General features: G+C 32.3%; 9 protein-coding genes, 1 long non-coding RNA gene and 1 pseudogene across 17 annotated transcripts; 5 read left to right on the top strand and 6 right to left on the bottom strand.

Annotated features, from left to right (window-relative positions):
* Positions 1-37,927: 37,927 nt before the first annotated feature.
* Positions 37,928-38,404, top strand: LOC148192085 (uncharacterized). Its single transcript, XR_015782617.1, has 3 exons — positions 37,928-37,994; positions 38,086-38,181; positions 38,265-38,404. It is a non-coding gene; the product is annotated as an uncharacterized LOC148192085 (long non-coding RNA).
* Positions 38,405-60,753: 22,349 nt separating this feature from the next.
* Positions 60,754-63,276, bottom strand: LOC124837032 (uncharacterized). Its single transcript, XM_047312315.2, has one exon. The coding sequence runs from the start codon at positions 63,088-63,090 to the stop codon at positions 61,129-61,131; it is 1,962 nt and encodes a 653-aa protein (XP_047168271.1). The 5' UTR covers positions 63,091-63,276; the 3' UTR covers positions 60,754-61,128.
* Positions 63,277-67,740: 4,464 nt separating this feature from the next.
* On the top strand, positions 67,741-68,777 carry LOC148192084 (uncharacterized). Its single transcript, XM_088099943.1, has 2 exons — positions 67,741-68,250; positions 68,327-68,777. The coding sequence occupies exons 1-2, from the start codon at positions 68,074-68,076 to the stop codon at positions 68,627-68,629; spliced, it is 480 nt and encodes a 159-aa protein (XP_087956069.1). The 5' UTR covers positions 67,741-68,073; the 3' UTR covers positions 68,630-68,777.
* Positions 68,778-68,897: 120 nt separating this feature from the next.
* LOC124834428 (uncharacterized) lies at positions 68,898-70,258 on the bottom strand. The gene is made up of 3 exons (XM_047309110.2): positions 70,127-70,258; positions 69,770-70,027; positions 68,898-69,675 (listed from the first exon to the last, which is right to left on the bottom strand). The coding sequence occupies exons 1-3, from the start codon at positions 70,234-70,236 to the stop codon at positions 69,102-69,104; spliced, it is 942 nt and encodes a 313-aa protein (XP_047165066.2). The 5' UTR covers positions 70,237-70,258; the 3' UTR covers positions 68,898-69,101.
* A 2,175-nt stretch (positions 70,259-72,433) lies between these two features.
* LOC124843419 (uncharacterized) lies at positions 72,434-76,107 on the bottom strand. 4 transcript variants are annotated; one of them, XR_015782625.1, is made up of 3 exons: positions 74,006-76,107; positions 73,012-73,128; positions 72,434-72,572 (listed from the first exon to the last, which is right to left on the bottom strand). XR_015782625.1 is itself a non-coding variant. In XM_088100582.1 (2 exons), the coding sequence occupies exons 1-2, from the start codon at positions 75,901-75,903 to the stop codon at positions 73,123-73,125; spliced, it is 1,908 nt and encodes a 635-aa protein (XP_087956708.1). In that variant the 5' UTR covers positions 75,904-76,107; the 3' UTR covers positions 72,994-73,122. The 4 variants fall into 4 exon arrangements, 2 of the variants coding, with proteins under 2 accessions (XP_087956708.1, XP_047176118.2); XR_015782626.1 differs by having other exon boundaries at positions 72,553-72,572; positions 73,012-73,132; XM_088100582.1 differs by lacking the exon at positions 72,434-72,572 and having other exon boundaries at positions 72,994-73,132.
* A 6,136-nt stretch (positions 76,108-82,243) lies between these two features.
* DGAT2 (diacylglycerol acyltransferase family) lies at positions 82,244-89,917 on the top strand. Of its 3 annotated transcripts, XR_015782620.1 has the most exons (10): positions 82,244-82,668; positions 82,750-82,824; positions 82,898-82,983; positions 84,089-84,195; positions 84,284-84,439; positions 85,394-85,480; positions 87,542-87,639; positions 88,660-88,747; positions 88,928-89,022; positions 89,507-89,917. XR_015782620.1 is itself a non-coding variant. In XM_088100490.1 (9 exons), the coding sequence occupies exons 1-9, from the start codon at positions 82,487-82,489 to the stop codon at positions 88,873-88,875; spliced, it is 891 nt and encodes a 296-aa protein (XP_087956616.1). In that variant the 5' UTR covers positions 82,245-82,486; the 3' UTR covers positions 88,876-89,000. The 3 variants fall into 3 exon arrangements, 2 of the variants coding, with proteins under 2 accessions (XP_087956616.1, XP_047176115.1); XM_088100490.1 differs by lacking the exon at positions 89,507-89,917 and having other exon boundaries at positions 82,245-82,668; positions 88,864-89,000; XM_047320159.2 differs by lacking the exon at positions 88,928-89,022 and having other exon boundaries at positions 82,254-82,668.
* An 884-nt stretch (positions 89,918-90,801) lies between these two features.
* Positions 90,802-95,572, bottom strand: LOC124843421 (protein FAR1-RELATED SEQUENCE 5-like). The gene is made up of 2 exons (XM_047320165.2): positions 92,760-95,572; positions 90,802-91,333 (listed from the first exon to the last, which is right to left on the bottom strand). Exons 1-2 carry the CDS (start codon positions 94,956-94,958, stop codon positions 91,166-91,168), a joined length of 2,367 nt encoding a protein of 788 aa, XP_047176121.1. The 5' UTR covers positions 94,959-95,572; the 3' UTR covers positions 90,802-91,165.
* A 273-nt stretch (positions 95,573-95,845) lies between these two features.
* LOC124843422 (protein PIN-LIKES 3-like) lies at positions 95,846-99,875 on the bottom strand. Of its 3 annotated transcripts, none has more exons than XM_088100842.1 (11): positions 99,632-99,875; positions 99,109-99,285; positions 98,913-98,992; positions 98,686-98,810; positions 97,747-97,868; positions 97,357-97,584; positions 97,022-97,114; positions 96,839-96,939; positions 96,630-96,682; positions 96,343-96,528; positions 95,846-96,144 (listed from the first exon to the last, which is right to left on the bottom strand). In XM_088100842.1, exons 2-11 carry the CDS (start codon positions 99,241-99,243, stop codon positions 96,020-96,022), a joined length of 1,248 nt encoding a protein of 415 aa, XP_087956968.1. In that variant the 5' UTR covers positions 99,244-99,285; positions 99,632-99,875; the 3' UTR covers positions 95,846-96,019. The 3 variants fall into 3 exon arrangements, with proteins under 3 accessions (XP_087956968.1, XP_047176123.1, XP_047176122.1); XM_047320167.2 differs by lacking the exon at positions 99,632-99,875 and adding an exon at positions 99,525-99,609; XM_047320166.2 differs by lacking the exon at positions 99,632-99,875 and adding an exon at positions 99,357-99,511.
* A 9,429-nt stretch (positions 99,876-109,304) lies between these two features.
* Positions 109,305-115,732, top strand: LOC124843418 (AT-rich interactive domain-containing protein 6-like). Its single transcript, XM_047320161.2, has 13 exons — positions 109,305-109,566; positions 109,928-110,786; positions 110,891-110,930; positions 112,121-112,173; positions 112,704-112,749; positions 113,241-113,333; positions 113,564-113,671; positions 113,779-113,830; positions 113,920-114,001; positions 114,186-114,252; positions 114,340-114,390; positions 114,851-114,943; positions 115,342-115,732. Exons 2-13 carry the CDS (start codon positions 109,966-109,968, stop codon positions 115,441-115,443), a joined length of 1,608 nt encoding a protein of 535 aa, XP_047176117.2. The 5' UTR covers positions 109,305-109,566; positions 109,928-109,965; the 3' UTR covers positions 115,444-115,732.
* A 12,187-nt stretch (positions 115,733-127,919) lies between these two features.
* On the bottom strand, positions 127,920-128,246 carry LOC124843420 (uncharacterized; annotated as a pseudogene).
* Positions 128,247-137,045: 8,799 nt separating this feature from the next.
* LOC124820627 (thioredoxin reductase NTRB-like) lies at positions 137,046-141,607 on the top strand. The gene is made up of 2 exons (XM_047292361.2): positions 137,046-138,102; positions 141,259-141,607. Exons 1-2 carry the CDS (start codon positions 137,076-137,078, stop codon positions 141,327-141,329), a joined length of 1,098 nt encoding a protein of 365 aa, XP_047148317.1. The 5' UTR covers positions 137,046-137,075; the 3' UTR covers positions 141,330-141,607.
* The last annotated feature ends 2,572 nt before the right edge of the window (positions 141,608-144,179 follow it).

Below are 144,179 nucleotides of genomic sequence, written 5' to 3'. Positions count from 1 at the left end.
AGTTGATACACTTTGGGCTTCAGTGCTGTGGCCCAACTCTCTGGTAGCTACTGTTTTGTTTTTGTTGTGAGAGAATTAACATGACAAGATTACATAGAGACATATCATTAATTACCATTCCCAACATCTGACCACATTCTTTTACATCAGAAAACAAAAAACTGCATTCATTACAGAAAAATAAGCACAATTATTGATGTTATTGAATCTTGGTACCAAAATTCTACTATGATATCATGCAATTAAGTAATTTATGGAACCATAAATCAGATAGTTGCATAAATGCCTTACAACCACCTTAAGCGACAGCTTTATCTGAACTAATTTTCGTACAACTTCTCAAAGAAAATAGGTTCATTATTTCAGACACAATTTGAGTTCATCCTTGAAAAAGAAAAACATGGCGTGTTGGTGTTCATTATCTTCCTCACGCAAGAAACTCTTAGAAGGCATTCCATTCAGCTTCATAATTAACAAATTAGGGATTGCGAATAATGTTAGAATAGGTTGACCATTACGGAAAGCAAAATGGGCAACACATCAAAATTAATCAAAAATTTATAAATTAAATACTGATTGTGTTATTTTTTTTTCTCTTCCTTTTCTTCTTTTCAATTTAATCCTTGTATTTTTCATCTAATTTATCTATCATTCCACGTAATGTAGATTCCTCCTTATCAACTAAATTATCATTTGTTCCAAGTCTTAAAGAAAACATGAATGTATGTGAGAAAGTGATTGATTGAAAACTATGGAATTGATTGATCATTCATGTATGACATTTGGTAATATATATTCACCCACTTCGTTGAACCCACGCATCAAACACATAATATAAACTAGAAAAAAAAATAGTTTGATACCTTTTAATAAAATGCTCTCATTTAGTTAATCTATTTATTCCAATTTTAGTTGAAAAAATTTAAGTAATTATTTTTTTCAATTAAGTGACGGTCTTTGAAAATTGATTTAGTTAGGTTTTTTCTTAATAATGTATCAATGACATTAAAATATGTCAAGTGCTTATTTATAGTGTATTTTTAACTTTTTTTAAAATTTAATTTAATCTTTTTAGGTTATCCACTTTGTAGTGTATAATTGACAGGTGTTTAATTTAGTCTCTTTTTTAATGGTATTCTTTCCAAATTCAAACCAAATTCAAACCAAATTAATTTATTATTTTTATAGATGTTATACTGAAATTTTTATTAAAATTGACTTTTTATTAAATATTTATTAAATTATTTTTTATTAAAAATATATAATCATTTAAATTGATAATATCCACAAATTAAATTAAACTTATAACAATAAAGTAACTTAAGGTCTAATTATTTTAACTTATTTAATTAATTAATTAATTAATTTAATAAAGAATTAAAAAATAAAATACTAATATGATTAATCATATTTATATATATATATATATATATATTTTATATATATATATATAAAATATATATAAAAGTTAAAATAAAAACTAAATAAATAAAAATATGAGTATAACATTTATGTAAAAAATAATTAGTCTCAGTTTGAAAATGGACAACATTGCTCTGTTTAAAAAAAAATGAGACTGACTTAAATACAAATAAATAAATATATAAGAATTGAATTGAGTACAAAATAATAACACTATGAACTAAATTTTTAGAAATAAAATAAGAAAATTACAAATATGTTGGTGATACAATACTAATGTAAATGACCGAATTTTTTAAACATTAAAACTTAATAGTACATACAGGAATTGACTTGAATAGAAAACATAACACTTGAAAAAAAATTAGAAAAAATTACAAACTTACATATAACATACATTTAATATAATATGCATTCAATGTTGTTGTTAGTACAATACTAATAAAAAAGACTTAATTTAAATCAAAAATTAAAACTTAATTAAAATAAAAGAAATACTAACATAAATGATTTAATTGGATCACTTTCAAAAATTAAGACTTAATTAAAACAATAGAAAAATAAAGAGAATTACTTCAATTTTTTTCAACCAAGAACTAAAAGCTAATTAAACCTAATATAATAATATACATTAGAATTTTAATTAAAAAATAAAATAGATAAATTAAATATTGTAACATCTCAAAAATACAGTGTAAAACCATAAAATAGAATGATCATATATAATAATATTACAGTTCAGTTATTACAAAAGATAGGACGTACGGTTATGACCGAACGACCTTACAAAAATAGCAGGGAATTAAAACTGCACAAATGACTACAAATATCGGACGAACGGCTTATAACCATTCCTATGCTGAACGGTCAAATCAAAAGATAAAGTAAATGCATGACCGAACGCTCCTACAAAAGAATAGGCCAACAACTGACCGAGCGTCCTAAGGTTCGACCTTCACGTCCGTCTCTTCCAATGCTTCTTCCAGCAACACTTCTCCTCCTGCTCCCACCCATAGGGTGATCATCGCAATGACAAGGACGAACGAATGAAATACATGACAAGACAGGAAATAGGGAAAGCTTATGTAATTTAATTCAAGTATTAACATATATTTCACACAATCAACTAAACAAGATAAATCATTAACTCTTTCATGCAAAGCCTAATACTAGACTCTGACTGTCCAGACTGTATGAACTATGTGTAGATACGACGTTCGTGCACCCGGGTGATGTAGTAACTGGGATACCCTCAACAGTTGCCACCCGAGGTTAGTCCTATCTGTCCAAATTAACCATAAGGACTAGGACCTCCTGTCATTCCCACACATGACTTACCCTTCTCTACGTGAGAAACGAGTAATCACGGAATATCAGGATGAACCGCCAGCTTAGCTTTATCCACATTCATACTTTAGCAATTTCCAATATCCATTCATGAGATATTCCTCCCCGGAATACTCTTTCATAATCAAAGTCATTTCATCCATATCATATTCCATCATCTTTCATCATTAAAACTTCAACTTAACCAATTTGAATAAAGATCCCGTAGGATACCAAATATCGAAGATTAGTTTTTAACCCAGAACGAGACTGAAAACTTGGAGTGAGACCGAGATGTCTCCAACTCAAAACTAATCAAATCAAGATAGTTACTCATTTGTTGTGAAAGGGACCGAATACAATAATGCTTCTCAGAGACCAATAGAATCGAACGTTATTTTCCAAGTGAGCCAATTTAATGAACTGACTCTTGAGATTTCAAACCGAACACCGTAAAGCCTAGGCCGAGTACTAAGACTCTAGGCCGAAACCAATTAAGATAGATATTGTAGGACATCAAATAATAGCACTTGACGGAATCATATGAAGAAACTGAACGCCAATAAATACTTAGCTTCTTAATGAGTTAAACATCAAGGAAACCGAATGCCAGTCGAAGACCGCGCACTGTAGAGAGCGAACAGTATTGAGTTTGGACGAACACTCTTATTATAAAGATAGATTACGAAAATGAGAACTAGCGCCTGGTGTATGACCGAGCACTTACTTAGTATGAACGCTTGGTGTAAGATCGAGCACTACTTAGTACGAGCGCTTGGTGTAAGACCAAGCACTACTTAGTACGAGCGCTTGGTGTAAGACCGAACACTACTTAGTATGAGCGCTTGGTGTAAGATCGAGCACTACTTAACTTATAGAATAAAGGCTTGATAAATATAAGATATCATTTAACGAATGTTCAAGAACGAACGAAATATACAAATACATATAGGTATACTGAAGTTTATAATCAAATACCAAGGAATGAATATCCTTGGTTGAATGCTTAAGTACAAATATTACAAAACGAAACGAAGACGCTAGTCTTCAACTAGAATTCTCTCCAAATGAATCTAGTTCCAACCGAGTCCACAAGAAAACCGAACACTATATCGAACGAGCGCTGGTCTAACACCAAACACTTATTAAGAACGAACACTACTGAGAACGAACACTTGTATAATTGAATGGTTAATACTGACTCTCGACCACATGGTCTAATACCAAACACTTATTAAGAACGAACGCTACTGAGAACGAACGCTTGTATAATTGAATGGTCAATACTGACTCTCGACAACATGGTCTAATACCAAACACTTATTAAGAACGAACGCTACTGAGAACGAACGCTTGTATAATTGAATGGTCAATACTGACTCTCGACAACATGGTCTAATACCAAACACTTATTAAGAACGAGCGCTTCTGAGAATGAACATTGGTATAATTGAATGATCAATACTGACTCTCGACATTTCATGGCTTTCATTAATCATCAATACTTTTAAACGACATATCAAATTTCATCATCAACCAAATCATCAAACACAATATCATTCCAGTTCCTCATATAGTCAACAATGCAGTAACAACCATTCTTCATATTCATTCAACGAACATGCATCCATACAAAGCAAGAATTTAAATCAAATTATATAAGTTTCCCTTACCTCTTAACGTCACCGAACGTTCACAGAGGCAGAATATGGGTTCACCACTATGGTTTCTTCTACCCTTAAAGCTCACCGATTTCAAAACTATACCAGAGTAAAGGACCAACACAATATTAGAATTAAATATGGAAAGGTGATCAACTTAAGCAGCCAAAAACTAGGCTTGCATGCACAGAAAAACCACTCGGCTGAGAGAGATGAACTTACCAGTCCAGAATCCGAAACTGATCGGTTCAAACGGACGCCCTCGACGCCGGGAAAGTAGAAATGGTGCTTGAGTGGTGATTGGAGGAAGGAAAGATGAGGATTTCTTAGAGAGAAGTAAGAGCTTTTTTTAGAGAGAAGGAGGAGAAATGGTTTCAGAGATTTTGAGAATAAGGTAAGCATGCAGAAGTGGCGTGAACTTTTGAAAACCCAGAATTTTATTCCTATCGTCATTAGCGAACGGCCAACCTCCTACTGCCACCTGTTTTTCACTCTCTGGTTTCCAGCTCTCTTCCTTGACATTTGGCTTTCATTATTTAGGAGTTTTTTTTTGTGGTTTTAAATGAGTTCTGACAAATATTATTATTTTAGATTAAGTGAATGTATTTTATTCGGGAGATATCAAAATATCATCACTTGAATTCACCATTGAATTTATAAATTAAGAAATTTTTTCACAATTTAATAGCTTTTTTTTAGAGTGAGTTTATTATTTAAATTGGTGTTAATTAATATTCATAGAATACTACTACCGACAATATGGTTATCAGATAATATTAAGAATATAATATTATATTACTTTATATGGAGCGCTAAGGTCTAACAATATAATATAAATTTATAGATTTTTAACATTAAAAATATACATAACAAATTCAAATAAAATATTATTTACCTAAGTTTGACTTTCGATAATGTAAGACCCATGAAAAAAAAAATATTTAAATTTAATAAATAGTTATTTTTTTTATTTTTTATTTTTATTTTTATGAAGTTAATAAAAGTATGGTAAAAAAAAAAATTAAAATTTATGATAGGTAACAATAATAATAATTTCAAAGGAAGGAGTTTAAAAATTTAAGAATTTATTTTAAAAGTTAAAAAAAAAAAAAATGAATGAATAGTAAATAGTAAATAGTAAATAGTGAATAGTGAATAGTGAATAGTGAATAGTTAAAAAAAAATATTAAAATAAATTGTGGAAGAGGACACTCCACGTAGAATCAATTATTCAGAGATAAGAATGGTGAATAAAAAAATAATTTTTGAATAGTAAAAATGAATAGTAAAAGTGAATAGTAAAAATGAATAGTAAAAATGAATAGTAAAATTTTTTGGCTATAAATAGCCAAGGGGGGGAGGATGAAGATTTGCACCAAAATTCTAGGGAAATTGTGAGAGGAGAGAGTTGGAGGAAATTCTAGTTGAAGAGGGGAAATTCTGGAAGTTTCTGGAGAACGGTTTGAGAAGAGGAACCTAAGTCTGGAATAGAGGTAAGGGGAGTTACATTTTGTTTGGTATTATTTTGAGTCTTGTATATGTTGCTTTTGGTTGATCTTAAATCTTGAGTGTGAAGTATTTTGTTTCTGTATGATTTTGAATTTTTGATGAGAACATGCTTTTGTGCTTAGATCCAAGTGTGATAGTTGTAAAATGTGATGTTGATTATGTTATGCATATGTATGCTATTAATTGCCTATGGATGGATTAGAAGTTGTCTAACCGGCTCTGCCAGATTCAACTTCTTGTTTCCCCATACTTTATATTGTTTTCCTTTTTCGTTTTTATTTTTGGAAGGATTAGAAGTTGTCTAACCGGCTCTGCCAGATTCAACTTCTTATTTCCCCAAATCTGTTATTATTCTTATTATTTAATTACGTTGTATTCTTGGAAGGATGAGAAGTTGTCTAACCGGCTCCGCCAGATTCAACTTCTTGTTTCCCCATACTTTATATTGTTTTCCTTATTCGTTTTTATTTTTGGAAGGATTAGAAGTTGTCTAACCGGCTCTGCCAGATTCAACTTCTTATTTCCCCAAACCTGTCATTATTCTTATTATTTAATTACGTTGTATTCTTGGAAGGATGAGAAGTTGTCTAACCGGCTCTGCCAGATTCAACTTCTTGTTTCCCCAAGAGTTTTTATTAAGTTTATTTTAATGATTGTCAAACATTTGATTCTTCTCCGTTGACTATTTATAGGAAGATTTTATTATTGTTAATTTGTTTGTAATATATTTATCTTGTATGATTTCTGTGTTGAATGTATTTTATGATGTTGATATGAAATTATGAATCTGAACATGATATGAGTTTTATGAGGAAATTTTGTAATAGTATGACATGAGTTGAGGAAAATGAGCATGATATGAGTCTCATGGAGAGATTCTATATTGGTATGGTATTAGTGTATATGTTGATGTTGAGGGTCCTGTTGTTGGTGGTTATCCTAAAACTCTAATAATCTTCCAGTATCAATTAGAGAAGGATGTGTTATGTGGTGAGAGTAGTAGGAGGTCCTAGTCTATGTTTATAGACATTAATGGATTAACCTTGTGGGTGATATGATATATTATATTTGGCCAAAATTTTTGTTGTTGAAATCACCACAAGTGCATGACCACCCGAGACTTCCATCAACATTATATCCGGATAATAGAGTCTAGAATGATAATTGCATTTTACATGAATTTATGGTGAATGTATTACGTATAGCAATAGTGTAATTTTTTTCTTTGAATGTTGCATGGTAGCTCACCCTTACTTGTTTGTTTGTGCCGGAAAAATCTTATTTTTGCGATGATCGTATAATGTTTTTGTTATACGGGAGCAGATGAGGGAACGACGTCTGAACCAATTCAAGTGAAGGAGGAAGCAGCAGAAAAATGAAGAATATTTTAAGAAAAAAAAAATAAAACATAAATAAAATTAAGAGTGTTTTATTTATGTGTGAAATTATAATGTATTTCTAGTGTGAACTATGTCACTCCTAAATGGAGGATTGTAATATTGTACGATGTTTTCTTTATTAATGAAATAAATTTGGGTGTGAGATGTTTTATATTTTGGGTGTTACAGATAATACATGATAATTCACTGAATTAAAAAGTTTATATTTTAAAAAGTATTTTAGAATATTTCTCACTTTTTAAGCAAACAGAAAATAATGATGCGTTTAACATTTAGTATGAAATGTTGTAATTTTTAATTTTTATCAATCATCCAATTATTTAACTTATTACTATTTATTTCATGGTTTATTTAAACTGATACTTGGTTGACCAGTTTATTTAAACAGAACATTAATTAATGACATCATTATGCGAATCAGTTCATGAGCCCTTCGATCCAATCTTCAAAATCCCAATAAAAATTACATAATTTTCAAAACGAAATTATTGTATTTTAAATTGCAGCTGCTTTGAATGAGCATGACGTTAATAAAAAGTTACATTGTGACGTAGGCATCATTACGAATTACTCCCTTTACAGTGTAGTCTCCAAAATTGCTTTCATTAATATTCCTTTGACAAAATCAACACATAATCCTTCAATAAATAAATAAATAAAATTATTTTATTTTATTTCTTTCAGTCTAATTAATCATTATATTTTTTCGCTGTTAAATTTCCGTGAAAGATTGAATAGAATATTATAGATATTTTATCCAGTGATAAAGTTAAACAAGCTTTTTTGGAGAGTATATAAATCAAACAGATAGAAGCTATAATTGCGTATATAAGAGAGTTACTTTTGTTACCAACAAAGCTCTATTATTTTGTTCATTATGTCTCATATCTAGTGTTGTAGGTTTTTCATCAAAACCTTATCCAGAAAACCATGGGAATTGTTTCACTAAAAAGTACTAAACTTTAATATTTTTTTATTTTACTTTTTTTTAAAGAAAAAGTTGGAAATATAGTATCATTATACATTAAATTAAGTATAATATTTAGTTAAAATAACTTATTTTATTTATATTATATTTTCATAATAAGTTCAATTAATTTTCACTAGAATGAGTTCTTAATAATTCTAGCTAATATCATTTTAGAAAATGGATGAAATTTAAGTCTAATTTAATTTCCAAAAGCTAGTTTAGTTTTATAAAAGAATATTTGCATAATTTATATATTATATATTATCCTTTGAACATATTTTAAGTTGATGTGGAATATTTAACTAAGAAATGATTTATTTGAAAATAAAAAAAAATCTCTAAAGCGACCAATAATAATAATAAAAGGAAAAAACTTACAAATTACATTCTTTTTCATGAAATAATTGTAATTTCTCAAAATTTATTGTATAATGACCAAATAGAGTATAAATTGGTTAAGGATAATATAATAAAGACCACTGATAATATTTTTCAATGTTATGTGTATATAAAACAAAATGTGAATATTGGAAGTTTTCTTAACTTTCTTTAATTAAAATAACTACAACAAATAATAATAATAATTACACATTAGTTTTTCTTTAATTAAAATAAGTGCAATAAATAATAATAATAATTAAACATGAATCGACAAACTCTGGAAGAAGGAGAATAATTCTGGGAACTTGCACTTTGCATCATAAGTATTGTCCTGTTTCTAAATTCAAAAGGTGCCTAGAAAGAGGCATATGCTCGTCCATAACGTTGTTGTTGTTGTTGTTGTTTTTTTTTTTTTTTACTTCTAGATTCGTATAAAATAATATTCTATACAAACCGCACCTTGTTTTGTCTCCACCCAATCTAAGTATGTAACAAATCCTATACATTTTTTTCCTATAAATTAATGCTTATTTAGGGCATATGATGCTAAAGTGAATGGAGAAATTAGTCTCATTTTTTTAAAATGTTTAATTAGAAAAATATCTTATTTTTATTTTAAAAAATAAGAAGATGGAAAATTGATTTATGTTTGAATGAGAGTGAAAGTAGGAGAAGAGAGAAATTGTGAGAAAATGAGTGAAAAGTAAACTTGTTTGATGGAGAGAATGTGAGAAATGAAACCAAATGAATGAAATGGCAGAAGATTTTAGGGTTAAACATGTTTTTAGTCCTAAACTATTGGTCGTTTTTGGTTTTCGTTCCTCTTTCAAATAAGGTACAATTTGGTCCTCATTCTTTTCAAAATTTTTGTTTTAGTCCTCGAAAACTAACACCATTAAAAATGTGGTAGTTTTCGAGGTTAGTTTTCGAGGATTAAAACCAAAGTTCGAGGACTAAAACTAGAGTTTCGAAAAGAATGAGGATCAAATTGTACCTTATTTCGAAAGAATGACGAAAACCATAAACGGCCAATAGTTTAGGGACTAAAAACATATTTAACCCAAGATTTTATTAACTTAATATAATATTTTTTATTAATATATTTACAAAATAATTTATATACTAAATTTATAAAATAAGTTATTATACAAGTTATAAGTTAAATTTAAACAAATTAAATTTTAAAAAATTATTATAAAATTTTCACAAGTAAAAATTATATTTAAAAATAAAAATATATTAAAATATAAAAATAAATTAAGATTAGTTTACAATCTAATCAAATTTACTTATAATTAAAATTCATTTCCAAATGGGTTGAAAAGTAAACATGTCAAAATGAATCATATAAATTTGTTTAACTTATCACGAAGAATTTTTCCTTTTTTTTATGAACTAAAAGATGTTTGATTAATCATGGATTTCCTAAATTCGAGCAAGGTTTGACTTGACCTCAAATTCACTTATATTTTAAAAAATGTTTAATAGTTTATTTTGTTCGTAGTTTTGCTGAATTTTGTCAATTAAGTCTCTCCTTTTAAAAGTGTGTCAAATTGATCTTACTTAGTAAATTTTACATCAATGTCGTCCATTCCGTTAAATATGTACAAATAGCGTTAACTTTTTTTTCTCTTTCTCTCTTCTACTCTTCAGTAACACAATAGACCTTTCTTTTTCTTTTGTCAGTGCTATCTTTTCATGCTTTTGCAAATCTCAAAACCTTTTCATTGCACAACTACCACTTACCACTGCACTTTTAAGAATAAAATTATTTGATAATCTAAATAATCGCAAATTTTATTTTATAACTCATTTATATAATATTGAGTTAAGTTTAAATATCTTTTAACATAGTATTACAATATTTATCATAATGAAATTAATGATATTAAAATTTATTGTAATGAAATTGGTTATTAACTAAGTTTAGTTTTACTTGTTATTAGGGATCACCCAGGTATGATATTAAACATTCTTTTTCATATTAAATATTTGACAATTTTACGTTTATTTTGTAGGATTTTTTTATATAAAAATTGTCTACAAAGTTTGATAAATTTTTTATGTTATCAAATTGTTTAAAAAAATTTATAATTTTTTTTCTCAATTCTTGTATTTTTTTAGTCAAACACCTTCACTCTCACTTTTCTTTCTGTAATTTTTCTCTCATTTTGAGACTTCCAAATTCATCTCTATTAATTTTATAAAATAATATAAAACTTCTTCGTATATCAACAATAATATTTACATATAGAAACAAAACAAATGTATAATTAATTTAATTAAAAACGAAATATAGTTTTCATAAATAATATAAATATGAAAAATATATTCTTAACTAAAAATGTAATCATACTACATAATCTATATCAATATTATAATTATAATTTGTTATCTTTTTCTACCTTTTAGTTCCTTTGTTATATACTAAAACTAATTGATCAAAGCTAAAATATTTTTTTTTAATTATACTATCCTAAATTCATTTTGTTTTTTTTATTTAGTTATATTATCTCAAATTAAACCGACATACACCAATATAGTATTATTTCGTTAAGATAAATCGTTTTAATTTTAGCTATACTTTTTCATATTTCTTAAAATTTATAATAATAAATATTGTTATTTTTATTTAATAACTAAGTGGAATAATGAAAGAGCAATTTCAAGTATAATATTTAAAAGTTTTTAATTTTAGTTGAACAATTTTAATCATGCATTTAATGACAATACGTAGTATAAAAGGTAAGTTGGAAAAGTGATAAAAATGTGAAGGAATGTTTCTTTATGTGATTTAGAAGGAATGTCTTGAACTACAACTTTTTTTGGTATTGCAAAAGTATGAAAAGAAAACACTGACAAAAGAAAGAGAAAGGTCTGCGAAGAACAGAGAAAAGAGAAAAAAAAGTTAACGTTGTTTGTGAGTATTTAACAGAAGGGACGACATTGAGACAAAATTTACTAAGTGAGAATCAATATGACACACTTTTAAAAGAAATGACTTAATTGATAAAATTCCGAAAAACTAAGGACAAAATAAACTATTAAACCTTTAAAAAAAACACTCTCAAACCCTAGCTTTTTATATGTTTCATCCAAGTTCATTTGTCATTCCTCCCCATCCATGTTTCATGACTACTTACTTTAAAAGGATTAGAATTTCATAATGTAATTGTTGGCTTCACAAGAACTCCAACAACATTTCTTCGTCTCTCACATAACACTTATTTCTCTAACATTGTCCCATGTACTTTTTCACACACTAGTTTCGACAAAAATAAAAATGACTTAAAAAATCTTTAAAAAATTAGTTATTTTACACTTTATAGAGATAGAATATTAAAGAAAAATAAAATAATTTAATAATATATATACATTTTAAACAATAATATATTTATTATATTTTAATTTATATTTTTTCACTTAGACTATGAAACATGTTGTTATATTCAAACTATTTAATATATTTTTATAAGAATATATTTATATCAAAGTATGTGTTTATGAAACAAATGTTGAAATATAGATTTTTTTAATTTGAAACAGTGTTTTTAAATTCTAGAACAAATATTAAATATTCACTCCCAATTCTATGGACTAAAAAGTTATGTATATTTGCTAGACTAAATTATATTTAAGTTTTACAATTCAGTTGACCTTCCTCCTATAGTATTTATTTCCTGGTTTAAACCCTATTAAGTCTGTGTTTGGGTTGACGTTTGATATTTTAGGCTGATGTTTTGGATAAAAAAAAAATGGAAGTTAATCACAATGGTTTAAATGCAGCTGTGGATATGTGGCGTTTAACTTGATCTAATGTCAATCATGCATCAAGTAATAATAACGTAAATAAAATAAATATTAATAGAATCTATGGATGATTAAGTTTGTGTTCTATCTACAATCATATACGTTTGGTATAAAAAGAAGTTGTTTTATAGCGTGTTTAAAAAATGTTTTCTTCAAAAATTAAGAAAATAAAAATAAAACGTGTGCCATGGACTCTAGATGTTTGCTTTTATAACAGCATTAAATAATCCCTTTTTAATTAAAGATCCAAATTATTTTCATCCAAAGCGTTTAATATGTATTTTTATTGAGATTATCTCAAGTTTGTTAAAGCAAACTTATTTCCTTTTTTATGTGTTAAAGTTAATTTATCAATTTAACTTGTATGTTATTAACTAAGAAAGAAGAAAATTCTTCTTGAAGATACCTTGATTAATGAGGGTAAATTTGGACTTACTAAAATAAATTTTTATTTTGATGATCGAGACTAGAAATGAGAAAAGGTCAGGTCGAATACAGATAATATTTATGATTTACAAAATAAAAATTTGACCTGCAATCCATTCACCACTCTTATGGATATTCATTTTGAAAAATCTCTGCGTATATTTTAACATATGCGAGAACCTGCAGATACATTTTATACATTTTTAAAATAAAATTACAAAAAATATATAATATAATACAAATTAAATTTAATATAATTAAAAATTAATTTTAATAAATTAATCTAATAAAATATAAATTAATTTTATTTTTAATTAAATTTAAGTTAAAAAATTATAAATTAAATTATTATTATTATTATTTTTTGTACGTAACAGGTACCTGCAGGTGGAATAGAATAATATTCGTATTCGATCCGTTTAAAAATAGATATTAATTAAAATATCTACTACTATTACCCACAAATAATAAATATTCATAAATAATAATTATCCTCACAAATTTTATCCATAAATATCTATATAAGCAAATTTTTTTACCATCTCTAACGGAAACTTAGGACTGGTCTAAAAATCACATCATATTCCAACTTCAAATATTTCTTTGTCTTGTTGTCCCAATCTTGGTCTTAAAAATGTTTAATTAAGTGAAAAAAACAAGTATAATTAAAAATTGATAATTCTCATGCTGCTAATGTCAACATATCATCATCATATTGCTAACGCCGCAATGCACCATAATTACCTCCAAAATCACCAAGGTAGTAGCTATTAATATTACTATCATAATATCATTATGACAATTGTACTTTTCAACACTGTCATCATTGCACAAATACACTTTTATACTACAATTTTATAATAGAATATAGAATTTCTAGATTAAATTTATTTTGAAACTAAAATTCAATGAGAACAAAATCAAATTTTTAAAAACTAAAAATTTATTATAATTAAACTTTCAACTAAAAATAATCTTTTAGGATTACTTGTTCATCAGTTTAGTCTTTTGAACGTTTATTTCTTATATTTGGCTTTGAGATTTTGAGTATCTCTTGCTCATAAAAAACCTGTAAGGAAAGAAGATGCCATAAAATCGAGAAACAAGAGAAAGGAGAAGGAAACAAAATAAACATACTGAGATTCTTATGGTTTTTATTTTATCAAAGCACACACATTCTTTATTTATACATGGAACTTCTTCCAGTGCATTACATATATATATATATGATAATTAAGCATTTTCTAGAAAAGAAGCAATCAGAAGTGAAGTGACTGCTGTTATACATGGAAATATAAGATTGATAGAGCATGCATGCATGCATGTTTAGTGATATAAGAATCATGAAGCTATATCTGTTCATGATTTTTTGGTGGTGTTTTTGCAGAAAATCTGTTGTATAGTGGGAGGTTTTGCAGGCTGGGAGCTTGAACGTTTTGGTTGTGGTGGTTTCGAAGGAGAAGGACAAAGGGAACTTTGGATGGTGACTTTTTTGGGTGTTTCCATGGACACTACACTAACTACACTTGTTAACCTAAACCTGTGTTTTGAGAAACTCAGCCTTCGATAAACCGCAATTTATAGACATGTCAGAAGCCAAAACCATGTGACCTGTTTCTCCGTTTTATATTCTTCTAATATTCTCATGCATGCACTTATAAGTATATCACCTCATAATTGCATCGTTTATCTTTATTTAATTTTAATTTACCTTTTTTTACTAAATTTATAACTTACGATTTGATACGTGTCAAATCTATGTTCCTCCCTTTAAAGTTATTTTTCATCCTATTGTCTTGTAGGAAGGTGGGTTGCCTGACATGTCATCAATTTTTTACTTTCATTTTATCCTCAATAATTTAATTTATATTAAATGCTTTAATCTAATACACATTATTATATTTACGGTAGTTATAAGGGTGTAAAAGGGAATCCAGTGCTGTCAAACATCTTTGCCCAATGCCCCATCTTTAAAAGGTCAACCAAGAAAAAAAACTTAACTTTTTATTTCTTAAGAATTTATTTGTGATGCTTTACATAAAATCCTTAATATATAATAGGGATTTTTCGAATATATGTAATGATCTTAAAATTAACAAGAGAAAAACAAAGATAAGACAAGAAAGAAAAAAGAGATGTGAGCTGTGTATGTTTTCAAAAAGAAGTATTGGACACCTATTTATAGGTGAGAATGTCTATCTTGTAGGCCACAAACCAGAGGAGACTAATGTCTTCCTTTATCTACGGTAAAAGATATGTAATGATTTGCAGAAGTAGAGTCCAACGTCCCGTAGAAAAAACTCATTATTTCAGGCAATCAAAGTATAAAGATTATCGTTAAGATTGAACTACTACCTATATTTTGTCGGGTTAAATGTTTTTAATCCCTCAACTATCAAACGGTTTTAGTTTTCGTCCCTATTTTAAACTTTGGTACACTTTGATTCTTGTCCTTTAGGAAACTATAATTTTCAGTCCTTCGTGGCTAACGGTGTTAATTTGTTTCTTAGGTGGCTAACGGTGTGACACATCAGTTTCCCTTTTTCTGAAACGTGTCAGACCTTCATCACCTGTGAGGCAGACCCTTACACCTAAGGAAAATGTTAGACCTTGAAACCAAGCTCTGAACAGATCGGTTCCTGGGTTGTGGTCACCAGAGCTACCGACGACATCGGAAAGGCCTTCGCCTGCCAACTGGTAGAGCGAGGGCTCAACCTCATCCTCGTCAGCATAACCTTGCAGAAGCTGGAAGCCGTTGCGCGAGAAATCAAGGCAAAGAATCTGAACGCGCGCGTGAAGGTGGTGGCGATGGACTTCGCGTGCGGGGATCTGTTAGAGGGATATATCGCAATGTCAGGTACAAGGTATTGCAATGTTGGTTTTAGGGTAAAGTTAGTAGAGGAGTGATGATGAATAGGAAGGATTAATTAATTAATTGTTAAGAATATTGATAAGTGAAGGTACCACTGTACATTGCAACGAAGATGGTGTCAAAGGTGGCTTTTATTGAGAAAGATTTAGTTTTCATACCAACGGCGGAAGCTTATGTAAGAGCTACAACGGGTGAAATTGGGTATCAGTATAAGTATAAAGATAGGAAGCAGATGGGTGACACAAGAAAGCGTAACAACTCACAATTCTTTTTCAAGACTCTGATTATTCTTCCCCACCTAAAATAACATCCATAGTACTTATCTTCCCTAAAAGTCCTTCCATTGTTCATACAAAATTCAGATGCCAAAGGGCATAAACATAAGGAGCAAGAAACAATTAATTTGAGAAAAAAAAACAAAAAATGAACCTATGAAAAATGCAAGACCCACACAATACACATCATTGGAGAACATTGCAGGAAGCAAAAGAGAAAACAGAGAAAAAAAAGTGAAGGACTGTTGAAGAGAGAGAGACTCATGATTTGAGAACGCCACAAACACCCTTCCATCTTCGAAACAAAAGCTTCAAATTTTCAGTTCAAGAAAAGGATATTTATTTAAAATCTAAAAAGAAAGAGAACTACACAACAAAACTTGGGTGTGACAAGACAGAGAAAGAAGAAGGATCATTCATTTGGGAGTGTTGTTTTGAAGGATAAAGGTGAAGTTTTTTCATAGATCAGAGGTGATGTCTTGTTCTTCTTCATCTGGGTCTGAAGAAGACGATGAGGGGTTCGACTCCTACCGGAAGGGGTATCACCCGCAAACTTTCATGTGTTATTGTTAAACTTGGTTTCAAGGTCAGCATTTTCCTCAGGTGATAAGGTTCTGCCTCACAGGTTATAAGGGTCTGACACGTTTCAGAAAAAGAAAAAATAATGTGGCACACCGTTAGCCAACTAAGATAAAAATTAACACTGTTATGGAGGACCAAAAATTATAGTTTTCTTAAGGACAAGGATCAAAGTGTACCAAAGTTTGAAAGATGGACAAAAACTAAAATTACTTCATAGTTGAGAGGCTAAAAACATATTTAACCCTATTTTGTCAATAATTTCAAAATTGTCAACATGTTTTAAAGGTCTCGTTTTTAAAAAATGTAACTTATTATTAGATTCGTCAACGTGGTCCTTTTACATAGTTTGACCTGATACATGTAGATCGAAATCAGAAAAACTCACAAAATCAAAAGGTCTTCCATAAAAAAAATTCATAGAACCAAAATATCCACAAATTCTGTGGGTCAAGACCAGTCTATGAACTTTTTTTTTAAACAAAATATTTATTTTAATCATAAAAAAATGTAATTAACTTCTAAGTTATTGTAAATATAATAAGTACTTTTAATTTGTTTTTAGATATATATATATATATATATATATATATATATATATATATATATATATATATATATATATATATTTAAAAGTATATGACATTTTTTAAGGCAAGGCAAGTATACTACTGTTATAATTTTAAAAGGAAAACTATGGACTAGCGCTCAAATGACGCCTCTACTTATTATGCATAATTAAATTTTTTTTTTAACATTAGTGTATGTTGGATGATATGTTAATCAATATTCATGACTTCATGACATTACATTGTTATATTATAGTAAATGGGATTTTGTTATACTATTGCAATGATAATAAGTTAGAAAATAAAAAATAATTATATAAAAAATATCAAGACAATATTTTTACATAAAAATAAACAACAAATAAAAATATTATGTAAAAGTAAAAATCAGTAGATCTATTTAGAAACAATTTGATACACTATTGTACATAAAGGAAAACAAATGTATAAGTAAGGATATGATATGATATTTAGCAAAATAAAATATTTCTTCAAATGAAACAAAAATTAAGAATAAAAGGATATAAAAGATAAGTTTTCATATAATGTATAGTAAACGAAGCGTTTATACATCCTGTTAAGTTTATACATCCTGTTAAGTATATCATTTGAACATAATTACATAAAGCTTGTGATAAGAGGAAAATATCTCAGAGTTGAAAAGAAATTTCTTGACAAACCAAACAATTATATGAGAGGAAAAAATGTGAATTATAAAATTAAAGACTAAAAATAATATATATATATATATATATATATATATATATATATATATATAATATGAATATTTTAATAATTTAAATAAAAAGAGAGTAATATTTATCCAATTATCTTATTTTTAGATATTATCTATGTTTACACTCGTACTTAGTTAATATGAATGTTTTTCATCAAAATCTGCAAGAATAAGTTTATTTATCATCATAATATTTACGGCTTATAGTTTAATGTATTATTAAAAACACAATTAAATTATTATATTTTTGTAAGATATACAGCACTTCGTTATCGTTTAATATTAATATTTTCCTTTAAGCATGTAATTTTAAATTTTATAAAAACTTTTAAAATTACCCTTGCAAGGTGCGATACATATAAACTTTTCTGTTAATTTATTATTTTCAATTTCATGTTTAACTCATGTAAGAACTCAATAACTAGTTTTGAATATATTCGTCTATGCATTTAAGATTTATTACGTTTATTAATTTTCATAAATAGGCGATTTGATTTTTATTCCCGGCAACCTAATAATTAAAATAAAAGACAACTTAAATATATTTCTCCTACTTCACTATTTTACATATTTTTTAATAACAAAATTGTAATAAATTTCATTAATTTTAAATAACATATTTTATCATATATCTAAATATATCATGTCAACATATATGATATAATATTTAGATATATATATATATATATATATATATATATATATATATATATATATATATATATATATATATATATACTGATGACGTTATCATTATTAAATATAGTAAAAGCTTTAAAAAAAAGTTTAATCCATACGTTGTAGGAAGTAAACAAGGTATCAAAATTTCATTGAATTTAAGCATATTTTATAACCGTAGTACCTTTTGAAGAAAAAATGTTACAGATACGAACATGAATTAAAAAAAAAAAAAGAACTCGTATATATGTATTAAAGACATAAAAAATATATAGTAGGGTAAAGTACAAAACTTCAGATATCAAAACACCAGAATCAAATATTAAACAAACAAAAAACATGTTGACTGTTATAGTTGAAACATATAATGGATGCTAATAAAGTGGCTGACAACTTTTAACAAGAAGACGCGAAATATATTCGATAGTAATCTTGCTTCTAGAGGAATCTTTCCTTTATAATTTGACTAAAACAGTTAATTAATATTAGGGTTAATTAGGTTATCACGATTCTAAATTCTTCACACATAGCTAAAGTGAAACGACATAGATCGTGGTGTCTAAAAGTGGAACAATAATAATTCATAAACCATTCATTATTTGAACGTTTGTAATATATATATATATATATATATATATATATATATATATATATATATATATATATATATATATATATATTTATTTATTTATTTATCATACAATCTATCATACTTGTGTGTATTGAACTATTTGTCTTGGAATTAAACATTATTTAAATTGTCTATCTAAATTGTTTTTTAGATTGTTCATTTCTTTTTAGATCATTTATCCATATCGTTTTTCTATATAGTTCATTTAGACAGTTTCCCAGATCGTTCACCTAGATCGTATTCGATTATTTATTTTAATTAAATTAAGTAATGGCTTTAAAGTTTTGTATATGGATGAGTCTTTTATTTATTTATTTTATGTTTAGAGTTCTTTACCTTGAATAAGGATTATTTTTATTTATTTTTAAACTTTGTTTACAAATAAAATAAATTATTTTGCAAACTTTAGTCTTTAATGAGATGAATGGATGAATACTATAAAAAAAAATGTATATTATTAATAATTATTATTGATTGGTAATAATAAATATTTGTCAATGAACATTTACTCAATGAATTATCAACTTCTTCAATAGAAAAGGTTATCGATAAACCTTACATATTTAAATATTTATCAGTGATTATTAATGATTTCAAATCTCTCGATAAAATACGAATAAGGTCTTTGACAATTTTAACCGATTATCACCCACGTTACCAATGTACCACCAACAAACCTCTAGAGTTTAAGTTTTATTTTATCAACGAATATAATATTTATCTAAATTTGTATGTAATATCTCTATATAACTAAACATTTATTTTATGTAAGGATTTAATTAAAATTATTTGTAGATATATTCTTGCGAAAGTCATGCTTATTTAATGACTCAAACCTTTTTTACGGATATAATCCGTGGATTAACTAATTTTATTACATACAGAAGTATCCGTACATAATATCTATTAATATACATAGTTAAATCGATAAGTTATTAGTTTGGGTCAGATACTGTGCACTTAGAAGCCCACATACAATTCGGCCCATAAGATTGAAACGTAGGTTGATAATGTGTACGCGTGGCATTTGTGCAAAGAGAAAGGAAAACAGAGAGAGAAATGTCAGAGACTCTCTCTGAAGAGAAGAAGAGAGCGAGACGGACGTTGGTGGCCGGAGGAGCTCCTACACGGCCGTGGATGCTCTCGGTACAAAAGGCAAAGATGAAGATCTTGAAACGGTGAGTAAGAAAAACCTCTTCTTTTATTAAAACTGAATACATTCAAGATACAAAGTGTATTATTTCATTAACCAGGAAAGGGAAAAAGGGACTCTATATATATAGAGTCCTGAAAGGGAAAAAGAGAACAAAAACGACCCACTGTTCAACCAGAACAGTGAAGAACGGTCTAAACCTAAAACCGTCACTAGTAAAAAATCGGGTTTTTACAGCGCACATTGTAACACCCGAATATTTTAAAGGGTATTACTGATAGTAGAGACTAAATTAATTTGATATCTCATATAAACAATCAAACTTTATTTCAATTACTCCAAAGTACAATACCAAACTTACAAACTTTAAACAATATAGTCTTCACCATTGAAATTTCAACTTATAAATTTTACACAACATAATCTTCCCAATACAAATTTATTCTTTTTACAAAAATCCCTGAAAGTTTTTCCCCGCATCTCTCTCATCTCTAAGCTTTTTCAACCGCATCTGCAACATTATCTAATCACATATAACATGAGTTATATGATCATAGTACAAACAAATAAGGGTAAGCCAACCATATCATAAAATCATTAAACTTGTAACAAAAATATTAAAATCAGGTATTTCTGCAATTGATAAAATATCATTATTCCGATGTCATTAATTCATCATTATCAAAATCATCTTTCTCATTTCCATAAATCTTACAAGTGTACCATGCTTACTCATGAAGCCTTATGGTCAGACCGCTCTCTGCCTGCTTCCTTAAGCCTCACTTACATACTATGTCTTAATTTCTGAAGCCTTATGGTCAGACCCCTCTCTGCCTGCTTCCATAAATCTCAGGTGTTACTTTGCTCATACCAAACTCTCATGGTATAACTCGATCATACTACTCCCGGTAGTAAACATCATTTCATAAGTAATGATTTCTCATATCCACTCCAACATTTCATAAAAACCAACAATTCATACCCTCTTATCCACCTAACTCAATCATGTTCATTCTTTAATCATGAATTCATAATAACCCGTTTTGGTATCGATAAATTAAACACATTGACAGATATCATGCTTCATATTATAAACTCATTTTGCCCATAACGAGTATAACTCAACATATTTTCACCAAACAAAGATCATGGATCAACCAAAATACATCAACATATCTTAGGAACTACATATTAAAGTCTGGGCTCAATGTAATGATAAATAAAATATATATGAAATTTTTACCATGATAATATTATGCATCTACAATCAACTTGTTTTATTTTATTTTCATCCTAGTAGAGATTTTTCTTTACCCCAATTGGTCACCGGAGAGGACCCAGATGTCTGAACGCATCAAACTCACCTTCGACGCCAGCACATATGACTAGTCACAACTGACTGGACCAGGCCAGGGCTGCTCTATGATCAGGGATGTGCCAACTCAGGTTTTTAAGGTTCCTCTATCCTACCAACAAAGGGAGGCCTTCAATAATTAACAATTTATTTATTTAATTTATCTACCTTGTTTTCTTATGCTCTAAATCTTAAAATGCCTAATTTTACTTCCTCTCACAACTACCTCAAACATTGTATATATATTTAATACCCATATACAAGCTATTATAGAACCCTTATTCCAAACCTTCCAACAAGATTAATTTCAGCCAACAAACTCATTCAATAAAATCATCACAATAAACATCCATAATAGAATTCATACAAGATAATTATAAACAATTAACAATAATAAAACATTACTATAAATGGTCATAGAAGAATACAATATTTGACAATCATAAAAATAATCTTAATATAAAAATTCATGGGGAAACAAGAAGTTGAATCTGGCAGAGCCGGTTAGACAACTTCTAATCCATCCATCAATACAATATAATTAAATAACAAGAACAATACATGTCTGGGGAAATAAGAAGTTGAATCTGGCAGAGCCGGTTAGACAACTTCTAATCCTTCCAAAAATGCAATAAAATAAATAAGTAAAGAAATAAATAGTTTGGGGAAACAAGAAGTTGAATCTGGCAGAGCCGGTTAGACAACTTCTAATCCTTCCAAAAATGTAATAAAATAAATACGGAAGGAAATAAAAAAAAATTTGGGGAATCAAGAAATTGAATCTGGCAGAGCCGGTTAGACAATTTCTAATCCTTCCAAAATACAATAAAAATAAATAAGGAAAACAATAAAATGTTTGGGGAAACAAGAAATTGAATCTGGCAGAGCCGGTTAGACAATTTCTAATCCTTCCAAAATAAAAATATAAACCACTAATAACATACAATTGACATAACATAATCAATATCACATTTTACAATTATCACACTTGGATATTAACACAAAAAAAAAAACATATTCTCATTTAAAATTCAAAATCATACAGAAACAAAATACTCCATATTTAAGATTTAAAATCAGACAAAAGAAAAATATAGCATATTCAAGACTCAAGATAATACAAAAAGAAATACTCAAAGTTAGCTTCCCTTACCTCTATTCCAGACTTAGTTTCCTCTTCTCAAACCGTTCTCCGGAAACTTCCAGAATTTCCCCTCTTTAACTAGAATTTCCTCTAACTCTCTTCTCTCACAATTTCTCTAGAATTTTGGTGTAAATCTTCAGCCTCCCCCCCTTGGCTATTTATAGCCAAAAATTTTACTATTCATTTTTACTATTCATTTTTACTATTCACTTTTACTATTCATTTTTACTATTCAAAAATTATTTTTTATTCACCATTCTTATCTCTGAATGATTAATTCTACGTGGAGTGTTCTCTTCCATAATTTATTTTAATATTTTTTTTTTTAACTATTCACTATTCACTATTTACTATTTACTATTTACTATTCACTATTCACTATTCACATTTCTAAAAAAATCCTAAATAAGTTATCAAAAATTTGAAGCTCTCCCTCCAAAATTACTATAACTTTATATCCAAAAATTTACATTTTTCTATCCATTAAAATTATTATTACTAATAAAATGTTAAAATTTACTATTATAAATATTTTTTTTTTTCATGGATCTTACATTTTAACATACAAATATTTTCAAGGATCTTACAATCTCCCCAACAACAATTATTTTCGCCCTCGAAAATTATTTATTTAAACAAAGACTATTTAACAAAAAAAATTACTTACAAAAGAGATATGGATATTCCTTTATCATAAATTCTTCCAATTCCCAAGTCATTTCCTGTGTGTCTTCATTCCAAAGTACCTTTACCGTGCGAATATCCTTCCCTCTTAACTTTTTCATTTGAACATCTAGTATACGCACTGGGCCAACTTCCATTGTTAAATTTTCCTTGACCTGAATTTCATCAACTTCTAACACATGCTTTGGATCTGGAATATACTTCCGCAGTTGGGATACATGAAAAACGTTATGCAAATATGTCAATCGAGGTGGTAGTGCTATCTCATAAGCCACTGGCCCAATCTTTTTGAGAATTTGATACGGTCCGAGAAATTTTGGTGTCAGTTTCCTCATCTTGATAGCTCTCCCGACTCCTGTAGTTGGCGTTACTCGTAAGAATACATGATCTCCTTCTTCAAATTGTAACGGTCTTCTTCTTTTGTCGGCATATGACTTTTGTCTACTTTGAGTTGCTTTCATCCGATCTTGGACTAATTTTATTTTTTCTGTGGTTTGTTGTAATAGCTCGGGTCCCACTGTCAGTGCTTCCCCATCTTGAAACCAACACAACGGTGTTCTACATCTTCTTCCATATAAAGCTTCATATGGTGGCATACCAATACTGGAATGATAACTGTTGTTGTAAGTAAATTCTACTAATGGTAGTATCTCATTCCAACTTCCAAGATGATCTAATACACAAGTTCTCAGCAAATCCTCCAAAGATTGAATAGTCCTTTCTGTTTGACCATCAGTCTGAGGGTGATAAGCCGAACTCATCTTCAACTGTGTTCCCAGAGCCTTCTGTAGCGTCTGCCAAAACCTTGAAGTAAACCTTGGATCTCTGTCTGACACAATGCTTGTAGGTATGCCATGCAACCTCACTACTTCCCCGATGTATAACTCCGTCAGCTTTTCTAGTGACATACGTTGATTAATAGGCAAAAAGTGAGCGCTCTTGGTTAGTCTATCAACGATAACCCAGATAGAATCGTGACCTTTTGATGATTTTGGTAAATGTGTTACAAAGTCCATCGAGATACTGTCCCACTTCCATTGAGGAATGTCTAACTGTCGTAACATCCCTCCCGGTTTTTGATGCTCCACTTTTGCTTTTTGACACACCAAGCAGGCTGCTACAAACTCGGCCACATCCCTCTTCATTCCATTCCACCAAAATGACTCTTTCAGGTCCTTATACATCTTAGTCATACCTGGATGTATGCTAAGACGACTTTTATGGCCTTCGTCTAAAATTAAATGTTTTAATTCACTCTTTGCAGGGATACACACTCTGTTTTTAAATCGAAGTATGCCATCTTTACTTAGAACGAACTCCTTAGCTTGATCGGTGTCCAACAACCTGATCTTTTGCTGCAACTCTTGATCCATCGACTGCTCAACCTTCACTTGTTCTAAGAAGTCACTAGTGATTACTAAATGACTACACCATATGTGATCTGGGTTTAACTGCAACCCCAAGTTCATATCACGTAACTTTTCTAACAGTTCTAATTCCTTCACCATCATCGTTGTTATCTGAGCTTGTCTCCTACTCAATGCATCTGCCACCACATTGGCTTTTCCTGGGTGATATAAAAGCTCGAAGTCATAGTCCTTCATATATTCCATCCATCTTCTTTGTCGCATGTTCAATTCCTTTTGATCGAACAAATACTTTAGACTCTTATGGTCACTAAAAACTTGGAAACTTGCCCCATAGAGGTAGTGTCTCCATGTCTTTAATGCAAATACTACTGCTGCAAGTTCGATGTCATGCGTTGGGTAGTTTTTCTCATGCGCTTTTAACTGCCTAGATGCATAAGCTACAGGTCTCCTTCCTTGCATTAGAACGCACCCCAATCCTTGATATGACGCATCGCAGTACACCTCAAAAGATTTGCTAGAGTCTGGAATGATTAATACTGGTGCTGATGTTAGTCGTTGCTTCATATTTTCAAAACTGGTTTCGCACTTGTCAGTCCACAGAAATGGTTGATCTTTACGAGTTAACTGAGTTAGAGGACCTACAATCTTGGAAAACCCTTCGACAAAACGTCGGTAATAACCGGCTAATCCTACAAAACTTCGTACTTCAGTTACAGTTTTCGGCCGCTCCCACTTTAGCACAGCTTCCACTTTTGCTGGATCCATTGAGATTCCTTGAGCAGAAATCACATGACCCAAAAATTGTACTTTCTCTATCCAGAACTCACACTTTGATAGTTTCCCATACAGTTGATGTTTTCTTAAAATTTCCAACGCCACCCTCAAGTGTTCTGCATGCTTTTCCTTATTCTCTGAATAGATAAGAATATCGTCGATAAATACTACCACGAACTTATCTAAACATGACCGAAATATTCTGTTCATGTAGTCCATAAAAATCGCTGGGGCATTCGTCACACCAAACGGCATTACCACGTACTCAAAGTGTCCATAGCGAGATCTGAAAGCCGTCTTTTGTACATCTTCCGTCTTGACAAGAATCTGATGGTAACCAGATCTGAGATCAATTTTTGAAAACACCTCTGCTCCTCTCAACTGATCTAATAGATCATCGATTCTTGGCAAAGGATATTTGTTCTTTATTGTAACCTTGTTCAACTGTCGATAATCCACACACAACCTTGAACTTCCATCCTTCTTCTTCACTAGCAATACAGGAGCTCCCCATGGAGACACACTTGGACGGATAAACTTCTTCTCCAACAGATCTTCGATTTGCTTTTTCAACTCTGCTAGTTCGGCAGGAGCCATTCTGTATGGAGCCATAGAAACCGGGCCAGCTCCGGGCACTAGATCTATTGTGAAATCGATCTCTCGACTAGGTGGTAAACCTGGCACTTCTTCTGGAAAAACATCAACATATTCTTCTACCACAGGTATTCCGATGATTTGTTCTTCAGTATTCTCTCTTTTCTCCTGAGCTAACACCACATAGCAGGTAGCTCCATCTTTGATATCCTTCGCAGCGACTCGAGTTGAGCTTAGTTCTAAATTGTTCAAATTTAGAAACTCTATCTTTTGTTTCCCACAATCAATAAGAACGTGATTGGCAGTCAACCAATCCATTCCTAAAATAATGTCTAGATTTTGAAGGGGTAAGCAGATCAAGTTCACTTTGAACTTGCGTCCTGCAATTTGGATCGGGCATCCGACACAGACTGAACTGGTCGTAACTGGTCCCGATGCTGGTGTAGAAACTACTAATTCACACCCTAGATCAAGCATCGGTAATCCGAGTCTTTCTAAACATGCTAGAGATATAAAGGAGTGTGTGGCTCCAGAGTCAAACAAAACATATACGCATTCTCCTAACAGCATACAGGTGTGTAAGATTAATGTACCTGGCTTAGTAGCCTCTTCTGCAGACATTGCGAATACTCTTCCTGTTGCCCGGGGCTTTACTTCAGCAGAATCTTGTTGTTGTGGTTCTCCCACCTTCTTTTTCTTTGGACAGTCATTAGCAAAGTGTCCTGGATCATTGCAGATGAAACATCTCTTCCCTTCAACTCTTTCCCCAGTAAGTTTAGGGCAGTCACGTCTGAAATGTGCCCCTCCACACTCAAAACACTTCACTGTTCCTCGATATGATAATTGTGGTTTTTCATAAGGTTTCTTGTTGAATTTCATTGAAGATTCTCCCTTTGCAAGTCTGGAAACTCTACTTGGATCAAACTCCAACAATTCTATCATTTTGGCTTTCTCTACCAATGCTGGAAACTCTTGTATTTCCAATGGCATAAGTACCTTCTTCAGTTCATGCCTTAGTCCTCCCTCGAATTTTCGACATCTCCATTCTTCTGTGATATTCTGAGTATAAAACCTCGAGAGATAATTAAATTTTACTACGTACTCTTGTACTGATAACCTTCTTTGTTGTAAGGTCAGAAACTCCGCCTCCCTTGCAAATTTTGCACTGTTTGGAAAATATTTTTCCAAGAACCTTATCTTAAAGTTCTCCCAATTCACAGTCTCACCACGAACCGTCATCAACTGTTGCATACTTTCCCACCAATATTCAGCCTCACCCACCAAAAGAAATGATGCATAAGTTAATTTTTGTTCTTCTGAGCAAGTTATTACCCGAAAAATCTTCTCGTTCTGCCTTAGCCAAGAGTCAGCCTCATCAGGAGTAGCCTCCCCATTAAATTTAGTTGGATCATGCCTTAAGAAGTCATTCAAGCTAGAATGATTTTGAGGTACTTGATCAATTTGTTGTTGCTGCATCTTTGTCGAGTTTAAATGATTTCTTCAAAAAGATAACAATACAATTTAGCATATGATATCAATTTCCTCCAAATAGTCATTTTCATCATAACCATTAATAGTTTTACTAAGAATAATAATTTCACTCCCCATAGTCCCAAAATACTTTCGAAAACCATTGCTCTGATACCATAATGTAACACCCGAATATTTTAAAGGGTATTACTGATAGTAGAGACTAAATTAATTTGATATCTCATATAAACAATCAAACTTTATTTCAATTACTCCAAAGTACAATACCAAACTTACAAACTTTAAACAATATAGTCTTCACCATTGAAATTTCAACTTATAAATTTTACACAACATAATCTTCCCAATACAAATTTATTCTTTTTACAAAAATCCCTGAAAGTTTTTCCCCGCATCTCTCTCATCTCTAAGCTTTTTCAACCGCATCTGCAACATTATCTAATCACATATAACATGAGTTATATGATCATAGTACAAACAAATAAGGGTAAGCCAACCATATCATAAAATCATTAAACTTGTAACAAAAATATTAAAATCAGGTATTTCTGCAATTGATAAAATATCATTATTCCGATGTCATTAATTCATCATTATCAAAATCATCTTTCTCATTTCCATAAATCTTACAAGTGTACCATGCTTACTCATGAAGCCTTATGGTCAGACCGCTCTCTGCCTGCTTCCTTAAGCCTCACTTACATACTATGTCTTAATTTCTGAAGCCTTATGGTCAGACCCCTCTCTGCCTGCTTCCATAAATCTCAGGTGTTACTTTGCTCATACCAAACTCTCATGGTATAACTCGATCATACTACTCCCGGTAGTAAACATCATTTCATAAGTAATGATTTCTCATATCCACTCCAACATTTCATAAAAACCAACAATTCATACCCTCTTATCCACCTAACTCAATCATGTTCATTCTTTAATCATGAATTCATAATAACCCGTTTTGGTATCGATAAATTAAACACATTGACAGATATCATGCTTCATATTATAAACTCATTTTGCCCATAACGAGTATAACTCAACATATTTTCACCAAACAAAGATCATGGATCAACCAAAATACATCAACATATCTTAGGAACTACATATTAAAGTCTGGGCTCAATGTAATGATAAATAAAATATATATGAAATTTTTACCATGATAATATTATGCATCTACAATCAACTTGTTTTATTTTATTTTCATCCTAGTAGAGATTTTTCTTTACCCCAATTGGTCACCGGAGAGGACCCAGATGTCTGAACGCATCAAACTCACCTTCGACGCCAGCACATATGACTAGTCACAACTGACTGGACCAGGCCAGGGCTGCTCTATGATCAGGGATGTGCCAACTCAGGTTTTTAAGGTTCCTCTATCCTACCAACAAAGGGAGGCCTTCAATAATTAACAATTTATTTATTTAATTTATCTACCTTGTTTTCTTATGCTCTAAATCTTAAAATGCCTAATTTTACTTCCTCTCACAACTACCTCAAACATTGTATATATATTTAATACCCATATACAAGCTATTATAGAACCCTTATTCCAAACCTTCCAACAAGATTAATTTCAGCCAACAAACTCATTCAATAAAATCATCACAATAAACATCCATAATAGAATTCATACAAGATAATTATAAACAATTAACAATAATAAAACATTACTATAAATGGTCATAGAAGAATACAATATTTGACAATCATAAAAATAATCTTAATATAAAAATTCATGGGGAAACAAGAAGTTGAATCTGGCAGAGCCGGTTAGACAACTTCTAATCCATCCATCAATACAATATAATTAAATAACAAGAACAATACATGTCTGGGGAAATAAGAAGTTGAATCTGGCAGAGCCGGTTAGACAACTTCTAATCCTTCCAAAAATGCAATAAAATAAATAAGTAAAGAAATAAATAGTTTGGGGAAACAAGAAGTTGAATCTGGCAGAGCCGGTTAGACAACTTCTAATCCTTCCAAAAATGTAATAAAATAAATACGGAAGGAAATAAAAAAAAATTTGGGGAATCAAGAAATTGAATCTGGCAGAGCCGGTTAGACAATTTCTAATCCTTCCAAAATACAATAAAAATAAATAAGGAAAACAATAAAATGTTTGGGGAAACAAGAAATTGAATCTGGCAGAGCCGGTTAGACAATTTCTAATCCTTCCAAAATAAAAATATAAACCACTAATAACATACAATTGACATAACATAATCAATATCACATTTTACAATTATCACACTTGGATATTAACACAAAAAAAAAAACATATTCTCATTTAAAATTCAAAATCATACAGAAACAAAATACTCCATATTTAAGATTTAAAATCAGACAAAAGAAAAATATAGCATATTCAAGACTCAAGATAATACAAAAAGAAATACTCAAAGTTAGCTTCCCTTACCTCTATTCCAGACTTAGTTTCCTCTTCTCAAACCGTTCTCCGGAAACTTCCAGAATTTCCCCTCTTTAACTAGAATTTCCTCTAACTCTCTTCTCTCACAATTTCTCTAGAATTTTGGTGTAAATCTTCAGCCTCCCCCCCTTGGCTATTTATAGCCAAAAATTTTACTATTCATTTTTACTATTCATTTTTACTATTCACTTTTACTATTCATTTTTACTATTCAAAAATTATTTTTTATTCACCATTCTTATCTCTGAATGATTAATTCTACGTGGAGTGTTCTCTTCCATAATTTATTTTAATATTTTTTTTTTTAACTATTCACTATTCACTATTTACTATTTACTATTTACTATTCACTATTCACTATTCACATTTCTAAAAAAATCCTAAATAAGTTATCAAAAATTTGAAGCTCTCCCTCCAAAATTACTATAACTTTATATCCAAAAATTTACATTTTTCTATCCATTAAAATTATTATTACTAATAAAATGTTAAAATTTACTATTATAAATATTTTTTTTTTTCATGGATCTTACATTTTAACATACAAATATTTTCAAGGATCTTACACACATTATGCCACGGTTCAACGAAAACCGCAGCATAATGGTGCGCGGTGGCAGTTTTGTAAATAAAACGAACATATATGCCGCGGTTCCCAGTAGAACCGCGGCATATACCCCAGTCAAACTTTGCCTTTGACGCCACGTATGAATAAAAAATTAAATAACAGAGTATATGCCGCGGTTCTCTGCACAACCGCGGCATATACCCTGCCAATTTATTGCAGGTGCTGACTGGGTCAGTGAATTTGAAAAGTTACAGGGGGTATATGCCGCGGTTCCCTGGGGAACCGCGGCATATACCCCCTGTAACGTCTTAACTTCTCTGCTAGTCAGAGAATTTCAGAAGTTACAGGGGGTATATGCCGCGGTTCCCCAGAGAACCGCGGCATATACCCCCTGTAACTTCTGAAATTCTCTGAAAGGCAGTTGGGGAGACAGTTGTGCTGAACACGTTTCAGGGGTATATGCCGCGGGTCCCTGGGGAACCGCGGCATATTAGCCTATATGAAATTAATTTAATATTTATTTGAAATATTTCGAGGTATATGCCGCGGTTGCCCGCTGAACCGCGGCATATAGTTTGAAAATAATTTCAAAAATGCCATTTCTGATAATTTTTTAAATTCGTATATGCCGCGGTTGGGGGTTAAACCGCGGCATATAACCCCTTTATACCGCGGTTAAGTAGTGAACCGCGGTAGATTCCCCTGTTCAGAGTTAAAAAACAAAACTTGGAACAGTGCATCGTCTTCCTCGCGCGTTCTCTCTGTTTCGCGTTTCTTCTTCCTCCCAGCACCCTTCATCTCAGATTTTGCGTTTTTAACCGTTTAAACTCAAAATTGTTCGGTCATTATTCGTTTTTGACGATAAAAACGAGTTTTAGCCGATCAAAATCGTGATTTCCTTGCGTTTTTCACCCTCTCCGCCGCCGCCGCCGTTGTGTTGCGTTTTTCACCCTCTCCGCCGCCGTTCCTCTTCCAGGTATTTATGTCCATTTGCATTTTTAACGTGATTTTTTCATTAATTTTTGCATAATGCTATAGTTTTGGTAATGTATGAAGTTTCTATAGTTTTGGTAATGTATTATGGTATAATTTTTGCTTTAATTTTGATAGTGCATGAAATTGTTATAGTTTATTAATTGTTTGATTGTATGATTGAATTGATTGTATGTTGAATATATTGTATAATTGTATGATTGTAATTTTGTAGAATATTTACGTATGGATCGAAATTGGATTAATTTACCACGCATTAGTGTTGAGTACGAGAGAGGGGTAGAGGAATTTATACAATTTGCGCAACGTAATGAGGGGAGAACTGATAATGAAGTGAAATTTAGATGTCCTTGTGTGAACTGTTTGAATGGGAGAAAGTTGAACGCAACTCAAATTAGAGAACATCTTATATGTGATGGTTTTCTAAGATGCTATACAACATGGATCTGGCACGGCGAAGAAATGGATTTTCCCACTGACTCTCAAAGTGTAAATGTTACTGATTCCACCATGGAAGAAGATCGACCGGATGAAGACAAATTGGAGGACATGATCCGCGATGTTGGAGCAGAAAATTTTGCCAAAGCTCATGTGTATGAGACGATGTCGACTGATGCAGAAACACCTTTGTATGTCGGTTCAACTAAGTTCACACGTTTGTCAGCGGTGTTAAGGCTCATGAATTTGAAGGCGAGCAATGGATGGACTGATAAGAGTTTTACAGAACTGTTGACGTTGTTGAATGAAATGTTGCCAGATGGAAATACACTGCCCACTCGTAATTATGATGCAAAGAAAATTCTTTGTCCAATGGGTATGGAGTATAAAAGGATACATGCTTGTCCTAATGACTGCATTTTGTATAGGAAAGAGTTTGAATTTTTGACAAAGTGTCCAAAATGTGGCTTATCACGATACAAGTCAAAAAACAATACTGAAGATAATGGTCAGATAGAAAAAAATGGATCTGCTTTGAAAGTAGTTTGGTACCTTCCAATAGTGCCCAGACTGAAGCGTTTGTTTGCGAATCCCAAAGATGCTAAAAACCTTAGATGGCATGCAGATGAGAGAAAAATTGACGGGCTGCTTCGTCATCCAGCTGATTCAAAGCAATGGAAAAATATTGATCGACAATTCCCCGAATTTGGTAAAGAGTGTAGAAATCTTAGGCTTGGTTTAGCCACTGATGGAATGAACCCATTTGGTAATCTGAGTACCAATCACAGTTGTTGGCCAGTTATATTGATAATTTACAACTTATCTCCTGCATTGTGCATGAAGAGGAAGTACATGATGTTGTCTATGATGATATCTGGTCCAAAGCAGCCTGGAAATGACATAGATGTTTATCTAAGCCCACTAGTTGAAGACTTGAAGGTTTTGTGGGTTGACGGGGTTGAAATATTTGATGCATTCGCTTCAGAGACTTTTATGATGCGTGCAATGTTATTTTGCACCATTAATGACTTTCCTGCTTATGGTAATTTGTCAGGATACAGTGTCAAGGGTCATAAAGCGTGTCCTATATGTGAAGAAAACACTGCAGCTCATCAATTGAAACATGGAAGAAAGACGGTGTATCTGCGTCATCGGAGATTTCTAAAACGTAATCATCCATATCGAAGGTTAAAAAAAGCATTCAATGGAGATCAAGAGAGGGACGAAGCACCAAATCCACTTACTGGCCTTGAAGTTCTTCAAAAAGTTAATAAAATACATCATGTATTTGGGAAAACATCGAAGAAGTCATCTGTAACGACCCCTTGGAAGAAGAAATCAATATTCTTTGATCTTCCATATTGGTCAAAGTTAGATGTTCGACATTGCATAGATGTGATGCATGTAGAAAAGAATGTGTGTGATAGCTTGATTGGTACATTACTCAACATTCAGGGAAAGACAAAAGATGGAGTGAATGCTCGTTTGGATTTGGTTGACATGAATATCCGAGAAGAGTTGGCACCGAAGGAGATTGGTAAACGTACTTATTTGCCCCCTGCATGTTACACAATGTCTAGACAAGAGAAGATAAGTTTTTGTGTATGTTTAAAGAGTATCAAAGTACCACAAGGATACTCTTCAAATATCAAGAGTTTAGTGTCAATGCAGGACTTAAAGCTTGTTGGCATGAAGTCTCACGATTGTCACGTCTTAATGCAACAGTTGTTACCGGTGGCTATTCGTGGAATTTTGCCCAAAAATGTTAGGCACACCATAAACAGGTTGTGTTCATTTTTCTCGTCAATATGTAGTAAAGCCATCGATCCTACAAAGTTAGATGAACTTCAAGGCGAGATTGTTATCATCTTGTGTGAACTAGAGATGTTTTTCCCTCCATCTTTTTTTGACATCATGGTACATTTACTTGTTCATTTGGTTAGAGAAATCAAGTTGTGCGGACCGGTATACTTAAGATGGATGTATCCTATTGAGCGTTATATGAAGATTTTGAAAGGGTACGTTAAAAATCCATATCATCCTGAAGGTTCGATGATTGAAAGGTATATTGCTGAAGAAAGTATCGAGTTTTGTTCAGATTACATGACATCAACGAATCCAATAGGAGTTCCTCGCACAGCATGGTTGAATAAATTTTCTACAAGTAAAAGCATCCGAGGTGTCAATGTGGTGACAAAAGATCGCGAAGAATTGTTGCAAGCGCATCTTTATATATTGAACAACACAGATGAGGTGATCCCTTTTTTGGAAGCACACAAAACCATTGTTAAGAATAAAAATCCAAGACAATCAGAGAAATGGCAATTGATGGAGCATAACAAAACATTTATGTCTTGGTTCAAATCTGAAATTGACAAAGAGCCACATTCTTCTGAAACTTTATTGTGGCTTGCAAATGGTTTGAAGTTTGATGTCGTGTGTTGTACAGGTTATGAAGTCAATAATTGCACATTCTATACGAAGACTTTGGATGATAAAAGCACAGTACAAAATAGTGGAGTCAGTTTAGAAGCTGAGTCACTTCAATTTTCCACATCAAAAGATCAATCTCCTGTACTTGGATCAATGAGATATTATGGTATAATAGAAGAGATATGGGAGGTTGATTACACCAAGTTTTCCGTTCCATTGTTCAAGTGTAAGTGGTTTGACAATAAGAGTGGTGTGAAAATAGATGACTCGGGTATGACACTGGTTGATTTTCGCAAGGTGGGTTATCGAGACGAACCGTTTATCATGGTACATCAACCATCTCAAGTTTTTTATGTCAAAGATCCTTCGTCTGACCATTGGTATGTTGCTCTTCAAGGCAAAAAACAAATTGAAGTTAACGAAGACAATCTAATTAATATTGATATTGCTGACAACCATTCATTTCAAACTACAACAAAGTTGGATGACCAATCTGTAGTTGACGATGATGTACATGCAATTCGGTCAGATCATGATGAGGGAATATACATATGATGAATTGTTAGGTGTGAACTTCCTTCCCTGCTCCATCAGATCCTGCTTTTGTATCATGAATCCATATCTTTATGTATGAATTTTCAATTTGGATACTATTACATGTTTTGTTAATTTATATGATATTACATAAGTCTTGAAAGAAAATTTAATGTTGTTATTTATTTTGACAGTTATATGGCTGATCATCCACATTCTTCAGGGGATGAGGCTCCCCCACCCAGATCCACTAGAGGACCCACTAGGATGAAACAACTATTAATCAGGAAAAATAGTGGTGAAAGAACTCCGGTGAATGTGAATGTCACCACGGGTGTGGCAACTGGCCCCTATGCAGATGACTTCCGATCATACCTTGGAGTAGTGGCACGTGATAAGATTAGCATTCTCATTCCATCTTTTGATCATGTGTCCGAGGGTGATCGGAACATTATTTGGCAAGATATATTGGTAAGTTAGTTAATAGCATTTGAATTATAATTTGTTTATATTGATAATTTTGTAGTAATACAACTTTATTATGTTTTTTTCAGATGACATTTGACATTCCAAATGTCCCAACACTTAGAAATAAGTGTTTGTCAACTGTTGCAGAAAATTTCAGAAACTTTAAAAGCAAGTTGACATCAAGGTACATCTTTGGACACCTTAAACATAAAACTCCATGTAATGCATATAAGTCCATTGATGAGGAGACTTGGCGGGTTTTTAAAGAGAGTCGGATGTCAGAGGAATGGCAGGTTAGTGTAGTTCATATTATTCAATTCCTCATTAACAAATATATATCATATGAACTCATTAATTAATGTGTATGTGACAGGCAATTAGAAGCAAAGCACAAGGAACAAGTGCTAAGAACAAAAACCCCCACCTATTATCTCGTGGTGGGTATAGGAAGCTTGAGGAGAAAATCCTCAAGCAAAAGGCAGATGCTATACCACCATCTCAGAGTGGTAGCCCTCCTCAGCCTCCTTCTCCACCGTCTAGACACGAGAAATGGAAGTTGGCCCGTATGCGACCATCGGGCACCTACTCTTCCGACTCAGCACGAGAGATTTCTGAAAAAATTGTAAGTTATCACTGTTCCTAAAATAATAAATATTGTCATTATACATACTACATTAAACTATTTAACTGATAATGGTGTTTTGTAATGTTACAGGACGCCTTGGTTGAGCAGAGCTCCCAAGGCCAATTCACTCCAGAGGGTCGCCAGGATATTCTTGCTGCTGCAATTGGACGACCTGAGCACCCTGGACGTGTACGTGCTGCAGGTCCTGGAGTAGGAATTACGGATTATTTTGGGAGCTCTTCTCGTCAGCCTTCATATTCGTACAGCGATACACAAAGGATGACAGAAGAGATCACAAAAAAGGTCCGACAAGACCTTATGCAGGAGATCAGGGCCGAGGTGAGGGCTGAATTCCAGATGCTCTACCAGGAGCAGTTTCAGAGCATGCGCCCGATGCAGTCTCCTATAGAGGAACATGTGGTCCCTCCCCCTCCCACAGGTAAACTTAATAAACATTTATGTGCAATTATTTCTATCTCTTGTATAATCTAACATTTACTCTGACAGGGAGAAGCGGCAAAGGAAGTTGTTCCGCATCAGCCATCCCAGAGGATGACATGGACGATGGTAGTCCATGTCTGCTATACATTTTAGAAGAAGATCAGATGGTGCTGGTAGCTCGTGGAACAGAGTTTAGGTCAGCGACTGTATGTCATGGTATGCAACTATTAGAGGATGAGGTGAAGGTCTCAGTGGATGAAATGATCATGCCAGATGCCTCGGTTCCACTGTCCACGGAAGAGATTTTCACTGTGGAACAAGCATATAAGTCGTTTATCACTTGGCCTAAATTTTTGGTTAAACCAGTTTCTGACCCCTCGGTATGAAATTCTTCTTTACACTTCTCAATTTTAAAGGTTTTTGATTTCAAAACTTATCTTATCTTTTCATGTAACAACAGACGCAGGAACAACAAAAGATTCCTCTATCTGAGGATGACCCTCTTTCTTCATTGCATCTACTTGCTGACATCCTTGATGATAAGCCTTTGGAGGTTCAGTATGATGCTAATGTATTTGGGCATGGCTCTGAGGTCCCAATATACCTTAATAGCCAAGATGTCCGTGAGCTTGCGTCGGGAACACAAGAGTTGAATATTTCAATTATTCAACTATGGACGATGTAAGTCTATGACCAATTATTTATATATAAAATTGATTTATATATCAAGTATCCTTATATCAAAGTTAATTTTTGATTTCAGGTATATGTTTGGGGTCGCTAATAAGTTGGGGCGTTCTGATGATTATGGATTCATTGATCCCCAAGAAATTCATGAATCAAATGATTTTGACCATATCAACATGAGTCTGATAAGAAGTTTTGGAAGGGGCAAGAAAATATACTTTTTGCCTTATATATCCGGGTAAGTGAACTTTGTTAACATAATAATGTTCCATATGTGATTTTAATATTTAATAGTTACGTTATTATGAATTTCAGGCGCCATTGGCAACTTCTTGTTATGTCTGTGCAAGACAACTATGCTTTGTGGTTCTGCTCATTGCACAGGCCTCCTCCCACACAACTCAGACAAGCAATTGATTGGTAAGAACCTCAATGTTTGGACTTTCTTTGTTATATAACTGAATGCTAAAACATTTTTTTATATACAGTTCTATTCCAGCAAGTATGATGATGGACGGGAGATCAATTGCTAAGAGTAGAAAGATTGCTTGGATTTCTCTCAAGGTTTGACATATGCTAAAGTCATACTTTGTTATAATTGTTTTATAACAAATGTTATTCACTAACTATTATCAACTGTGATGATATATTGTAGTGTAACAGACAAAATGGGTCATATGAGTGTGGATACTATGTAATGTATTGGATGACCCATATTGTTCGTTCTCACATCACAAGAAGCTGGGAAACGGTAATATTTAACTTTAACAAATTTTGATTTTTTAACAAATGTTGAATTCATATACACTAATTAAAATGAATTGTCTTTTGCAGAGATTCAAGACTACTACACCAGTTCCTGAGAAGTCCCTACTATTCATTAGGAACGCTGCTGCGAAGTATATAGTTAGATTATACAATAGCTCTTAGATTTAGATTTAAACAATGCATTTGATTAGCTTTTGATTTCTTAGACTCTCTACTTTATTTGATGTTGAAACACATTTGAACATGTGTTTGTTATGTTGAAATTGCATTTCTGTAAATGTTTTTATATGCAGGTCTGTTTTTGTGGTAGTGGATATCACAAAAACAGACCTGCAATTTTAAAAAACTGCAGGGGAATATGCCGCGGTTCTAACCACAACCGCGGCATATTCCCCCTATATGCCGCGGTTCTAACCACAACCGCGGCATATAGTGCTTCGTTTTTTTTTTAAAAACGAGACATATGGCCGCGGTTTTCACACTAACCGCGGCATATTTGTCGGCCTATATGCCGCGGTTGAACCGCGAACCGCGGCATATAGTGCATTTTTTAATTATTTTTTTTGAATTTTTTTTTAAAAAAAATCAATTTAGGCAGCGGTTCCCTAGACAACCGCGGCATATTGCGCAGACTATATACCGCGGTTATGACCGCGGCATAAAGTGTCTGACTTACTACCGCGGCTGAATATGCCGCGGTTCAAGAACCGCGACGTATAGTGAAAATCAACCGCGGTAAAAGCCCCTCGCTGCACTAGTGCGTTAAGAGAATCGAAAGATTCTCAATACCCTCCCCTCAAGCTGGACTATGTATATTGACCAGTCCAAGCTTGGGAATGATATGTTTGAAGCTGACACGATGCGGAAATTTGGTGAAGACGTTGGCCAGTTGTTCATCAGTACGAACGGGAAGAAGATGAAGTAGCCCTTCCTGGATCTTTTCACGAACAACATGACAGTCAAGCTCAATGTGCTTGGTCCGTTCGTGAAAGCTCTGGTTATGAGCAATGTGGCGAGCAGACTTGTTGTCACAATATAGGATAGGAACTCCAGATTCTTCAACTTGAAGGTCTTTAAGTAAATAGTGGAGCCACTGTATTTCACATACAGTAGCAGCAAGGGCTCTGTATTCAGCCTCAGTAGATGATCTGGAAACAGTCTTCTGTTTCTTAGACTTCCAGGAAACAAGTGATGTCCCAATAAAAATACAGAATCCTGTAGTTGACCTTCTAGTATTAGGACAGCTAGCCCAATCAGAGTCACTAAAACCTTTCAGGTGCATAGGAGAGTCAGCAGCGAAAAACAACCCTTCATTAGGAGTGGATTTGATGTATCTGAGCACATGCTGAGCAGCCCTATAATGATGTTCTATAGGGAATTGCATAAACTGACTGAGTAAATTGATAGTATAACATAGATCAGGTCTAGTGTTTGTAAGGTAGAGTAACTTCCCTATCAATCTTCTGTAGGGTCCAGGATCATCAAGTTGACTGTCCAATTTGTATAATGGATTAGTATCTCTGAGAAAAGGTGTAGTAGAGGGTTTGCATCCTTCCATTCCTGTTTCCTCAAGTATGTCTAATGCATATTTTCTTTGGCATAAGTGAATTCCCTTTTTAGACCTAGCCACTTCAAGTCCAAGAAAGTATTTGAGTTCCCCAAGATCCTTTATGCGAAATTTATTATGTAGGAGCTCTTTGATGCAATTGATTTCTTCTAAGGAATTTCCTGCCAACACAATGTCATCCACATATACAAGTAGTGCAGTGAAATATGTACCAGTTCTTTTAGTGAATAATGAGTGATCAGACTTAGATTGTTCATATTTAACAGAGATTAGATAAGAAGACAATTTTTCAAACCATTGTCTGCTAGCTTGCTTTAAGCCATATAAGGATTTAGTTAATTTGCAAACCTGTCCCTTTGTATGAGTACTTAGTCCTGGAGGAGGTTGCATATAAATTTCTTCATTGAGGTCACCGTGAAGGAACGCATTGTCCACATCTAACTGATGTAAGAACCAATCATTTGAGGCAGCTAGAGCTATCAAAAGTCTAACAGTGGTGAGTTTAGCAACAGGAGAAAAAGTGTCTAAGTAGTCTATTCCTTCCTGTTGGGTGTATCCTTTTGCTACCAACCTAGCCTTATGCCTTTCAATGCTTCCATCAGCTCTAAATTTTGTTTTGTATACCCACTTGCAGCCTATAGGAGTTTTTCCTGGTGGTAGTTGAGTTAAAAACCAAGTATTGTTGTCCTGCAAGGCTTTAATTTCTCTCTGCATGGCTTCTATCCATTCCCTCTTGTCTTTAGCTTCATTGTAAGTCTGAGGCTCCTTATTTTCAGTAACAGTCATGATATATTTGGCATGTTTTTCTGACAAATTATTACAACATAGTAGATTAGTTATCGGATAGGGAGTCTTGAAATTGTTTTTAGCAGTCAATGATTCACCTGGTGAATGTAGTCTTCTAGATAGGCAGGAGTCCTTATAATCCTTTCTGGTCTTCTGTGTCTGTAGTTATCTTGACTGTTATTTGTAACAGTAGGATTCTGCAGTTCTTCCTCTTGATTAATTTCTTCTTGCTCATCAAAGCGTTCTTCATCAGTAGGATAGTAATCTTTGGATAAATCAGTTAAGAACTCATCTTCATCCTTCTCACTGTCTATGCTTTGCTGGTTACCTGGAAAGTTCTTATAGGGCAACACTTCTTCATGAAATATAACATTTCTGCTAATAAAGAGTTCTTTGGTATTTATGTCTAATACAATATAGCCTTTAACACCACTTTTATACCCTAGGAACACTCCTTTTCTAGCCCTAGGATCCAACTTGTTTCTATTATTTTCAAGTGTAGAAGCAAAACATAAACATCCAAAGACTTTGAGGTCTAAGTAAGTAGGAGGTAGATTGTAAAGTAAATCATAGGGAGTTTTATGTCCTAGAATTAAAGAAGGCAGTCTATTTATCAAGTAAACAGCATGTCCAATAGCATAAGACCAGTAAACTTTAGGTATGTTGGAATGAAACATAAGACTTCGTGTCACGTTAAGTATATGCTGATGTTTTCTTTCAACAACAGAGTTCTGTTCTGGTGTCTCAACACAACTTTTCTGATGAACAATACCATGCATATCATAGAAACTGACACAGTTAAATTCTGGTCCATTGTCAGACCTAATGATTTTTATCATTTTATTAAACTGATTCTTGATTTTAATGACAAAATTTTGTAGTAAGTCTTTGGTTTGTCCTTTATTACTCATTAGAAAAACCCATGTATGCCTGCTGTAATCATCAACTATACTGAGAAAATACCTATGCCCATGAACAGAAACAGTATTTAATGGTCCCCAAATATCACTATGAATAACCTCAAAACATTCAGTAGTAACAGATAAGCTTTTTGTAAAGGGCAATTTGTGTTGTTTTGCATAGTGACAAGTGTCACAAACAATATCAGTATTAGTCTTAACATAAGGAAAGATATCACATATGTGTTTAACTACATGATGTCCAGGGTGTCCTAGTCTAAAATGCCACAGATTAACATCAGTCTTTTTAAAAAGGAAGGCAGTCTTGGCAATATCCCTTTGTTCTGGTTTAGAGAATTCTTGTAAGTAATATAGACCATTCCATGGTTTAGCATATCCAATCGTCTTCAATGAATGATTCTTCCTTATCTGACAATTCTCATAGGAAAAAGTTAGATTACAATCCAAGTCTTTGATGAGACTTTGAACAGAGATTAGATTGAAACAAAAATTAGGTATGTAAAGGACATTGAAAATGATAAAATTCTCAGCAAACTTGACAGTTCCAGCATATTCAGCAGTGATGTTAGTTTTATTTGGTAATTTTATGGAAATGGGTTTAATTTTGTGAAAAACAATAAAATTTGATTTGTCATGTGTAACATGGTCAGTAGCTCCTGTGTCAATAATCCAGGAAGAATTACCTGGTTTATTCTCAGTTTCTTTCCTTTGAACTTGATTAACTTTGTGGATGGATGAATCTTCAGTGTTGTCAATCATTTTTAGAAGTCTCTGCATCTGTTCTGGTGTGAAAGGATTGGTATTATTGCTACTGCTTGTCTGTTGTTGTATCTTCAAATTGCTCTCAGAATCAGTGTTGCTTTGACTAACATTAACAGAATTCCAATCACTCTTCCTTTCTTCTTTCTTGTACCATGGGGGATATCCGTGCTTAGAATAGCACTCATCAACAGTGTGATTCATCTTATTACAATAAGAACACTGCTTTCCATAATTCGGATTTCTGCCTCTGCCTCTGCCTTGTGCACGAGTTCCAGTAAAACGTCCTTGGCTTCTCCAGTTTTGTTCAGGTTTCCAGCTTTTATCAGTAACATTCGCCAGTATTATGGTTTCTGTAGTACATTGCTTTTCTTGTCTTTCTTGTTGAATAATCAAAGAGAAAACACGGTTAATATTTGGTAAAGGATCCATTAAGAGGATCTGTGTTCTTACAGTATTGTAAGAATCATTTAATCCCTTCAAGAAACAAATAACATGCTCTACTTCCCTATATTTCAGCATAGTCTTGGACATGTCACAGTTGCATGGAGTCTCACAGGTGCAAAGAGGAATGGGTCTTAAAGACTCTAATTCTTCCCATAATATCTTCAGATCAGTGAAAAATTGACTGACTCCCCGTTCCCCTTGCTTAATTGAGTGTATGTCTTGTAGTAAATCTGAGATTTTGAAATAATCTCCTTTGGAAAACCTCTCCTTAAGCTCATCCCATAATTCCTTGGCTTCTTCGACGTAGATGACGCTTTCAGCGATGTGTGGAGATAAGGTCTTTGTTATCCATGACAGGATCATCATATTACACCTTTCCCAGGTGTCATAGACAGCATCAGTTTTCTGGGGTCTCTTTATGGACCCATCTATGAATTTAATTTTGTTTTTCGAAAGCAGAGCCCTCCTCATGGCTCTGCTCCAGGACGAGTAGTTATTCTCGTTGAGAGTTTGTATAATCAAAGTCAAACCTGGGTTTTCTCCCGGGTGTAGATAGAATGGACTAGCGGGATTGGAAGACTGATCAAATTGATCCATGGCAGCAAAGTGGTACCAAGAACCCAGTAAAAGAAGACCCAAGAATCCAGCCCAAGAAGAACCAAGAAACAGCAGTGGTGGCAACGGAAGCAGAGCAGGTACTAAACCTGCTCTGATACCATATTAGTTTGGGTCAGATACTGTGCACTTAGAAGCCCACATACCATTCGGCCCATAAGATTGAAACGTAGGTTGATAATGTGTACGCGTGGCATTTGTGCAAAGAGAAAGGAAAACAGAGAGAGAAATGTCAGAGACTCTCTCTGAAGAGAAGAAGAGAGCGAGACGGACATTGGTGGCCGGAGGAGCTCCTACACGGCCGTGGATGCTCTCGGTACAGAAGGCAAAGATGAAGATCTTGAAACGGTGAGTAAGAAAAACCTCTTCTTTTATTAAAACTGAATACATTCAAGATACAAAGTGTATTATTTCATTAACCGGGAAAGGGAAAAAGGGACTCTATATATATAGAGTCCTGAAAGGGAAAAAGAGAACAAAAACGACCCACTGTTCAACCATAACAGTGAAGAACGGTCTAAACCTAAAACCGTTAAGAGAATCGAAAGATTCTCAATATAAGTCGTGATGAATAAAGTTAATTTTACCTACGAATCTAAATTTTCATTACATAATTAATAGATAACTCAGTAATTTGTTATATTGAACAAAATTAAGTTGATAATTATAATCTCTATAACTTACGAAAATAATATAATTATAAAAATAATTTTCTATGAATATGAATTCTTGGTTCCTAACAAATGTGCTATCTAAAATATTTGGACATTATGTTTTCTCTCTTCAATGAATAGTTGAAAAATCTCTATTACAAACACATTTTCATTGGATGGTAGATATCGGTTTTATTCTTAAATCAAGTAATGAATTATAATTAGTTAGTGAATGTATAAAAAACTTATTTAAGTTATACTTGAGTTCAATCATAGTATTATTATTAAATCAAGTTATTAATTGTAACTTTTTAGTGAATATATTTATTTAAGTTATACTTAAGTTCAATCATGATTATTGAAATGTTTCTTTTAAAGGACAGTTCTATTTAATGGTATTTGAGAGTACAGAATAATTATTTAATATTTAAAGCTACACAAATTTTAATAAATTATTTTTTTTATGTGTAAGAAATAGCTTCCTCTCAAATACGCGAATTATAAAATTTAGGGTTAAATATGTTTTTGGTCTCTTAACTTTTAGCGAAAATTGGAATTAGTCCCTTTTCAAAACTTTGGACTAATTTAGTCTCCAAACTTTAGAAATGTGTGAATTTAGTTCTTTTAACCAAATTTTATTAACTTTATTTGATGTTTCAAACGCATTTTTTAGTGAACATTGAAGCAAAAATGTGTCAAACGATGTAAACAACTCAAATACTATCATGAAACGCACTTGAAACATCAAATAAACCTAACAAAATTTAGTTAAAAGGGACTAAATTCACACATTTCTAAAGTTTGGGGACTAAATTAGGCCAAAGTTTTAAAAAGGACTAATTCCAATTTTCGCTGAAAGTTAAGGGACTAAAAACATGTTTAACCCTAAAATTTATAGATTGTTATTATTATTTGCAAATATTATTATATGGGATAAATAACTAATTTAATATAATAAATATTAATATATTTTATTTAACAAAATTACCGTGATAACGTAAAAACTTTAATTATATATTGTATGAACTTCATTCATGATTAATATAATTAAATATATATTTTATTTTTACAAATTATCATATGTATTTAGTAAAGAAAACATTAATATTAATATACAATTATTAAATTTTTGTTATTAATAAATATATGTCACAATTATTAAATATTAAATTCATCTTCAAATAGTTAACAGAGTTTACACAAGATTACAGTTGACCTAACAGTGCAATTTTTTTTACTACATTAAACATAAAATATTGACTTTGTTATACCGAACCAATTGTTTATTTTTATTATAAAATTAAATATGTTTTTAGTTTTGTGTGAAATTGTAATTCTTGATTTAAATTTTAATACATTTTCATTCTTAAATTTTAAAAATAAATATATATATATACATATATATATATATATATATATATATAGTTTTTTTAATTGTATTAATTTTTTAATCTAATTGTATTAATTTTTTTCTTTGTGTTAAATATTGTTTGGAAAAATTGTTTATATTATTTAACACAATTTAACTCAAATATAAATTGAAGCATTGTTTAACACTTGAAAAGTTATTGGGGTAAAATGATATAATTTTTTTAATCCAATTATATAAACTTTTTTTTTGTTAAATGGTATTCAAGTTTGAATTATTTAGACTATTTGACACATTTACATTCAAATGTCAACTAAACATTTTAAAAAAAATAATATTATTTGTAACGTTCAAAAAATTTTCTTATCCTTAAAATAAAACGTAATAATTTTTTTTTAAAATAAACAAGATATTATTGAAACTAAACTTTCTATTTTACGTTTTAGCTTCACTGTTTCCTAATACATGCTCAGTTCTGACATCTCCTAAACTCACACCACTAAGGTGATCATTGCAAAAGAGAAAACAAACACACAAACAGACAAAATAGCAAGGGTAAGCTAATATTGTAAAAGAATCAAATCGTGCAATTATAATTAAGCATAGAACACATTTCACTTTAAAATCAAACAAGAACCTAAGGATATATATTTATTCTAGACTTGGCAAATCAGGACACGGGTATTGATGTCAAGCTATAGTGGATCATGCACTTGTGGTGGTGGAACAACTGCCGCTAAACTACCACACAATATTAGTCCATCAATCACCTATGGATAAAGAATATCAGACCATAGACTAGGACTTCTTACTACTCTTTACCGCATAATCCCCTCCTCTACCTGAGATAGAACGATTATTGGAGCGTCAGGATAACCCCTAAGATTGAGCTTCCTACATCAACATCTACACTACAAGTCACCACCATGGAACCTCTCCACGAGAGTCATGAAATTACGTCCATTTACCATGCACATGATAAAAACCATATCCTCATAACCATCATATTCATCAATCATACACATAAACATGTTTACAAATCATAAATATTAATTTATTCAATCAATTAAGTATAACAAATTTATGAACTAACTTACCCAAATAAAGAATCCAAAGCAAGGAAAACATGTAAGAACTTAGAAACAAAACGCACTAACAAATTTTAATTTTTTTTAATAATCAATTATCACACCCGATAATCAATTATTTTAGAGAAAATAAATATAAAAACGACCTTCTAACTGAAATAACGATTATCACACTTGATAATTGATTATTCCAGAGAGTTTTGAAGAAAAGATAACATTCTGACTGAGATAATCGATTATCAAGTAAGATAATGGATTATCCCTATTAGTTTTGACATTTAACATAATTTTTGTAGTTTGGTTGCAGTTGTGACTCATCCAACAAATCAAATAGGTTTCTTAAACACTAAAATTGATGCTAAAACGTATTTATAGTTAAAATGAAGTACCACTTTGCTCAATAGACTAGAAACTAGGTGCACTAAATCAACTCAACCACTCAAAAGTGCCTAAACTCAATTCCACACTTTCTAACACAGAACCTGACAATCTAAGGATCTAAACAAGTCATAATTGACCCAACAACAAACCCCAAACCCGCTACTTTAACACAAACCCTCTACTTTAGAATTTCACTAGTTAAAATCCCCAAAAAATGAATAAAAAACCATACAAATTCAACCTATCAACTACCAATCAGTTATACTTCAGATTTCACTTAACTCAAAGCTTAAACAAGTTTCAAATGACTATAAAATAGACTCAAAAACACAGTTTTCCCCATTTGACCATTACCTCAACTTCTCACCTATCAAAACCTCATTTTCAAACTAAAAACCGACTTATAACTCAACCTACTCTCTACTTCCCAATACTAGATCAATTTTATACCATTTATACTTCATAACAACAACATTCACAAGCTCATTTGAGTCCAAATCAAAATCATCAATGTCATCATGCATCCAATAACCAAACACACTCATCAAAACACAATTAACACTAAAACAATCATTTCAATTACAACCAAATCATCATAACATTATTCCTCACAACATAGCAAACATAAACGCATGCATCATAACATGAAATTAAGGACAATATTAGCTTTCCTTACCTGTTAGAAGACCAAACAACCTTAAAGAACCACAAACAATTCCCACAAATCAAAGGACATTAATTGTGCCTACAAACAAATAATCAGGTATGTCACCATTGATCAACAAGGAACTAACAAGAGAGGTTGAATGACCCATGCGAGGAATCTCCTTTGCATGTGTCTTAAACTGAAAACTAAATAAAAGGAACAAAAATTGACTTATTCTATATGAAAGACTGATCGGTTGGAAATAGAGAACTCACTATCGTGATCTTCTAGACACCTCCTGATCGTCACAGATATCTCAGGACTTATAATTCTTAGAGAGAAGGGAGAAAGAACTCAGAGAATAATTTTTAGAGATATTACGAGTGTTTTAGATAATGAGACGTGTTTATGAAATTTTATTTATATTATTGAATTATTTCAACATTAAAATACTATGTCTCATTATTTTAAACACTTATAAGTTCTAATGTTCCATTTTCTAAATTATTAGATTATTGAATTAAAAAAATTACACAAGTTTGATACAATAACGATTTTTTTTACTGGAAATATATTTAACTTTATATATTGTTAAATTAAATGTAAATAAGTTTTTACTTTTAAACTTTTAAAAGGATGATTACAATAATATTGTTAACATGAATATGAATGTGTGTCCCATACTACTCTTAAATAACCTGATACTTTGCATCTCTAAAATTCTATAAGCTATACAGCTGTAACTTTTTATTAGCTCTATATTCTTTTTGATGGAATCTTGGCTTACAGCTAGAGAGTGTTTCTATCTTGGACAATCTAAAAAAATCAAGTAATCAGAAAATTACTCTGTTTCACAATTTTTTTTTCAAAACACCTTTTTATTTTAAAAACACAAGGAATAAGGAAATTATTTGTTTATAAAAGTGTGTTCAACTCACTTTTTCCAATATAATAAAAGACTAAACACAAAGTTCTAAAACTTTAGCCATTGGTCTTCATTTCTCCATGATTCTCTGTACTTACGTTTTCATCAAGGTCATCTCAGGGTAATATTTGACATCAGATTATAAGATATTTGTATTTTTAGAGAATGATGGTAATAAATTTTAACTTCTACATCTCAAATAAAACTTTGAATCATAAGAATAAAAAATTGTTTTTACAATAAAAATAACTTTTCTTTCATAAAAATATTCTATAATAATAAATATATGATTAAGTATAAGTGTAAAAACATATCCCTAAACTAGGTCGTGTAAAATCTTTAAATTAACAAAAAGTGAATGTAATATCTTAATAGGACCACAAAAAAGTGAAATTTAATAATACTATGACTTTGTGATAAAGATATTCTAAGAGCATAATATCTATAAGATATATCCATTAATAAGTATTTCATATATAATATAAATATATTTATAGTTTTACAAACTTTTAAAAATATTTCAAAATAAGGATTTCAGATATAAAAGGAAAAAAAATGGATATAGACATTTAAAATTTAGGATAAAAATATAACCATGAATCGTTTTTAAAACAGCTGTAAAGAATTCAAAGAAAAAGTAGTTTGAGAATTTTTAAATATAAAATATATTAAATGACATAAAATCAGTTATCACTTAAAATTTTGTATCGGCCTATTAAACCTGCTTATTTTTTTAATATAGTTATCACTCAATATATCACTTTTAAATAGTTTATATATATATATATATATATATATATATATATATATATATATATATATATATATATATATATATATATATATATATATATATATATATATATATATATAAGGCTGGGAGCATAAGGAACAAACTAAATTGGGTTGGGAAAGTAAAAGGAATATAAATAATAAAAAAAATAAAGAAGAAAGTCACACAAATTTTGTATCTTATTTTATTCATATATTTATAAATATAAAGTGGAGATTCGTTATATAGAAAAAAGATAATAAACATTTCTTATTTACACACTTTTTAGATCATATGCTTATTAAAAGAAACTACCTAATTATTTTCACACGAAAGAATCGTATAAAAAATAACGAATATTATGTCCATCTCATTTCCTATATATATATATATATATATATATATATATATATATTATTGAACCTTATTATAGAAACTATGCTAAAAAATACTAATACTTATAAAGTCTTTATTTCTCATACATGGTTTGATATTTTCTTTTATATATATAAAAGAGTTTATCAAGAAACTTTTAATTAAAATTTTGATTTCAATTGACAGAATTTTAACAATGAGAAAACAATCGTTCGGTTAAATAGCTTTTATTGACAGAATTTATTGACTTAAAAAAGTAAATTAGTAAAATAAAATTTATTGACAAATTTTATCAATAAATTCTAATATTTTAATTACTTATAGAAACAGGTCACTAATAAATTTGTTTGTAAAATTTATTGATAACATTTTGTTAATAATAAATATTTTCATCAATAAATTTTGTTAATAAAATAGGTATCAAAAGCTTATGCTTTAGCTTTGGTCATATCATGATAAAATCTTTTGATGAATCATTTGATAATAATTTTTTTTCTTAAAATGTCAATAAATTCTTTGGTAATTAATTTTTAAAAATTTATCGATAAATCCATATATAATTATATTTTTTTAAAAAAATTCAATAATTTTGACAATAAATCTATTTAGTGAAATTAATGTTAATTTTTTATTGAAATTGACGAAATATTTATTATACATTAAATGGGATCAATCATGAGAAGAAGGAAAAGAAGAAGAAATATGAGAAGAAGAAAGAGAAAAAAAAAAGAATAGAAGAAAAGAAAGAAGAAGACCAAACAATTGATATTTAACAATAATTATCTATGAATTTGTCTATTTGTCGATAAAATTTAATAAAAAACATTTCACTGACAAATTTTTATCATTAGTAATTTATTTATATGTTTATTTGTTCGATGAATTTATGTTATTATTGATGAATTTTAATTGTCAATAATACTAAAATATCTTGTTATGCAAATATGTTAAAGTCATAATAAAAATCAATCATGTAAAGGTATTATTTACTTAAAAATTCATACTACTATCACGACTTTATTCTTAAAATATATTTGAATTATATCATTAGTCTTAATCTTAAACTATGTGAAAATTGTTGAACATATTAAATAGGTTCCTTAGTTTATACATAAGAAAAACAGAAATTTTTCTTTAAAATCACTTTCTAATCACAAACTATTTACATAATCAAATCTTAAGTTTTTTTAAGACATTATTGTCCGTTTGTATTTGAGATATTATGAGTTTTATAAATAAAAATCTTGTCATGATTTTAATGAATGAATATATATTTGAATTGTACTTAGTGTCAACTTCTAATTAAATTAGATAAAATTATTAAACATATTAAAATAAATCTATTTGCGTACTATTAACAATTTGGCTTAAATGTTTACTTTGTCTTCGTGTTAAGAGGTGAATTTCTGTTTATTATCCGGTTTTAAAAATATAGACATCGAGTCCTAAAGTTGTTAAAATTGTATGAATGAAGTCATCTCCGTTAAATTGACAGCAACGGCGTTAACTTCGTCTGACGTGGAACACTTTTTCCCTTTCTCTCCTCTGTAACACCTAGCTTTTTCTCTCTTCTCTCTTCTCTCTCTTCTCTCTCCTCTCTCTCTCTTCTCTCTTCTCTCTTCTCTCTTTTCTCTCCTCTCTTTTATCTCTCTTCTGTCATCATATGATAATTATGATTGCTTTGCATGATTGAATGATTTTGTGTGATAGATGAGAGGTCAAGACCGAGGGGAGCAGAAGCTCCATTAATGGGTGCAAATGACATGGCAAATGTAGGAGCTGTTTCACCTCCAGCCTTTGGACCAGGGTGTTGCTGGGCTTGTTTTGTCTCATTGTGACCACCATTGGAACATGCACCACTTATTGAGGTAGGTGTCATCAAAGCAAAGGTCGGCGTCTATATAAGCAATGCAAAATTTGGCCCATATATGTTCATGGTAGCACGAGCAAGACGACTGTCAACAGTGGATAGACTCTCTTCACCACCCATCTCATACTCAATTTGGCGAGCTGGATGAGAAGTGTGATGATTCGGCCTTTGCTGAGGTTGTTGTTGCAACTATAGTGGCTGTGATGGCGGGTTTTTGGAGACAGGATTAAATGTAAAGTTGGTTGGGGTGCTTGTATTAAATGTATGCTTTGTTCACTTAAGATGATTTGGGAGAGAGTGATTGAATGAATTTGAGGGTAAATTTTTTGTTGTTTGTTTGAGTGGATTTTGAGGTAATTGAGAATGGATTTGGAGGTAATTGAGAGTGGATTTGGAAGTAAAGTTTGTGAGAATTAGTGTAAGATTGGATTGATGTGACAGATTTAAAAAATTTGCTTAATTGATAAAAATTAAAGATTACCAAAATGCCCTTAATTATTAAAGTAATATAAAATGATAATTTTTAATGTTATATTTAATTGTAAAAAATATTTATAAAAAGTAAAAAATTAAAAATAATTAATAAAATAAATTTTTAAAATGTAAAAAAATTAATAATTATTTAAACAATACCATATTTTAGCTTAGTATAATTTTAAGATTAAAAAATTAAAATGCACTTTTACTTTGATGATAAAAGTTTAAATAGAAAACCTGTTACGCTATGCTTTAAAATAATATAATTTAATTAATTAAATAAAGCCATTTTTTCTTCTCCGCACCTCTCACCTTCCATCCACTATGCGAGGCTTCTCCAAACAAAAGCTCATTGACGAGACCCTCTTCTACAACATCGACGCGCATGTCCAGCTTGATCTCCTTCTCCAGCTTTGATGACTGCTTGAAGGAGCATGGGATGGAGCTCTTTGCATCATCCACCATCATGGATCATGGACCAAGGCTGATCGTCCACCTTGGTGACATATCGGTTGTCCACCACCAACGAAACTCCACCTTCGTGAAACTTCAGGCTGCCTCCACCTCCACGCCCAGGTTGCCTGCAATGCTGAAACTGAGGGCACACAAACATGGAACCGAATACGAAGGTCGGAACTGAATACAGCGTTGTTGCGAGAATGGGGAACCGAATACCACTAGGCTTGGAATCGAATACAACTTCTTCGTGAATCCTTTGCAGAACTGGAACTGAATATTGGACAATTGGAACCGAATACGCTTCGTTCAATTTTAGTGGTGAAGCATTATTCATCATCTTCTTCATCTTCAAAGACACACATTCCACTGCAATAATGTCTCAGATCAACTGCCGTGGGAAATTATTTATTAACCATGCCTGGAATGGATTATCCAATTAAGGAATCCTATATCTTTCTTTTTCTCAACTGGCATTATGATATGTATTAAGGGCAAAAAAGCCATTTGCCTTCAATTCACCGCAAATATTATCAGTTCTACGAGTGATAAAAAAAAAGATATCTCACAAATCTCCTCAATTCCGTCGTCGCAAATCGATAAAAGTGAACAACACTGTCGTTTTTTTTTCTTCGCTCGCAAACCCACGTGAACAGTAAAATCTGTTCAAGCGAACCTGCGTATAAAGTTACATGAAAAGCAGAATTCTTGTGCCACAAAGGCAATTAATTTGCTTTTCTAATTTATGTGACCATTGCAATCGGACAACACAGCTCACATGTCTGTGATGTTTCTCAAGTGCGCCAAAGATTATCTTCCTCACTAAATTTTAAAATTAAATAATGATAAACAGATAATTCTCAACATTAAATTTGTGTTTAGCAGAGATTGAAGAAATATGAAAGTGTTTGGTTTTGAGAGAAATAAGATGAAAATAAAAAAAAATGAAATTGGAAGAACTTATATTGTAATTTTATGTGGATCCTGCACTGATTTTAAAAATTCAATCTTCAATTATCATGAAATAAATTAGTGAATTGGTATACTTTCTCTTTCACTCATTTTCTTCAACAAATCATGGTGTCAAACCAAGTCTAACCGTTTTCTCTAAATATGCACAAGGCAATTGCCCTTGCACCCTAATAAAATTCTTCCAGCACCCTATCATTCACAATAAATAATTTAGAATTTTTTTTCGGAGCCTCTTTTATTACGGGAAATATTTTCCGGAAGGAGTAAATATATCACACTCGGACGCCCAGACCACCAGCAGGCGCACATCAGTTCATGAAAATAAAATCTTATAATATTTAATACATAATAAATGATGTCTTTAGTCACCCATACTGGATAATACTTTTTGAAACAAATAAGGGTTATTTTCAAGGTTTGAGGAATCCTTTTAAATATAGAAATAATAGTGTTATTTTATGAAGTTATCCAAAAAGTTATTGAAATAAATCAGAAAATAGTTTATTAATAACTTATACTCTCTTTTTTATCTTAAATATAAACTAACTAGTGCTAATTAAAAATATTGTTTAAAATCATTTAGTTATATTACTTTTATTCATAAAATGATTTTTAACATAAAAATAAATTAAATTTATTTTGATGTCTTTCATTGTAACTTAATATCAAGAATAGAAAAATCATTAAAAATAGAATTTTAATTGAAGAGTATCTTGAGAATGAAATCAATTAAAAAAATTATATTTCAGAGATACTTGTATTTGTTTACTTATATTCAAGAGTAGGAAGAGTGAATTATCTCCAAATATGTTCTTTAAATTTTTTTTATACAAATACGTATATCACAATAAATTATAGCTATGTGCTTTCAAAATAGGGGTGAACACAATCTATTATACCATGTCATTTGCACCCATTAACGGAGCTTCTGCTCCTCTAGTTTTGACCTCTCATCTATCGCACAAAATCATTCAATCATGCAAAGCAATCATAATTATCATATGATGGCAGAAGAGAGAAGAGAGAAGAGAGAAGAGAAAAGAGAGAGAAGAGAGAGAAAAGAGAAGAGAGAAAAAGTCGGGTGTTATTGGAAAAGCAGAGGAGAGAGAGGGAAAAAGTACTCCACGTCAGATGAAGTTAATGTCGTTTCTGTCAATTTAACGGAGAAGACTTCATTCATACAATTTTAAACTCAATGTTTACATTTTTAAATCCAGGTACTAAACAAAAATTCACATCTTAATATGGAGGACGAAGTAAACATTTAAGCCTGACCATTTATATTAGTACTTTAATTACACAAAGATGTAAAACTTTAGGCGATATAATTTTCCATCCTATTGGCGTGTACAAGTTTATAACCTGTGTTCAAAATAAAAATTTGTTATTCTTAAATCTTTTATTTGTAAACCAGCGAAATTCATGCACAACATACATAACTTTAATGGGTTATAATTTAACATTTATGTTAATTATAAGTCTATATTGATATAAATTCCTTTTAAAGTTCTGTCGAAATATTAAATTTTCAAAAAAAAGTTCTAACGAAGTGTACTGATCATACCGATTATATAATATGATCAAAAGAATCATTATTAATCTTGTCATTTAATAGAGACACAATCCTTGGTAACAAAAATAAATCATGTGAGAAGAGTATTACCTTGAAGAAGACTGTGGTTAATATTTATATATGTAATTAGAAAATTTTGAAACTAGAAGCTTTTAGGATGAAATTAAAAGAAAATAAATAATGATAAAATTAGTGAAAACAAATATATAAACTTTTCATTGTTACTATTTTTTTTTAAATACTTATGATCATTTAATTACTAGCTTGCATCATATTGGATTTAAAAACTTAAAATTTCGAGAACAAACTAAATCAAACCCTTTAATGACCTAGAATCATAACCTAATTTGACTTTAACATAGAAAATTTTGTATAGAACAGGATTACATCTCATTAATTTTAGAAGCTTAATATTAAATATGAGCCTCTTGACCCAACGTCCACAACCTACTTTCATTTATATCAAATATAAGTTTGTCAAAAAACCAATATATTTAGGTTTGAACTTTAACTTTTTTCACAAATTACATACGAGTCTTTTAAACTAATATAATGGTTTATCACTTATGTTCCTCTTATCATAGCACCACGTAACGAGTCTCCCTTTTTGTGAAATTTTAAAGAAACTTTATTTATGATTAGAAAATAAAACTAAATTAAAACTTTGAAACTTTTACATTAAAAAAGCAAAACTAAGAAACATCTAATTAAACACCAACTTTTTTTAAAATTTAATTTACCATTTAAAGCACTATGTTAATAATCTAAGAACCTAGTTAGAAAAAAATTAAACTACCATAAAAAGGTAATTAAAGAATAACTTACTTTCTAAAACAACCAGCTGAGTGAGAAAAAAGCTATAAAACATAGCACTACTTAAATGTCTCCAAAAGAAAATAAAAGACAATTTTATGAAGAAAAAGGAAATAATAGCATTATACATTACATTTAATCTTTCGTTGTCAACATGATATTACATGTTCGACTTCTTCCACCAGACATGAACACTCACATTATTTTGCAAACTATGGGCAATCACAAAAACTATAATATAAGGTGATTGCTATTACACATGAAAAGCTAGATAGTGTTTAACACTGCATGATATAATAAAGTTGAAAAATCATGATTTTTGATATAACACAGATAAAAGTACAGAACAAATTTAAAAGTGGTTGGCCGGATGATCATACTGTGATGATACTTACAGATGAAAGTGATGACTAATGAGTCATTTCTTGATATTGTTTTTGGAGAAGATTTCTTGTATAGTAGGTGGAGGTTTAGTAGTAGAAGAGCTTGGAGCATTTTGTCCCTTTGAAGGTGGAGGGTTTCTGGGACAAAGAACATTTTGGATTGTAATCTTTTTAGGTGGTTCCATGATACCCTTAACACTTGCAAATTAAAGGCTTTGAGAAACTTACCCTTGTTAAGGTACAATTTATAGGGTGAATTTGTATTAAAATAGTCCAACATGATGGTGTTTTGCCCACCATATATTCTCATGCATGCAAACCCTAGATCACATCAGATTCTCCTTTATTTTATATATTCAGTGTATCATACTACTGTGATATATGTACCATTATGCCAATGAATGTATACAATCGGTGATGTATGTTTGATTAAAATCAAATATAAGTAACACAAAATAATTTTACACTGCTGAAAATGTTGATTAAAATTTATTTAATGTTCTTTTAATTGTTGGCAGTTAATGTAACATCCCAAAAATACAGTGTAGAACCATATAATAGAATAATCACATTCATAATATTACATATCAGTTTCACATACAAGGGGGTACGGTTATGGCCGAATGACCTTACATAGTCACCGTGAATTTTGCAAACTTACAATCCTACGGCCAAGACCGAACGGTATTCAAAATACTCTTCCACCGAACGGTTCTACAATACAAATAAAATAGAAGCTACAGTACATAGCCGAACGGTTTACAAAATAGCTTAGACCGAACGATAATACAAAGAAAACCAAGACTGACTGAACAGTTCTACCGTTCGGTTTTCACTTCCGCTTCGACCAAAGTATCTTCCAGTGCCTCTTCCAGCAGCTCTTCTCCTTCTGTTCACATCCACACGGATGATCATTGCAGCAGGAACAAAGACAGACGAAACAACGAAGTAGACAAGACAAGAAAAGGGTAAGCTTATGTAATTTAATTCATGGCAAACATTTTCATATCACATAGGTTTCACACCGATCAATTGTACAAAATTAATCATTCATTATAGCATGTAAGAAAACAACATTTGACTCAGACCGTCCGGACTGTATGAATTATGTGTAGCTAAGACGTTCGTGCACCCGGGTGATGTAGTAACTGGGATACCCTCAACAACTGTCACCCGAGGTTAATCCGTTCCGTCCAAGTTAACCTTATGGACTAGGACCTCCTGCCATTCCCACACATGACTTACCCTCCTCTACGTGAGAAGGAGTAATCACGGAATATCAGGATGAACGCCAGCTTAGCTTTGTCCACATTCATACTTTACCATTCCAATACCATTTCATGAGATATTCCTCCACGGAATACTCTTACATAATCAAACTCGTTTTTATCCGTTACATTCATCATAATGTATTCTCAAACCAAACCAATCGCAATAGAAATTCAATATGAAGTTGAATACTGAATGATAGCCTTCAACATAGAGACGAGACCGAACGCTAGGAGTGAGACCGAGAGGTCTTCAGCTCCCAAACAAATTAGAATCGAAAGAGTTATCATCAGAGCTATGAAAGAAACCGAAAGGAATAACGTTCCATAGTAAATAACAGGACCGAATGCTATTTACAAGATGAGTCATTTCATTAAACTGACCCCTGAGAGTTCAAACCGAACACCACAAAGCCTAGGTAGAGTATTAAGACTATAGGTCGCACACCATTGATAGAGACCGAACGCTTTATAACACCGAATACTAATAACAAACTGAATGTTTTGAATAAACCGAACCTTATTTACACTTAGTCGTTAGTATGAGACTAACATAAAAGGGACCGAGTGTTAGTATAAGACTGAGCACTGTAGAAATCGAACATTATTGAGTTTGGCCAAACGCTGCTATTTTAAAAATGGTATTGATAAATTACTGAGATGAGACCGAACGCTTGGTTTAAGACCGAGCACTATTGAGAGAGAACCCGGTTTATGACCGAGCACTAATAAGTTATAAATGAAGGAATATAATCTGAATTTAATTACATATAATTTGTTTCTAACAAATGGAAGTTTCAGAATCTGGGGAAGAAGGGTTGCATGCAGAAAGTGGCACAAAGTTTGAAATTTGACATTAACTACTACCGTCACTAAAACGAACGGCCACTCTCCTGCAGCCACCTGTTTTTTACTATCCGAAATTCTGACTTTCTCTCTAGTTGACACTTGGCTTCCACTACTTGGGGTTTTTGAGTGGGTTTTAATGGATTATGAACGGTTAAAAGCTGTGTTTGTAATATTTGAGACCATTAGTGTAGTGAGAATGCCGCTCAAAATCACGATACCAAATATTAGTTTTTTAAATTATCTCTCAAACTCCGAAAGCTCAATATTAAAAAAAAAGAAAGAAAGGACAAGTACTATTATAATGTTAAGATTATATATATATATATATATATATATATATATATATATATATATATATATATATATATGAATTTGAGTTTCATATTAAATAGAAAAAAAAATAAAAAAAAAGATTTATATTACTTTAAAATGTTGAATTTGTGGTGATAATTAATCTTTTATATAAGTATAATTCATATCTCATCAGTCTAGAACTTTTCTTGAATTTTTTTAAAGATCCAATGTTTTATAATAAATTTGACACCAAGCTCCTCCATAATTAGGAAAGGTATTTGAAAAAGATAACGTTTCAGATCAAATGTGCTTGTCTCTATTTTAAATTACCAAAACAACATTAATTTATTTGATATTTATTGTAAAGTTCATATAATTATATATTTTTTCATTATTATTTAACATTATATAGGAAAAAATATATTCTCTTCACATTGAATCTTCAATCATATAATGTTTCATTTGTTTTTATTTTTATTTAAAAATATTTACAAAATATTAGTGTAGATGTGGATAAAAACTACTTTTAAGAGAGACAAGATATAAATTTTATAAAATAAGTATGAGTTGTTGCCTTGAAATCAAAGATGAGTATAATCATTCTCGTTTCACTTTATTGTTATTTCGTAACTTAAAATAATTAAAATTAAAAATTTAATCCATAAGTCAATAAATTACAGTTTTTCAATAAATTTATAAAAGTGATCTCTTCTGATATAAATATTTTGATTGATGGGTGGAAAGATAGAATAATGATAATTTGATATAATTAAGAAAGAAAGAAAAAAGAAATTTTGTTTTATTGCGAGCTGAATGCATGTTCAAAAAGGAGTTGTAAATGCAGTTACTTTTTATTAATAAATCTATCATATTGTTTATAAATACTTTTTTTATATTGTTAATATACATATTACTATTTAGAAAGTTGATGTTTCTTGACAAAATCAAGTCTAATAAAAAAAATAAAATAAAACGTAACTTATTTAAGCCTTTCACTTTCAAACACTCTATTTGTAAGTTTTATAATTACAAGAATATATATAGTGACCATGGTCAAAATAATGTTATTCATTTTCTTTATCAGCTTTTAGATAATGGTGCAAGAATTCAGGAAAAAAGGAGAAAGATATGGTCCTGATAGAAGTGAATTTTGAAAGCATAAACTTTTTCTTTTTAAGGTTTGAATGATTTGACTATAGACTCTGTAGATCCTTAAATTCATTTGAAGTTTTTCAGCCTTTTTGACTACATTTCTTCAAAATATACATTTCCATATACTCTTTTCTTAGTAAAAGTGGACCTCAAATTTATTTAGGAGGATAATAGGTTTAAAGGATGCTTACTTTCTTGTCTTTTAGTTTAGTGCAAGAAAGAAAATAAATTCCTATAAATAAATAAACATCCATGTCCTTCTTAAAAAAAAAATATGCAAGTTCGGAAATCAATTTCTATAAGTAAATATTGGAAAAAAAGTTAAATTTTCAGTTGATTCACATATTTATCCAAAAAATTTAGTTAGTCTCAAATAAATTCTTATTTTAATTTATTTGTTTATATTTTTTTCTTAATTTAGTTCTAACTATGTTTTAAACTAAAATAATTTTATTCCTTTTCAAATTAATACTAAATTTTACTTTTATATAAATATTATAATTATTATAATAATATTTTTATTAATATATTTAATAAGATTAAATTCATTTAAGTTAACGAGATGATATATTTCAATTTGATGATCTAATTAAAATTTTCAAATAAACACGAGAGTTTAAACAAAAAAAAACCTATATAAATTTTGAAAATTCAATTGAAATAAAAATAAAAAAATATAAAATTTACATTTACATTAAATAAATATATCAAAGTTAAATCTTTTATAAAATATATATATAAAGCTAAATTATTGCTTAAACTATTAAAAAAACTATAATAATAATCAATATTAAACTTAAGCAAGAGAACTACCTCATAAATTAACAAGTAAAACTATAACAAAAAAGAAAATAATTTTTTTTATATGATATTATTTTTTATGGATTATACGGGTTAATCCGTCCACTTAGTTATTGGTCCATACACAAACTGCAAATTATAAAGAAGAGATGTAAAGAGACCAATAGATTAAAACTACTCAACTCACACTAATTATAGCAAAATGACTTACATATACTACTATACATTGTCAGTCATGTACATGAAAATAATGAAAGATAGAAATTTTATCTCCAAACTTCCAATTTCATGACTAAGGTTACCAAACAATAAACATATATAAAACATTTGGATCCGTATAGCCATTCCAAAAAAACGTATGATTTTGTTTCGGGCCGGGTTAAACAGAACCACGACTGCTTCTTCTACCCACAAGCGCGATTTTGACTACCACCATTCTGTTCCGCAATTCGGCGACGGCCAAAGCAGCTGCCATGAACCGTCATGCAGAAACCGTTTCACCACTGTCTTGATGTGGTGGTCGGCGACGAACCGCACCTACATTCCGCCGTGGCCGTTATTCTTTTTTTCCATTTCTTCTAATCTTATATTTTGGTTTGCACCTAACAAAATCTAACAATTCTATATAAAATCGCAAACATGTCATAGAAGATGGGAATAGGAAATGGTGCCATACATATTTAAAAACATCAGAAAAGAAATCAGAAGGGAGTAATCAACTAATCGACCACAACTAGTTTCTGATATTCTGAACCAGAAATTGCTGCTTCCATGGTTTCTACGGAGTCTAGCTCCCCCTCCTTGTCCAAGAACAATGTGAGCAAATTCTTAGAAAACCCACTGAGCAATGCCACTCCTTTCTGAGTTGCTGGCACTGGGGTGGCCTTCGAGTCTCTCAGATTCCAAAAAATCATCTGAGGCACCACATCGCCAAACCCTTTCTCTCCAAACTTCCTAGTGATTGCTTGGTAATCAGTCTCCCAAGGGTTTGTTGAGGCTTGATCAAACTCCATGTCACTGAACACAAACAACTTCTTTATCATCTGACCTGCTTTCAGATTCCCACTCACAGCCACCTCCAAGATCAGATCAAACATCTTCTGAAAATCAGTGTTCCCGCCCGCATCCATGTTCTTCACAAACTCCTTCTTGGACTTGAGATCATCCCCTTTAATCAAATGAAGTTCAGGGTCAGCAGAAAAAGTCACAACCTTCCCCTTCCAAGGCTCCTCACACAACTCAGACACTAACAACCCCAATGCCACACACACCTCCATGGGCAACCCGTCCATACTCCCAGACACATCACAAACAGCCAAACAACTCTTCATCGTCCCTTTCTTCTTCAAATCATCAACCACCCTCTTCCACTGCAACTCAGCCACAACCCCAGTATCCCCATTATCCAATGACCTTATGATCTGATGGGGAAGCAAAGCACCGGCAGCAATAGTACTCTTCCCTGACTTCACATCCTCCAAGTAAGCCTCAAACCTCCCCTTATCATGCTTCAAAAACTTCTCTTTATAAAATTCCATAGCCACAGAAGCAACCCTATTGTAAGGAATCAAATCCCAACGATTGGCCCCTATAAACACCTCAGGCAACTCCAACACCTTCCTCAAAGGCACCAACACCTCCTTCCTCAACCGATCACGAACTCTATAAGCATAATGCGCCTCATCAACCCCGTCGTACTCGTTATATTCCTCCCGAGGAAAAACCCTCTTCGCAATAGTTTCACACAACAAAGTGTGTCGATCGAAAGATGAGTCCACAGAGGGACACCATTTCGCGGCAAGACTGATTTTCGTCACCGACCCAGATTTCAAAAACTCGAGATCCTTCCTCAAACACTCGGCAAAATAATCAGAGACGCGATCATGAAGGAATCGAAAATCTGGGTCGCTTGTATAACGATCAACGAGCTTCTTCGCCAATGCCACCCTTTTCTCTTCTCTTGCAACATGTGAAAGTTCTTTCTCGGAAGCCTCAGTTTTGTCCTTCGCCGCGTCGACTATTTCGTTCAAAGCCTCCCTTTTCCCCTTTTGCGTCTTAGTAGTCCTACGTTTTTTTCTTCTGTTGATCATCCGCCGTTTTGCCTTGCACCGCAGTTTTTCCTTGCACCACTCTTTTTTTTTTTTAATTTCGCGGGCATCGGAACCTTCTAGAAGGAGGTAAAGGATTTCGGGGAGGTCCTTGAAGTATCCAAAGTCAGCGAGGGAGGGAATGTTAGCAGCGAGGGTTTTGGGGTGGTGGCGATGGAGCCAGATCGCCGCGCCGTAGAAGTTCCGGCGGTCGGACTTGCCGGTACCGCGGATTCCACGGAGGTTGCAGACGAGTTTTAGGGCGGTGAAGGAGTTGTGGGCCCACGCAAGTTGGAGTCTTTGGAGGAGGGTCGCTGGTGGGGTGTCCGGAACCACGTGGAAGAAGAAGTCCAGACATGGGTTCCCCGTGGTGAGAAATGTTGGGGATAAATTTTCCGTTAAGGTCATGTTTGGGGTTGATGTGGTGTTGAATGCGGACACCATTAGGTCCATGAAGGGGTCACTTGGAGTGGTGCCTGTAACTGTTGGGATTGGAGCCGGGTCGGGGGTTGGGGCTGGGGCTGTTTGGGCGAGGGTTGCGGTGGGTTCGGCGATGTAGAGTTCAGGTGGACCTATAAGGGTTGGGTTGCTCATTGTGTTGACGAAGATAATGGATTATGTGATTTTGGGTTGTTAGGTATGAGCTTATGCGAAGAAATTAGAATTGAAAGAAGAATTTAAGTTGTGATGAAGTAGATTTAGTTAGAGAAGATGAAGTTCTGAAATTTTGGAATGATTTAGACGAAGGTATGTGTAGAAAAAGGTGGCGGAGAAAGGTGAAGTGATTTCTGCATGGGATTTGCCGAAGAAGATGGTGACACGGGTGTATTCAGAGCTTACTCTTTACTTCGGAATTAAGTTTTCTTTACTTTGGAAAAAAGTCTTTACTCCGAAATAAGTTTTAGGTTAAAATATTAATTTTATTTCTACTTTGTTTTTGTTAATTCAATTTTAATATTTTTTTAATATGGTTTTAATTTTATTTAATATAAATCTTTTTGTTAAATGTAACGTGTCATGATTCTTTTAATTTTTTCATTTTTCTTAATTTAAAAAAATTACCTATCATATCAATAAAAATTACGTGTTAAGAATAATTATATTTTATATTTATTTTAGTTTTTATATTTATTATTTTTGTTTAATTTAATAATTTTTTTAATTAAAATAATTTTATTTTTTTAAATTAAGATTAAATTAATTTTTATATAAATGTTACATTAATATTTTTATTAAACTTAAAACGAAAACTTTAGAAATAGAAACATTAATATTATTAATTTAAAACTTTAAGAAGTTAAATATTACATAAATTATTTAATATTTTATGTGATTTTTAATTTAAAAATTAACTAAATTATTTAATACTTTATTTAATGATTAAGTTAAAAATCAATTAAATAATTTAATCTAAAATTAAGTATAAAATTTAAATAAAAAATTGATTTAATTTTAATTTGAAAAAAATACAAAATTATTATATTTTAAAAAATAAACTAAATTAAATAAAAATAACTAATATAAAAATCGAATTAAATATAAAACAATAATACGTACACAATTTAGACTTGACAATATGGATATTTTATTTTTAAAACAATTTAAAAAATTAAAAAAATCAAGTTACATGTAATATATATTATTTTTTTTTCTGTTAATTATTTAAAAAATATTAGTAAAGATGATTAAATTTAACACAATTGATAAAAATTAGAATAAAAAAATATATTATGATTAAATTTACAAAACCAAATAAAATAAATGACTAAATTAATATTTTAACCTATATTTTATAAATTAAAGTCTCTTGTCAAATATTACAAATTTAATAAAGTCTCTTTTAAGTGAGCAGCATGTCCCGCATTGCAAATTTAAGAGTAAGTTTAACAAGGTTGTATAAAAGAGATTTATTGTATGAATTTTTTCATTTTATTATCTAACGTCATTTTTAAGATAGTTTTATAATATTTTTGTGGTTTAAAATTCACAATTTAATTATTTTTTATTTAATTTGATAGTGTATACTTCTAATACATTAAACTTTCGTTTTACTTTTATGATTTCTTAGGTTTTATTCTTTTGGCTTAATTGGGGTGATGAGTTGGGGGAGATGATTTGAGTGGATTTGAGGTTAATTTTGTAGTTGTTTTTTTGAGTGAATTTATGGGTAATTGAGAGTGGATTTGGAAATAAAGTTTATCAGAATTAGTGTAGGATTTGATTGATGTGATAGATTTAAAAAAAATAGTGTAATTGGTAAAAATGAAAGATTACCAAAATACCCCTACTTATAATATAAAATGCCCCTATAGCCCTGTAACCAGTTACCCGTTTGCGTAACCGATTACACATGTGCCAGTCAAACGAACATAGCGTTGTAACCGGTTACGACTTTGTTGTAACCGGTTACGACTTTGTTGTAACCGGTTACGACTTTGCTGTAACAGGTTACGCCACCCTCTTCCTACTGTTCATCAGTTCATGCGAACACAACCTTAGTGATGTCAAAATGGGTTGTAACCCACAAGTCAATTCGGTGTATCACGGGTTTGAGTCAAGTTGGGTTTGAAAAAAATATGATTTTTTTTGCGAATTAGTTTTTAATCTGGCTCGCCGGGTTGAATTTATTGTGAGTCATGTTAGCTCACCAACTCACTAATTTAATTTAATTATTTATTATTTTGTGTTTCAATATTATTAGTTAGTATTTTTTATTATATTATAGATGATGACAAATAAGATATTTTAAAAGAGAAAAATATAATAGATTTATCTATTGAAGACTCTAATATTATAAATGAACAAGTGATACAAAAATTATTAATATTAAAAACTTATTTTTTTATTTATTTATTTTTGAATTATCTTTTGAGTTTAACATAATTTTAATAAAATTTATTTAAATTTAAATTAAAAATAATTATAATTTTTTAAAAAAAATTATAATTAAATGAATCAACCAGTTTAATCTTTAAATTTTTTAAATTCACTAATAAATAAGTCTAAGTTAAATTAACTCACTCGACCATAACCAAGTTATCGGTTTTCACAATTCTATAATTCATATGATGCAAGAGTAAATCCTTGCATATCTCGTCCCACAAATCCGTCACTTCATTTACCTTCAAATACTTTGAATTGACGTTATTATTCACCTTCAAATACTTTGAATTGAACACGTTATTAAATGCAAACGTACAATAAATTAAACAGAACGTAAAATTCTCACAATTTCATGATATTAAGGTGCTTTACATCACTTTATAGAGTTTCTTACAACCTTTTTCAATTGAACAGTATACATAGTCACGATTACAATGTTATACAATTTTAGTTTTTATTTTATGTAATTTTTTTCTTCGTATTTATATTTCAATTGAATTTTTTTCTTTTATTAAATTATTATTCAGAAAGTGATCATATATTGGTTATTTTTTCACTTTAACATATATTCATTTTAAAATTATCTATATAATATATTATATAATATAGGTTTAATCCTTTTCGACATCCCTGTTTATGTACGAATGTCTCAATTGGGTCCTCGTTTTCTAAAGTGTATCAAAATGGTCCTTAATTTTGAAAATTGAGATCAATTGAGTCCTTCCCGTTAAGTTGGGTGGACGGCATTAAAAAAATTGATGAATGGGATGCTGAGATGGCAAAATGTTACTGACGTGGCATTGACCTGGCTTAATGGTGAGTTTTTTAGATTTAAAAAAGTGAAATTTGTAAATCAAAACGCAACGTTTTGATTTTTAACATAAACAGCGAACGACTATTGGGGACACTGGCTCCCTCCCTCTGCTTCTTCATCCTAACCCATAAACATCTCACGGCCAGCACCGGATCTTCATCTCTTTCTCTCTGCTAATTCTCTTCTCCCATACTCCTACCTCATTCACCTTCCTCGGCTCATCACTACCAACACCTCACGGACAACCAATACCCATCATCTTCATCCTACACTTCTCAAACCACTCTCCAACCCCTCTGCTTCTCTCACCCGTAACCATCCCAACCACTTGTTTCTTCTTCACAGCTCACTCACTACTTCCACCATATTTCCCGTCATCATCCTGCCTCCATCACGCCTCACTTTCATCACCCAACTTCAAATTCAAATTCAAATTCAATCATCTTCAACTCTCACAGCGCACGTTGTGGCTTCCTCTATCACGCATATCACCAGAAACCTACCATTCCCAACAACCCAACACAAACTGAAAATAGATAAAGGAGAAAAGGAGAGCCCATCGGTGGCGGTCTCCAAGGATGACGACGCCGCGGTTGGAAACGGTTCCGATGGCGCGTGGGTGTGCTGCCAACGTCAAGATCAGAAGAGGTGGTGGCGAGGTGGCTGGGTCGCGGTGGTGAACGGCGGGCAGTTAGGAAGACGCAGCCCAGAGAACGTCAGAGAGAGGAGAGAATCTCTCGCGAAGGCTCCGGTGGTTTGCGGTGGCTCGCGGCGGTCAGATGGACGGAGCTTTGGGCGTGCGGTAGTGACGCGGTGGCAACCCACCTCGCCGGCAGCGCCCCAGGTCGAGCATGAAACGTTCGCTGTGACGCGGTGACAACCTCGACAAAACCCTCATCAATTTAGGGATTCCTCCTTCTCATAAACGACCACTGTTTATGTTAAAAATCAAAACGTTGCGTTTTGATTTACAAATTTCAGTTTTTTAAATCTAAAAAACTCACCATTAAGCCAGGTCAATGTCACGTCAGTAACATTTCGCCATCTCAGCATCCCATTCATCAATTTTTTTAACGCCGTCCATCCAACTTAACGGAAAGGACTCAATTGATCTCAATTTTCAAAATTAAGGACCATTTTGATACACTTTAGAAAACGAGGACCCAATTGAGACATTCGTACATAAATAGGGATGTCGAAAAGGATTAAACCTATAATATAGTGCACCATATTAACACAAATATTTTAGTTCAGAATTCGATTCTCAATAAATCAAACTCTAATATTCAATGGTCAAAATACTTGTCAGAATTCGATTTTCAGAGAACCATATTCTCCTCCAGTTTTTTATTTTTGTTTTGAATTTTATTAAAATAAAAGGAAAAAGAAAAATAAAAAATTATAAACTTTAAAAATACATTAATTTAATTTTTTATTAAATTTATTTAACATTTTGAAAGTATTTTGTAACTAACATAAAAGCAAAAATGTGTTAAATAATATAAATATTAGTATGTAGGTTTAAACCCTTCGTTGGTCCTCAAGTTTGTATGAAAATCTCAGTTGGGTCCTCAAGTTTTTTTCTGTCTCAATTGGGTCATATTTTTTGTAAAAGTGAGCACATTTTGCCATAACCGTTAAGTGTTGTGAAACGGCGTTAAAATGGTGTGAGCTGGATTTTTCAATTTACGGACGTGGCATTGTGCATTAAAATTGACTGTTTGTTGTTTTTATCCACGTAGGCTACGAAGCCCTAACATTTAAGGGCATCCCATCTCATCCAAAGTATATTCTCCTGTTGGAGAGGATCGTGTTTCGTCTTGGTGAACCAGAGCTGGTGTCTTACGTCTTGGGCAAGCACTGTTGAGGAGGTGGTAAGGATGTCTCGTTCATCTTCCTCTTGCCAATGTTTGGGTTCGGCCATGCAACGCAGTAGTGGCAGTGTTAGGAGCTTCGATGGAAACCCAAGATGCCTCTGTGGTCACAGTGCAGTGTTTCGTACTGCGAGAACCCCTAAGAACAAGGGGAGAAAATTCTGGGGTTGCCCTAACTTCAAGGTCAGTTTGATATCACAATAAATCTATGTCTATTTATTTGGGTTTTGACGAAGGTGTGTGTGTTGGTGTTGAACAGGGTGGGAGTGGAGAATTGGTTGGTTGCAACTTCTTCAAGTGGTGCATTGACGAAGGAAATGAAGGAAAATGGCTGAATGTAGAAGAAAGGACTGATAGTGAAAGAACTGAAGAAGTGGGTGTGATGAGCATGGAAGACAGTGTGTTGCAAATGGAAGAAACATATTGTCCAAAGATCAGACTGGGTTGTATAGAGAAAAGTTTAGTTAAGTTAGATAAGTGGTTTAAATTGTTGGTGGGGATGATCTTTGTCATATTTGTTTTGAATGTAATTGTATTAGCAATGTTGGTGAAAGTTGGTTGATGCTGTGTCATCTGTGATCAGATTTCAAACTTGGGTTATATGTAATGTGTTTTTTATTAATGTTATCAGACTTGAAACTTGGCTTATATGTAATGTGTGTTTTATTAATGTTGGTGAGTTATTACAGTGATAATGTGTGTCATTTAATTTCATTTAATTGTATTGTTACTTTAAGTGGAATAATGATAAAGCAATGAGCAATAAAGTAATGAGAAATAAAGTTGATGAGTGATAACAAAATTGGGCAGTAATCACTTTCTGATAACCACAAACATTGTATTAGATGATAACAGAAGCTGTTCAATTGTCTTAGATGATAACAGAAGCTGTTCAAAATGATAACAACATTGTCTTACATATCCAAAATACATCATAACAATACATTTGCACAGACTGTGTTCAAAATGATAGAGCAAACATTTGCTACAAAATATAAATTTAGGATCAGTACATTAGATCATTGATCAGTACATCATTCATCAGATAAAGGCATAGTTGCTGGAGGTTGGGTGACTTGAGAAGATTGGTCACCAATAGGAACATGTGTTGCTGGAGGTTGGGTGACTTGAGAAGATTGGGCTGTAGGAACCTCTACTGTTGGAGGTCTTTGTGGACAGCCTTTTCTGTTGTGTCCAAGTTGTTTGCAGATGCCACATGTTTTCCTCTGGCCACCCTTTCTTAATTCACTGTTATTCTTCTTCAACTCCCACTCCTCTAGCCTTCGTTTCTTCTTGGGCCTTCCTGGCATTGTCCTCTTCTTTGGTGGTAATATATCTGCATAGGGTGTAACATCCCAGACATGTTGTCCATTGATAGGGTTAATTATTGTGTTGTAAGTCTCTTCATAAGTAGACTTCCTAAACCAGTTGCCAATGTAGTCTTCTGCATTTATATTCAAAAACTTCATTGCAGTGATGGCATGAGTACACGGAATGCCAGTAATTGCCCATTTTCTACATGTGCAGTCCATGGTGTCAATATTCACAACAAATTGCTGACCAAATTCTGAAAGATGTTTCACTTCAAATAATTTTTCTCTTGACCACCTATATGTAATACACAATTGAAAACACAATTAGATGGATCACAATAAATGGAAAGAAAGTTAACATGAATGGAAACACACATCATAAAAGTTACCTTGGTAACCAATGTCTAGTTAACCAGGACTCCTTTTGAAATCTGCTAAAAATCTTGGGGCATATTGAACCTTGATATGATGTGATCTTTGTCCTGTTGGCAGCCCATCTCTTCATTATGTAAACCCTTATGTCTTCTAACATGGTAATAATAGGCTTAGACCTACTATTAACTAGCACACTATTAAAGGCCTCACTCATGTTGTTGACAAGAGTGTCACATTGTGATCTAGAGGTGAATCTAGATCTTGACCAAAACCTGGGATAAGTGAATATAAGTAGTCAACTATGTGTCATGGCAAGGAAGCAAATATTGAAATATGGTTAAGAGTTAATAACTAGAAGACTTAATGCATACCTAGGTGGGATGGCAATCAGATATTTAAATGCGTCAAGATTTATGTCTCTAATATTCCTCATTTCAGTCTCCCATTGTTGTGGGTGTGTTGCTGTTGCTGCCCGCCACATCAGACGTTTAAGGTTTTTTCCAGGAAATTTTTTTCTGAAGTTTGAATATAAATGCCTAACACAAAATCTTTGTTCTACACCAGGTAGAAGATCCTGGATTGCTGGCAAAAGACCCTGACATACTAAAAGTTTTAGGCATACTAAAAGTGGGAAACCTTATCTTAGTCCTCACATGATTGTCCTCACTATCTGATCCACTCAACAACTCCTCTGATAACCACTCATTGTCAGACAACCCACACATATCATGAATAAATTCATTATCTGTTGACCGTTCAGACTCAAGTAAGGCACTGGAAGCTTGTTCTCCCACATTTCCTTTAGAAGTCCCAATGTCACAATGCACGCTGACATCAATTAGACTTCCTTCACTTCTATCTACATCTTCGTCCTCAGACTCTGCCTGATGTGCATCACCCTCACTGTCTTCTACATCATCATCCTCTTCATAATCCTCTAGCTCAAAATCATCTACATCATGTACCTCAGCTTCCTCCTCATGATGGATCTGAACATCCTCACCATCACCCTCATAGGCATCACTATGATCCTCACCTTCACCCTCATACCCATCACCTTCACCCTCATGGGCATCACTATGATCCTCACCATCACCCTCAACCATTTTTTTACCAACATCACTATGATCCTCACCATCACCCTCATACCCATCACCTTCACCCTCATGGGCATCATCCTCACCCTCAACCATTTTTCTTCCTACTGCAGTATGATCCAGACCATCACCCTCCTGGGCATCCCCCTCACCCTCCACCATTTCTCTTCCAACTTCAGTATGGACCTCAACATCACCCACATGGGTATCCCCCTCACCCTCCACCATTTCTGTTTCAACTCAGTATGGACCTCACCCTCATGGGTATCCCCCTCACCCTCCACCATTTCTGTTCCAAGTTGAACATCACGAACAACCTCAACCTCCTCCACTTGTCTTGCAACATCACCTTCATCATTAACTTGACCACCAACCCAATCAATCATTTCTATTATTTCTGGTTCCATCATATTATGAACCACATACAGATGAACTTCATCATTTAACCTAGCAATGTTCAACATGTGCATGACACCCCTATCATCAGTTAATAATTCTAACCTATCTGGGTGCACAAACTGACCTCCTAAACCGTACCATAACTCTTTGATGTCCATATGACCTAAATCTTTGACTGACGCTACTATGCCAAAATAGCTAAACAAGTCTGGATCACAAGACCATTCTGCTCTCTCTCCTTCAAAGCTTAAGTTCCCATTATCATCACTCACAAAATTTCCAGAATGGTGGACCACCACCTTAATACGTTCCTCATCCATATCAACAACTTCCTTTTATAACCTGTACATTATGGGGGTTAACAAGTGTTTCGAATATTACACTGCTACAACTACGGAAACACTCACTCACTAACTAAACACTCACTCACTAACTAAACACTCACACCGACAAAGACAGGGGGACAGGGAACAAAGTAACATCCCCACTAACGAAACACTCATAGACACGGGGACCACTACAACTGAAAAACAATTCAAGAAACAAAATTTGGGACCACTACAACTGATAAACAATGTAACAATTGAACATGCAAAATGGGGACCACAAAGCATTATAAAAATACATACAGACCAAGACAAAAACCCAATTGTCGAAGACCACAAATCACATGCACTGAAACACAAAACCAAAGACGAAACGAGGTATCTTACCTTAGTCGCGTCAACTATTAGCTGCCCTCTTCGTCTTGTTCAAGATTGGAGTTCTTGTTCGTCCTCCGCTTCGTCTCGCAACAACCAAATTAAATCCCCAATTCCAATTTTCAAATCCCTAATTCTGATATACCTAATATGAATAAAGGGTTGCCACATCACCACTATTATTTTAAACAAAACAGTCCACGTAAGAAACCCTAAACACGTCACCACATTCTCTGTGCTCCAGCTCACACCATTTTAACGCCGTTTCACAACACTTAACGGTTATGGCAAAATGTGCTCACTTTTACAAAAAATATGACCCAATTGAGACAGAAAAAAACTTGAGGACCCAACTGAGATTTTCATACAAACTTGAGGACCAACGAAGGGTTTAAACCTAGTATGTATTATCATGAACAGTGTGATACTGTCTGAAGAATGTGAGAACATCTTTGAAGTACCCCAATCTCCATGAAGAGGTGTGGACAAGAATCTTTGTGAGAAATTTTGGAATGAAAATGCCCGTTGGACCCAACATGGCCCATTTGCAGTGCCAAGCTCTGTCTAAACATTCCATCTCAAGCTCTCAGATCCCAGACCACAATATACTTTTGCTGTCTCTTGAATTCTCAAGAAAGAAAGTCTAATGTTAGGATGATGCACATAAACAACAGATAGGTATCTAACACATGTGATTGATTATTCTAAAAATACACAAGATACAAAATGTGTAGAATACATATATAGATATGTATAATTGCAATTCCAGAAATCCAGAAAGGGAACATATTTCTTTGACATCATAAATCCTTGTCATTATAGATCATTTTCTTGTCTGCAAATGAAGAGAGTATCAATCTCATCCCTTTCTTCGTCTTCTACAAAGAACAATTTACTTTTTTCTGTTTCATTAAGCAACCGTACTTCTATGTCTCTATGTTATAAGTTTTCATACTTTTCTTAAGGCTTGGATAATTTAAAGAACTGAATTATCCGTGTTAGATATATGCAAAACAAATGAAAGTATCAGTGTGCTTCATGTAGGAATAAGGTGTTTACCGAGAGGATCAAACCCAAAATCATTTTTGAAATTATGCATTATATAACTCTTCCCCTCAACCTCCTTCTCTTCCCACAAACCCAAATCTTCCTTCTTAACCATTGTAGGAATCACATCTGCCTGCCCATGAAAGAAATACAATTCAGCATCGAATAAATTCCATGAAAGAATAAATTTAATAAAAAGATTAGAAAAACACATTTCATTTACCTTTTCATAGCATAACATGTCTTAAAAGGGGAAATCATTTCATAATAATTGGGAGTTTATTATATTGCACTTTTTTTCATATCAGTTTAACCAACCTTTAAAGAACATCATTTTTGGAACCAGTTCAACCTTCAGTTATCATAAAGTTTGGCAACATTTTTCATTTTTATGGGATTTATTCACGAGCAAAGCTTCTAAAAAAAAATTATCAAATTCTGTGAGATCATACCTATCAATTAGCTAGGACCAACAAGACTCAAACTCCTCAATCGACTCTGTCAGGTTAATACATTTATGCAGGTCAGCTTCAAACGCATCAGGGTGAGAAATTCCCTTAGGCATCTTTCCCAACTTCACTAAACAAGTACCCAACTAAAGGAAAATTTTACACGAACACCAAAACAATTTTCTACACCCCAGTAATCAAAATAGTATTAACCTCTCATCGAGACTCTTTGTCCAAAAATTAGAGAGTACAGGTGCATAATACAAGCACGCACGGCAAATGTATTTCCATGGAAATGGCAAGTTTTCAGATGGTGCATATTGATCATCAGGACCCACCAACTTTTTAACATTTCTTAACAAATCAGCCAATGCATCTAACAGAACAAAATCTTAAAATTATAACAAAATCGCAAACATGTCATGCAAGATAGGAATAGAAAATTGCACCACATCTTTTGTGTTTCCGATTCTTTTATATTATTTTAAAAGCATCAGATAAGAAATAAAAATTGAGTAATTCACTAATCCAGCACAACTAGTTTCTGATATTCTGACCCAGAAATCGCTGCTTCCATGCCTTCTAGAGGGCTTATCTCCCCCTCCTTATCCAAGAACATTGTGAGTAAATTCTTAGAAAACCCACTGAGCAGTGCCACTCCTTTCTGAGTAGCTGGCACTGGGGTGGCCTTCGAGTCTCTCAGATTCCAAAAAATTATCTGAGGCACCACATCACCAAACCCTTTCTCTCCAAACTTCCTAGTGATTGCTTGGTAATCAGTCTCCCAAGGGTTTGCTGAGGCTTGATCAAACTCCATGTCACTGAACACAAACAACCTCTTTATCATCTGATCCGGCCTCAGATTCCCACTCACAGCCACCTCCAACATGAGATCAAACACCTTCTGAAAATCAGTGTTCCACCCCCACTCCATTTGCTTCACAAACTGAGTCTTGGACTTGAGATCATCCCCTTCAATCAAATGAAGTTGAGGTTTATCAGAAAAAGTCACAACCTTCGCCTTCCAAGGCTCTTCACACAACTCAGACACCAACAACCCCAATGCCACACACACCTCCATAGGCACCCCGTTCATACTACCAGACACATCGCAAACAGCCAAACAACTCTTCATACTCCCTTTCTTCTTCAAATCATCAACCACTCTCTTCCATTGCAACTCAGCCACATCACCACCATCCTCATCATCCAATGACCTTATGATCTCATGAGGAAGCAAAGCACCAGCAGCAATAGTACTCTTCCCTGACTTCACATCGTTCAAGTAAGCCTTAAATCTCTCATTATCATGCTTCAAAAACTTCTCTTTATAAAATTTCATAGCCACAGAAGCAACCCTATTGTAAGGAATCAAATCCCAACGATTGGCCCCTATAAACACCTCAGGCAACTCCAACACCTTCCTCAAAGGCACCAACACCTCCTTCCTCAACCGATCGCGAACTCTATACGCATAATGCGCCTCCTCAACCCCCTCGTACTCATTATATTCTTCACGAGGAAAAACTCTCTTCGAAATAGTTTCACATAACAAAGTGTGTCGATCGAAAGATGAGTCCACAGAGGGACACCATTTCGCGGCAAGACTGACTTTCGTCACCGACCCAGATTTCAAAAACTCGAGATCCTTCCTCAAACACTCAGCAAAATAATCAGAGACACGATCATGAAGGAATCGAAAATCTGGGTCGTTCGTATAACGATCAACGAGTTTCTTCGCCAATGCCACCTTTTTCTCTTCTCTGGCAACATGCGCAATTGCTTTCTCCAAAGACTCGGTTTTGTCCTTCGCGGCATCGACTGTTTTTTTCAAAGCCTTCGTTTCTCCCTTCTGCTTCTTCCCAGTCCCCGATTTTTCCCTCTTGTTCAACCCACGTTTTGTCTTAATCCCCTTTTTTTTCTGAATTTCACGGGCATGGGAACCTTCTAGAAGGAGGTAAAGGATTTCGGGGAGATCCTTGAAGTATCCGAAGTCAGCGAGGGAGGGGATGTTACCTAGAAGGGTTTTGGGGTGGTGGCGGTGGAGCCAGATCGCTGCGCCGTAGAAGTTCCGGCGGTCGGACTTGCCGGTACCGCGGATGCCACGGAGGTTAAAAACGAGTTTTAGGGTGGTGAGGGGGTTATGGGCCCACGAAAGTTGGAGTCTTTGGAGAAGGGTCTCTGGTGGTGTGTCCGGAACCACGTGGAAGAAGAAGTCCACACATGGGTTCCCCGTAGTGAGAAATGTTGGGGAGAAATTTTCAGTTAGGGTCATGTTTGGGGTTGATAAGGTGTTGAATGCGGACACCATTTGGTCCATGAAGGGGTCACTTGGAGTGGTGCCTGTGACTGTTGGGATCGGGCATGGAGTCGGGGCTACGGGTGTTTGGGTGAGGGTTGCGGTGGGTCCGGCGATGTAGAGTTCAGGTGGACCTATGAGGATCGGGTTGCCCATAGTGACGAAGATAATGGATTATGTTAATTTGGGGTTCTTTGTGACTGACTTGTTGCGAAGAAATCAGACTTGGATGAAAGATGAAATTTTGGATTTTGGAGAAGATTTGGAGGAAAGATGTTGCTAAAAGACAAGGGACATCTTTCTGGGATTTGACGAAGAAGATGATGGGTACATGAGTGTATTTATAGCTTACTCTGTCCTTGGGGATTACTCTTCCCAAGCAAAATTTGCTAAATTTTATTGATGCTTAATTTGGATCTCGTCCATATGTTAGTCTTTTTATCGTTACCGTTTTTATATTTTATTTTTTCTCAATTGCTTATATTTTATTTGTATTTAGTCGAGTAGTTGGAAGTTTTTAAATTTGGGGATGATATACTTCAAAATTGAAGGTATCATTTATTTAAAATGTGATGTATTAAAATCAAATGGATTTCATGATAAAAATATATAGGGTTAAATATGATTTTAGTCCCTAAACTATTGGTTGTTTCTGGTTTTCTTCCCTCTTTCAAAGTAAGGTACAATTTGGTTTTCATTCTTTTCGAAAACGTCCGTTTTAGTCCTCGAAAACTAACACTGTTTAAAAACGAACGTTTCGAAAAGAATGAGGATCAAATTGTACCTTACTTTGAAAGAGGGACGAAAACCAGAAACGGCCAATAGTTTAGGGACTAAAAACATATTTAACCCAAATATATATATAGAATTTTGGTATATGACATTTTCAAAGGATATTAATGATATTAATGTTAATTTAATAAAAGTAGTTACATTGACTTTGTATTTGTTTTCATGGATATATAGTTACATTAAATGGAAAAACAAGTATTTTCTGTGTTTACTTTCACTTATTTATGTTAATTTGTGAAGAATTGATTTGAAGGAAAGAAAAAAAAAACTAAATCTAATCCTCACATTGATGAAGGGATTAGAAAAGAAAAATAACTTAACATAGATTTTTTTATACATATTTTTAATTAAATTATTTTACTTTTATTTCGCTTTTAACCACGATTTTCTTTCTATTCCTTTAAATTCATTTATTCATTTTTCATTAAATTCATAATTTGAAACAAACACAAGTCTTTAGGTAAAAATAGTGACCTGATTATATAAAAAAAAACTAATTAAATACAAAGACAAAATTAACATAAACAAGTATGCACGCTTAGAATTTTTAAAATATTTATAAATTATTTAAATTTTAAAAGTAATAATTAAAAAAGTAAAATTAAAAATTAAAATGTGTATATAATTATATATATCTTTTAAAAAAATTAGTTATTAAAATAAAAATAGTATAAGTAATATTGTGTAATTAATATTATGAGTAATTATTTTTTAAAAAAAGTAGTTATTACAATGATAAAAGAATAAATATTTATTTTATGACGAGTAATTATTTGAATTAACAAAATAATTAGTAAAATGATCAAACTGAAAAATATTTTTGTATTATAAATAATTAGTTAAATTAAAAAATAGTAATTAAGAGGATGAAATTGAGTATAGATATCTTCTTTATGTAATGATGTTAGAACTATAAAATAATTTTTCATTATATATAATTATTTAAATTTAAAAATAGTAATTAAGAAGATAAAATTGAAAAACCAAAAAACGAAACCATAAAAATGTATCTTTTTTATATAAATTTATAAATTACTAATTAAATATATTATTAACAAATATAGTATAAATTTAAGGATAAATTTATTAGAAAGATAAATTTATTATAGATTTAATTAAGTTTTATATTAACATAAATTTTAAAAAATTTAATTGAGTCTTCATTAAACTTTAGTTTAATTAAATTTTAAGCTCATCATAAATTAGAAATTTTAAACTAAATATAAGTTAGAACTTAATAAAAATTACATTTCTTAATTAAATTTCTACTATTTATATTTGACGTGTAAGAACCTAGAAAATAGAGTATTATAGTAGATAGGTCTATTAAAATAATGTGACCGAGTATTTTATTTTAAAATAATCTTATAGTATAAATAGAATTTTCTAAAATTCATCTCATTATCTAAATACATTTTATCTCTTTAAAACAATATTCTCTCTGTTTTTTCTCACTTCTCTCTAACTTTTCTCACTCTTGGGTCATCTGTTCAACGATCAGGAAGTGTCTAGACAATCCCTGCGACAAGGGCTACCAATCTGACCGATCAATTGGTTGAATCGAGCACGTAAGTGGTAAACCCCTTTCTTTGGTGTTTAGGGTTCTTAATCCTAAAAAGGATTTATGTTTGCATGGAGCAAGAGTTACTCTTATTCAATTCTTGACTCAATTTAGGCTCTAAGGTTTCTCTTCTATCACCATTCGATGATTAGTAGGTGTTTTTAGAAGTTCCTTGCGGCACAAATCACAGTTGGGTATTTTCTAGAACGGTGCGAGGTTACTAAAGGTAAGAGAAGCTAGATAATTGCTTTTAATCGAAGTATGTGGTGTGAGTTTTATGGTTTATGATTATTTAACTGTTTAGTTAGAAGATGTGGTTTTTTGTTAATAATACTTGAAGATGTGGTTTCAAATGGTGTGGAAGAGAATCCCAAGGAGGAATTTCTCAGTGGTGGTTGCAAATGTTGTAAGTATGAATATGGGAAGCTCAGTCTTGGAGTTCATCCTAACATTCTAATGGTCACCTATTCTCAAGTAGAGAGGGGTGAGACATGTCGTGAGAATAACAAGAAGTCCTAACCTAGGGGCTTTACCCTAGCCTAAGGTGAGTGATAACGGACTAACCTTGTGTGGTAGCTTGGGGTGGGCCAGCTGTTTCACCACAACAAGTGCACGAACTACTATAGCTACATATTCATACTAATTTGGATGGTCAAGTCTATGAGTGATTTATTTATATAAATTTTATTTGGAGTTGATATGTTATGTGTGAATTTTTTTACAAGAATGATTAATATGTCACTAGTGTGTATTTGTATATCACTATTTGTTTTCTTCTAGCTTACCCTTCTACCTGTGTTTGTGTTATATGTTTGTATTTGTTTTCTCTCTTCGCTATGATCATCATGTGGGTGTGAGCAGAGGGAGATAAGATGTCTTTGGAGCAGACTCTTGATAGGGACGATGTTGCAGTGTAGTTTTCTTCGGAGCAATGATTGTAATTAGTTTTGGTTTAGGATGTTTGTATATAAAGTTTAAAGCTTATGGTTATTTTGGATGACTGTAAATCTTTACTTTATATGTTAGTTAATAATTGTTTTACCATATCATACATGTGATGACTCTTTTATATAATATTATACAATATTTTTGGGATGTTACAAAATTAAAACTATAAAATGTAATTTTTCTAGTACTTAATATATCCATAGACTTAACTAAAAGTTTTTAGATTTATTAAGTACCTAGAATTTAATTAAATTTATCATTTATTGTGTTTAATATTTAAAATTAGATTGTATTTGAATTAAATAATTAATGAACTGAATTTATAATATTATAAAATCATTTTTTAGTTATAATATTATTTTTTATATAATTAAAGTAATATTAAGATAACAAGTAAATATATTAATTAAATTAATTTAAAAAATTGTAAATTAAAATATAAATAAAAGTTATTTAAATGTGAATGTTATAATCTCCCACTATCTAAAGAAAAGGAAAAGAGGTGTAAAGAATAGTATGACACAAGCAGGTCCACAAATTATTAAAATTAATAAATAAGAAAGCAGGTAGAATTTTATTTTTATTATTTATTTCCTTTAATAAATGAATGAAAAAGTGGGGATTTTTTAATTATTTTTTACATACTTAAATGTGAAATTAAATACATAAAAATATTTATTTCTGAGTATTAAACATAGTTAAAACATTTAATATAAAACATGCATTGAATACTAATACTTATGATTTTTTTATTTATTGACGTGTATTTTAATATTGGTTAGTGTAAGAGTTATAAAATAGTTTAATTACAGCATAGTTTTAAAAGATGATGTTCATATGTTATTATTAAAAATTTAAATTATAAATAAAAAATTATTAATTGAGCTTTATTTTATAAAATTATTTTTTTTTCAAATTCTTTACCATATTTTCGTTTATACTCTTTTAAGAAATTTTATTTCATTTTCATGTTTAGAGTTTTATCCCTATAATCATCATATAATTAAAGATATATTCATTTTTTACTCTAGGTTAAGTCACCTTTGCATTTTGAGTTATATATATAGCTCTATAATCCATGTGAAAAATGAATCTCTATTTGTCTATTATATGTTTATATTTTTTAGCTAACTTTGTGTAGTTAGAAATATTTATTAAGTTTGAGTATGTAACATTTGTGAAACTTTAGGATTTTTAATCCGTAAGGAAAACTAGTATTATTTTTGTACATGTTCATGCTTTGATTGAACAAACTAATATGTTTGAATGTTGATGAATTAGTATGATTGGTCTTTGGTCTTAGGTGAAATAACTTGAATATGTGATATATATCTTATATGTGTGAAATTTGTGTGATTTGAAGTAGTGTTATTGTTGAATAGTCTATGTATCATTTTGGTCAATTTGATGTATTTTGAACTTGAGTGGATGTAATTGTTGAACTAATAAATGTTTAATAATAATTAGATGAACTAAATACATGATATGATACATCTGTTAAGTTTTTTTATTTTATGCAAACTCATTAGACAAGCAAGTAGCTAGTTATACAAAAATTAAATTTAGGCATTCTAGTGATCTCAAGTGATACTAACATGAAAGAAACTTTTTATTTTTGATATTTTAGGTCTTTTACGTCTAACTTAGTGATAAAGACCCATTTTAGAAGTATATATGGTAAACCAAAATTTATGTCTATTTTGACCTATTTTTTGTTTTTCATATTTTTATGTCAAAATTTGCATCTATTCATGCTATAACAGACATAAATTTATGTTTATTAAGGTAGTAACATTACTCTTGTAGAAATGTCTTTATTTAGATGTTGAGTTTCTTATTAATAGAATATAACCAACATAATCATAGACTCTTGAAGAATAATGATTATTAATTGTCAATAACACCTATAATCCTACAATTAAGGAAAAATTGTTAGTTAAATAATTACCATAACTTAAAAAAAAAAACTCACTAAGTAAGTTCAAGTCTTTTTAGTTTTACTATTGTGAAAAGTTAGTTGGATGTCCAACAAAATTGTCATACTTTCTTCCATTTACATGTCATGTCAGGTTTTGTGCATCTTCTTTAATCTAAAACAATTATTTGAACATAAGTATTATGGAAAGGTGCTGCAACACCTTAGTTGGGGACCATATATTTCTTTATTAACACTATTTCCATCAACTTTTGTTTTTTAAACTATGATTACTCACATGTTGGGACACATTCAATTAGAGTTGTCAAAACGGGCCACCCGACCCGTCTCGGCTCGTCCCGCCACGGGTTGGTCACTTAGTGATCCAACCCAACCCAGCTCATTTGTTAACGAGCCAAAAAAATTCGAATCCGGCTTGACCCACCATAGGTTGGTGGATAAACGGGTTGACTCCCTGGCTCACTTAATAACAATTTTTTTTAAATAAAAAAATTTACAAACTTTATATAATTCAAATCTAAACAAATTTCACTCCAAACATGTGTGTTTAATTAATTTTGGAAATAAAAAATTTAAACAATTTTTTCAAGCAAAAAAAATAATAAATATTTTTTTATAGAATTAAAATTAAATTTTAAAAAAAAATTAGGTAGGTGGGTTGGTGGGACTACCCGGTCCACCATGAGTTCAACCCACGTGAACAGATTGAAATCTGATCCGTATAAAAAAAATACAATTTTTTCAAATTCAACCCGACTCAAACGAGATCATATTAACCCATCTAGATCTATTTTGACGGCTTTACCTTCAATACAACAAACTCATTTACGTACAACAAACAATCATTAGGATATGCATTTATTGTACTCCAACTGACATATAATTTCCTTCACATAGTTACGAGCACGTGATAAAAAAATGTTATATATCTTATGGTAAACTTTAATTGTTAAGGTGAGTTGTATTTTACCTAAATTCAAAAAGAATTCTAAAATCACTAATTTAAATAAAATCATATAAAAATTATATAATGTAGGTAAAATACCTATATATATCTATACAACTACTACAAATATTATAGATTAATTTTTTGGTGGACTACAGTATATACTTATTTAAGTATTATAAAAGTTATTTGATAAATATTATAGATGATTTTTTTTATCAAAATTACATATTCATAAAAAAAACAAAAATCATTAAAAAATATAATCAGGAATAAAAATAAAATGTAGTCATAAGCAATGATGAAGCTGAGGGCCATCGTGACTAATTACAGCGCCAGCGTAACTGAACCTTTTGCACCGTTTTCTTCGTTACCACCAACTGATTGTTTAACTGAAATCACGTGACGAAGCCAAACTGTCGTTTTATACTTCACACCTCTGCACTTTCAACAATTTCATAAGGCTCCTATCTCATGTTTCCATCACCCATCAGCGTGCTTGTGCACTCTGTTACTCCAAACGACGCCGTTCCCTCACACCCTCGGAGCTCGGACCATGGCGGCCATTGACGACGGAGGCAAGGCGGAGAAATTCATCAGTGGGAGAGAAGAATTCGGCAACTCATCCAACACGTTCAGCGCGATTCTAGCGATGGCGCTGTGGCTGGGAGCCATTCACTTCAACATTGCCCTCATCCTCTTCGCCCTCTTCTTCCTTCCTCTCCCCAAATTACTGTTGTTCGTTTTCTACCTCTCTCCAAATCGCCGTTCTTCATTTTTTTATTCACTATAATTGAGTTTTGGTGTTTCGCGTGCCAGGGTTTTTGGTTTTCTGTTTGTGTTTGCAGTGCTTCCTATCGACGAGAAGAGCAGATTTGGCCGAACATTGTCGAGGTAGTTTTTTGACCCCGTTTCCTTTTCGCTTTTCACAATGCATGGCTCGAATCTATCTATTTGTACATTTCAGGTTCATTTGCAAACACGCTTGCAATTATTTTCCCATCACGCTTCACGTAGAGGATATGAACGCCTTTGATCCGAACCGTGCTTATGGTTTGTTTGCGCTCCTTCTTCCCAGCCTAAGATGAATTTCTCTTGAAATGGGAGATAAATTAGAAAAAATCGAACGAAAGATAAAATTTGTTTCCTATTTTTATTTAGTGGGCGGAGTTGTTTTTAGGTTCTTTGTCTTTGCTTTAAGAAGAAACATAATTCTTGGGAAAGTGGTGCTATAGATGAATGAAGGTTTAAATCTTCATTTCCTTAAATGGCTAATTTGTGAAAAGTTTATTAAATCCAAAGGGGATTAATTAACTGGTGAAATGCTATTTCGATCTGCTCTGTTGTACTTAGCGAATGAATTGCAATCGTGCAATAGGCGCTACAATTTTAGTGTAACTTAAGCTTATCTCTCCTCTTTCCTGTTCCACACGCAGCAGAGAAATGTCTTTTTCTTCTTAAGTTACCAGTCTAAATCTTATTATATTTTGTTATTTGGTTAACGCGGTGCTCCTTGATGTGTGTGCCTCTGCTTAAAGTTCTATCTTGTATGGGACTTTTTCTGTGTTGTTAATTGGTAAAACGACAGGATCAGTCAATTCCATGAGATTTCTACTTTGGTACCTTTTCCTAGTCCAAATGGATTTTTTTTCGGCTTATCTGTACAAAATTAGGCTAACCATTGAATTTTTACTATTAATATTTGGTCTTTTGTTGGCTGCATAGACCAGCTTTTCATAAAACTACATATTTTGTTTAAATTAAAACCTCAATTATGATGCTAACTGTCCTTGTTGAAATAACTTCTAGCTTAACCTTGAAATGAACTAGATAAAAACTATGATTAAGCTTTAACCAAGCCTAGTCTCTTGTTGGCCTTAGTTGCTGGAGATCTATATGTGTAATTAGGACAGCTTACAATATACTTTATATTTTCCTGTTGGTTAAGCCTCGGATAATTCCTATAATTGCTTTCTATGAAAGACAAACTCACTGTTTCTTTAATTTTCCAGTTTTCCTGGTTTTTTTGTTCCTATGGTTGAATGGTGCTTAATTTGCCAGCAGAATTTAGCCTAATAAGCATTGGAATTCTGTCTAGTCGTATCTTGAATCTTCTTGTTCGTGGCTCTTATGTAACAACAGTGTGCCCAACATGCAGTTTTTGGTTATGAACCACATTCGGTTTTGCCAATTGGCATTGTGGCACTAGCTGACCACACTGGTTTCATGCCTCTTCCAAAAGTTAGAGTTCTTGCTAGCAGCACGGTAAAGCTTTTACTTGGGATCCTGCAAAGATGTATTACGGTAATTTCGGATTGCATTTCAAGATTTTCTCTTCACGTTTAATGGATAGGTGTTCTACACACCATTTTTGAGACACATATGGACATGGTTGGGTCTTACACCAGCAACAAAGAAAAACTTTATCTCCTTGCTAGCGTCTGGCCATAGTTGCATTTTAACACCTGGTGGAGTGCAAGAGACATTCCTCATGCAACATGGCATTGAGGTGCATTTCTTTTCACTTCTCTTACTCAATGCTTACGGGATTTTTTTTTGGAATAAATTAAAATTTGACTTTCCTCTACATATAGTGTTGAGTAGGATGAGATATTATCAATTGTTATAATTATTACAATTAACATGCTGTAAGAATACAAAGAGTTGTTTTTAATTGTAATTATTTCTGGGGAGGTATAGTTCTATATAGTAATGGTTTACATTTAAGGAATTGAATCAGATTTTAAAGTATTTTCAAGTTATACGATTGCTATGGATGCCCAGTTTAACAATACAGCAGTCGGTGCAGGCAATTTTCCCAACTTTTGTGTCACTGGGACTCAACTCAGAATTGCATGCGTTTCAAATTTCAACAGTATATTACTTTTTGTTCCCTATTATCTGTCGTATATAATTTCTATGTAGTCTTAAGGGAGGAAAGAGAAACGCAATTCGTTTACTTCATTTAGTCTGAGTTTTAAGATCAACAACCCTAAAATTCAGCTCACTATATTGTATTTTCGGCATGCCAATAACACTTGAGCTATCTCTAGGTGTGAAATTAAAAGCATGTTGAGTTGACGAGAAAAGATGATGAGTAATGCCCGAATATCAATACAAAAAATGTGTATATATGTGTGTGTGAGAAGTAATAAAATGATATCGATGTAATTTACACCAACTACGATCTCTAACACTTTACAATATATAATTTTAATCAATCATACTGTTGAATATAACTATATATTATGTTGATTGTGTGTTAAATTTTATAAAATATAAAACAAAAATAAGATGATAATAAGAATACTGTCTAATAAGCTTTGGTTCTTGGTGATTTTGATTTTTTTACTTCGTAAATATAGCATACATAAAATAGGCCTTTTAAGAATGACTTTGCTCTATTCAATATATATCTGTTTCATAGAAATAACTGAGCAGCTTGAACTCTTCTTATTGGTAGATTGTTTTCCTTAAGGCACGAAGAGGATTTGTCCGCATATCAATGGTGAAAGGCCTACCTTTGGTTCCTGTTTTCTGCTTCGGTCAGGTATTTGTTTCTGATGGAATCAAATTTCAGTTTACTGTGCAACAATCATCTGCATCTCTCTCTCTCTCTCTCTCTCTCTCTCTACATTCTTCTGCTCATTCTCTGGTATCAGGAACCATAGTTTCCATTATGATATATCATAGAGCTCCTTTTTTATTCATGAATGCATTCATGATGACTTCCTCTGTGATTCCTTTGACGATTTTCTCGTGGACTCCAATCAAGCTCGATGATAACAATTTCCTCCAATGGCAATAGTAAGTTGAAGCTAAGATTTGAGAGCGCAAGCTTCAGGGTTTGATTGTGAATCTTTCCATTTCATCACACTTTAACTGAAGAAGATTGTGAAACTGGAAGTAAATCCAGCATGTTTTGAGTGAAATCACAAGATGTTCTCTCTCTATCATGACTTCTCTCATCTCTAGATGATTCTCTCAGCTTGCATAGTTGGATTCTATCATTCTTTGCAAGTGGAGGAGGAAGTGCACATTCACTTCCATGCTTCCACTCATGCAAAATCACATCAATTCTTTTAGTGCACTGTCAGGTGAAAAGGGCAAATAAATCTGAGTTTCTTCTTTGGATGCAATCCGTTGCTGATATATTATGGGCCTTTTGGAGACCGTCTCTCCTCCCACTCACCTAGATGGTGTTTTGGGTGGACTACCCAATAAATATGACTCATTTGTCACCTCTGTGCTAAGATGTCCTGATCCTGTTTCAATCAGAGATTGAGTCCCTATTGTTGGCTCACAAAGCTCAAATGGCAAAGCACAAGAATCTCTCTCTCACTAAGTCGATCTAGGCAAATGTTGCACTAGTTCCAACTTCAGTTCAACCACCTCAGTTTAAGTGGCACAGGCTCAAAAACATCTGCTAACTATGGTTGCCTACTGGTGACTGGTGACTATCAAAATGCAGCTCAAGATTGTGGTAACATGAGGAGGACCTTAATCCTCAGTCTCCAGTCCAATGACAAATATGTCACTAGACAGGAACATGAGACCTCAATCTATTATCACCAAGGGCTGGGACCTCTTGTGTCCAACTTTTTCCTTTTGGCTGTTGCTCTGGCTTTCCAAGCTGTTGTCCTTCAACACTTCATCCCAGTCTTGCCATTCCATGCTGAATGCCCCTGTCACAGTTTGAAGCTGTCCTTCACATCAGTAATGTAGAATTGCCGACTAAGTTGCGTATAATTAATTTCTGCATCTCCACAGCTGGCACAGTCTTTACTTACTGGCTTTGAGGTTTATGAATTTCAGATTCATGCACCACCGATCATGTTACATCTGACCCATGCATCCAATTCAAAGCACTCCTCCCTTGTGCAGATCAGTTGAAGTCATCATGGGGAATAGGCAAGGTCTGTCCATCAAATTGGTTGATTTACACTCTTTGGTCCTCAATAGTTTACTCCTTGTTCCTGACGCTAAGAACTTTGTTAGCATTAGCAAATTTGCTCAAGATAGTAATTTCATTGAATTTGTTCTCTCCAACTATTTTCTTAAATCGCAGGACTCGTATACAGTGCAGCTGGCGGGGACTCTGGGACATGATGAACTGTACAGATTGACAATTATTGTCATTCCAAGAGATGGTCCTCCTGCTAGTCCCCGGTGTGAAGAATTCCAACATTTTACCCTCTACCTTTTTTGCAGTATATACTACTGTCTGTATCTCCTACGTTTAGCTCTTGTAATTCCTGATAGACATGTTAGTTCACCCAATTGGCACTGTTAATTTGCGCTTCGTCATAATGACAAGCAAAAAATTATGCCACTCTGCAATATTCCCAGGCCTAATAAATATGCCAATGGTTTAGAGCTTTTTTGTCCGAGAAAGACCCATTACCATCCCTTTTCCCAATCCAGTATGATATACTCCAAACTTCTTGAATTCTAGTGGCTATTCGTGACATTTGGGGACCTTTAGCTGTAGATTCTTCTTGTGGCAGTAGGCTTTCTCACTACTATAGATATATGTTTTGTCGTGACATTTCTTTGCACATACAGTAGAACTTGAAGATAATTATCCTTTTTGCTATAACTTTTTTTGTAGTCAAATGTCTATAAGTGGTGGAAACCAGGTGGGAAGTTCTTCCTGAAAGTTGCAAGAGCTATCAAATTTACCCCAATATGTTTTTGGGGAATTTTCGGGTGCGTTTTTCTTTGGTGACAACCTGCAAGTTTTTCTTATTACACCTGTTTATACTGGCTATGTTACTAAAGAATCTTCAAAAAGGAATGAATCTAACTAATATTTCATGCTTGAAGTTGAGGCTGTGAAATTGATTAAATTGGGGAGAATGAAACGTTCAATATAATAATCCTACCGTAAAAAGTGAAATCCTGCCTTCCACATTTAAAATGTTATGGAGGATGGCTAGAAGTGAGAGAAGTTAATTTCGGCCATACAACTTTTCAAGGATGGATGAAATTTTCACTTAAATTTAATCTTAACCATTCATTTTGTCTTTATGATCAAGATTAATTTCTTACATGTTCTCACCTAATATGTTTCCTTTTATGTTTAAATTAACAACAAAAGGAATTGACACGTAATAGTATTAGGCTAATACATGTAGAAACAATAGTAAAAATGATTGTTCGAGTTTAGTTGGGAATAAGCTTAAAATATTAACTAAATGTGATTGGAAAAGGTGGATTCAAAATGATATTATGCAGGATGTATATCTTTCCCCCATCAAATTTTTTAATACAATAAATTGCACAGACCACCCCAAAGTTTCTTGAAATTACCCTAACTTTCTCTATTTTTTTCTGTCCTATAATAATTCCTTGTTTCAAAACCATTACATCAACATCTTTTACATACCACGATATTTCCCCTTCATTGATTGAAAAGTATTACAGTGAGTTCACCTAAATGAAAGGTTAATGTAAAGGTAAAACATGCTGAGGAAATTTGTGTAATTTCAAGATATTTTAGTTAGATATAGTTTATGCAATTTATGTTTTTTTCATAGCTTGCAAGCTTGTGTGGTGAAAATATTCAATCTATGTTGAAGACATTCACGTAGCACTGAGTAATTGATCTGAGTCGTATAGCCATTTGTTGGTACATAAAGATAGAGTCTAAACTAGCTAGCATGGAAGTTTCTGTTCTTACTATTAGTTTTTATTGTTATAAAGCAGATTTTCTAATATCCTTTTCAGATCTCCATTACCGTTCAGATACCCAATGCATGTGGTGGTGGGAAGACCAATTGAGCTCACCAAAAACCCCAACCCAACTACCGAGGAGGTATGTGCCTATTGGGCAGCGTTTATGTTAAATATAATTTACAAGGATCCAGTAATTTAGATCCCTCCCTAGCTATTAAATTTTCTTGTTAAATTAACAAAGATGGTAGTGAACAGAAGTTGGAGTAGTTAAACAAAACACTTGCGTCTGGTTTGATCGATAAGTCTTATCCTTGGCTAGAGTGTTCGAGTACGATGCAATCTCTCCCCCATATGACAAACTACGATCTTCCTTCTCAGTAGGACCACCCGCATTTTCTGATACAAATATTCTGGGTATATTAAGCACAACCAATATTATTTTCTTGTCAATTAATTACTTATCCTTAAAAGACTTCTATTTTCCTTATTTTATCTAATCGTATGATCAAATTTATTCAATTAACATAAGGCATAAGGGAATTTACAAAGTGACTAGTTAGTAATCTTGTATTAACTGAACTATTTTTATTTATTTTTTGTATTTTTCAAAACTAAATTTCAAATGTCTGATTTTTATATTTTAATCTATATCTTTAATGAATAAACCAGCTTTATATCTCTAACACCTAAATGTATCCGTTCAGTCCACGAAATACTTGTCTGCATAGTTTCATTATCGAAGACTTAATTATGAATACCGCCAATGCGTACATATGATTTCCTAAAGTTAGCATCATATGATGAATTGGAAGTTTTGTTACTACGATTGATATCTTCAAATATTGAGGTCCAGTTGGCCGAATTTCTAACCTCTTTCATTATTTAATCCTTCTTTTAGGTTGCCAAGATACATAGTAAGTTTGTGGAAGCACTTCAAGATCTCTTTGAAAGGCACAAAGCTCCTGCTGGCTATCCAAACCTTGAATTAAAAATTGTTTGAACTAGGCCTTAATATTGTACCATATTTTCAATGGTTTTTTATTTATTATTTTTTTGGGATGGAGTTGGTAAATGTAAGTTAGGCTATAAATTGCTAGTAATACGAACAACTACCATCTTGGGAATAAAATTGATGAATAAAGGGAAATGAGGGAGTAGCTATCTTTTCAGTATTGCATATTAACTGGTTGTAAACCGCATAACTGCCTATTTATAGCTTATAAATAGAAATAGAGCTCAAATTATGTATGTAGTTTGTAACAAACTATTGTATTCTTTGTATATCAATAACATTTTTCGGATTTCTGAATTCCTGCTGTGTTTCTCTGTTCTACAAATTCAATAGAGTTTCTAGTTCATACTTTTACTCAACAATTTATTACTTTTTAGTATAAATTATAGATTTCAGTTCATGGACACATTTATACCTGCCTTAATATGGTGAATGGTGTCAAAGTATTTGTTAGTCTGGAACCTCTGTTACAATTAGCAGGATAATAAGAATAACACTGGCAAAACTACGAAGGGTTGATCAGGGTATGTGTCACAGGAGCAGATTTTTCCTGCAACTTCAAAATTTAAACCCGTAATCCTGAAAATTTTTATATTTCGGAATGTACAGTATATAATATAATTTTATATTTTGAATTATACATTTTAGAATATAAAATAAAAAATATAAATTGTATAATTTGAAATAAATTTATATTTAAGAATATATAATTCAAAATATAATTTTTATATTCTGAAATAAAAAAAATAAAAAGTATATTGAAGATTATTCAGAATGCAAAATTTATATTAGATATTGTATAATCTGAAATATAAAAATTTATGGAATTGCAAACTGAAATTATGAAGGTGCAGGAAGAAGTTGTCGTCATGCGACTAGCTGGAATTGTATAAACCAGGTTGAGTCCGGTCTCTTAATGTAGTACTAATTTAAAATATAGAAAATACTTAATACGACTTAATAAATACTTAAACATTTTAGATTAAATTAAAAGAAATTAAAACACTCAAACCAGGTTTTCTTCTCCAGTTTGAATATTAAATTTTGTAAACAACGGAAACAAGTAGTTCAACAAAAAAATAAAGAGAACCAAGTGAAATAATAGCACTAAATAAGAGTAATTGCATACTCTATATTGGTAGAGAATAAAAAGGTTAAGCAAGAAAGATTAAGGTGAATGATTGAACGAATGCTGAACTAAAATTAACAAATATAAAGAAGATAGATTAAAATGTATAGTAGAAAACGTAAGCATAAAATTAGACTATGTAAATTTTGGGTTTCATTCTGATTTGGACTGTAATGAATTGGTTACTTGGTATGAATTACTCTTGGTTCTCTTATGATGATGGGATAGGTGTGATCTTTCACACAGTTTTGATGATTTTGCACTCAAGTTTGAAACCCTCAGTAAAACTGGTTAGAAATTTGCCTTGGGAATCTTTCTCAACTTCACTAAAACATGTACCCAACTAGATGCTTTACAAGAGGGTGAACCTACAATTACATGAAAGAAATACATTAATCAATTCCATTATTGACAAATCACTCTTTCATTCCCAACTTAACATTTTGGACTTTAACTGATAATTGTAGCTTCTGCTCTTCAATGTCTTTTAAAATTGACAGCAAGTTGGACCTGTAAACTTCACATTTCCTTCGAGCTCGGTCTAGTTGCCGTGTCAACTTCTCAATTATTCTATCCTGGTCATCCTACAACAAATTATATTGTTCGTTAGAAACATTAGAGGATAAGTTGGGAGAGGGGTGGAGGTTAGAAAACAACAAAAAGTGTTTGTTTTAGAAGATCTAAATCAATACATGTGTAATCCCTCTGAAAATATCATACAGCAAATTAATAAGATTATCTATGATAAGGGACCAAGATTTTCTTGACAAATTTTAATCTTTCAGAACTATTATCACTAATATAGACTGTCAAAGTATCTATTACAACTCTTCCAGTAACAGGAATGGTGTCTCTAGGTCTCGAGACATTTAACCCTCTCACTAACCAAGCTCTTTAATTTCCTTAAACCAGATATGCCAAACCCTCTCAGAAAGTTTGATTTTGATTTTACTCTTAAAAGTTAATCATAAAATTGACATTGTTTGTTTGATTTGGATTCAAGGTGTCTTGTCCTGATAGAATCAGAATTAACAAAGGGTTCACTTAATTGCAAAAGATAGTAATTTTCACTGGCAAAACTGAGTTTGAATGAGGATATCATAATTCTCATCAGATAATGATATCTCTCTACTCTTCGTAATTTTTTTGTCTCCTCTTCATTGTTGATTGTACTATTCAAATCACATCCAGTGGTATCAGAAATCTTTGTCCTACATCAACTAGGTTTCAACTAACTGTAGCATGTCAGTTTCATACGGGTACGTATGATATTTTTTGTACTACAATTACAAGATTATATATACCAAAGGTCCATATTGATAGTTATTCTGGATGCAATTGAACATTCAATTGGCTGAAAAGCTTTAGCAACTATAACTAGCAGAAAGAGGCTCCAGGCAGCATATGTGCAAACAATGAAATTCCAGAACAAGACCAGAGACTATTGTTTAAAAAAAGAAATCTAAATTGATGCGGAAGAATTAACTGAATGCACTGGAGCAGGGCCTTTTCAAGTCCTCACCGATTTACTTTATGAGAGTTTTGAGGGAGAAGTTCTCCAAAATTTGAAGGGAGAAAGTTAACAGTTGAACTGTTAATCTTTTTCAAAAAAAATCACAACGAAGAATGTTATCCATAGAAATTTTGGAACAGCATCATTATGATTAGTAGAATGGAAACTTCAAAAATATCTAATCTTTTAAATGGGAAAAATATTTCATACCAATTGGGAGAGTTTTTGATATTGCACCATATTATCATACCAGTTTAACTGGCTCATAAACAACCTTTGAGAATACTACTTAATGAAGAGGACAAGTGGGACTTATTTTCCTTTGAAATAAAAGGTTAGAAGAATTACTGTCTTCTCTTATAAACCACTTTCCTTTAAACTTGAAAAGAGCATAATAATATAACATATGAGAAAATCTATGAACAACAAAAGTACAGAATACAGAAATGTTCCAGCAGAAAAATATGCTATATCATAAATTACCAAAAACAACAGACCTTATATGAAGATTGTTGCGAGCAAAATGGAGGATCACTGCGTCTTATAGTTGTTTCATTGTTCTGATGAAGGTATTCTTCACAAGTTCCGTTTACAATAACCTGTCTTCCATCATTTTTTGTTGCAGATGCCACCTTACTCGCAGCTTCCCGAAGAGCACTTATTGCTACATCATAAACTTCCGAAGAGGTTACTCCCTCTTCAACATATTTAAGGGCCTGTTGACGAAGATTTCTGAATCGGAAGGTTAGAGATTCGTGAGAACCATTTGACAAATTAGTAGTATGTTCATCCAATATGACACCACTTTTAGCAATCCTGGTCCATCTTTTTAAAATATAATGAGATGGTAAAGTAAGAAGGTTTGTCACCCTAAAAACAGTCAATATATGTCTACAAACTAGACCACAAAACTCAAACATCTGGCAGCTACAAGTAGCTTTCATCTCAAACGAATTAAAGTTGACAAAGTAGGCTCGGTGCATTTCCCCATATTTGGCAACTCTGTACACGGTAATAATTTCTTCTTCGTCTACTTTGTTTGCCAAGAATGTTAATGTCTCAACCAATTCTTCTTGAAATTTGATAAACAACCTCCTTGTGTAAACTCCCGCTGCCTGTTTCTCCATAGGTGATGGAGTCTTCAGAATTGGAGTAGTGTTAATAGTATCATAGTCAGCTTTGACTTCTTTTTCAAAACGGCTCTCCAAAGCCTTCTCATACTGCTTGACAAAAAGCTGAAGCGTTGTTGATGCATTGATATATCCATCAAAATAAGAGTTTATGCTATCACTTCGCTGTGTTATTGACATTTCTGCAAAAAATGTATCCCTCAAGTACACCGGTACCCACTGCCGCCTATCACTGTAAATTGCTTGAAGCCATTCATGTTTCGTGAGATCATACCTATCAATTAGACAGGACCAACAAGACTCAAACTCCTCAATGGACTCGGTCAGGTTAATGCATTTATGCAGGTCAACTTCAAAATTATGATGTTCAGAAAGCATATGAGACAACTTCTCTTGGCACTCCTTAAAAATGTGCCACTTACAAAATCGGTGACGGGTACTGGGAAATACATGGTTGATGGCTGCACATATCACCCTATCATGATCAGTAGTAATTGAAACTGGAGGTCTATCTGACATTGCTTCAAGCCAGGTTTTGAAAAGCCAGACAAAAGATGCCTCGGATTCATTTATCAGAAGAGCACAACCAAATAATACAGGCTGTCCATGATGATTTATGCCAGTGAAAGGTGCAAAAGGTAATCTATAGCGGTTAGACCTATATGTTGTATCAAAGGTGACAGTGTCTCCGAAGTAAGTATAATTAGTCCTAGCATTGGGATCAACCCAGAGGATATTACTCATGCAGTGATCTTCGTCACCTTGTACATCAAAGAAAAATGAAGGATTCTCTGCTTGCTTGCTCTTCAAGTAGTCCAAAAGGATTTGAGTGTCACCTCCAAGGGTCCTTTGCCTACTGCTTCTCATATAATTCCTACAGTCACGCTCGGTGAAACCAATATTGCTAATTCCACCGTATTCTTTTATTAGAGCAGACATTATTCCACTAGGTCCTATTCCAGCACTCTGCAAAGTATCAATCAACGACTTAGCTGGACCCGAAACATGACGATGAGAACGAAGGCAATGCACCTTGTCCGGCGGAACCAAGTCATGATTATGTTCTTTGACAAATGAAGAAACAACCCATCTGCCAGAATCTTGAATTTTCACAACCAACATGGCCTTGCAACCAACGCGGGTTTCGGCACGTGGCCGCTTGACTCTTCCATCGATCAAATGCTTCTCCTTCTCCACACGAAAACCTTCCTTGGCACACACAAAGGACCTCTGAATTATAGAACCGTCACGCCTGGAGCGCCGAGACATGCTCACCCGCGTGCTAAAGCCAACACGGCGAGCGTAGGAATTGTAGAAGGCCTTTGCAGCCTCTTCCGATTCAAAGTCCATACCTTGACAAGGTTCGAGATTAGTGTCCCCTCCAAAAATGTGAGGGCCCACACCAGCAGCAAGAACAGAATTAGCAGCAGCTGGACTATAATCAATATTAACATGGTCCTCACCGTCCTCAACAGGGTGCTCCATGTCAATGGTAGCATCATACCCCAAACCAATCATATCAAATTCAATAACCTCGTTGCTAAGACTCAAAGGCTCAAACTCCATTTTACAGAAAACCCAGTAATCAAAATAGCATTAACCTCTCAACAAGACACTATCTTTGTCGAAAATTAGAGAGTAGTGGTGCATAATAGAAAAGGGGTTAAAGGGTTCAAATAATTAAACACAACTGAAGCCATTAAGAAAACATACCAATCCTTCATCATCACCGTCATCGTTTATGTGCATGGATAACACAATTTGACCTCTACGAAACCATAACAATGGAGATGCATGCATGATCGGAATACAGGAAAGAAGAATGGGAGAATGAATCAACATGAAGATGGCGGAGACGAATTATTCAGGGGAGAATAACGATTTAGAAGTAAAAATTGGATAAGGAAAAGGGACAAATGCGGATCTTGGAAAGGAGAGGGAGCAGGAGTAGAATGAAAGTGAAAAAAGAGAAGCAGAATCGATCGTGCTGGATTGTTTACAAGTAATGGGTGGAACCAAAGTTGGGTTTTTGGGTGAGGTAAGTGAGAAACGACAATGAGAAACAGCAATTACTGTGTTCAGCGTTACATTTCAAAAAGTGGAGAGAGAAATTTGAACACGAAGAAGAAAGAAACATGTTTTGTATAAAGGCAAACCGTACCATAACTTGGTTATGCTTTCTCAAAGCACGTCAAATTTTGCATCTAAGAACGAGACATTGATTTTTTATCGGCAAAATAAATATCATAGGTAATTAAAAAAAATACATAAATAAAAATAACGATGACTATAGTAATAAATATAATATAGTAATCTCAATATATTTAATTTGACGTGCTATAATGAGACAAATTTATACAATTTCTTTATTTCAACTCCTCTAATCATCATGGTAAAGTTATGAAGCATCTTCTCTTGTAAAAGAAATTGTAATTTATCCGAAGGGTCAATCATTTATACCATCTACCAAGCAAACACGTATATTTGATAAATTTTGCAATATGTTACAGATTTCACCATTTTGAGGAAGCTTGTACAAAATTACATTCAGCATAGGTACTTCCACTAACCATGGCATAAAAGAGAGAACTTATAAGGCAAATAATGTCAAGAAAATAATAATAAAATTAAGCCACAAGCCACATGAAGTAGGTTGACCATAAAGTGACTGCAACTGACGCCAAAGCATATGTCCATAGCATGATAACTGAACATTCAGCTTCACCTGCTCCAAACAGCTGGGCAATGGTTCCTGAAAATAGGTATATATGTCAAATATAAAGTTCCTTATCTACTGTTACTACTGTCAAATTGCAAAGGTAAAAAAAGTAGATACAAACGACATCATACATAAAAATGCCATGAAACCTTATAATTGTGTATGTTGTGTGTGTTTTGCATGATCCATGAGAGACAATTATGAAGTACATGTTTGATGATATTATTATACCTATAGCCATTGCTGGAGGAAGTGCATATTCAAGGAGAAGAACAAACTGATACAAGGGATCCGGTTGCACCAAACCCAATTGAGTAGCTCCTTTAATAACTAGAATACCCAAAATTGGAAGCATGATATATCGAACTACTAATATTCCAATGATTGTACTGAATGAAGTATCTGCTCCCTTCAAGCCTGTTCCAATGTTCATCCAAGAAATTAAGAAATTATTCAAAATCTGTCATTGCCAAAGAGGAGTAGAAACAAAACGGTATGGCTATGCCAGAAACTATTGCCTTTAAGGAGGTTTGCTCCCATTATAAGAGTTATAACTGGGATTGTAGCTTCACTGCATGTAATAACACAGTGTAAGGTTCAAAGTGAATCACCAAGAAAAGTAAGAAACTGGTCGTGTGTTAGAGTTTTCCAAAGTACAAACTTTTATTCATTGGTTTCTTGGGATTTTTAATCTGAAAATCTTAGAAGTTTTGGGTTGCAGACATACCCCAACATGGTAACAGAGTCTTCAATCACATGAAGTGGCGCGTCGCTGCCAATCATGAGTTTACGTATCAGGGGAACCACCCCAACAATAAACCCAATAATCTGCATTACCAAAAACAATCTTCAGTATTTCACTAACGTAAGTTCAGTTCAATGATGTCCAAGGGAAAAACATGTATCCTACCGATCCAAGAGTTGTTGGTGAAAATACGGCTTTGAAATTGGAGTTGCCAAAAAACTTTCCTGATAGGTCTTTGATTTTAGCTGAGATTGATACCTGCAATGAAACATCCAAAACTTGTTTGAATTGTGTTTCTAGTCATTCAGATATTTTGAAGAAACAAAAAATGTTTGACCCTTATAGGGAGCTTTACTACTCCTGCATAAGATAGAAACTCAACAATTTTAGAATACTTTCAAATGAGGTCATGTTAGTAATATGATGAATACTTTCAGATAAATTTTGGATAATTAACAGAAAGATGCAAGGTGATACTTATGAGGGTTATTGGTAGCAACCTTCACTTTCTCCTCGGATTGATTTGAAGAAAGCAATAGGGTGTATGCATCATTATCACCACCCATGTTATCAGGAATTTTTGGGTCTTCTTCCTCAGAGAGGAAATCTAGTATCTCTCCTGAAGCCTCCTGTGTGAATGAGCTAGTTCTATGTTCTTCTTTGGGAACTATACTTGCTGAAATTCTCATTATGTTGTAGACATAAATCCATATGTAAACAGCTCCAACCTACAGTTTCATAATATGAACACCATTTCAGAAATCAAAAGGGAAACAACTATAGCCAAATAAATTTTACCATTTTTCCCAGTTTTGGTTGGAGAACTTCATATTTATATGTACCATTGTAATTTAAGATTTAACATGAAAGAATCTGATGAAGTTACAAACCGCCATAGAAAGCGAAGCATAAGCCATTCCATATTCATAGCATACATTGGAGTCTCCGAAAGGACTACCTTTGTCTTTACATATATCCGGGATAATGATTACAGGCAAGTTTCCTAAATTTCCTGTTCATGTTCATGTAAGTCTGAAAATAAGCTCAACAACATGATGTATCCGGCAAAAACCTATGCTACAGCTTTAGCTTTAGCAAAAATATGAAGCATTTCAAACATAATGGAAAACAACAACCGGGCAACAAACAGTTAGAAGTTTTTGTGGAACTTTCATGGATACAAGTTCATTTCTTTTTGAAACAGAAATATCTGGACTCCCAAATTATAGCAATAAGTTACTTTGTTTGCAACATTAGTAGATGTGCATGTGCGCACCATTTATGATAATAGTTCAATGAAGCAGCATTTTTATATTAAGGAAATTAGGATTCGAATGCTGAGTTATAAACACTTAATGAGCACTCAATTTTCTTTCTTCTATGTCACATCACGTCATATGAATAATTTATTTCACCTCTCTTTATAGTTATTGGTGTGCATGGATTTTTTTCCTAAAGGTGTGTTGATTTGTAAGCATCTAATTGAAACTCTCAATTTCTCAGTATCTCGTTATATCAACTACATACTTTTGTTTTGGTATACACATGAAGAGGTGTTTCAGTTTCTGGTATAGACATCAAGATGTGTTTCAGACCCTTAATCACATTTTAATTTTCAGAAATTAAGATTAGAGTGTTTATTTATTAACTTCCAAACAATCAAATACTGTCTTGACGAGAAATTATGATGTGATCTTTAATTATTTATTAACTTTTTCTTGTAAATTAAAAAAATGAGTACATGCTATATAAACCATTCAGTTATCAAATTCAGTGGACTTCAACAGTGAAAGCAGCACATAGATTTACATGTTTGGGAGAAACTCTACCTGCAGAACAGACACCAATGATTAGTCCTTCCAAGTGTTTGGGAGGCCTTGTTAATTTTACAAGGATCCATCCTAAGGCTGAGCCTGTTATAAACGTGATGAGGATATTGACGGGCATGAACCACCTAAACAACAACATAAGATCTTACTGACGAGTGTTTCGAGAAAGAATTACCAGAAAGATACAACATCAATAAAGCAAAACCTCGATCAAATCAAATACTCACAGTAAAACAGCATTCTCAGAAGTAATAGTGTCAGCCAAATTGCCACCCACCAGAGCAGGATAAAGCACGTAATGTACAAGCTATCATCATGGATGAAACACTGTTGTCAGCAACATATATAATAATATAGTATGATATTCAAATGGAGTTAAGAAAAAAGAAGAAAGAAAACTTCATTAAGAATTCATGGAGTTACATTGTTCACTTGTATCCTTGCATCTTTTCCCAATAAATTTATGCTTTCCAGTGCAAGAACTAAGCCAACAGCAGTGATTAGCAGTATTTTGATCACAGGCATGGATGCCACCCACAGAAGCTCCACAAGTCCCATTTTCACGATTCTTCCAACAAAAATATGTGCTGACTACAAATCCTACACACAAACAAAGACTTAAGCAAACAACAATAAAATAGTAAACCACACAGATCTTGGAGAACACAAACTTTAGATCCAAGCTAGTACTATAAGAAGGTCCCAACAGATGTAAAGAGCATGAAAACTGTAGATTGCAGTGATTATGAGTATGTATCACAGACAAAAGAAACATAAATATAATACAGAAGATATAAACCCAAAAAAAGAGTAAAAATAACAAAAATCTACTAACAGACCAATGAGCATAATCCAGTTATATGAACAAGATGCTACTTCGTTCTATCGGAATTAGTACGAAAACGAACAGGTATAAAAGCGCTGAAAATGGACAAAAAACTATGACCTGGCATTGATGCCCCAGATGACAACATGAACACGGATTCCACATGATTGGAACAGGGACACCAATCATGTAATAAAAAAATGAAAGACAAACTTGAGAGCGAATGTAATAATGCAGACTGTCAAAACCAGCTTCCTTATCCTGCGAAAAGATCTTCAAACCATGATCATGTAAGTTAAACAAAGGTAACAGTCTGTCGGTGAGGATGGTGAATTGTAGGAGAAAGTTCAAACCCACTATTTTTTTTTTTTTGTAGTAGTATTATTATTAAGTGTGAAAATTTTTGATCATTTTATTTGAAATGATAAGTTCTACATAGGATTCTCGTTTCGTTACTCAAATGATTATTAACCTTCTCATGTTATCGTACTTACCCAAATGGTCAACCTTGTACTGTTTTCAACCGTAGAAATTTTCTAAAACACATGAAGAACACACAATTTGATGTTGGATTACTTTTATCCTTGAAACTTTGGAACGAGGATCAACTTGGACAAGAGGCATGCCCCACATGTTGTGCTTTAAGTGTCTAAACAGATGCTCATTTGTCGTCTTAGTGAATGAGAGAGATTAGACTATATGTTGACATAAGACTGAAATCTAAATAAATTTACTAAAAATTTGTTTTTTTCTTGCAAATAATAATAATAAAAAAACTAATTTGGTTTTATGATATTTTTTTATCACTAGCTCCAAGGATTTTTACACGGAAAAGAATAATTTTTATTCAAACAAAATTGCTAATGAAAAAATGTCGATATTCTTTTAATGATAGCCGTATTGGATCACTAAAAGCTAAAAATGTTTATATGATTTTTATAGACTTACGAAATGATTAATATAATTTATGCTTAAGCCGGAAAAAAAAAGCACCACACCCTCGATGTGGGAGGGGAAGATGTATGAGACAATTTCAAGTGTCGTGTATATACTTGCCTTTTCTTTTGTTATTCACAAATTCGCGATGGTGACGCATAAAAATTCATTACTTTCATATCTGATTATGTTTGTTTTCTTCTCCACATGATGAAGCAACCTCAATTATTGTCCGCGCCATGTCATTACGATATTAAAAATCATATATGTAAGTTTGAAAAAAAATATTTTACCAAAATAAGCGTGGACATGTGAATGGGTGACGAGACTCCTTGTTCTTGATAGTCGGGATGAGATTCTTTACTACTTAGAGAGGAGAAGATTTATTTGCAAAAAACTTAAAAGAGTTTATTAAATATGGGTATGAGGTATTGAGTAAGTATTTAAGGGATTCTCTTTGTATTTATAAAATCCACGTGGATAGTAGACCTATGTTATTATTGGAATAATATTTATCTCATGTATATATATATATATATATAAATAATTAATAATGACATAATGATACTTCAGCATGAATAATAACCATAAGGTTTAATCCTTTCGAACATCCCTATTTCTGTAGGATCGTCTCAAGTAGGTCCTCGTATTGTAAATGTTCTCGATTAGGTCCCTTATTATGAAAAATTGAATCAATTTAGGCCTTATCGATAGTTCCATACTAACACCGTTAAAGGGGTGACACGTGTCAGTTCGTGATTTTTTTGAATATTTTAATTATATTTTTATTATTTTTATTTTTATTTTATATTTTATTTTTTATTTTTTTAAAAGTAAAATTTAAAAATGCCACGTGTCAAACTGATATTGTGCCACGTGGTAATGGCAATGTGACATGGCACTGACAGTGTCACATGTCATTGTCAGGCCACGTCTTATTGCATTAGTCTCAATTTGGTCCCCGTATTTTTATTATGGTGCAATTTGATTCCTGTATTTTTATTTTGTCTCAACTTAGTCTTAATTTTAAATAACATAACACCAGCATGTTATGTCACTCTTTTTTTAAACCCTTATAGCATAACATAATATAACATCTGTATTTTTAAACTCTTTTTTTAAATTGTATATATTTAAATTGTATATATTTAAATTTTCCCTTCTCAATTTTAACTCTTTTTTTAAATTGTATATATTTAAATTAAACTCTTTTCTTTAAATTGTATATATTTAAATATATATCTTTTGTACATATTTAAACAAAATTTGTTAAGATTTATATACAATTTAAACTTTGTTTGAATTTGAGGAGGGAAAATTGTTTAATTTTTAAAATTAAGACTAACTTGAGACAAAATAAAAATACAGGAATCAAATTGCAACATAATAAAAATACAGGGACCAAATTGAGACTAATGCAATGAGACGTGGCCTGACAATGACATGTGGCACTATTAGTGCCATGTCACACTGCCATTGCTACGTGGCACACTATCAGTTTGACACGTGGCATTTTTAAAATTTACTTTTAAGAAAATAAAAAATAAAAATAAAAATAATTAAAATATAATTAAAAAATTCAAAAAAACCACGAACTGACACGTGTCACCCCCTTTAACGGTGTTAGTATGGAACTAACGGTAAGACCTAAATTGAGGGACCTAATCGATAACATTTACAATACGAGGACCTACTTGAGACGATCCTACAAAAATAGGGATGTTCGAAAGGATTAAACCTAACCATAATATTAAACTATAATATTGTCCTAATAGACGTAAGTTTGGGCATTTCCAAAATGGAGAGGCCTAACGGACCTTTTTGGGTTGTGCTTTTTAGTATGTCTTTTTAGGTTGCTCCACTATTATTTGTTGGGTTAGGATGATAGTGTTGATAGGATTGGTTAGAGGTGCATATGATGTCATTCTCATGTTGAGGGCATAACAAGCCTTTACCTCCTTCGAGTCTGTCTTGAGAGTGATGATGACCGAATGGTCCTTGGCTGAGAATTTCATTGTCATGTGTAGGGGTGGACACAATAACTCCAAGCTTGTTGAGTGTTTTGCGTCCCACCTGAACATTGTAGGATGAACTTGCGTCGACTATGAGGTATTGTACCGCCAATGTTTGATGGGCGTTAGGTGTACCGAGGGTCGTCAACATGACGATGTACCCTGTGGTGTTGATCCATTCTTTGGGAAAACCGAGTTGAGGCTTTTGATAAAGTTGAATCAGGTTGGTGGAAACGTCCAACTTTGTGAAGGCATGCCAGAATAGAACATCAGCGAAGCTTTCGTTGTCTATAAGGACCTTGTGGACTCATTAGTTAGCTATGATTGTCGTGATGACCATTGTGTTCTTGATCTGGGTAGAGAAATCCTTATCGGAGAAAGTTATAGGTGGTAGGTGTTGTGGTGGGAACTGACTTACTAAGTTGATACTTCTTTGGTATCTTTTCTATGCAGCCTACCTCTCCCTGCGAAACCTCCAACTATGGTATGGATGCTTCCCTTTAATTGGGCCAAGTTGAGTGAGACAATTTGTCTCTGTATATGACTAATTGTGCCATAGCGAGTTGTTGGTCTTAGGCAGCCTCGGACCCTGGAACTTGGAGGAACATGTTGGGTTGCTCTAGCTATCCTTAGCCCCGTCCTGCAAAATCACCTCGTCCTCGGCCTCGACCTCGGCCCAAGTAGCTTTCGCATCCTTAGCTGTTTCTTTATTGGATGAATCAGGATAGAGCCCCAAAGCGAATAAGTTCTTCAATGCACTAAGTATGGAGGCATCATGTAGTACCAATCTAAGGTCGACTCGTCCAAGGTGGTTGAAAACAACCTGTAAAAGACTCATTCATCTTGTGTATGGATACTTACCTTAATTAGATAAGCTTTTGGATGTGTGGTTGGGTCAATCGTCCATCATATTTCCAAATGTTGATGACAACCTCCTTGGGGATGCAAGCTCGAGCTACTTCTGTTGTGAAAGAATGAAAGTTCTTGACATGGTCAATCCTGATTCGAAAGTCACAGTCGTGATTATAGGGATCTCAACGTTCTTCTTGGCCTATCCGCCTATTAGGGTGTCTTGTAGAATCCTAGGACTCCATTGATTTTGTGCCTTGGTGTGAGCTACGATATTTGTGCCGACCAGGCTCTTATTTGGAGTGGCGGGATTGTTTGTGACTTTCTCTCGTTCTGTGTTAGGATGATCTGCTTTGTTCTCTCTAAGTTCGACATTGAGGAGATTAGTCTCGGTTGGAGTTGCAAGAGCATCCACGAGTCTCCTTCATTTGATGTCGAGTTTACTTGCACTAGTGTTGAAAAGACTGGTCTTGGCTTTGCTAAAACTCGCAGAGCTAGCTGGTTGTACTTCGTTTAGAGCTAGAAGGTTTTTCTTCTTGATAGTTAGGTTGAGGCCAAGGAGCTGGTTTTCCATTCTCTAGGTTGGTCAGCTTATACTGAAGTTCCTAAAGCTCGTGGAGGTTCCTCTGTTGTTGGGCACGAAGGGCTTCAAGCTCGACATCATAATATTTGCATTGCTCATTGTTATGTTGGACTAGCGTATGCATTTGATGATGCATGGTCGCCACTAGGTAGGATTCCTTCTCATGGGAAATTTGTGTTTGACTCCAGTGGTGACCATGGGAATGTGAGGTCGAGAAAAAAGTTTTACCGAGACCTCTGGACGCTAAATGATCCTACCAAAATCTTAAACGTGGACTGCAGACAAGTGATACGATCGTAGTGATGACTTGAATACTTTTGATAGTCGAAATGAGATTCTTTTTATCTAAAGAGAATATCTACCTATAAAAAAACTTTCCAAAACTCAAGAGAGTTTAAGATTCATAAGTATAAAATATTAAATAAGTATTAAGTAAGTATTTCTTGAAAAAAATTTATATTTATAAAAACAACATAATTGTTGACTTATGTTATCATTTAAATAATAGTTACTTAAATATATAATAATATAATAATTAATAATATAATAATAATATCTCATTATAAATAATACCTATAATATTCGTTAGTGTATTTATTAAGTGAGTTAAAAAAAATATATACGCAAAAGTGAAGCTGTTAATTAGTTTCTCAATCCTTCTTTGTCATTGAAAATAGTATAGTTTCTCAATCCTTATTTATCATCGGGAATAGAATAGAAAAAACCAGTGACAATTTAGACAAACAAGTTATCATAATTAATTTTAAATAGTTCTGTGTCTAAAATCATTTATGACTACTGTTAGGTTCCGTTTTAGTTTCTCATTAACTTTTGTTATCGGTGGTTTAAACAAAGTTTTCCTCAAACTTTATATATTTAATTAATTATAAGAAAAAATGTAGTAAGACAAATTTAAATATATTTTTAGTCCTCATAAAACGAATATGTTTTATTTTAATTTTAGAGAATTTTCTCTTCATTTATTATTCGTGTAAATTTTGGATTTTTCTAATCGTAATAAAACATATGAATTTTTTATTTTAATGTTTGTAAAATGTTTTTCTTTAGTTTTTAACTTTCTTAATTTAAAATTATTAATTTTGGTCCTAGCATCTATTTTAAAATAAATAATTTATATTAGACAAATCTTATTAAGGTTTGTTTGTACTGGATATAAAAAATTAGTGAAACCATCACAATCGTACTTTAACTAATAATTTATCCTAAATGCAAACACTGGACAATAATATACTACCACAAATTAATCAAAGAAGAATAAGATAAAGAAATGAAAAATCAATTTTGTGTAGAACCCACCACCACATAATGGTGGAACTATGTAGAACATGCACATTCAACACTCCTAATCGAAACTGAGACAGCAAAACTTTAGCTATTGAGACATAAAGATTTAGGTAGCTCTATTTAGAAAATACAGCTATGGCTGTGTTTTCATCCAATGCATCATCATTTTGACTTTTAGAAAATTCTTTTGGACCACAGAAATTCTGATATTTGGCCAGTAAAAATTGGTTGGTTTGATTCATTCACATCAATATTTTTGGGTTAAATATGTTTTTTATCTCTTAAATTTTAGTAAAATTTGAAATTAGTCCTTCTTCAAAACTTTGGCCTAATCTAGTCTCCAAACTTTAAAAATGTGTGAATTTAGTCCTTTAAACTAAATTTTGTTAAGTTTATTTGATGTTTCAAGTGCATTTCATGATAGCATTTGAGGTGTTTATACCATTTGACACATTTTTGCTTCAATGTTAATTAAGAAATGCGTTTCAAATATCAAATAAAGTTAACAAAATTTGGTTAAAATGACTAAATTCATACATTTCTAAAGTTTGGGACTAAATTAGTCCAAATTTTTGAAGAGGGATTAATTTCAATTTTCACTAAAAGTTAAGGGATCAAAAACATATTTAACTCAATATTTTCAGTCACTCATATAAAGATCGACTCACATAACTACATAACCAACATATTACAAATATTTACATATAAATACTATTTTGTTTTGATATTTCACAAATATTTGTTCTCGTATTTTATATATTTATTGTACCTATCATTCACAGTATAATTAAAATAAGTTAAGAAAATATAAATTAATATTTATACAATGTGTCAAAGTTAAATATGTCATAAATAAAAAGTATAAAAGTAATTTATTATATAAAATATTAAAAAATTATAATTAGGTATTGTTTCGGATATGAGATTAATGTCAATTATTCTATCTTTAACCGTTTGAAGAGTTTTTATGCATCTAAATTGCTGATGTAGTACTTGTAACACGTACTCGAATACCAAAGTCGATTAAATTAAATAAAAAGAAATTAATGTATAACCTACTTTCTTACCTAGACTAATCATGTTCATTCGATTTATTAAATAACTTTTCGAACTCATTGATTTGTCATTTGAATAGTTAAATAATAATCTAAACTTATTTATTATCAGTTTAATAATTGATCGTTTGAATCATAATTAATTAGAAATCATAAAATATATTAACCAATACTAAATATAAATAAAAGAAGTCACTTAAGGTTTAAACATTAAGAAAAAGAACAATAACTCAATAAAATAAAATAAGTTTAGTTTGAGTCAGAAATTAAAATATTGTGGATTTTGATTATAGGTTATGTTTAGCGTATCATGACTCCTTATTGTATTGGTTAGTATACATGGAAATCCGGCTTAAGCATAATAATGGATTAGATTACTTTTTTTACTAGTCTGACTTATATGATCTCTTTCGCATTATTATCCTTATAAAAATAATTATTTTAAATATAAATCTTTTTAGTGAATTGATTTAAATGTTGATCCATGGATACTTTATTACCGCTTCTTTTATTCTTAAACATACGACTAGGAATTTATATATAAATTTAAATGTATGTAAAATAAGAAAGTTAAGGATTATAAAGATAAAAAAAAAAACTAAATTTACTGTTGTTACTATGGACTCATAGTAGACCAAACGGTAAAGGTATAGAGGAGTCTAAGTTATTGAGCTCGTGGCCGATCGATGGTACCGCCTAGGCAAATGAACCGAGCGAACAAATAGTTAACCGCTCAGTAAAATGGGCTCGTAGCCGACCGAACGGTAAAGGTGCAGAAGAACCGGTCGACCGATGATATCTCTCAGGTCAGTGAACCGACCGGTAAAAAGAGCCGTTAAGGTAATCAATAGTAATAACTGCCTGGGAGTTAATGAAAATAATTGTCATTTATTGACAATTAATAATTTCATTTATGAGTGATTAATGAGTCAGACTAAGTCATTATAATTTATAAATATTTATTTGACAAGAAGACAGGTAACTTGAACCGAACTTTGAACTCTGATAACTAATCTTAATTATAATATTACTACGCTAGGTCATTGACTTGAGCGTTAGAGTGTCTTTTGGAGACACCCTCTTTCACGGCTTGGACAAAAAAAAGAAAAAAGACAGCACAACTAGATATCGAAATTGATAACTTTGAATGACCGAAACAACTATCTTAAGATTTTAATTAGAAGAAGTTCTTAATCTCTTGTATAAATTTATCTGTTGTTTGAATATGGGATGAATTCACTTCAACTGTGATTTTATGAAATGTACAAGAATGATTTTAACTATGCTCAATTATTTTTCACATTTTTTTCTCGAAAAAAACTTTATAGATTGCGAAGTTTTTCCTCGGATTCATCCATATCCGTGATAGAAAGTGGGACTAAAGTCTGGCCATATATATATATATATATATATATATATATATATATATATATATATATATATATATATATATTGTATATTTATATTATTAGCACTATCGAGCATCACAGAAATATAGAATATCAAAGCTTTTAAAAACAACTATTCCTTTTAGTAATTGATGACAGTCTAGGTTTTATCTATATCTTCATAGTGCACTCACTTTTCGGTCCATCGGAAGAAGACATTTATGGAATCAACTTCTCCAACTTGTATACATTTTCAGAAATTTTATTCAATATTTCGATAACTAAATGGAACTAAATAATATTAAAAGGAAAAGATATTATCTGTTGGGAAGCTCCAAATGGAAAAAATTTAAAGAAAATTTATCAACTTCAAAATCAGGAGTTTTCACATTCAACTTATCTATATCTTTTTCTGTTTGATTAATTTATTTCATAAACTATATTATTTATATTATATTTATAGACTTTTTCTTAGATTTGGTTTGCGTAGATATCACTTTGATTAATTTGTTTGATGTTCTCCTAACATGCTTTAGCTGTTAATTTTAGCTAATCATAATTTACCTCTAATTTAAAAAAAAAATCCTAATCTATATAATATGACGTTGACCGAGAATATTTCGCCTATATTGTGTTGTAACATATTTTGCATAACTAAGTCTGTAAATACAATGTAATAATTTCAATTTTACTTTGTAACCATCCAAATGATTATGATCCAAATTCATTGAATTTGTTTCAGATTAGATATAGGAGTGTTTTTTCTTGCTAGGCCCAAATGCCTTTTCTACCTCCATCATAACTATATTATCCCCCACTTATAAAAGTTGTGTAAACATATAAAATGTTTTTTAAAAAAATTCCAAAATTGGCTATAGTTCAAATATATTTTGCTAAAAAAAATTATTCCGTAAACAAAAGATATACTTTATCTTTAACACTTTTTGGAAGGTGGACGAGGACACTCACATTTTTTTTAAATTATAATAAAATATTTACAATGTTTAATTTTTATTATATTTTTTATTGAATATTTTGAAAAATATTTTTCGAGTCCAATAAATCTTTTCAGAACATTATAAAGTAAAATAAATTTTAGATTAAATATTTCAAAACACATTTTTAGATTTAAAAATATGTATTGAAAACGCCCTTCTGAAATATTAAAACAAATTCGGAATAATTATTTTAGATTTGGAAATTATTTTCAAAATAGTTGTTTTGGATTTCTTTTTGAACTCTAAAATAAATAAAAAATATTTTTCAAAATATTGATTCCAATATTGAAAAAATATTCGAAATAACGATTTCAGAAGTTGTTTTCAGATTCAAAAATATAGTTCGATACAATTATTTTAATTTTTTTTTAATATTCTGGAATAACTCTGGGTAATGTATTTATACATTTAGTAATATGTTTCAAAATATCATATTCAGAATGCATTTTTTATATTTTTCAAATTGAATGTTTAAGTATCTTCCGAAATATCCAATTCGGAAAATATCAAAAAGATGCAGAGATTTTTATTATAATTTTTATAAGGGTTAATTTGGGGATTATAACTTTTGGGACATGCAGAAATTAAACGGGAGGGTGCAGGAAGAAAAGACTATCTTCGGCCGATACGATACAAACCAAGTTCTAGGCCCAAATTCTCAGATCGTCTCGGAGTCCTGGAAGCAACGACGTCGTATGGTCAACCCTGTTGTTGCTCGGCGCGTGGCGCGTGTACCCAAGCACGCATCAAAATCTGCCGCTTCAACCAGCAATTGGTGTTGGGATGAAAATTCCTGCAAACCGTGGAGAAGAGGACAAACAATTAGGGTTTCTCAAATTCATCAAACCTCCGTGTTCCATTTTAGGGTTTTCTTTTCTTTTTTTATCTGCTTACACTGCTCCATTTCCCTTGAATTGTAATTTGTACAGGTAATGCTACATTGCACTGTTTTTTCCAGTCTTCCTTCTGTTTTTCGTTTTTCGTTGTCTTACTTCGAATTGATTTATTCTGTTCTCTTGAGTGCCTGCAAAGAATTTCGTAAGCACATTTTTCCGTTTTGTGAATTTCATAAGCGCATAGTTCCGTGGCTCCCGTTTCCTCTTAATGGCGGTAATTCGACCATGATTGTCTGCGCTCAGTAGGTTTTGGTTCATGGGGTTTTAAACCTTTTTTTTTCTCTCTCTCCTTGTTTTTTAAAAATCCCCTTCTGTGTATTTTGGGTGCCTGTGTTTTTTATTGTGAGCTTGTGATTTCTATTTTATTTTAAATTACTGTAATGGGTTGGTATAGGAGGTTGCTGTGTTCTCATGCACAATTAAAATTGGCAAATGAGTGATGCACAAGAACACGAAGAGGCTGCCCAGGGCGAGCCCTCGGTCGTGGAAGAGAACAAGTTGTTGGTTGATACAAAGGATCGAGTTCAGCCTCAAGATGCCTCTGCTGCTGTTCCAGAAGAGGAAGCGTCAAACCTTGCTGAAAATGGGTCAAATCATGTCGAAAGTGGGTCAAATCCTGCTGAAAATAAGAAGGAAGAGCCATCTGCTGCTGAACATAAAAATGTGGAACCTCAGGTTGTTTCAGAAGGAATTTCACAAGAGGATGTCCAAAATACTCTTCACTCTGTCCCAGTAGAGGCTCATACTCAGGTTTTGAATACGACAGAATGTGAAGAAGCGTCTAAAGCGAAGGGGGAAGCTGAAAATTTTCCCACAAGTGATAAGAAGGTTGAGAATAGTGATGATATTCGTCAGAATAGTATTGATGATGTTGGAATGGCTGTGGAAGTGAAGCCTGAAGGCTGTGGAGTGATTGACAGTAAAACTTGCGACAATGGTGATCCAATGCCTGCAAGCCATAATGAGCCTGCTGTATCACAATCTGCTCCTGCTGATACAAACACTGAATTTGTGAATGTATTAGAAGTTGAGAATAAGGCTGATGAAAAGCAAGCTATCGATCCTGCTGATAATGGGAATTCAAACTCAAAGCACTTGTCTTTCTTGGATGCTGACCATTCCTATGATGGTAATGAGTCAGGAACCGAGGAGGATCAGTCAGCATTCACGAAGGAGCTTGAAAACTTCTTTAGGGAGAGGAGCATGGAATTCAAACATCCCAAGTTTTATGGAGAAGGACTAAATTGCCTCAAGTAAGTGATTCATGTTCATGTAAACTTTTTCTTATTTTTAAATAAATACACTAGTCCATAGTATGATGACTTTGACGTAAAGCTTACGTATGTCTGAATATTAGGTTGTGGAGAGCTGTAACGAGATTGGGTGGCTATGATAAGGTATTCATTTTTCTTATTCCCTGTTGAATCACTTACGCAAAGTTATGCATCACATCTTGGATGAACGATTAGATACAGTAGAAGTTCATTGTAATTTCACATGGAGGTTGCTGGTTTAACTTGTTGACAGTCTTCATGTGAGCTGTCTAGCTATCATGTAACATGATTTTTTTGTCACTTCTATGGATTGCAAGGTGCCAGCCGTTGGAAGACCAGTGTTATTTGTCCTAGTAAAATAAAGTGAACAAATGCATACATACACATATATATGGTAGAAGAGACTAGTGAGTGATGAGAATCTTAAGTTTTTATAAGTAATATGACATATACTTATTGCCATTGAAAAACTGGCTGAGTTGTTGTTCATTCCGTCTACCTCAAAGTGTATTTACAGAATACACATTCCTTTTCTACGGAAGTCAACTATAGAATCAATCCGACAACCAATACCTTGAGTCTAGTTAATTAATTCCTACCAGAATATGGCAACAAAACCATCTAATTAAGGAAGAGTAATATTTACAGGCTGTACATGTTAACTTCACATCAGTACGTGTCATACTCTGTTATCATTCTGTAGGTATTTTATATTGCTAGTGTATAGTATGAAACCAAACATGTTAGAGATGTGATTGAAATACATTAAATAGGGAGATTTGATATGGTTTCATAGGGAAATATCTTAACCAAATACTTTTCAGTTTGATTTTGTTTCTTATTATTGAATCTTTTCTTCATTATAAATAAGAATAGTTTTTTGGATAACACATGTATTTGTTATATTCCTTCTTGGTTTCTCTTTTCTCAACATGGTACCAGAGGTGTATTATCATCTTTGACCTGTTTTTATCACTAATCCTGTCAACAAAATATAATTCAAAATATGCTTAAAACATCCTACATTTTGAGATTTAATATTCCTAGTATCCTAATTGTATTGATGATAGCATTCCTGACATAGAAATCTTAGGTGATGTAGTTTCTTAGTGGCGTGAAGATACCAGCTTGCCAAATACTCACCTAATAATCCTGTAATGTCCTGTATTTACAATTGGATGAGCAAAATGTTAAGGGGTTGTCTTTTGAGCCAAATTATCTTTGGTTATTCTCTAAGCTTGTTAGATTGTTTATTTATCTCTTGTTTTGATGTTTCCAAGACACGCACCTAACTGGCTTATATTTATAAATAGGTGACTTCATGTAAGTTATGGCGGCAAGTGGGAGAGTCTTTCAAACCTCCGAAGTATGGATTTATCTTCACTTTCAATGTCTTTATCTTGTTTATTGCTCTGAAATCAAAGTCTTCTTATGTATGCATATTTTGTATTTGTCTTCTGTGTAGTTTTTATATCTCTTGTGTTTGTTTTGTCAAACATAGCCTCTCTGGAATGGTATTATCTATTGGTACGGGTGTGGTGATAATTTGAAGTGTTTTTAAAGTTCTAAGTATCGATGAGAAACAAAGAGTGCTGGATGCATGTATTGAACTTTGAATGGTTGATTTAAGAAGCATATTAGCTTAGCTTTGAACCAGCTGTTTGTTTTCAATATTTAAGGCATGGTTACTGGTGGGCTTCCAATATTTCCTCACTGTTTTGGCTTTTCCCCAGATCCTACTCAAATGCACTTCATTTTCAATTTTCTTTTCCTTTTCGTTGGGTGGCTGGGGGTTGGGGCGTTTGTCAAAAAAATTTGAGCTGTCTGAATGGAATTAATTATAGATAATATAATGTATAATATATTAACACAGTGCAATGCTCTCAAACTATGCAGGACATGCACCACTGTCTCATGGACTTTCCGGGGATTTTATGAGAAGGTGACTACTCTGCTATATTAGTCATAATTCAGTTTCTCCTTTTTTATTAATTGCTTTGACTAATTACACATGGTTTATATATGTACTTGGTTGTTGTTCTTTTAAGGCTTATAAGTAGGCTTTTTATATCTGCTTGAATATTGACATTGGTGTAGATAATAAGCATACCTGAATTACTTTTACAATTGTAACATTCATGTTACGACGCTATCAGAGAAGATTTCACACCATTTACATAGTTTTCTTGTGTCCATATTTTCTATTAATTTAGTAGTTAGCATTGACATGGGATACATGTCATATTTGTTTGCTTTCTCAGAGTGACCTATAAATATCTAGCCATGCGTGTTTTAGAGGTTAAAAAGAAATAAAGGCCTATTTCATTATTTTTGCTATTTGCTAATGTATGAAAATTGATCAGATATTGTGCCTTTAGAAGTATGCAGCTGTTATCCATGGTATTTAATGCTATTTGTTATATCCTACCCCAGGCACTTCTTGATTATGAAAGACATAAAATAAAAGGTGGTGAGCTAAATGTGCCGATTTCTTCTCACCCAGAGCCAATAAATATTGAAAATCAGGTAATGTGTAATTTATACCTTTGCTTTCTGTTTCATGAGCAAATATAAGTCCCATTCTCATACAATTCCCAGATATGAGAACGGGAGATATTGGAAAGCCACATTTGACATCCGCATAATTTCACTGATTTTTTGCATTTGGATTTTACTTATTTTGTACTGTCACTCTCTGTCAATTTTCCTGTGACCGTTAGTTTATTGCAACTGTTTTAAATGATGGGCAAATTCAGGCTTCAGCATCAGGTAGAGCCCGGAGAGATGCTGCAGCACGGGCTATGCAGGGTTGGCACTCACAACGTCTCCTAGGGAATGGTGAAGTTAGTGACCCTATTATTAAGGTCTGGAGGATTTTGAATTATGGTTTTTTGTTCCCTGAATTCTTTTATATTGTCTGTTACTCTGCTTTGACCCCCATATAATTGGTTAATACTTTACTTTTTCTTAGGATAGGAATTCCATGTCTGTGCAAAAGCGTGAAAAGCAGCTTAAAAGCATCAGTATGTCTTTCGTCCTATTGCTTCCAATTTTAACAGTATAGCAGATTTTAAACAATTCTCAGAATTGAATTATCTCCTTATTGTCTCAGATTTGCACAAACGTAAAAAGCCATCTTCACCTTACATGGATAATGCAGTCAAGGCTGCACGCAGTAAACCTTCTAAACCCCAGTTAAGACCGGTTACTTCATTTTCAATTTCTTTTCTTGTGTTTTCTGCGTATTTAATTGTTGTTTGATTAATTACTTAAACGTTTTGCAAACCAGTTTCTTTACTTGAAATTAGGAAGTGTTTACTTTGGGACTTTGGTTTATCTGCTGACTTGCTCACCTTTGTTTATTTGTGTGGCTGCTAGATTGGACACAACTGTGATTGATATAGGACCTCCTGCTGACTGGGTAAAAGTCAATGTACAAAAAACTGTAAGTTCTGTATCTTGTGATCAAATAGCATAAAAGCCATGTATATAGTTATTAATTACTGATTTCGATAGAAACTCTTCCGTGCAGAAAGATTGTTTTGAGGTATATGCTTTAGTTCCTGGCCTTCTGCGGGAAGAGGTATGCATTCTGGTTGCCATATATTTCTTCTCTGTATTAATCTGTGTTATGATGAAAATTAAGCATATTACTTTTTTATTCCCCTTCAATCTTTACTTCAAATTGTTTCATATCCAGCCTATCAGTAGTTCATGAGTTACATAGGACACTTCAAAGATTATCGGTTTAAGTTGTGATCTCAAGAAATAGCTATTTCATAAAAGCCACTTCTCTTCTAAAGAAAGAAAATAATACTTCATTCAACTTTTTAGAGATTTTGATTCTGGCAGATGACCATCAGAATTGACTTATAAAGTCAAAATTTGTATTCTACATTTTCCTTTTAAGTCAAAATTTTACCTCTGTTGAACTTTGTTAACTTTTGATGCAATAAGGCCTCAACCTTAAATGCTTACGTTACAATACTGAAAAACAATCCCGAAAATCTGAAATGGAACTGTGGATGCTTTTTTAAAACCAGGTTCGTGTACAGTCAGACCCAGCAGGACGCCTCGTCATAAGTGGTGAGCCTGAGCATCCCAACAATCCTTGGGGTGTGACACCTTTCAGAAAGGTATATTTAACTTTTCTTCAACAATGAAATAGAAAAACCGTCTTGCTTTGAAAATTTATACACTACTGCTTTTGTTTCAATTTTCAATCTGTGTTGTATACATGTTCTAACCATCAATGGTCTGTTCTTGCTGCTATTATAGTCATCATACCAAAACACTGAAGAATATAAAGTGAAACAACCATCCGTGTCTGTAACAAACTATTACTTTGCCTCATTAGACTTGCAAGTTTATTTTCTAATACTCCTACCTAGATGTTAGTAATTGTACGGTTATAGGTTTATTAATACAATCCTCATCTAAACCCCCTTTTTTTGGGTCTATACATGATTCTTCAGGCATATTATGACATATTACTCTTCCCTCACTCTTAACACAAGAAATTCTATGAATTCAGGTCGTCAGCTTGCCCTCAAGAATTGATCCCCATCAGACGTCGGCGGTGGTGACGCTGCATGGGCAGTTGTTTGTTCGTGTACCATTTGAACAGTCCGAATAGTGGTTCCTTTTGGTTTGATGACTTTCTCTTTGACCATGATATATATATGTAGGATAGTTGACCCGAAAACCATTTACTTACAAGAATTATTTCTGTCTGTAAAACTAATGCCAATTTCTGGCTTAGCGTAGCATTTATTTCAAGCCAGTTAAATTAAAAATCATGTACAACTGTTAACCGTGTTAATACGAGCTAGGTAGAATTCTGTATTTGTATTTGCTGGGGAGGATTATTGTAACTTGCATAGTGAGAGTATATTAAACTTTTGACCTTTTATGTGTTGCTGCTATTGCATTTGCTTTGCTCTGTATACTCCTCTCTACAGTAATTATGTCATGTTTGAGTGAGAAATTTTAAATTTTTTAGAACATTTGAAGTATGGATTGGTTTAATTTTTTACTATGCATGGAATGGTGGTATACTCGACCTAGAGTTTATACGAGTCGGACTAAACTAAACTAAAGATTAAACTGAGTTGTTCTGAGTCAAATGTTTGAGATTTCTGAATTGAAACTCGGATTGAGTGATACAATTGAATTATCTAATATTTTTAAAATAAAATTTTATTTTAAAAGAGAAGTTAAATTATATTATCCAAATAAGAATATTAAAATATAAGAGATTTTAATTAGTCCATCCAAATAAAATATTTACAAAATAAAATAAAAAATTAAAATTTTAAATAATCTAAATATAATATATTTTAATTTTTTAAAACTGTTAAAAATTTTCTTAACAATATCTTATAAATAATGCATATAAATTGAATTCAAAAGTTCAATAACAATATATTCATGTTTAAGAATGAAAGTCTCGTATTTTTCAATAAATTGATTGATTTAAAATCGCACCAGATGAACGAAAGGGAAGGGAGAAGGGAATAGGAAGAAAATTCTTAGATGGCAGCGTGTGAAAAACAATTAAGAAACTCAATATAAAACTAAATAGGATAGCCACATAAGATGACACCTCATGCAGTAAAAAAGTAGTAAGAAAATGGAGTATCAATGGATATTTATGTAAATAATTTTACATTTTCTATAAAAAAAGTTATTTTTTTATTTCTCAATAAACTATTCCTAAACTATCTTTTTTGCCACATCAAAGCACTAGGATTGATAAAATTGAAACGTAAACCGTGTTACCAATTTAATGCCCATGAAATAAAATATAAAAATATCTGGTTAGAAAAGCCCCACGACATGCCTTATCTTTAAACTTGTAATTTGAAATAACAACAATAATTTAGCCAATTTTAAACAAACTCCTTACATAAATAGATGATAAAGGTTAACAATATTACATGACTAAATAACTTGCATATATATACATGGATTTGGTGCAATTTTTCTATTTGCCTTGTGAAAACCGTTATTTTATTATTATATTTTAGTCAAGTTCCTTGCTCGTGGGAAGAAAACAAGAAGAAAAAATTGTTTTAAATTGAAATTTGGTTTTTCTTCGGGAGGTATTTCTTTAATTAAGATATATCGACTTTCGATCCATACTTACCAAATGTAAGGTTGACTTTTTTTATGGTCAATAATGGTTCTCTTCCATATCAAGACATTTTTGAAATTAGGTTATGTTTCAATTGAATTTGTGGTAGATTTAATTGACTTTAAAATAAAAGTTTCACAACCTCAAATTCATGTGCCACTTTCAAAACCTTCACTTTCAAGATGCAAAAAATTATTTAAATATGTAATTTACTATACAATTTATTTGAATTCAATGTACTTTCATGATTTAAATAATTTCTTATCCCTTTAATGCTTAAGTTCATCTCTCAATTGTTTTCTAAACACTTAAATTTGGTTAATTTACACGTATGAAAAATAATAAAATAAATGGGAAATCTATTTTCACATAAAAAAAATTCACACAATAATTTTTTAATTGATTTGGAATATTCACCAACTTTGTCAATGACTAATTTTCAATGAAAAACATTATTAATTAATGAATTTTAATGTATTTTTCTCCCTCAAGCAAATTTTATTCTATTTATGATATTTGTTGAATATAATAAAAATTATGTATATGATTAATTTCTCTTTTATTAAATAAAAAAATAGGATATTAAATTTATAATAAAAAAACATGAATTAAATTCAAAATATAAATAAATAATAATAATAAATTAACTAAAAATAAAAATTAAAAATAATATATCTAACAATATTTTTTTCTAATTTAAATAATTAAGTATATATTGATAGTAATCAGTTTTAAATTTGACCTAAACCATTAATTTTATGTGAAATAGATGTTTTAACTCCTTTATTTTAAAATAATTTTTTGTCTCTTTTATGTGAAATTTCATTTTTATTTAAAATAAGTTTTAACCACGTGATTAAATTGCAAATGACGAATTTCTTCTCTAGACTTGCATTGCAGTATACGGTAAAATCATATTGAATTTAAGTTTTTTTAAAGATAATAATACTTTGATAATATTTTTTTTGACAACATTTTAACACTATTTACGTATTATTCTATGATTAGTTCATGATTATTTATTATTATTATTGATTGTGAAGTAATTTTGAACCAATTACGTGTAAATGATGATAAAATGTTATAAAAAGAGTCACTTTGTTTTGTTTTTCGTTGTTCAGTGTGTATTTCTGTTCGGAGATACCTAAATGCACTTTTAACCGAAAGCAAATAATTTTCTTGCTTTACACAAAAACATTGGAAAAAGGGCAAAGTACACAAAAGCTTGTTCAAAATCAAACATGCTTTCAATGTTCAATTTCCTCATTTAAAAATTATCAAAACTCGGTCATGCTATATATATATATATATATATATATATATATATATATATATATATATATATATATATATATATATATATATATATTTAAAAACATTGTGCCAAAAGCATCTAATTATTTAAAAACTTTGGCGCGTATAATAAAGGTTAAAAAAATCATTAAAACATTGTACTATAGTTGGATAATGTTTTGTTGTTACTTTTCATTATCCTTAAACTTCAAATAAGTAGTTCAGAAGTGGGCACTCTTTTGAATATTTGCATGTTAGTTTGGAATTGAATAAGTGAAGTAAATGGATAACCGGTTACGCATAAATTGCTCAAAGCATTTATGTCAAAACCAAGCTCTTCTTTTAACACAAACAAAGCTTGTTTCCACAGCTGAAGGAATAGCCATTTCTTCTTTTAACCCAAACAAAGGTTCTTTCCAAAAAATAGCAAATTAAATAGATTATCCTAAAGATAAGACACTATGCATTGTAAGGAAAAATGAGTTTAGTTCATTAACTTATATTGCTGGTTTCAATTATATATATATATATATATATATATATATATATATATATATATATATATATATATATAGGGTTAAATATGTTTTTAGTCCCTAAACTATTGACCGTTTCTGGTTTTCGTCCCTCTTCCAAAGTAAGGTACAATTTAGTCCTCAATCTTTAAAAAACGTTCGTTTTAGTCGAAAAAACGAACGTTTTGAGGACTAAAAACAAAATTTTGAGGACTAAAACGAACGTTTTTCTAAAGAATGAGGACCAAATTGTACCTTACTTTGGAAGAGGGACGAAAACCAAAAACGGCCAATAGTTTAGGGACTAAAAACATATTTAACCCATATATATATTATCAAAGATAACTTAATATTAAGAATTATTCTTTAAAAACTAATGTATAGTATGATCGTCTGATCAGTCTAAGAACTAGACAATTCTTCTAGTCTATGATCTCAAAGGAACCGGTCGAATAGTCGAGCAGTCGAATTAAATCGAAATTAACGCTAAAGATAATTATGTTAAGTCTAAGTCAGACTATTAGGTAAATTGAACTGTAATTAGGCCAACATGCTAACTTGAAACTCACCATCTTGAAATCTATAAATACATATTTGTAATAATGTAATAGATTGGTTATATCTATTGTACATTTATTGTTAATATTGTCAGATCCTCACTTACTTTAACATTAGAGTATATTATGCATATGACTTTTAGTTAGACCGAACAATAGAGAGCGTAAAATGGAAGAGAAACTTTAACATATGTTTGGAGTTGAAAGACTTTATCAAGGAGAAAATTTAACAAAACTGAAACAACTGATTTAATTTATCAAATTGATGTATAAGATATGTTTTTCCTTTTTCTTATATCTAGATTTCTTATTCACTTTTACGGTGAGTTATATACATATATCAAACCTAAACATGGATGTTCCGATCAAAATACAATAATATTAATAGTTTACGTGTTTGTTGATAAAGATAACAAATTTTCAATGAAAACTGTGGATCAGCTACTCTTTTGGAAGATTAGTGGACGTTTTGACAAAGTTTTCTGTAGAGATAAAGGCAGCACAAATGTGCATAATAGGTCTCAAAGTTGGTTATTATGATTAAAGGTAAAAGAAACAATATTTTAACGAAAGAGAGAGAGGAGGGAATTGAACACAGAATGAGAAAAGGAAGGCACTAGCATAAAAGCCAATTATTCAAAAGTCAAACGTTGTTAGACTAACAAACAAAGCTTGAATAGGCATATTATAATGCATGCTACGCAACTCATCTGCGGAATCTCACCAATTTGTTACTCGTATCATATTCTTGTGGCGCTTTTAGTCACCTACTTTGAAAAAGAATACATGGCATTTTTCTCTTTTGCTTATTTCCCCTTACCCTACCACACCAATCAATCATTCAACACCCTTGTTCTTTATTTCTTTATGCCTCCTTCCAATATTTAAACACACACAAGTTTTTCAAGTTTAGTCTTCATCACCTCAAACTCCTTTGTCTTTGCATCATCAGACCAAAACACTCCAAATCCCCACACATTTCCATCCTTCTTCCTTCATTCTCCTTCTCACCACACCATCCAAAAAGTCACCATCCAACCTTATATATTTCTTCGCAGCTCCTACGCCAAACCCTACAACATGGGTCATATGAGTTACAATAGGGTTAGCAGTGGGAGAGGATCATCATCTTATTGCCATGGAAAATGTAGAGGGTTTAGGTTAAACCTCAGAAGGCTTTACTTCCTGCGTCTCAGGAAAAGGTTCACCTTCTTGCTCAGGCTCTTTGATAGGTGGAAACTCTCCTATGCTCAGGCTCTTCAGCTTCTCAAGAAGGTCTTCCGCAGAAAAAGTGGCTTCAAAAGAAACTACAGCAACAGCAGCAGAAGTGGTTTGGTCAGAGATGAAAGAATCAAGGGCCAATCTGATTCTGGGCTATCATCTTATGGAAGGAATAATTCTTTCTATGCAGAAGCCATTGCTGATTGCTTGGAGTTCATCAAACGAACGTCTATTTCTTCCATGGACCAAATCCAAGACCCAGTTGCTCATATTCAAGATAGAAACTCTTGACTTCTTTTTTCTTCTTTTTGGTAGAGAAAATCATACAAAGTATTAGCCTTTTTTTGTTTTTACTTTCTGGGTCTCCTCTTGATTGTTATGAATTGGTCTTCTTCTTTTCTTTTCCCTTTTTTTAGGAAGAAGCATTGATAAGATAAGATATAATCCTCTGTGTATATATTGATTTCCTCTGAAGTTTTGCATCGGTAATGGGTTATTAAGTGTGAAAATTGTCATATAACGTGTAAAATATTCTTCTTTCAGATTATAAATCTCATTGAATTACAACATTACAGAAATGCAGCTGTTTTTCTTGTTTTATATTCATTATATTGTATTAGCAATGATTCATATGTTTATTAAAAAAACTGACTCATCATCTTTAAGTACACACCTCTTTTTAATTCACAAGATTCAGATACAAATTTTGCATAAAAAGTTGAAGTCTAATTTCATTCAAATTAGAATAATATTACGATAGATTTTCCCTTCTTGATTGCACGTTGCAACGTCTGAACGAGTCGTTCTTCTTAGTTGGAACATTTGAAGATTCGGAAGCTGGTATTACCGTATTACCACCTAACACTAAAATCTTGTTTTTGACTAATCTAAACCTAAAGCAAGTCTAAAGAGAAGATTATTGTTGACATTAGAAAGATGGTGGCAATCATATCCCAGAATTTTTAAAGTTTTAATCTTTTACATAATTTAATATATATACACATGAATTCCATTGTTGGGCATATTAAAAAAATGAGGAAAATTTGTTTGCATATGGGTGTTGATGGTGATTAGATATCCACTAATGCTTAGCTTTAGAGGTAATAAAGTAGGGTTTTGTTGGTGGGTCAGAGTGTGGCTGCTATGACAAGGCCATGTTGTGTCTAAATTGGCTTACAGGTTGGCTCTACTTACCGACCCTGTCCAAAATAATATGGGATTTCAAATTCTAAAACCGACCATTCTTCCACAATATTGTTTGATTTAGATGCTGTGACGACATAGGTTTTTTGTTTTCTTGTTGGTTTAGCAGTATCCTGTATTATTATTATTATTATTATGCTTCTCATAATAATATTAAAACCCTAACTTCAAGTAACTGTGTATGGTCGTTATCAACTTCTTTCAATCATTGATTGAATTAAAAGTTTCATACAATTTCTTATCTTCATGATAAGTTTTCCATGGTAATTGGATCTTATCTTGTCTTTCCATGGAAGGAATGTGGTTTTTTTCTAAAAGAAAATAGATAATCCATGTTGATTTAAAATAAAACTTGTTTCTTGCAGTACTCGTAAAAGTTATTTTATGATCATCACCTTTTGTTGTAATAATGCTTACGAATAATTTTTCGCATTTAAATATGTTTATGAAATGTTGACTTTTGATTCACACATCATTAATGTTTTTCTTTTTACAATGAACCTGTTCTTTTAGCTGAAATCTTAAATCATCGTGATTTTCTCACTAGTTGGGTTAAAACGATCTCAAACCTCTGTTTTAATATCAAAATATGCACTTTTCTTTTCATTTTTCTTTTGGATATTTTGGACAACTAGAGACAAGTTTAACAATAACCTCCTATTTTAAGGAAAACAACATGAGAAAACTAATTGTAATAAGATTGATTTAGTGAAATTGAAATTGATAATATAAATACATATTATTATATAAAGGGATTCATCTATTTGTTATACATATTTCTTTTTTCAATTTTACCCATTTTAATATATAAGTAATCATTTTTTTAAATTAAAATAAGTACTTTACAAATTTTATTCAGTGAAATTTTTTTATAATTTAACTATTTTTTATTTATTTTTTTAAAAATAATTACTTTTTTAAACTAAAATAAGTATCTATAATAAAATAATTACCTAAAAAATAAATAAAAACTATCTACCATAAAATTAAAAAAATATTTATATTTATTTTTTTAACTATACTTTTATTATTTTTTATTATCATGAAAAAATAACACATATGTTTAACACTAATGTTTTTATTAGTTATAATAAAGATCAAAGTGATATTTGATCTGTAATTAATGAGGTGACAAACTGCTATCACTTTTATGAGTAAACTTTTTAAAATAAAAAACTCTTTGGGTTTTGGTTTTTTCCTTGAAGGCATGTAGTGTTTTAGGGTTTTTCATGTATAATGTGATATGATTATAATTGTTAGACTAAGTTTATAATGATATGTTTGTGGAAAGTATTACTGTTTTTTTACGGACAAAAACAATTTTCCAATAAATTATATATATGCTTTGAATGGATTGTTCATATTCATAAACTACAATAACTGTATGAAATGAATTATGTTTAAAAATTGTCTACTTTTGTTACCTATTTAAGTCCACAATTATAATTATTACTTTTTACCATGATACAATGTGTACAAAGATAGAAATATAATTTATTTATTTATTTTAGAACAAAATTTCTCAAACACAATTCATTTATTTATTTTAACTAGTTAACATTATTTGATTTATTAATTTAAATATAAATAATTGACACAAAAAATAATATTTTGACTCATTAATATTATTAGTTAATTTTCAATTTCATTTATTAAAAATATAATTAAATTAGTTTACAAATATATTGATGGAACGACTATATTCATACAGTAATTAAATAATTATATCAATAAACATTAGACGAATATCTTTATACATTGATTAGACAAATCTAACAGTATACATTATATAAGTTTTTTATACACAAATTAGACGAGTTTTTCCACTCACTAATTAGATGAGTATTGTAATACACATTATACAATTCTAAATATACACTCATTAGACGAGTCTAACAATACATATTATACCAGTGTGTTTGTATACTGATTAAACAAGTATAACAATACATATTAGGTGAGTTTATCAATGTATTGATTATACAAAGTCTAACAATACATCAGACGAGTCTTTCCATACACCGATTAGAAGAATATAGTAAAAACGTTATTCGAGATTGTCCATACAATAATTAAATTGAGTATAAAAAAATATTAGACTGACTAGTCATTCATACGTTGATTAAACAAGTATAATAAAAATTATTAGCCAAGTTTGGAAACACATTGATTGGATGAGCAGAATAAAAAATATTAGATGAGGTTTTCGATGTATTAATTAAACGAGTCTAATAATAAACATTAAACAGGTCATTCGTATATTTATTAGACACTCAAGAAATATACACTAAACAAATCTTTCCACACACAAATTAGACGAGTCTATTAATAAACATTAGACATGTCCATTCATTTCTATTTAGATGCATCTTGCAATACACATTCTACGAGTTTATTCGTACATTGATTAAATGAATATAACAAAAAATATTACAAAGGTCTAATAGTACATATTTGACGAGTTTATCTAATAATACATATTATACCAGTGTGTTTGTATACTGATTAAACAAGTATAACAATACATATTAGGTGAGTTTATCAATGTATTGATTATACAAAGTCTAACAATACATCAGACGAGTCTTTTCATACACTGATTAGAAGAATATAGTAAAAACGTTATTCGAGATTGTCCATACAATAATTAAATTGAGTATAAAAAAAATATTAGACTGACTAGTCATTCATACGTTGATTAAACAAGTATAATAAAAATTATTAGCCAAGTTTGGAAACACATTGATTGGATGAGCAGAACAAAAAATATTAGATGAGATTTTCGATGTATTAATTAAACGAGTCTAATAATAAACATTAAACAGGTCATTCGTATATTTATTAGACACTCAAGAAATATACACTAAACAAATCTTTCCACACACAAATTAGACGAGTCTATTAATAAACATTAGACATGTCCATTCATTTCTATTTAGATGCATCTTGCAATACACATTCTACGAGTTTGTTCGTACATTGATTAAACGAATATAACAAAAAATATTACAAAGGTCTAGTAATACACATTTGACGAGTTTATCCATATATTGCTTAGATGAGTATAACAAAAAAATATTATTGTTATTCCATACATTGATTAGACGAGTATAATAATACACATTAGACGAGTTTATCCATATATTGATTACACGAGTCTAATAATATATATTAGGGTTGTTTATTCATATACATATTAGATAAATCCATTAATACATATTAGATGACTCTGTCCATTTTATGATTAGGTGAGTTCTGCAGTAAATATTACACAAGTTTATCTATATACTAATTAGAGGAGTCTAACAATATACATCATATGAAAGTGTCCATATATTGATTAGACAACTCTAACTACACATATTGAACGAATTTGTTAATGCATTAATTAGATGAGTATAACAATTCACATTATATTAATATATTTATACATATTAATTTATATTTTTAGCGAGTCAACTCTATATATTTTTGCATATCCTTTATACTTTTATAAAACTTCTTCTATTTTTTTTTACATGTTTTTTCTTGTATATTTTTACAAAATCTACTATTCATATTTTTATAAATATATTAATTATTAAAATATAAATTATTTTTAATATTGATTCTATTCAAAATTTAATCATAACCTTAAAAATATTTATTATTTTTTTCTTCTCTTTTAATAAATACACGAACCGACATCTCATCCCTTGCGTAAGCATACTTTTAAAACTAGTTCAATAAAAATAATTAACGAGACTTGATCTTGTAACCAAACTAGGTTGGATGTGCTTACACACTAACCTAATCTATATCTTTCCTCAATATGATTATCTATCACTAGTTTAATTTATTTTTTTATGTAACTATGTTTTACGAGTTTTTAATTTTCTTATAAAAATGATCTCAAAACCCTTCATCACATGCCAAATAAATACACTAGTCACTTTGCTGGTCAAATTTATGAAGGGAATACTTTTGACTGGGCAGAGGAGAAAAAGAGAATGCTTAATTATGTAAAGAAAGACCGAGATTTATTTTTTTAAAGTAAAACGAAGAATTAGTTTTGGTAATATTTTTATTAATTGTTAATAATATAAACATAACATGTACCAAAAGGAATAATATTATAATAAGAGGAGAAATTTAACTAATTGATCATTATTTTTCATGGCCCCTTATTGTTTAGTTTCACACGCAATGCATATAAATTAATTCACACTCTCCCCAACTTATAATGTATAAATAATCATTTATGTGGCAAAACGTGACATGCATTTGATAATGACTTTCACATTGAAAAAAGTGATTGCCCAATGGATTTGCTCTATAATCTCATTCATCCCACTAAATATGTAATTTGGTAAAAATGAGGAAATATTACATTGATTATAAAATAATTTTTTTATTAGATTTATAAAAGATATACTTTCAAAGTATAGTTTTAAACTCTAAAAGTATAATAGTAAAATATGTACAGATAGACATAGTCCACAATGAAGACATAACCGGACGACCAACAAAAAAATCATAAGCATAAATGATTAATGTTAAGGATATTAAGGTAAATCACGTTTAAGAGTATTGGACCAGGATTGGGCCGAGATTAAAATATCGTTAGTCCTAAGTTCATGCTCGAAAACTATAAATATAAGTCAAAAGTAACAAGTATGTGGAGGTAATTACTGTGGATTTATTTTTGTCATTGTCGTATCAAATAACCGAACGATTCAATTACTGACTTTGGTATTGGAGTATCTTTAATAGGCGTATTAGATAACCGGTTTAATTACTGACTTTGGCATCGGAATATCTTTAATAGGCATAGGCATCGGAGTATCTTTAATACGCATATCCTAGTCGGACTAACGGACAAGAAATCCAAAAAGTTATTGAAAGAATCCTTTTTATTATTAATAATTGTAGATTAAAGATTTGAAATATTTTATATAAAACAATCCCATCAATATTTCCACGATGAAATAAAAAATAAAGACAATAAAATATTACATTCTATCCACGAGTTGTAATTGTTTATTTGATTAAAGGTTTTATGATTATTGCATTGCATGGGATTCGAAACTTCCAAAGTCAATGAAGTAGTAGCATTCTGACTTGAATGAATTCACCACACCAAACACCAGAAAAAGAGATTACAAGTGAGTGAATGAATCTATTCACCACAAATAGAAAAAAGTTCATGAGAGAAAGAATACTCAATAAACAACAAGATTTCTAAACTTTTTAATGTGTTTTTGTTCGTATTTAGAATGTGGAAGAAATACATATAATAACTTACCAGACGGACATACAATACATAAACGTGGAATAATATAGGTTTAAACTATCTGATGGTTATCGTATTTGTATGAGAATCTCAAGTGGGTCCTCATATTTCCAACTGTCTCAATTGGGTCTATATATTTACAAAATATCTCAATTGGGTCAAAATATTTGTAAAATTGAGCCAATTTTTCCCTAACCGTTAAGTTTTCACAAACTGCATTAAAATGTGCTGAGGTGGATATTTTATTAAAAAAAATATACTCCTAGTGATGACATGGAATTTAATAAATTAAAAAAAATAGAAAAATTATGCAAGCAGAAAAAAAAAGGGGGGGAAAATGGCATGCACTCAGAAAAACCACATAGATCCAATTTGGAAAACCCTTCGAACCCTAAATCGCCACTGCCTCACCGTCATCTCCTTTACAAAAATCTAGCCCCAGAAAGCCGCCGCGAAGACGCTACCATTGTCGAGTCGCCATTGCCTCACCGTCATCTCCTTGGACAAAAACCCACCCTCGAGCAACCTCCGTCGCCACACCGAAACCGAGGTGCCCATAAGACTGACGCATCTGTACACGAGCTCTGAGGAATCCATAGCCACATCGTCGGCCTCAACGCAGCCGTTTCAACTCGCCACGTGCCCCAGTTGCTGCTACTATTCTTCCCCTACCTCGTCAGAAGTCGAACTCGCCGCAACCCAGAAGAAGAAGAAATCACGAGGAAGCTCAAAAGCCCATTACAGAACATAGTCGAGGAAGCGCTTCTCTCTCTAAGAAAACTCACTCGAGTGAGAGAAGAACTTTTAGGTGAACGCTTTGGCTTCATGTATGCAAGTGAACATTAAGTTTGATAGAGCTTAATTTCAATCCTAAGTCTTGGCATGAATCTGCAAGTGAGAAACAATGAAGAAAAGCTACTGCAAGTGAGAAACAAGTACCTGACTCCAGCTACCCGGGGCAACACACAAATCTACAGCACGCTTCACTCCTGCCAAAAATAAAAAATTAATCTCGAAACAGTGTCTCAGCGGAAAAAATATTCAACAAACCCAAAAGGCCAAATAGAGACTTTTATGGAGAAACACAGACATCCCACCTTCAAAAATGTTGAATTCCTCATCTATCTGAAGGAGTTTAAAGGAACTTCGAGCACGCCAACCTTCCTATTTTGCTTTCTGATAATAGATATCCCGAAAACCAATTACGCCAACATCCCTCTTATCCCTTGAAGCTCTTCCCATACTCTATCGTTCACTTGCCCTGCCACAAATTATGCAAAACAAGTCCTTGACACCAACAATTGCCAAAAGAAATTAGAACATGCAACTGAAATAAAAATAAGAAATTTAAAAAGAATAAAATAAAAGTTTCTTTCCATCCTTTTAGCCATTTTTTCAAACACCTGGTGCACATTCAGAAAATCCTCCTTTCACATTTACATTACATAGCTTAAAATCCTCCTTTTAGCCATTCGTGTAAGATCCTTGAAAATATTTGTTAGATACTTAAAAATAAAAAATAAAAATAAAAATAAAAATTAGTGAATAGTAAATTGTGAATAGTAAATTGTGAATAGTAAAAAGTGAATAGTAAAAAAAAAAAAAAATTATTTTTGGAAAGGATAAGTGTTACACGTAGCATTGAGATCAGAATTCACCAATTTGCAAATAAAAAATTATTTTTGTAATAGTAAAATGAATAAAAAAATGAATAGTAAAAATGAATAGTAAAAATGAATAGTAAATTTTTTTACTATAAATAGCCAAGGGGGGAGGCTGGAAATTTACACCAAAATTCTAGAGAAATTGTGAGAGAAGAGAGTTGGAGTAAATTCTAGTTGAAGAGGGGAAATTCTGGAGGTTTCCGGAGAACGGTTTGAGAAGAGGAAACTAAGTCTGGAATAGAGGTAAGGGGAGCTAACTTTGAGTATTTCCCTTTGTATTATCTTGAGTCTTGAATATGCTATATTTTGCGTTTGTCTGATCTTAAATCTTGAATATGGAGTATTTTGTTTCTGTATGATCTTGAATTTAAATGAGAGTATGCTTTTGTGTTGATATCTAAGTGTGATAGTTGTAAAATGTGATGTTGATTATGTTATGCCATTTGTATGTTATTAGTTGTTTATTTTTGTATTTTGGAAGGATTAGAAATTGTCTAACCGGCTCTGCCAGATTCAATTTCTTATTTCCCCAAACATTTTATTGCTTTCCTTATTTATTTTTATTGTATTTTGGAAGGATTAGAAGTTGTCTAACCGGCTCTGCCAGATTCAACTTCTTGTTTCCCCAAACTATTTATTGCTTTACTTATTTATTTTATTGCATTTTTGGAATGGATTAGAAGTTGTCTAACCGGCTCTGCCAGATTCAACTTCTTGTTTCCCCAGACATGTTAATGTTCGTGTTATTTAATTATATTGTATTTTTGGATGGATTAGAAGTTGTCTAACCGGCTCTGCCAGATTCAACTTCTTGTTTCCCCAGAAATTTTATTGTCTTATCTATTTTTTTTATTGCATCTTTGTGGAAGGATGAGAAGTTGTCTAACCGGCTCTGCCAGATTCAACTTCTTGTTTCCCCTGAATTTTTATATTAATATTATTTTGATGGTAAGGGCAACTAATTATTTTTGTATGAATTTATAAATATACGAATGTTGAACTGGTGTTCTCTTGCGAAACTGTTTTATGACTTTTATTATATTGGGTGTTATAACTGAAACTGTTAAATTGTACATGTTGAGATGCGATGAATTTATTGAATGAGTTTGTTGGCTGAAATTGATCTTGTTGGAAGGTCTGGAGTAAGGGTTCTGTAATTGCTTATATATGAGTATTAAATAGATATACAGATACTGTTTGAGGTTGTTGTGAGATGAAGTAAAAATATTAAAATTAGACATTTTAGATTTAGAGCATAAGACAACAAGGTAGATAAATTAAATAAATAAATTGATTAATTATTGAGGGCCTCCCTTTGTTGGTAGGATAGAGGAACCTTAAAAACCTGAGTTGGCACATCCCTGATCATAGAGCAGCCCTGGCCTGGTCCAGTCAGTTGTGACTAGTCATATGTGCTGACGTCGAAGGTGAGTTTGATGCGTTCAGACATCTGGGTCCTCTCCGGTGACCAATTGGAGTAAAGAAAAATCTCTACTAGGATGAAAATAAAATAAAACAAGTTGATTGTAGATGCATAATATTATCATGGTAAAAATTTCATATATATTTTATTTATTATTACATTGAGCCCAGACTTTAATATGTAGTTCCTACGATATGTTGATATATTTTGGTTGATCCATGATCTTTGTTTGGTGAAAATATGTTGAGTTATACTCGTTATGGGCAAAAATGAGTTTATAATATGAAGCATAATATATGGTAATATGTTTAATTTATTGATACCAAAACGGGTTATTATAAATTCTTGATTAAAGAATGAACATGATTGAGTTAGGTGGATAAGAGGGTATGAATTGTTGGTTTTATGAAATGTTGGAGTGGATATGAGAAATCATTACTTATGAAATGATGTTTACTACCGGGAGTAGTATGTTCGAGTTATACCATGAAAGTTTGGTATGAGCAAAGTAACACCTGAGGTTTATGAAAGCAGGCAGAAAGTGGTCTGACCATAAGGCTTTGACATAAACATATGATTCGTAAGTTATAAAGAAGCAGGCAGAGAGGGGTCTGACCATAAGGCTTCAGAAAGTAAGACATAGTATATAAGTGAGGCTTAAGGAAGCAGGCAGAGAGCGGTCTGACCATAAGGCTTCATGAGTAAGCATGGTACACTTGTAAGATTTATGGAAATGGGAAAGATGACTTTGATAATGATGAATTAATGACATCGGAATAATGATATTTTATCAATTGCAAAAATACATGATTATAATATTTTTATTACAAGTTTAATGATTTTATGATAAGGTTGGCTTACCCTTATTTGTTTGTACTATGATCATATAACTCATGTTATATGTGATTAGATAATGTTGCAGATGCGGTTGAACAAGCTTAGAGATGAGAGAGATGCGGGCAAAAACTTTCAGGGGTTTTTGTAAAAGAATAAATTTGTATGGGGAAGATTATGTTGTGTAAAACTTATAAGTTGAAATTTCAATGGTGAAGACTATATTGTTTAAAGTTTTGTAAGTTTGGTATTGTACTTTGGATTAAATGAAATAAAGTTTGATTGTTTATAAGAGATATCAAATTAATTTAGTCTCTACTATCAGTAATACCCTTTAAAATAGTAGGGTGTTACATTTTGGTATCAGAGCAATGGTTTTCGAAAATATTTTGGGACTCTGGGGAGTGAAATTATTATTCTTTGTAAAATATCAATTGAGTTGATTCTTATTTTATTGGAAACTAGACTCAAAGAGCTTCAATTTGACTACTCATACGCATATTTTGGACTTCGGGAAGGGGTCTAACCGAGCTGGGGAAAACGTGACAGTTTTGCTATCTAGGGGCTAGCGTCCAACCTTAATTTTAGGTGTATTTTTTTTACAAGTTGCAACTTTTTGGAGTGAGTAGGTTGTGTTCTGCACTAGGAGAACATTTTGGGACCCTTTGGAGACTTTCCTACCATGTTTTAGGGCTGGAAAATGGTTTAGAATGGTCCATTGGTTGTTTATTATTGTTAAGTGCCAAGTGCATGGGTCCTTAGTTGTCTAAGGCATCTTCTTTTAATTCCAAATCAGATTTGGAGTTTTGGAGGAGAGTAGAGAGGTCCTTGGTGGGAGGTGAACGAAATCCTAAGTGTCCTAAGTGTGGAGGCTGACTTGGTCTAGCAAGGAGGAGATGAGTTGCTGTCTTTGAAGAAGAGTTTAAGGTGTTTGAGCCTTCAAGAGGTAAGGCGAGCTAACTCAACTTGATTTCTAGAATTTTGTAGTTAGAAATATGGTTCCAATTGCTTGACTTTGATGAAGGGGAGCTAATCCTTTATTGTTATGATCATGAATATGAATATGTTAAAAAAAAAAAAAAAAAAAAATTGGTAATGGTAGTTATATATTGACTTGTGTAAAATTTGGTTTTCATGATTATAATTTCTTATTTTCGAGTTACTGTGGTGATAAATTTCTATTAATTGTTTTTACCGTTGGATTTAGCTAAAATTTTAATATGTGAATCCTAAGACATATTACTAAACTTTGACTGTTCGGATTTGAAAATAGAAGTCTGTACTGGGAGAAATAAATCCTGTAAGTTTGAGTAAATTAGTTACCCCTGTAGTTCTGTTACTAAGTTGTCTCAGTAAAATATAGAATTCTGACCTATTTGACCGTTAGATCAACCTCAACATTTGATATAGAATCCCTAAGACATATTAATACATTGTGACCGATTGGATTTGTAATTAAAGGTGTATGCTTAGAGAAAGAAATTTCGAAAGTTTGAAATATTTGATGAACACTATAATTCTGTTCTTACGTTATATTGGTAAAAATTTCATGTATATTCCATTTACCGTTAGATTGAGCCCAAACTTTAGTATGGAGTTCATAAGACATAATAGGTGATCTTGACCGTTCAGATTTGGAATTAGAAGTCTGTGCTTAGAAGAATTCATTCCGTATTTGGAGTTTAACCGAGAACCACTTAAATTTCTGTCTCTGAGTTAGCTCGGTAAAACCTTCATATCTACTTAGTAAACCGTTAGATTAACTTGAAAACTTTAGTATGAAGCGCGTAACAGATAGGGACATACTTCGACCGTTCGGATTTTAGATCGGAGGTACCGATTTAGGGATATTAATTTCGTAACTTCTCAGGGATTTCAATATTGCTTAATTTATGTTTTTGGATCATTTATACAAAATTGATGATTTCTGCCTCATTAACCGTTGAATTGGACTGAAAATCTTACCATATAATCTAAACATGTTGTTGATTAGTTTGATTGGTTCAGATTGTCGATAAATAATATGTTGAAAAAGGTAATTTGGTTAATTTGTGCTACTTTGATAAGTAGGCAGGATGAGATGATGAAGGAAGAGATAAAGAGAATGATATAAATCGGGCTACTTTGATAAGTAGGCAGATTAACTATACTGTGCTACTTTGTAAGTAGACAGTATTGTCTTGTTGCGCTACTTTGGTAAGTAGGCAGAAGATCTTGTTTCATGCTACTTTGGTAAGTAGGCAAATTAATTATACCGTACTGCTTTGGTAAGTAGACAATAATGTCTTGCGGTGCTACTTTGATAAGTAGAGAGAATAACTTGGTTTGTACTACTTTGGTAAGTAAGTCAGATAAGGTGAAGTTGTAACACTTTGATAAGTGGAATTTTAAATTTCAGAAGTTTATGAACTGTGTGAAATTTTATTTTAGAAGACTTGTGTTGTAATAAATCACTTAATATTTTGTTGGTGTTGAAAATTGTTAAAGAAAAGTTGTATATGTATTTTTGTGGAAAAATAAATTGTAACGCCTAAATTGGGGTATTACACTATTGGGTATCAGAGCAATGGTTTTCGAAAATCCATATCTCTTTTGTAAGTAATCTTTTGTTAAATAGTCTTTGTTTAAATAAATAATTTTCGAGGACGAAAATAAATGTTGTTGGGGAGATTGTAAGATCCTTGAAAATATTTGTTAGATACTTAAAAAAAAAAAAAATAAAAAAAAAAATAAAAATTAGTGAATAGTAAATTGTGAATAGTAAATTGTGAATAGTAAAAAGTGAATAGTAAAAAAAAAAATTATTTTTGGAAAGGATAAGTGTTACACGTAGCATTGAGATCAGAATTCACCAATTTGCAAATAAAAAATTATTTTTGTAATAGTAAAATGAATAAAAAAATGAATAGTAAAAATGAATAGTAAAAATGAATAGTAAATTTTTTTACTATAAATAGCCAAGGGGGGAGGCTGGAAATTTACACCAAAATTCTAGAGAAATTGTGAGAGAAGAGAGTTGGAGTAAATTCTAGTTGAAGAGGGGAAATTCTGGAGGTTTCCGGAGAACGGTTTGAGAAGAGGAAACTAAGTCTGGAATAGAGGTAAGGGGAGCTAACTTTGAGTATTTCCCTTTGTATTATCTTGAGTCTTGAATATGCTATATTTTGCGTTTGTCTGATCTTAAATCTTGAATATGGAGTATTTTGTTTCTATATGATCTTGAATTTAAATGAGAGTATGCTTTTGTGTTGATATCTAAGTGTGATAGTTGTAAAATGTGATGTTGATTATGTTATGCCATTTGTATGTTATTAGTTGTTTATTTTTGTATTTTGGAAGGATTAGAAATTGTCTAACCGGCTCTGCCAGATTCAATTTCTTATTTCCCCAAACATTTTATTGCTTTCCTTATTTATTTTTATTGTATTTTGGAAGGATTAGAAGTTGTCTAACCGGCTCTGCCAGATTCAACTTCTTGTTTCCCCAAACTATTTATTGCTTTACTTATTTATTTTATTGCATTTTTGGAATGGATTAGAAGTTGTCTAACCGGCTCTGCCAGATTCAACTTCTTGTTTCCCCAGACATGTTAATGTTCGTGTTATTTAATTATATTGTATTTTTGGATGGATTAGAAGTTGTCTAACCGGCTCTGCCAGATTCAACTTCTTGTTTCCCCAGAAATTTTATTGTCTTATCTATTTTTTTTATTGCATCTTTGTGGAAGGATGAGAAGTTGTCTAACCGGCTCTGCCAGATTCAACTTCTTGTTTCCCCTGAATTTTTATATTAATATTATTTTGATGGTAAGGGCAACTAATTATTTTTGTATGAATTTATAAATATACGAATGTTGAACTGGTGTTCTCTTGCGAAACTGTTTTATGACTTTTATTATATTGGGTGTTATAACTGAAACTGTTAAATTGTACATGTTGAGATGCGATGAATTTATTGAATGAGTTTGTTGGCTGAAATTGATCTTGTTGGAAGGTCTGGAGTAAGGGTTCTGTAATTGCTTATATATGAGTATTAAATAGATATACAGATACTGTTTGAGGTTGTTGTGAGATGAAGTAAAAATATTAAAATTAGACATTTTAGATTTAGAGCATAAGACAACAAGGTAGATAAATTAAATAAATAAATTGATTAATTATTGAGGGCCTCCCTTTGTTGGTAGGATAGAGGAACCTTAAAAACCTGAGTTGGCACATCCCTGATCATAGAGCAGCCCTGGCCTGGTCCAGTCAGTTGTGACTAGTCATATGTGCTGACGTCGAAGGTGAGTTTGATGCGTTCAGACATCTGGGTCCTCTCCGGTGACCAATTGGAGTAAAGAAAAATCTCTACTAGGATGAAAATAAAATAAAACAAGTTGATTGTAGATGCATAATATTATCATGGTAAAAATTTCATATATATTTTATTTATTATTACATTGAGCCCAGACTTTAATATGTAGTTCCTACGATATGTTGATATATTTTGGTTGATCCATGATCTTTGTTTGGTGAAAATATGTTGAGTTATACTCGTTATGGGCAAAAATGAGTTTATAATATGAAGCATAATATATGGTAATATGTTTAATTTATTGATACCAAAACGGGTTATTATAAATTCTTGATTAAAGAATGAACATGATTGAGTTAGGTGGATAAGAGGGTATGAATTGTTGGTTTTATGAAATGTTGGAGTGGATATGAGAAATCATTACTTATGAAATGATGTTTACTACCGGGAGTAGTATGTTCGAGTTATACCATGAAAGTTTGGTATGAGCAAAGTAACACCTGAGGTTTATGAAAGCAGGCAGAAAGTGGTCTGACCATAAGGCTTTGACATAAACATATGATTCGTAAGTTATAAAGAAGCAGGCAGAGAGGGGTCTGACCATAAGGCTTCAGAAAGTAAGACATAGTATATAAGTGAGGCTTAAGGAAGCAGGCAGAGAGCGGTCTGACCATAAGGCTTCATGAGTAAGCATGGTACACTTGTAAGATTTATGGAAATGGGAAAGATGACTTTGATAATGATGAATTAATGACATCGGAATAATGATATTTTATCAATTGCAAAAATACATGATTATAATATTTTTATTACAAGTTTAATGATTTTATGATAAGGTTGGCTTACCCTTATTTGTTTGTACTATGATCATATAACTCATGTTATATGTGATTAGATAATGTTGCAGATGCGGTTGAACAAGCTTAGAGATGAGAGAGATGCGGGCAAAAACTTTCAGGGGTTTTTGTAAAAGAATAAATTTGTATGGGGAAGATTATGTTGTGTAAAACTTATAAGTTGAAATTTCAATGGTGAAGACTATATTGTTTAAAGTTTTGTAAGTTTGGTATTGTACTTTGGATTAAATGAAATAAAGTTTGATTGTTTATAAGAGATATCAAATTAATTTAGTCTCTACTATCAGTAATACCCTTTAAAATAGTAGGGTGTTACAATTCGCGCGTTGTTCAATTTTTTCAGCAACTTTTGAACAAAACCAACAAAAAAAGAGGGGAAAGAAGAAGAACGCTTCAACACGCTGCCATGAGCGAGCCACCAGAAATGCGCGAGATAAACAAAGCGCGAGATAGAAGATCAAAACGAAGGAGAATAAGAAGAGAACGACCAATGGTTACCATGTCATAATCTCTTAAATTAAAAAAAAAAATCCACGTAATAAAATATTTTACAACACGTCAGCACCAACTAACGTCGTTTGTGACAACTTAACGATTAGGGCAAAATTGACTCAATTTTACAAATACTTGGACCCAATTGAGATATTTTGCAAATATATAAACCCAATTGAGACAGTTGAAAATATGAGAACCCACTTGAGATTCTCATACAAATACGAGGATCATCCGAGGTTTAAACCAATAATATATATCCAAATAGATAACATAGTTTTTTTAAAAAAAGTAAAAGGTATATCAAATATATGTTAAACATTTTTTTGTGTTATTTCTAGTTAAAAGATTAATTTTAGTTAAGAAATAATCCATTTGATAATTAACAAGTTTTGTAGAGAGCTGGAAGAGCACCGATATGTGAACGTAAATTTCACACGCTTAAGGATGAAACAGTTTGGAAATAATAATTTAAAGATTAAAAGAAGGAAGGGAAAGGAGGGAAATGAAATTTAGAATCTGCCCTAATAATCATAACTGGAAGAAACTCCTAACGAAGGCGCGAAACTTGATCAGTGTTGGGTACGCTTCTGCCGCCATGGCTGACATTCAGATCCATAAGACCAAACTCTGCATCATCGGAAGCGGTCCCGCCGCCCATACTGCCGCCGTGTACGCCGCCCGCGCTGAACTCAAGCCGATCCTCTTCGAAGGATGGATGGCGAACGACATCGCCCCCGGTGGCCAGCTCACCACCACAACTGACGTTGAGAACTTCCCCGGCTTCCCCGACGGGATACTTGGCGGCGAGCTCATGGAGAACTGCCGGAAGCAGTCGCTGCGCTTCGGTACCGAAATCCACACCGAGACCGTCTCCAAGGTCGATTTCTCGAACCGTCCTTTTAGGGTTTTCACCGATTCCCGCACTGTCGAGGCCGACTCCGTCATCGTTGCCACCGGCGCCGTCGCCAAGCGCCTTCCATTCACCGGCTCTGGCGACGGCCCTGACGGCTACTGGAATCGCGGGATCTCCGCGTGTGCCGTCTGCGACGGTGCCGCCCCAATTTTCCGGAACAAGCCCCTGGCGGTGATTGGTGGCGGGGACTCGGCCATGGAGGAGGCGACGTTCCTTACTAAGTACGGTTCCGAGGTGTACATAATTCATCGGAGGGACACGTTCAGGGCCTCGAAGATTATGCAGAGCAAGGTGATGAATAATAGCAAGATCAAGGTGATCTGGAACTCGGTGGTGGTTGAAGCCTATGGGGGCGGAGATAACAAGAGGGTGCTTGGGGGACTGAAGGTGAAGAATGTGGTGACTGATGAGGTGTCTGACTTGAAGGTATCTGGTTTGTTTTTCGCAATAGGCCACGAGCCTGCAACCAAGTTCTTGGACGGTCAGCTTGAACTGGATTCTGATGGCTACGTCGTTACCAAGCCTGGGACTACGAAGACCAGTGTTGAGGGAGTGTTTGCTGCTGGTGATGTTCAGGACAAGAAGTATAGGCAAGCTATTACTGCTGCTGGCTCTGGTATGTTATAGTTTTATTTAAGTTGGATATGGATGTTTGATGGACTGACATTGGTATATGTGTGTGTTAATGATCCTGGATTAAACACATTCTTATGTTGCCAATTTTGTCATTTTAAGGTTGTGGATTTGGCTTTTATTTGGTATGCTCCCTATCAAGGATTCTCATTTAACTAATATTTGCTTGTTTAATAGATGAATGAAATTAATTTCGAGTCATTGAAGAATTTGATTTAAAATGGAATATGTGCCTAAATTAATCTCGGTCATGGATTTTATAATGGAGTACATGTCACATTGAAAGGAATTGATTTTGGTAGTTTGCCTAACAAGTAGTAAGTTCTTGAGTTCCCGTTATTTGACTGACTAGTAAACCAAGTTAGCATAGTTTTTTCTCAAATGAGGCAGGGTCGGTTCAAGAGAGATTATTGGTGTACAGCGGTGGAGTGAGCTCACTCACATCCTAGTCTGTAGGGTATATTATATATGATGACAAGTATTGTATAGTATATATGTGATGCTAGTTGTTGAAATGTATTGATTGATTTCGATGCCCCATTTTCTTCATCTTCGTGTTCCAATTCTATCTGGCGATGCTTTGATTTAAGGATACTTAATTTTAACTAAGTTTTTGTCTTGGCCTTTTTCTTTGCCGGATATGAGATGATTGTATATGAGTAGCTTAGTGTAACACATATTGAGAAGACAAGAAATCAATTATGGTGGTTTGACAACATAATGTAAAGAAGGCCATTGGGGACTTTGGTGAGGAGACTACATCACATGGATTTTATCCTTGAGGAGAGAGGGGTAGAGAGACACCAATAAGGACATTTTGAAGAAATTGTTACAATGAATCTTGTGGTGTCAGATATCCCTAAGAATTTGGATTTTTGACAATCCTGATGGCGATAGGTGATCCATGTAGCTGGACTAACCTAGTGGGATATGATTTATCATTAACAAAGAACTATTTATTGTAACCACAATAACTTTGTCAAGTTATCTTTGATAAAATGCCCATCAAGTTTAACATATGTGGTCCGATCATGTTGTATTAGATTATGGACTAGTCAGTTATGAACATTGAACAAGGCCTTCACACATACTTTGAACAAGGGTCCAAAATTAACTGGAACGAGATTGTCTGTCATTTACTTCTTCAATTTACCAAACTTTCTCCATGACACATACACTGCCTAGAGTTGATTTTTTTTTTGTCAATAACAAAACCTACATAGTCTTCATTAGTATATATCTTAAGGGTCAAATTGTCTTCTTTCTTGAATAGTAGACCCCCCTTTCTTGGTCTTGACTTGAAATAATGAAGAAATTTGTCAACTGTTTGCATGTGTCTCGGGACATGTATGAATTGGATTACCGTTCTAACTATATAATCAATGTTTTCAATTTGTGGAGATTGCCCTAGCACTTGGTATATCTTCTTCCACCTAATGAAGTATTGGTACAATACATCTTTCCACTCAGCCATCCAAATGACTTCTTTGCAAGGCCTTTATGAACGACCACCATTTGAAATATGTGTTTTCCTTTGTGGCCCAAACGACTCATCCATCACCGCCACAACTCTCTTGCAAAATCTAAGGAAGAGCCTCCTTAATCGGCAATGACTCATTGCCATGCTCACAAATTAATTCATCATTATTTCAGACCCTGTTAGATGGTATGCGTATGAGTTCAACCATATGACTTGTGCTTGTATCGACCCTGCCTTTCACTTGTCTTTACTTCGACCCTTCCATGGCCAACCATCATTAATTCTTTACCTCCACTCTCTGGTAGTGGAAACTCCAAAAATTGAATTAAACTATAATGACAACCCTGTAAATACCTCACCCACCCAAACTCGCCTGTACCCCAAACTTTCGTCCCAACAACACAGTTTTAGATTCTGCAACCCCAATAAGATCACATCCCTCCACGTAACACTTCCCAATCTTTTTCTCTACCATGGGGGTGTGACCCCAGAAACCTGGCTTACCAGGCGACTTGGCCTGTTGATTTGGACTGGTTTTCAGCCAATTCAGACTGACCTGTTGTGCAGCCAAAATACAAGCTGACAATTTGCATGCCCAAGCCCATTTTTTCTTTGTTTTTTAATAATTTTTCTTCACAATCACACATAGGATAATAATTAACATGTATTTACAAGGTCTATATATAAAATTATCACTATTCTGTCATTTTTTGCATTATCATACTCTTTCGTTAAAGTAGTATGTATGAATGTTTGATAATACACACACATACATTTATGTATTTTAACCTCTTGTATTTTTATTTATTCTATTTTAATTTGTGAGATCTTACTCAGTCTAGATTTTTTGTCTAAATGAATAAGAGTGCAAAAAAAATTAATATGTAGAAAGGTTTGGGATGGCCAATTTTTCATGTTGGTAAATTAAGTCGTTATGTTTTAAATTCTACTTGCCGCATATATTGTTATTTGTAGAATTTAATTCATTTTGATCCAGATGGGTCCTGTATAATCAACATGTCTAAAAATATAAGATCAGATAATAGTTACCAATTAGGTATAATCTATAATGCCTTATCAATTCATGGTTTTAAGCTTATTATTTAATTTATGATACTGAATCTGAAATTTCTTTCTTTGACATAACAGTTATGCTTGAACGTATGCATTAGTTATAATATAATTACACTTTGTACTTCTCATATATGTTCCATTCTACTTTCTCCATCCTTTGTAAGCCCTGAGATTTGGTTCTCTAGCTTAATATTTTTCTTCTCATCTTTGCTGTCATTAGTAGTGTGGTGAACTGTAAAAGGATTCTAAGTATGTGACTGCCCTTGATTTTCCAGCCACCTTTGGTTACTCATGACGTAACTTCCTCCAGAAATATTGATATGATGATCATACGTGTTTCGAAGCTTTTAATCCTTGTTTAACTATGTATGTATACATTTTCAAACTTTGTTTTTGTTACTGGAGTTATATCAATGAGAATATCTGTTTATTTATTGGAAGAGGATAAGTTGTAAGGATTGGAAGTTGTTAAATTGTTGTCATACGTATTATGAATTGGAAGTAATATGTACCAATGTAAAAAAAAAAAATATCAATAATATTTTTTGTTCAAAGGATAATGCAAGTCGTGCCACACTGTTGCAGGATGCATGGCCGCATTGGATGCAGAACATTACCTGCAAGGTGTTGGTGTTCAACAAGATAAGAGTGATTGACTAGCTTCGGAGGGTCAGGAGTTCAGAAGAAGCTTAATCAGAAGTAATGTTTAATGAACACAGGAGAATGAAGAAATCTGTCTTCTTCCCGTCGAACCTTCATTTATGGGGTGCTATTCATAGTTTCATTGCATAGAAGCACTTGCAATATTTTTTAGCAGCTATGCTCACGTACATGTATTATGATTATTGGGTTTATGTTGCATACGTTATTCTGAACTATCATTCATAGTCTGCTATGAAAAAAATATATAACAGTTTGCTGATTTACAGGAGTAGTTCAAACTATGCTCAGATATTGGATTATAAAGTTTTTTACCCAATCAGTTCTATTTAGTCTAGTAATTAATCTATTTCCTTTTATCAATTTTACTGGGTAGCCGTAGATGAACCAGCCTTCATAAGGTTTGTTATGTAGGTTTTTATAAGGTTTGTTATATAGGCTTTCTAAAAGGAACATGTATTTTACCCTCAGAATCTTTAATCAAAATTTGTTTTGATTCTCTTATTTTTAAGTTGATGAATATAGTCTACCAATCATTTAAAATGTGTGAAATTGTTCATTTTTCAATTTTGAGTTGTCAAATGTTGGCATTAAATGTTAGTTTAATCATAAAGGACTAAATAAGGGTTTTGAGAAAAGTTATTTTCTTTCTACCGTTTTAAATTTTATCCAGTTCCATTATGCACTGATAAATATGGATCTTGAAAACTGAGGTGAAAACTGTAAAGGTAAAAGTTTTTTTAATTATTCAAATTTCATTTCCTAAAGTTAATATTAGGGAATGAAAATATGCTGTATTAAATTTTAAAGGTCTGGATATTTTAAAAATATAAATGCCAAAACTTGTAATTGTAAAAGTTTTGTGCACTAAAGCAAAAATCATTCGCTTTTCATGTTTGAAGCACCTTAATTCTCTGTATCAATTGAATAGGAGGAAAAGATATTATTTCTTTAACCTACATAGTCCTAACTATACACTCTTTTGGAGATGAAATGGGTTCATCTTATGATTTGAAAAAATAAAATGGAAAGAGATAATTTCTCTTCCTGCACCTCCTTTTTTCTTCTTGCATCCTACAAAACACTTAATTTCCAAAATATCCTGCATTAAAATTAGGTTTAAACTCTTAACTCTGTCCCTCACCCACTCCCAGAGCCCTACACCTCCTCACACTGACTTTCCACTCTTCCCAACACGTCTCAAGCTCGTGCAACCTCCACGTTTAAACTTTCTCCTTCTCTTCTCCCATTCGATTCAAGCCTTTTCATTTTCTTAATACGAAATGCACAACAACTCAATTTATTATTGAGAGATGGGTTGGGAAGTTTTCTGCAGATTTTATTATGTTCCAAAATATACAATTCAAATTTTATTTTTTAATTTGGAAATGCATTTTAGATTATAGATTCTGATATTATTATTATTATTATTATTATTATTATTTATTATTACTATTATTATTATTAAATATTTTCTTTCTAAATTAATTGTATTTGTTAATGAAAATACTTCTTTAATATTATTGAAAGTAATTTAAAATAATGACAAAATCCTAATGTGTTTATTAAACGTATAGCATAAAAAATATCAATTCAAAGGAGATCGATTAGAATAATTCTATTTTAAGGATTATTACATTTTTCTAAATTCATTATATTTTATTTATTAATAAAGATATAGTAATATTATTAAGAGTAAATGTATTGTTTTTAAATGCATCTTGAGTTGCACAATCCTGTATTTCTTTTTTAAATATATTTTAGATTGAAAAATGTAACATCTCATTTTAATAGTATAAAATTATTAAAATAAGACTATGAGAACTTACAAGGAATTTGAAGCTACTAGAATAAGAGATCCTATCCTTGACAGAACAAAAACTAACTATCCTGATGCTTTTCACCCTCAAACAAACGCTGAATCCCCTGAAAGATGTCCTTCCTAAGCTCACACCGATTAAGGTGACCATTGCAAAAGAGAAAACAACACACACACAAACACAAACGCAAGGGTAAGCTATTTTACAATTGAAGCATGATATATGTAAACTCATTTAAACATGTTACACACAACAAACATATCATAACACAGTCATCAAACACTTTATGCAGGACACTTATTATGAATGGACTGTCCAGACTTAGAATGATTGTCGAGCTATGGCGGGTTGTGCACTTGTGGTGGCTTCTACTATTTTGCAAAGTCATTGCTAATGAGTTTCACCCTACCACACTCACAAGGTTAGTCTGTTCCACGCCTTGGAGCATACTGAAAGCCCCAAAGACTAAGACCTCCTACTACTTCTCACGATATGGATCAATCCTCTCTACGTGAGAATGAAAGACCATTAGATTTTCAGGATAACCCCCAAGACTAAGCTCCTACATTCATTCTAAACATACTTGAACCTCACCAAGAGGTTCCACCTTGAAACTTACTTTCATAACTTTGAAACCATTGATATCACTTCACATTTACATAGTACACCAATACATGAGATTGTTGATCATACATTAAGGAAATAGAAACAACCATATAAGTCATCAAAAATCACCCAATAACACAATTTATTCATGGCATCTTGATACTCATATTTAGACAAGAAAAATAGCTCTAAAATTCTCACCAACAGCTCTAAAAGGGGTCCAAAACCCCCAAAACGACCTAAAGAACGTCCAAAACGGACATCTAGAACCCTGAAAACTCCCAAAAATGTTGCAGTGCAGCCAAATGGCGCCCAGGGCCCCCACAAGGGCGCCCAACGCCATAACAGTAGCAAAACCACTTTGAATTGGACCTTGGAGACCCTACACTCAACTTCTAAAGACCTCTAGGACCCTCCTGA

Source organism: Vigna umbellata, chromosome 10 (genome assembly GCF_029865625.1).
Source record: "Vigna umbellata cultivar VRB3 chromosome 10, Vumbellata_1.0, whole genome shotgun sequence".
NCBI lineage: Eukaryota > Viridiplantae > Streptophyta > Magnoliopsida > Fabales > Fabaceae > Vigna > Vigna umbellata.
The sequence above is the reverse complement of the archived record's forward strand: the minus strand, read 5'-3'. Positions and strand labels throughout refer to the sequence as shown.

Excerpts from the sequence above, each read along its gene's own strand:
- LOC148192084 (XM_088099943.1), top strand. The coding sequence starts at position 68,074 with ATGTCTCGTTCATCTTCCTCTTGCCAATGTTTGGGTTCGGCCATGCAA. Across the intron at positions 68,251-68,326 it reads GGGGTTGCCCTAACTTCAAG|GGTGGGAGTGGAGAATTGGT; the intron begins GTCAGTTTGATA and ends GGTGTTGAACAG.
- LOC124820627 (XM_047292361.2), top strand. The coding sequence starts at position 137,076 with ATGAAATTTAGAATCTGCCCTAATAATCATAACTGGAAGAAACTCCTA. Across the intron at positions 138,103-141,258 it reads TATTACTGCTGCTGGCTCTG|GATGCATGGCCGCATTGGAT; the intron begins GTATGTTATAGT and ends ACACTGTTGCAG.
- LOC124834428 (XM_047309110.2), bottom strand. The coding sequence starts at position 70,236 with ATGTGGCGGGCAGCAACAGCAACACACCCACAACAATGGGAGACTGAA. Across the intron at positions 70,028-70,126 it reads CTGATTGCCATCCCACCTAG|GTTTTGGTCAAGATCTAGAT; the intron begins GTATGCATTAAG and ends CACTTATCCCAG. Across the intron at positions 69,676-69,769 it reads ACTAGACATTGGTTACCAAG|GTGGTCAAGAGAAAAATTAT; the intron begins GTAACTTTTATG and ends TATTACATATAG.
- LOC124837032 (XM_047312315.2), bottom strand. The coding sequence starts at position 63,090 with ATGAGCAACCCAACCCTTATAGGTCCACCTGAACTCTACATCGCCGAA.
- DGAT2 (XM_047320159.2), top strand. The coding sequence starts at position 82,487 with ATGGCGGCCATTGACGACGGAGGCAAGGCGGAGAAATTCATCAGTGGG. Across the intron at positions 85,481-87,541 it reads CTGTTTTCTGCTTCGGTCAG|TCAAATGTCTATAAGTGGTG; the intron begins GTATTTGTTTCT and ends CTTTTTTTGTAG. Across the intron at positions 88,748-89,506 it reads CCAACCCAACTACCGAGGAG|GTTGCCAAGATACATAGTAA; the intron begins GTATGTGCCTAT and ends TCCTTCTTTTAG.
- LOC124843422 (XM_088100842.1), bottom strand. The coding sequence starts at position 99,243 with ATGGGACTTGTGGAGCTTCTGTGGGTGGCATCCATGCCTGTGATCAAA. Across the intron at positions 98,811-98,912 it reads TCTGAGAATGCTGTTTTACT|GTGGTTCATGCCCGTCAATA; the intron begins GTGAGTATTTGA and ends GTTGTTGTTTAG. Across the intron at positions 96,145-96,342 it reads TCCTCCAGCAATGGCTATAG|GAACCATTGCCCAGCTGTTT; the intron begins GTATAATAATAT and ends ACCTATTTTCAG.
- LOC124843418 (XM_047320161.2), top strand. The coding sequence starts at position 109,966 with ATGAGTGATGCACAAGAACACGAAGAGGCTGCCCAGGGCGAGCCCTCG. Across the intron at positions 112,750-113,240 it reads TCCGGGGATTTTATGAGAAG|GCACTTCTTGATTATGAAAG; the intron begins GTGACTACTCTG and ends ATCCTACCCCAG. Across the intron at positions 113,831-113,919 it reads AAAGCAGCTTAAAAGCATCA|ATTTGCACAAACGTAAAAAG; the intron begins GTATGTCTTTCG and ends TTATTGTCTCAG.
- LOC124843419 (XM_047320162.2), bottom strand. The coding sequence starts at position 75,903 with ATGGGCAACCCGATCCTCATAGGTCCACCTGAACTCTACATCGCCGGA.
- LOC124843421 (XM_047320165.2), bottom strand. The coding sequence starts at position 94,958 with ATGGAGTTTGAGCCTTTGAGTCTTAGCAACGAGGTTATTGAATTTGAT. Across the intron at positions 91,334-92,759 it reads CGCAACAATCTTCATATAAG|GATGACCAGGATAGAATAAT; the intron begins GTCTGTTGTTTT and ends AATTTGTTGTAG.